The sequence below is a fragment of the Glandiceps talaboti genome, chromosome 4, assembly GCF_964340395.1.
Source record: "Glandiceps talaboti chromosome 4, keGlaTala1.1, whole genome shotgun sequence".
Classification (NCBI taxonomy): Eukaryota; Metazoa; Hemichordata; class Enteropneusta; family Spengelidae; genus Glandiceps; species Glandiceps talaboti.
In genome coordinates this window covers 2,893,422-3,037,600 of record NC_135552.1, presented here as the reverse complement: position 1 = coordinate 3,037,600, position 144,179 = coordinate 2,893,422, and the positions used below count along the sequence as shown (strand labels likewise).

At 35.4% G+C, this 144,179-nt stretch overlaps 6 protein-coding genes across 7 annotated transcripts in view; 3 read left to right on the top strand and 3 right to left on the bottom strand.

The window, feature by feature from the left end:
• LOC144434535 (GPI-specific phospholipase A2-like PGAP3) overlaps nt 1–32,493 on the bottom strand; it is a 49,234-nt gene extending 16,741 nt beyond the window's left edge. The window contains exons 1-4 of the mRNA XM_078122999.1: nt 32,393–32,493; nt 30,197–30,540; nt 27,218–27,370; nt 25,569–25,631 (exon numbers count right to left, since the gene is read on the bottom strand). Coding sequence (XP_077979125.1) covers nt 25,569–25,631; nt 27,218–27,370; nt 30,197–30,505 — 525 coding nt within the window. The 5' untranslated portion in view covers nt 30,506–30,540; nt 32,393–32,493. The remainder of the gene's footprint in view (nt 1–25,568; nt 25,632–27,217; nt 27,371–30,196; nt 30,541–32,392) is intronic.
• On the top strand, nt 22,289–23,656 carry LOC144434611 (galanin receptor 2b-like). Its single transcript, XM_078123084.1, has one exon. The coding sequence runs from the start codon at nt 22,289–22,291 to the stop codon at nt 23,654–23,656; it is 1,368 nt and encodes a 455-aa protein (XP_077979210.1).
• A 2,634-nt stretch (nt 32,494–35,127) lies between the features above and the next one.
• Nucleotides 35,128–67,571, top strand: LOC144433757 (late secretory pathway protein AVL9 homolog). Its single transcript, XM_078122118.1, has 14 exons — nt 35,128–35,291; nt 36,861–36,981; nt 40,001–40,086; nt 41,532–41,603; nt 43,665–43,754; nt 48,651–48,761; nt 52,269–52,377; nt 56,573–57,246; nt 57,494–57,628; nt 58,248–58,386; nt 59,253–59,333; nt 59,936–60,053; nt 62,193–62,246; nt 63,908–67,571. Exons 1-14 carry the CDS (start codon nt 35,214–35,216, stop codon nt 64,086–64,088), a joined length of 2,049 nt encoding a protein of 682 aa, XP_077978244.1. The 5' UTR covers nt 35,128–35,213; the 3' UTR covers nt 64,089–67,571.
• Nucleotides 67,572–70,576: 3,005 nt separating this feature from the next.
• LOC144433540 (D-3-phosphoglycerate dehydrogenase-like) lies at nt 70,577–91,858 on the top strand. Its single transcript, XM_078121849.1, has 11 exons — nt 70,577–70,788; nt 74,351–74,502; nt 78,079–78,144; nt 78,392–78,545; nt 79,021–79,153; nt 79,948–80,096; nt 83,832–83,984; nt 84,429–84,567; nt 87,770–87,897; nt 89,253–89,481; nt 90,581–91,858. The coding sequence occupies exons 1-11, from the start codon at nt 70,582–70,584 to the stop codon at nt 90,724–90,726; spliced, it is 1,656 nt and encodes a 551-aa protein (XP_077977975.1). The 5' UTR covers nt 70,577–70,581; the 3' UTR covers nt 90,727–91,858.
• A 7,799-nt stretch (nt 91,859–99,657) lies between these two features.
• Nucleotides 99,658–126,083, bottom strand: LOC144434615 (uncharacterized). Of its 2 annotated transcripts, XM_078123094.1 has the most exons (9): nt 125,944–126,083; nt 122,866–123,146; nt 114,729–114,773; nt 112,932–112,989; nt 108,753–108,874; nt 107,240–107,324; nt 104,740–104,846; nt 103,719–103,845; nt 99,658–99,924 (listed from the first exon to the last, which is right to left on the bottom strand). In XM_078123094.1, the coding sequence occupies exons 2-9, from the start codon at nt 123,072–123,074 to the stop codon at nt 99,865–99,867; spliced, it is 813 nt and encodes a 270-aa protein (XP_077979220.1). In that variant the 5' UTR covers nt 123,075–123,146; nt 125,944–126,083; the 3' UTR covers nt 99,658–99,864. The 2 variants fall into 2 exon arrangements, with proteins under 2 accessions (XP_077979220.1, XP_077979221.1); XM_078123095.1 differs by lacking the exon at nt 114,729–114,773.
• Nucleotides 126,084–138,808: 12,725 nt separating this feature from the next.
• LOC144434629 (methyltransferase-like protein 27) overlaps nt 138,809–144,179 on the bottom strand; it is an 8,725-nt gene continuing 3,354 nt past the window's right edge. Inside the window, exons 4-6 of the mRNA XM_078123118.1 lie at nt 143,186–143,324; nt 141,814–141,909; nt 138,809–139,023 (exon numbers count right to left, since the gene is read on the bottom strand). Of these exons, the coding sequence (XP_077979244.1) occupies nt 138,854–139,023; nt 141,814–141,909; nt 143,186–143,324 (405 nt within the window). The 3' untranslated portion in view covers nt 138,809–138,853. The remainder of the gene's footprint in view (nt 139,024–141,813; nt 141,910–143,185; nt 143,325–144,179) is intronic.

Sequence of the window (144,179 nt, the reverse complement as noted above, 5' to 3'; positions counted from 1 at the left end):
GACCGCTACTATGCAATTTGTAAGCCCCTAATCACACACAAGTTTCATGCAAAAAGTCGCAGCATCAAACTAATAATTGCATCGTGGCTACTTGGTTTAATGTTTGCACTCATTTTCACTACCGTGTGTTTTGATATCGGAATTGTTGCTGTGATGATAGCCATGACATTTCAGATCTTACCATTTCTCATTACCATGACAACGGTCCTAATCATGTATTGCACAATTACTCATGAGATGAGAAAACGGTCAAAAAATGCATGTGGCAGTCTGAAAAAATCGGCAGGTAAACAAAAAAGGCGGATAATGCGAGTGGCTCGAACGACCACACTTGTCTTCTTTATCTGCGTTTTTCCATTTCAACTGTATCTATTCTTAGAAATTCTCCAAACATGTGAGTATTTTGAGTTTCAGGATTCCTGCTCAAGACTACTGTTTGGTTTCTTCACAATATACATGCTTACTGTGAATTCTTCCATCAATTCTTACATTTACAAATGTATGAGTTCACATTATCGACAGGTTATGATGAGAACATATCATATTCACAAGTGTACAAATTGCAGCGATGAAAATCTGTCATATGCTGGAAGTTTGTCTGACTCAAGTGAATGGAAAAGAGACGTTACAAGTCGTGATTCAGTGATAGCAATTAGCGAAATAGATGATGTGATTCAACGGTCAGTGGCAACCAGCACAGATGATGTGATTCAACGGTCAGTGGCAACCAGCACAGATGATGTGATTCAACGGTCAGTGGCAACCAGCACAGATGATGTGATTCAACGGTCAGTGGCAACCAGTACAGATGATGTGATTCAACGGTCAGTGGCAACCAGCACAGATGATGATAATAACAATGTCAAGACTGTGTACACATATGGCAATACTAGCTACTCAGATGATGAAATAACACAATTGTAATTTGGAAGATTGGCAATACTAGCTACTCAGATGATGAAATAACACAATTGTAATTACTAGCTACTCAGATGATGAAATAACACAATTGTAATTACTAGCTACTCAGATGATGAAATAACACAATTGTAATTTGGAAGATTGGCAATACTAGCTACTCAGATGATGAAATAACACAATTGTAATTACTAGCTACTCAGATGATGAAATAACACAATTGTAATTTGGAAGATTGGCAATACTAGCTACTCAGATGATGAAATAACACAATTGTAATTACTAGCTACTCAGATGATGAAATAACACAATTGTAATTTGGAAGATTGGCAATACTAGCTACTCAGATGATGAAATAACACAATTGTAATTTGGAAGATTGGCAATACTAGCTACTCAGATGATGAAATAACACAATTGTAATTACTAGCTACTCAGATGATGAAATAACACAATTGTAATTACTAGCTACTCAGATGATGAAATAACACAATTGTAATTACTAGCTACTCAGATGATGAAATAACACAATTGTAATTACTAGCTACTCAGATGATGAAATAACACAATTGTAATTACTAGCTACTCAGATGATGAAATAACACAATTGTAATTACTAGCTACTCAGATGATGAAATAACACAATTGTAATTACTAGCTACTCAGATGATGAAATAACACAATTGTAATTTGGAAGAATTGATACAGCTCACCATATCAGATATGGTAATTTGGAAGAATTGATACAGCTCACCACATCAGATATGGTAGTTTGGAAGAATTGATACAGCTCACCACATCAGATATGGTTGTTTGGAAGAATTGATACAGCTCACTACATCAGATATGGTAATTTGGAAGAATTGATACAACTCACCACATCAGATATGGTAATTTGGAAGAATTGATACAACTCACCACATCAGATATGGTAATTTGGAAGAATTGATACAACTCACCACATCAGATATGGTAATTTGGAAGAATTGATACAACTCACCACATCAGATATGGTAATTTGGAAGAATTGATACAACTCACCACATCAGATATGGTAATTTGGAAGAATTGATACAACTCACCACATCAGATATGGTAATTTGGAAGAACTGATACAACTCACCACATCAGATATGGTAATTTGGAAGAACTGATACAACTCACCACATCAGATATGGTAATTTGGAAGAATTGATACAACTCACCACATCAGATATGGTAATTTGGAAGAATTGATACAACTCACCACATCAGATATGGTAATTTGGAAGAATTGATACAACTCACCACATCAGATATGGTAATTTGGAAGAATTGATACAACTCACCACATCAGATATGGTAATTTGGAAGAATTGATACAACTCACCACATCAGATATGGTAATTTGGAAGAATTGATACAACTCACCACATCAGATATGGTAATTTGGAAGAATTGATACAACTCACCACATCAGATATGGTAATTTGGAAGAATTGATACAGCTCACCACATCAGATATGGTAATTTGGAAGAATTGATACAACTCACCACATCAGATATGGTAATTTGGAAGAATTGATACAGCTCACCACATCAGATTTTGAAATGGAAACAACTGTACAGTAACAGTTGCAGTTTTGTCTCCAACCAAAGCAACAAGAGGTGTACTATGTTCAACAGTCCTAATGGATCAACAAATCTTTAGGGTAGGGAATGACATTGACACCTTGGACCCTGGTATCTCTAGGGTAGGGAATGACATTGACACCTTGGACCCTGGTATCTCTAGGGTAGGGAATGACATTGACACCTTGGACCCTGGTATCTCTAGGGTAGGGAATGACATTGACACCTTGGACCCTGGTATCTCTACGGTAGGGAATGACATTGACACCTTGGACCCTGGTATCTCTACGGTAGGGAATGACATTGACACCTTGGACCCTGGTATCTCTACGGTAGGGAATGACATTGACACCTTGGACCCTGGTATCTCTAGGGTAGGGAATGACATTGACACCTTGGACCCTGGTATCTCTAGGGTAGGGAATGACATTGACACCTTGGACCCTGGTATCTCTAGGGTAGGGAATGACATTGACACCTTGGACCCTGGTATCTCTAAGGTAGAGAATGACATTGACACCTTGGACCCTGGTATCTCTAGGGTAGGGAATGACATTGACACCTTGGACCCTGGTATCTCTAGGGTAGGGAATGACATTGACACCTTGGACCCTGGTATCTCTACGGTAGGGAATGACATTGACACCTTGGACCCTGGTATCTCTAGGGTAGGGAATGACATTGACACCTTGGACCCTGGTATCTCTAGGGTAGGGAATGACATTGACACCTTGGACCCTGGTATCTCTACGGTAGGGAATGACATTGACACCTTGGACCCTGGTATCTCTAGGGTAGGGAATGACATTGACACCTTGGACCCTGGTATCTCTAGGGTAGGGAATGACATTGACACCTTGGACCCTGGTATCTCTAGGGTAGGGAATGACATTGACACCTTGGACCCTGGTATCTCCAAGGTAGGGAATGACATTGACACCTTGGACCCTGGTATCTCTAGGGTAGGGAATGACATTGACACCTTGGACCCTGGTATCTCTAGGGTAGGGAATGACATTGACACCTTGGACCCTGGTATCTCTAGGGTAGGGAATGACATTGACACCTTGGACCCTGGTATCTCTAGGGTAGGGAATGACATTGACACCTTGGACCCTGGTATCTCTACGGTAGGGAATGACATTGACACCTTGGACCCTGGTATCTCTAGGGTAGGGAATGACATTGACACCTTGGACCCTGGTATCTCTAGGGTAGGGAATGACATTGACACCTTGGACCCTGGTATCTCTAGGGTAGGGAATGACATTGACACCTTGGACCCTGGTATCTCTAGGGTAGGGAATGACATTGACACCTTGGACCCTGGTATCTCTAGGGTAGGGAATGACATTGACACCTTGGACCCTGGTATCTCTAGGGTAGGGAATGGCATTGACACCTTGGACCTTGGTATCTCTAGGGTAGGGAATGACATTGACACCTTGGACCCTGGTATCTCTAGGGTAGGGAATGACATTGACACCTTGGACCCTGGTATCTCCAAGGTAGGGATTGACATTGACACCTTGGACCCTGGTATCTCTAGGGTAGGGAATGACATTGACACCTTGGACCCTGGTATCTCTAGGGTAGGGAATGACATTGACACCTTGGACCCTGGTATCTCTAGGGTAGGGAATGACATTGACACCTTGGACCCTGGTATCTCCAAGGTAGGGATTGACATTGACACCTTGGACCCTGGTATCTCTAGGGTAGGGAATGACATTGACACCTTGGACCCTGGTATCTCTAGGGTAGAGAATGACATTGACACCTTGGACCCTGGTATCTCTAGGGTAGGGAATGACATTGACACCTTGGACCCTGGTATCTCTAGGGTAGGAAATGACATTGACACCTTGGACCCTGGTATCTCTAGGGTAGGGAATGGCATTGACACCTTGGACCCTGGTATCTCTAGGGTAGGGAATGACATTGACACCTTGGACCCTGGTATCTCTAGGGTAGGAAATGACATTGACACCTTGGACCATGGCAATTCATTCCCTCCCTCCTGGGTGACTTTGTACCCTGGTAAGTCATTCCCTCCCCTCCTGGTTGACTTTGTTCCCTGGTAAGTCATTCCCTCCCCCTCCTAGGTGAGTTTGTTCCCTGGTAAGTCATTCCCTTCCCTCCTGGGTGACTTTGTACCCTGATAAGTGACATCTGGTCTATTGGAAGTTAAATGATCTATTTTAAGTGATATTTGATCTATTGGAAGTTAAATTATCTATTTTAAGTGACATCTGATCTATTGGAAGTTAAATTATCTATTTTAAGTGATATTTGATCTATTGGAAGTTAAATTATCTATTTTAAGTGATATTTGATCTATTGGAAGTTAAATTATCTATTTTAAGTGATATCTGATCTATTGGAAGTTAAATTATCTATTGTAAGTGACATCTGATCTAATGGAAGTTAAATTATCTATTTTAAGTGACATCTGATCTATTGGAAGTTAAATTATCTATTTTAAGTGATATTTGATCTATTGGAAGTTAAATTATCTATTTTAAGTGATACTTGATCTATTGGAAGTTAAATTATTTATTTTAAGTGATACTTGATCTATTGGAAGTTAAATTATCTATTTTAAGTGATACTTGATCTATTGAAAGTTAAATTATCTATTTTAAGTGATATTTGATCTATTGGAAGTTAAATTATCTATTTTAAGTGATACTTGATCTATAGGAAGTTAAATTATCTATTTTAAGTGATACTTGATCTATTGGAAGTTAAATTATCTATTTTAAGTGATACTTGATCTATTGGAAGTTAAATTATCTATTTTAAGTGACATCTGATCTATTGGAAGTTAAATTATCTATTTTAAGTGATATTTGATCTATTGGAAGTTAAATTATCTATTTTAAGTGATACTTGATCTATAGGAGGTTAAATTATCTATTTTAAGTGATATTTGATCTATTGGAAGTTAAATTATCTATTTTAAGTGATACTTGATCTATTGGAAGTTAAATTATCTATTTTAAGTGATACTTGATCTATAGGAGGTTAAATTATCTATTTTAAGTGATATTTGATCTATTGGAAGTTAAATTATCTATTTTAAGTGATACTTGATCTATAGGAAGTTAAATTATCTATTTTAAGTGATACTTGATCTATAGGAGGTTAAATTATCTATTTTAAGTGATATTTGATCTATTGAAAGTTAAATTATCTATTTTAAGTGATATTTGATCTATTGAAAGTTAAATTATCTATTTTAAGTGATACTTGATCTATTGGAAGTTAAATTATCTATTTTAAGTGATACTTGATCTATAGGAAGTTAAATTATCCTTGACCAAACAAGGAATGCAGCTAAAACAATTCTGCTGCTGTGAAAAAAGTTATTTTTTTCTTCTAAATTTGTTATTTTTTCAACATATTTACATAAATGTTTTTTCTAACTAATGAAAATTTGAAGAATTTTTGTTTTGTTTTCAAGTACTTAAGCAAAATAGAAGCGTCAAAATACATGTATCTATGGAGAAATGATGTTCTGTACAGTTTACTTTATACTGAGTCACAAGGATTTTATTTTCTTTAAACAGTACTTTGTTCATTTTACTATTGTCTACATCTTTACATATAACTTATAAGTTATCTGTAGAAGTCTAAAGCAAATCCATTGCATGGAAAATTTAATGTAAAGTGTTCAATGTCTGTAACACCGTACATAGCTCTTAAACCTTGGGTGGACAGCGCCCCCATTGTTAAAACATATGTAAACTTTTCTTTTTAACAATTGTTGCTGGTAGCTTCAAATGTTATTAGGCCTAAAATATAAATTGTACGGTTCCGATTAGAAATTTCAATTTTAGAATAGGTGGAGTTGGTCATGTTTGAGTGTCTACTTCAGGTTTTCCATTGTTTTCCATATGGTGTCTGTGTTCTTGGTTTCTTCTCATCAGATGTACAGCCATTACAGATTGGAAGAACAGTTTTATACATGTATTGTCTTTTTATATTGATGTCAGTTTCTGTATCCACTATTTCTCTTGAGACTTCACAATTTTTGAGATTTTAGTATTTCTTTCTCAAATATGTAAAAAAAAGTGTTTAGGGTCAGCAGTGAAAAACTAGGTGGGGATGGCTAACTGGAACCAAACAATTTTTAGGCACTAGTACTGTCACATTATTCAAATTAAAATTATTAGTTTTATAAATGTGTTGTAAACACTGATATATGAAAATAAAACAAGTTATTCTAATTAAGACAATTATATTGTATCTTATCTAATCTATACTACTTGTAAGTTTCATTTATCATTTTTTTGACTGAATATCATTAAAGCTGTCGACAAATCACAGAGAGTGGCCTGGAGAAATAGCGAATCATAGGACATGGTGCATAGATCTTACCCTTCCCCATACCACAATTGCTTTTAGCATGTGTGACTTAAAACAACTAATGTGAATATATAATGACCAACATGGAAGTACTAGCAGCTTTCAAAGTCCACAGTCCTAGACCCTCAGTAGGCCAACATTCTTGTTCAAAAAACATTTTCAATGCAATTTTCAAACTTTCAAAAGTCATCAGATTGCCTTTAAACAGGATTCAAAATAAAGAAATATATATTCTTGTCCACTGGACAAGTAGAAATTAAATAAAAATATTTGCAAGTACTTGTCCACAAAGTGAATATATAAGGTGTGTAAATTTTATTGAGATGTCCCTTTTGATCAGTTTTTGTTACCAAGCCAGTTGCCATCATGTTACTTAGCATTTGAGTAAGCCCAGGAAATCTATGCTGACTAATCAATTGTATGCTTCCATTCATGATACGTTAAAATATCACTTTGAAAGTTTCTGCAAGTACTTGTATTAGAATGAGTAAGCAGAGGTTATAAAATAAAAAACCATGAGAAATTCTAGGTGTCTATTGTTCTAATACATTGTGTACTGTCAAACACATTTATGTTTTGGACATTATGAACTCTATACTAAATTTATTTCTTATAAAGCGCATTCCATTAAAAATAATCACAATGCGCTGTACAACTGACAGGAAAAACAAAAAACAGACAGAAACGACAACAAATATGTACACTATCTGAAATTTTTAAAACACTGGCTAAATTTTGAATTTTCAGTGGAATACTTTTAGTGGATTAACTTTATTTTGGCAAAACAATTTGACTACATTGTACTTACAGCCACATTACTTTTATACGTTATACATAGATTGACACCAAATCAAACAATTTGACTACATTGTACTTACAGCCACATTACTTTTATACGTTATACATAGATTGACACCAAATCAAACAATTTGACTACATTGTACTTACAGCCACATTATTTTTATACGTTATACATAGATTGACACCAAATCAAACAATTTGACTACATTGTACTTACAGCCACATTATTTTTATAAGTTATACATAGATTGACACCAAATCAAACAATTTGACTACATTGTACTTACAGCCACATTATTTTTATAAGTTATACATAGATTGACATCAAATCAAACAATTTGACTACATTGTACTTACAGCCACATTATTTTTATAAGTTATACATAGATTGACACCAAATCAAACAATTTGACTACATTGTACTTACAGCCACATTATTTTTATAAGTTATACATAGATTGACACCAAATCAAACAATTTGACTACATTGTACTTACAGCCACATTATTTTTATAAGTTATACATAGATTGACATCAAATCAAACAATTTGACTACATTGTACTTACAGCCACATTATTTTTATAAGTTATACATATATTGACACCAAATCAAACAATTTGACTACATTGTACTTACAGCCACATTATTTTTATAAGTTATACATAGATTGACACCAAATCAAACAATTTGACTACATTGTACTTACAGCCACATTATTTTTATAAGTTATACATAGATTGACACCAAATCAAACAATTTGACTACATTGTACTTACAGCCACATTACTTTTATACGTTATACATAGATTGACACCAAATCAAACAATTTGACTACATTGTACTTACAGCCACATTATTTTTATAAGTTATACATAGATTGACACCAAATCAAACAATTTGACTACATTGTACTTACAGCCACATTATTTTTATAAGTTATACATAGATTGACACCAAATCAAACAATTTGACTACATTGTACTTACAGCCACATTATTTTTATACGTTATACATAGATTGACACCAAATCAAACAATTTGACTACATTGTACTTACAGCCACATTATTTTTATAAGTTATACATAGATTGACACCAAATCAAACAATTTGACTACATTGTACTTACAGCCACATTATTTTTATACGTTATACATAGATTGACACCAAATCAAACAATTTGACTACATTGTACTTACAGCCACATTATTTTTATAAGTTATACATAGATTGACACCAAATCAAACAATCCTGTCTTTATCATTGGTAGTTTAACAACTCAATATCAATTATAATTCCATTTTCATACCAATTATTTGATTGCAAACCTTGTTCCAGCTAAACACTAGTTTACATCATTTTGTGTAATGTAGAATGTGGCTAGAAAATAAACTCTTTCAATTTTTACGGTTACTTTGTTCAAGAAAATGTCAACCTATTCTCACTTCAATTCAATAAAAAATGTGGGGTCACCTTACACATTTCTGAAATACAGATCAAAATGATTTTTAAAATTTAGTCATTTTAGAAACCAATATGGCCACTGAATGCTGTGGTCACTCTATCATGGGAAAATAAAAGATTGACAATTTCCTTGAAAACAAGATGACGAACACCAAAATTTCTTTACTATTTCAAAAGGACCACCAGCAGTCACCAGAACATTTACCAACAAATCAGTTCAAATCATCAATCCATCACTTGATCAATACATCATGCATGAACAAAGGAATGAATGTATATTTAAATTATTGGTGGAAAAGTGTTGTTCAACTGACTTTGTCAAAAGAAAAAATGATTGGTTGTTTGGTAGACTGACTGACGGGACCCGTGGTAGATGGAGCATAGATAACAATTAATGCAATAAAGTAAATTCAAATACTGTTTTCTAACTTGAATTTATCCAGTTTTTGAATGCTATTTACGCTAGTTTGCAAGTGAGGGACTGAGTAAGCGAATGCATGAATTGTTTGTAATGGTGAATGCTACGTTATCTTGTTAGTGACTGATGTGAGTGGATGGGTATGTGAGCAAGTGAGTAGGTTGGTTGTGAGTGAGCTAGCAAGCGAGTAAGTCAGCAAGCGAGTGAGTGCAGGAGTGAGTGAGTGAGTGAGAAAGTGAGTGAGTCTGCCAATCAGATAGCAAGCACGTAGCAAAATAGTCTATCCATACTAGAGATCTTAGCTAAAGTATTTTGGCTACCAAACTGATTTCTCAAGAAAACATATTAACGGTGATTTCATAACTAATAGGTTACTTGAGGTGTATTTGTTCATTTGTTTGTTCATTCATTTTTGCACTTCCTCATCACATACATACATACATACATACATACATACATACATACATGCATGGCATGCATGCATACATACATACATACATACATACATACATGCATGCATGCATACATACATACATACATACATACATACATGCATGCATACATACATGCATGCATGCATACATACATACATACATGCATACATACATACATACATACATACATACATACATACATACACACATACATACATACATACACACACATACATACATACATACATACTTACATACATACATACATACATACACACATACATACATACATACACACACACATACATACATACATACATGCATACATACATACATACATACATACATACATACATACATACATACACACATACATACATACATACACACACATACATACATACATACATACTTACATACATACATACATACATACATACATACATACATACATACATACATAGACACATAGACACATACATACATACATACATACATACATACACACATACATACATACATACACACACATACATACATACATACATACATACATGCATACATACATACATACATACATACATACATGCATACATACATACATACATACATACATGCATACATACATACATACATATGTTGATTGATTGAAAAGTTAATAACTTGGTTAATTATTCAATTAATTATTATATTCATGAATTCATTTAATATTTGTTAAAGCTACATTCGTTTGAAGTGATGAATTTGCATTTTTTGGATTTTTTTTTAGATAACCCATTTTTTGTAGAGTGGAGGGAAGGGCCTTCCTTAATGTCATGTATTATTAATTACAAATTTCGGCAACTTTATTACATGTTTTTTCCCCTGAAATTTATTACAATTATCAGCAATTTTTATTACATTTGTTGATGTAAATTGTTACAAATTTTGGCAAATATTACAAATGTTGATTTTATTACACAAAAACATGATTTTTTATTACAAATATTAGCATTATTACAAATGTCAGCAATCATTACAATTGTTGGTTGGACAATGGTTTTATAGCACAACTGTAAAGTTTGTGATATTAAAAAAAAATCTTTATCCATATGCCAATCCATATTTGTTACCCTTGCAATATGCACTATTATTTAATTATTACTATGGGCATGGTCTTGTTGCTAGGTAGGTTTCACACTTTTTTTGAATGTTTATGCACTTGTTTGTCCAACCAAAAATCACATATTTTGACCTTTCCATACTACTATGGTTGCTTTCAACATTTTGCCAACAAGCAATACCCACCAAATATCAAAACAATCGGCCCAGGTGTTTTTGAGATTAAGTTATCCACACAATACATACATGTATTGTGTGGAACCTCAGTGCAGTTTTGCTAACAAATAATTCCAGTTACAGTTAGTGCAGCTTCAATGGGTAGTCTAATGGAGACATTATTTTCTCTTGCACAGGATTAATAGGATGAATAAATCATACCAAATGTATGCAAAGGTATCATTGATCATTGATTCCACCCAAATTCCAACAATTTCCACTACACCTGATATGACAAATAAAAAATTTGGTATATTTGTCTTGTGATTGGACTGTAAATGTAAATAATATAATACAAACTACACACAGAGACATCACATGATCTTCTCACCTATCTTGTCTCATTTCGTAACGAGCTCACCAAAAACCAACAGTCCAATAGCATCAAAAGATAGCTATCTTTGTAGACAAATATTTACTTTGTTTGTTTCCTGGCCTTTTATAGAGAAATATGACTCATGCTGAATATGAAGGTTACACACAATGTCAAAAAATAAAGCCAAAAGTTGAAAGACCTGTACTAAGGCTAAGCTTGGTGGACCAAATATAATATTTGTAGGCAAGCTAGGGAGTAAAGTTAAAGGTGAGAGACTGGTAATAATGTTGGAGTAAACCCCTTTAACATAAAACAAATTTGAAATGTTCCACTATAATGCATGTATACAAGTTTTTCAATGTAGTATAGCCCAGGGACTTGACTATCTGACTTGACATACTGACTTGACAGTATAGCCCAGAGACTTGGCTATCTGACTTGACATACTGGCTTGACAGTATAGCCCAGAGACTTGGCTATCTGACTTGACATACTGGCTTGACATTATAGTCCAGAGACTTGGCTATCTGACTTGACATACTGGCTTGACAGTATAGCCCAGAGACTTGGATATCTGACTTGACATACTGGCTTGACAGTATAGTCCAGAGACTTGGCTATCTGACTTGACATACTGACTTGACAGTATAGCCCAGAGACTTGCAATGGCTATCTGACTTGACACCATCACTGGCTTGACAGTATAGCCCAGAGACTTGGCTATCTGACTTGACATACATGCTTGACAGTAAAGCCCGGAGACTTGCAATGGCTATCTGACTTGACATACTGACTTGACAGTATAGCCCACAGACTTGGCTATCTGACTTGACATACTGGTTTGACAGTATAGCCCATAGACTTGGCTATCTGACTTGACATACTGGCTTGACAGTATAGCCCAGAGACTTGGCTATCTGACTTGACATACTGGTTTGACAGTATAGCTCAGAGACTTGGCTATCTGACTTGACATACTGGCTTGACAGTATAGCCCAGAGGCCTGGCTATCTGACTTGACATAATGGTTTGACAGTATAGCTCAGAGACTTGGCTATCTGACTTGACATACTGGCTTGATAGTATAGCCCAGAGACTTGGCTATCTGACTTGACATACTGGCTTGATAGTATAGCCCAGAGACTTGGCTATCTGACTTGACATACTGGCTTGATAGTATAGTCCAGAGACTTGGCTATCTGACTTGACATACTGGCTTGATAGTATAGTCCAGAGACTTGGCTATCTGACTTGACATACTGGCTTGACAGTATAGCCCAGAGACTTGGCTATCTGACTTGACATACTGGCTTGATAGTATAGTCCAGAGACTTGGCTATCTGACTTGACATACTGGCTTGATAGTATAGCCCAGAGACTTGGCTATCTGACTTGACATACTGGCTTGATAGTATAGCCCAGAGACTTGGCTATCTGACTTGACATACTGGCTTGATAGTATAGCCCAGAGACTTGGCTATCTGACTTGACATACTGACTTGATAGTATAGCCCAGAGACTTGGCTATCTGACTTGACATACTGGCTTGACACTATAGCCCAGAGACTTGGCTATCTGACTTGACATACTGGTTTGACAGTATAGCTCAGAGACTTGGCTATCTGACTTGACATACTGGTTTGACAGTATAGCCCAGAGACTTGGCTATCTGACTTGACATACTGGTTTGACAGTATAGCCCAGAGACTTGGCTATCTGACTTGACATACTGTCTTGATAGTATAGCCCAGAGACTTAGCTATCTGACTTGACATACTGGCTTGATAGTAAAGCCCAGAGACTTGGCTATCTCAACACACTACTCATTTGAGTCATATTCATTAGATGTTCAGCCCAGAGACTTGGCTATCTCAACACACTACTCATTTGAGTCATATTCATTAGATGTTCAGCCCAGAGACTTGGCTATCTCAACACACTACTCATTTGAGTCATATTCATTAGATGTTCAGCCCAGAGACTTAGCTATCTCAACACACTACTCATTTTAGTCATATTCATTAGATGTTCAGCCCATAGACTTGGCTATCTCAACACACTACTCATTTGAGTCATATTCATTAGATGTTCAGCCCATAGACTTGGCTATCTCAACACACTACTCATTTTAGTCATATTCATTAGATGTTCAGCCCAGAGACTTGGCTATCTCAACACACTACTCATTTGAGTCATATTCATTAGATTTTCTGAAAAACAACATTATCAAGACAGATAGCCAAGTTGCTAAACTCTTCAGACTTTTTTATATGAACATATAAGAACTAGGTCTATTTATATATTCTAATATAATGAAAATATGATAATGATGTTTATTAATATCACAGTTTATGATATCTCTACAAGATGTACCATACAAAATGATCACTCCAAATATATACAGTGTATAATTAGGGTGTGTTAGGTAAAGTTCAAGTACTTGATGGGAATTACTGTGTTTGTTATTCTCTATTTAGGATGACTAGAAAATCATTTACACATCATGTACTTAAGGGAATCGTGTATGTATCTATAGTAGCAGCATTAATATAATCAGGAGCAACAGATAAAAAACAGAGATATTGATGGTGGTGGTGGTGATGGTGGACATGACGGTGGTCAGGGTGGTGTTTGCGGTCATACTATAGTGGTGGTAGTGATGATGGTGGATATGACGGTGGTCAGGGTGGTGGTACGGTGGACATGACAATGGTCAGGGTGGTGTTTGCGGTCATACTATAGTGGTGGTAGTGATGATGGTGGATATGACGGTGGTCAGGGTGGTGGTACGGTGGACATGACAATGGTCAGGGTGGTGTTTGTGGTCATAGCATGGTGTTAGTAATGATGGTGGACATGATGGTGGCCTGGGTGGTGGTGATGGTGGTCATTACAGTGGTCAGAGTAGTAATGGTGGACATGATGGTGGTCGGAGTGGTGGTGATGGTGGACATGATGGTGGTGGTGCTGATGTTGGACATGACGGTGGTGGTAGTGTTGGTGGACATGATGGTGATGGTGGTGATGGTGGACATGATGGTGGTAATGGTGGTGGTGGACATGATGGTGGTCAGGGTGGTGGTGATGGTGGGCATGATGGTGGGGATAGGCATGATGGTGGTCAGAGTGGTGATGGTGGTGATGGACATGACAGTGGTCAGGGTGGTGGTGATGGTGGACATGGTGCCATGGTGGTCAGGGTGCACATGACAGTGGTCAGGGTGATGGTAATGGTGGTGGTGGACATTGTGCCATGGTGGACATGATGGTGATAATGGTGGTGGTGGTGGTGATGGTGGTGGACATGATGGTGGTCAGGGTGGTGGTGATGGTGGACATGGTGCCATGGTGGTCAGGGTGGACATGACAGTGGTCAGGGTGATGGTGGTGGACATTGTGCCATGGTGGACATGATGGTGGTGGTGGTGGTGGTGGTGGTGGTGGACATGATGGTGGTAATGGTGGTGGTGGTGGTGATGGTCATAATGGTGGGGGTAGACATGATGGTGGGGTGGATGTGATGGTGGTCGTGGTGGTGGTGGTGGTGGTGGACATGGCTGTGGTCAGGGTGGTGGTAATGGTGGTCAGGGTGGGAGTGGTGGTGGTGGTCATGGTGGTTGTCACGGTGATGGTGATGTTTAGCAGAGAAGACAGTAGCATGGTGGTGAAGTTGTAACACCATTCATAATCTGAAGTAATAGATCAAATACACAGATGTTGGTGTTTGTAGTAGTTATCTAACAGTGCTGAAAGTGACTGCAGCAGTGGTGATGGTGGCTGTTGGCAATTATATAGTGGTGGTGGTGGTGGTGGTGGTAGTGATAGTGGTTATGGCAATGGTAGTGGTTGTTATAGTGGGTATCAAGATGTACATGTACATGTAGTACAGAAAGTAGCTGGATGTCTTGTCACTACCGGTACTTCATAGATAACTATTCCTATATTACAACAATGGAATACAGGGTAACAGAAGAATGTAATTATATACAGTGTTGTCTAAATTAGCAAAAACACAATTTACTGCCAATGATTTGAAATACATTTAATTTACTGGATCTCCGAAACACAACATGTGTGGCAAATCATTCTCTTACGATGTTACCTGGTTTCACTAAAATGTAGAAATATGGAGTATAAAATGTTTATTAAAATTCCACTCATCGTCACCATAGTTTTAAAACTCTACCAACAGATTGGTTTGAAATTCTTAAATTTGTACGGTCTATATGATGAGAGACGGCTGTGATTCACCATTCACATCCTAAAATCTGTATAACATTATCATAGCCTTATTGGCAAGGCCGTCATAGTTTCCTTTATTTTCATAAAAATGACATATCACACAGGTTCTTGACTCCTCCAGAAAGTAGGACAAGTTAGTGTAAATTTACACAATATTGTTACATGACAACTTGTTAAAGTCACATGTCACACGTGTTGACGAGGGCAGATTATTCAGAAATGCTAAATGCAAACTGTCTCAACAACTAATTGTAGATTATAATACCTTAAAAACATCTTGAGAGTCCAGCCTTAGAAATGAGGTACTGTCAACTAGATAAATAACCCAAACTTTCTTTTTCTTCAACTTTCTTCGCATAAAGAGCTATAATAATAATAGATTGTATTCAATTCTGATTTCATATGTTTATGGTTAGGTGAAAACAAATTAATTGCGTGTTTCTAATAACATAGCCCCAGAAAATTGGGTAGGTAGGTCGGGATTTTATTTTATTTTATTTTTAGTATCTTTAAAATTTTAATTGTTTTTATTTTTTAAGTATATTACTTTGATACCCCAAACAATGAGAAATGTCAGTCAGAATACCCCTTCTGTGAAACTTTGATGAAATAAGTACAGACATCACTGGGGGAAAAAAACCAGATGTGCATGAAGACAAATAATTTCTTATCTTTTTGTTTTAATTGTTTAAAAAATGTTTAAAGCCAGCGGCTTAAACTAGGATCAGTTAAATTATCGGAAACACAGTCTTTTTATTTAGAGATGTCACCTACCCTAACTGCATAACTTTACTTAAAAACATAAAAAATCTACCTTTTTTCTCATTTCTCCAGAAATATGGAAGGCACATGGACAAAAGAACAGATTACAATAAGTTGAATGATTTGTTTTTGTTGTCATGGTAACAACTGAATGTAATCTATATCCCTACTATCTGATCAGTTGAAGTGTGTAGTGAAGTCAAGTAGTTGACTTATAGTATTTACATGATGGGTAACGGGATCACCTGTGGAGGTCTTTCTTGTGCTCCGCTCTGACAAGCTAAATAGACATCAGTATACACATGATATGTTAAAGTCAGTTTACAAACTGTACTAACAACCACATTGTTAGACGTACATCCCACACAGTGTTCACAATGTGGAATTTATCCAATGCTGTCCAGTTTTCCAAAGAGATGGCATATCCAGTAAGCATCGACAGAAGTACAGGTGAGACTACATGTTATGTCTACAAGTTCAAACATTCAGTAAAACTGAGAGGGGGAAATCTTGTTTCCAACTGACATATCAAATGGTTAATGGTAACACTGTGTGTATGTGGAAAGCTGGGTACATTAACTTCCTCAGTCCCTGGAACAAAAGCACTATACCTTATGACTAAATATTTCAAATTCATCACAAACTTTTCATTGAACATTTTCCTAATTTTAAACAAGTGTGCTGTGAAATGTACTGCACATTTCTAGGCTGTGATAATGGAAGTAGAATCGAATCACAGTCCTTCCTACCTGTATACATTTGTACTGTGAGTATTAACTTATCACACATTTTGTTTGATGATGTAATGATTGAACCACATTTTAGACAATGGATTTCAGTCTTCAATCCAAGCCAGACTTGTCTGAAGATTTTGATCATGTAGGATGATATGATAGATAGTTTTATAAAAGTACACATTACTGTTCATAGGTACAACTTTAATAGTGACAGTGCAGATTTTTTTGTGTCACGATCTTACTCTACTCTGTACAAATGATGATTTACATATGAATCCTTTATCCAAACCTATGTGTAAACTAAACTTGAAATAATTAACAATTGAATGTCTTGGGATGTTTAGTAACTGTATCTCAGTGTCAATATTTTATCTGGTTTCTTTACAAATCAAGTTGTGCTTATAAAGAACTGTAGCAGTTTTAGTTATACAACATTTATCCTATGTTATTCAGGGCGGTGAATCAGGTATAGCCAAATTATTTCACAAGCCAAAGTTGAATACACAGGTCTGTTATTAACTACTGCATTATCAACTAGTCTGAAATATCTGAGGTCTGACATTGAATAACAAAGATTTGGCCAAGTCTGAAATATGTGACAAATATTAATTTTGTTTCTATGGCTATACTAGTCAGATATGTTTAGGTTTGAAACTAAATAAAATAGCAAATATTTGTCCATTTTACTAAAACTGAATATGTGGTGGACTACTTCCTATCCTTGTTTCTATACTATGCTTTTTTTACATGAAATTCTGGCTTCATTTGTTAATAAACCAGGATTGCAAATATAAACAGAGAAGTATATAACTATGAGATGTACAGATATGATAACATTATAAAGACTACATTATGACAGGTTTAGACAAGACTAGTAATCATGTATTGTAAATCTGCAGTTAACATCATGTATTGTAAATCTGCAGTTAACATCATGTATTGTAAATCTGCACTGTTAACATCATGTATTGTAAATCTGCACTGTTAACACCATGTATTGTAAATCTGCACTGTTAACACCATGTATTGTAAATCTGCAGTTAACATCATGTATTGTAAATCTGCACTGTTAACATCATGTAAAATCTGCACTGCACTGCACTGCACTGCACAAACAAAAAAACAAACAAACAAGCTCTCCACAAATCATCATGTTAGCATTGAAACTAACCTCTAAAACTATCTAAGAGATGCAGTACACGGTTAGTCCAGAGAGACTAGACAGGTTAATTATGCAGGGTTACTGTTTTCCAGGGCAACCTGTGATAGCATGTGTGTTTAATGTCTATTTCACATAATACATCACTGATGAGCATTTCCTATAAAAACCAGACTCCACCACATGTGTCTTTCTTTCAAGTATACAATTTATCTCACTATGTAACTCTTTAATTTTTTTACATTTTAATGTTTTACTTTAATACTGGGTTCATACATATTAAGGTTACAAACCTAACTCACGAATGCTTTCACATCTTTAACATGTTGTTGACCTATTTTTCACCTATGTTACAATTGTGATGCATGATATTTTAGTTATTTTCTAATTATGACAAGGGAGTGTAGAGTTTAACTACTGAAATTTACAACAAATTATGACAAGGGAATGTAGAGTTTCACTACTGAAATTTACAACAAATTATGACAAGGGAATGTAGAGTTTCACTACTGAAATTTACAACAAATTATGACAAGGGAATGTAGAGTTTCACTACTGAAATTTACAACAAATTATGACAAGGGAATGTAGAATTTAACTACTGAAATTTACATCAAATTATGACAAGGGAATGTAGAGTTTCACTACTGAAATTTACAACAAATTATGACAAGGGAATGTAGAATTTAACTACTGAAATTTACAACAAATTATGACAAGGGAATGTAGAGTTTCACTACTGAAATTTACAACAAATTATGACAAGGGAATGTAGAATTTAACTACTGAAATTTACAACAAATTATGACAAGGGAATGTAGAGTTTCACTACTGAAATTTACAACAAATTATAACTTATATTGTAAAACAAAAAGAAAAGTATGATGACTCTATTTATAATGTCTATATCAAGTTTTCTAGTATAACCCAAATTAAAACTGTCATTTGAAGTATTTAGGAATGTCAGATTTACCTTAGCTGAAAGTATGGCGTATTTGGATAATTTATATGACTACTCACTCACTCACTCACTCACTCACTCACTCACCCACCCACCCACCCAGCATACAGCTCGAAATGGAGATGAAAATTATCGGATTCAAAAAGTCGCATTATAGTATTTGGAGAAACCAAAAGTGAACACAAACGATTGTATCAACACAGGAACCTGTCCTTATATAAATCTCGTTTTACAGAAGTTGACTCAATTACGATCGTTGGCTTGCAAATTTCAAATACGTCGTCAACAATGGAACATACACTTTCTGCTTGTAAAAAAGGCAGAGGTTTGATTAATTCTCTTTGAAGTGTTGGGGTTGGACCACATGGACTTAACCCAATCGTCAGTGCTGAATTGTGGAAACGCATGTGCCTCCCAGCAGCCTTACACACCTGTGAACTGTGGACATACACTAACACTGAATTAATAATGCTTGAAAAGTGTCAGCGTTACGCTGTGAAAATTATTCAAGGTCTACCTCCGAGAACTTCAACAGATTTAACTTTAGGTGCTCTAGGTTTAATGTCAGTAGGAGCCTATATTGATAAGTGCAAATTACGCTTTTTTGGAACTCTATGCAACAGTGACAATTCGTCGACCAGGAACCATATATTTCTACGTCTTTTTGAGTTCAAACTTTCTTCAGTTAAAAGATGTATGGGTTTCATTCCTGATATTGTGGAAATCTTGTCAAAATACAATCTTTCATGCTTCCTCGATGAATTCTGTACAACAAGCTATTTTCCTCCTTAAAACAATATGGAAAACCATTGTAAAGGAAGCCATTAATGAAAACGAGTACAATCTTTGGAGACAGAGATTAGATAGTAGAGACGAATTATTACTCTTCTCTCAATTACATCAGAGCCTTGTACCGTTTCGTCTGTATTCCCAATCACGTAAGTTTCCTCGTTACAGGCCAATTGTTTACAAAATAATGAAAATCCTAGCCTCTTTAGGACAAACTGAATGTTCTAAATGCCAAGAGCTCGTTGGAGATTATCTAACTCATTTATTGACTTCATGTCGTAATACGGCTGTACGAAGAGACATTTTCTGGTCAACTATGTTTGATAATATCAACGTTAACTTTGCTGTACGTTTGTACAACTTAAATGAAGTTGATTTTACTATCAGCATCTTAGAAGATAGCAAAAAACACTTTCAGCAACCATACGAATGGGAAATATTTCAAGATATAGTCTATAAGCTTATAGACACATGCTTAGACTTTTGATTGGATTATGATGTCTCGTCACACTCTTACTTCTTACTGTCAATTTTTTAGATGACAGTAAATATAAATTTCAGCAACCGAACAAATAGGAAATATTCAAGATAAAATCCTTAAGTTTATCGTTTAACTGACTAATGAAGTCATGCACTCTATAGTTATTTATTTATTATTTTGTTTTTTGTATATTTGTGAACTGAGTTGTAACTCTTCTCTTTGAGGAGGAATAAAGAAACAACAACAACAACAACAACAACAACAACAACAACTCACTCACTCACTCACTCACTCACTCACTCACTCAGTCACTCACTCACTCACTCACTCACTCACTCATTCAGTCACTTACTCACTCACTCACTCATTCAGTCACTCACTCACTCACTCACTCACTCACTCATTCAGTCACTCACTCACTCACTCAACCACTCACTCACTCACTCACTCACTCACTCATTCAGTCACTCACTCACTCACTCACTCAACCACTCACTCACTCACTCACTCACTCACTCACTCACTCACTCACTCATTCAGTCAGTCACTCACTCACTCACTCACTCACTCACTCACTCAACCACTCACTCACTCACTCACTCACTCACTCACTCACTCACTCACTCACTCACTCACTCACTCACTCACCCACCCACTCACTAACTATGTACAATATAGAGAATTTAGTGTGGGTACTATTAACCTTACTGCTCAGTAGGAGGGGGCCAAGTATGATTGAATACTATCCTGACCTGAACTGGCTGAAAATCCAACACATAACATTGACATCTTTCAGGTATCTAAGCACTCAGAACAAGACACTGATGTGAAATTCACTGGTCAAAGATTATACCCAGTAATATTATACACTACCCTCTAGTTACCGTACTTTGCTTTGTAACTCTAACTTTACAACATCTAGACTTGACTAGTATATGTTAGTTTTCTGACCCAAATTTTACATCTTGAATTTTAATTTTTTTATCTCTTATACTTACAAAATGTATATGGTATAATAAACTTGCATGAACTATGACCTTTATTAAATGAACTTTGACATGATCATAGTAGGGGAAAATGTACAAATTTGATAATTTTTATTAAATGATATGATGTACTGTTGTGAACCAGATACTAGTTGAAATTTTGACCTGATTAGAGCCAGGAAAACTAAGATAATTTGGAAGAAATTAGAATTTTCTTATATAATTTTATTATGACTATGGATAAGTGTCCTTTGACCTACACAGAGTGAAGAACATTGAAATATCTGTATGAACTTTGACCTTGAACAAACACTGATCTCATGAAAGTGGAGGAAAGTAGCAGCATTTTACAAGAATTGGCTTTTGATGAGTTGATTTTTGAAATTTCTTCATTTCTGAAATTAGCTAGTTTTCTGTTGTTGTCTTTTACAATTCAGTCAAAAGTTTGAAATTTTGATGGAAAACTGATGTAGCTTTGTTTATTTTTTAAATTCAGATTGATGGGGTTGGAAATAAGGACACCATGGAAACCACTGCCATAGCAACAACATATAATTATAATATAACATACAATGATACACTGAACACCAGTACAGAAACAACTCAAGATAGAATCTATCCGGAGGGTAATACCGTGTACACAGTTTTCCTTGTTGTAATCTCAACCTTTGGGATTGTTGGGAATGGAGCATTTATCCATGTGATGAGGAAAGTGAAATACATGCACACTGTGACTAACATATACCTATTAAATCTATGCACTGCCGATATCTTTTTTCTGACACTGGGGGCAGTAATGAGACTACTGCCAATGTACTTGGATTATTTATCGTTGCTATGCCTACTACAAAACTTTACGACTTACATGGCATCGTTTGCATCCATGTTCACGATTTCTCTGATTTGCATAGAACGCTATGTTGCAATCTGTCATCCTTTGAAACGCCGACATTTTCATTTACAGAGAATGCGCTGTGTGAGACATATCGTTTTTATTTGGATTTTAGCAATGCTGTTTACCATACCTTCAGTCATTTACTGTTACCTAACTGACTTAACAATGTTTTTTGTCAGTTCAATAGTCAAAACAGTGCCATTTTTTCTTTCTCTGATAATAATCATTCTTTCGTACACACTGATTATTTGCAAATTAACTTGTCGACAAACAGTTGCAGAAAAACTGTTGGAGAAGACGATGACATCAAAACGTAGGAAACGTCGTCTTCATGTGGTATGCATGCTTCTGGTAACTGCTATTGTATACTTCGTATGTCTTCTTCCCTTTCACTTATTACAATACATAATTATTGCCAACTCAATAAACGCCAGCATGCAAGCTCAGACAATTCAACTATTTCTGCGAGTATCAGAGATTCTACTGTATATCAATGCATCAGTCAACCCTCTCATATACAACATTATGAGTGTGCAATATAGAAAAGCCTTCAAAAAAGCATTTGGATGCATTGATGACAAGTCTAGTGATGACAGGTATTTTTCAACAAATTACAAGACATACAGATGTTCCAGTGTTTTTAACGTGCCTAATGGAAACAGACAGACTGATGACATGCCAGACATTGAAAGGAATGCTGAAATTAACGAAGAGCAACTTGCTAACCCTGAAAATCATGATGACCGAATTTCTGTCCTCGACCAAATGGATCCCGTTCATAATATGCAGGGTTTTGACAACTTCGCATTTGTTAACGAGGATTCCATTGAGGTGAACAACAATGAAAATAACAATTCAAGTAATAGTTCTAGAAGTTGCAGAAAACATTCTTCAGTTAGTTTCAGTTCCTTTAATATAGTTTATGAACTTGATAATGAGAAGGGCATGACTACAGCACTGCCATTCAATGATGATACTCTTAATACCTGGCTATGAAATCACTATGTACTGTCTATACCTGGCTATGAAATCACTACATACTGTCTTTACCTGGCTATGAAATCACTACGTACTGTCTATACCTGGCTATGAAATCACTACGTACTGTCTATACCTGGCTATGAAATCACTACATACTGTCTTTACCTGGCTATGAAATCACTACGTACTGTCTATACCTGGCTATGAAATCACTACGTACTGTCTATACCTGGCTATGAAATCACTACATACTGTCTATACCTGGCTATGAAATCACTACATACTGTCTATACCTGGCTATGAAATCACTATGTACTGTCTATACCTGGCTATGAAATCACTACATACTGTCTATACCTGGCTATGAAATCACTACATACTGTCTATAACTGGCTATGAAATCACTACGTACTGTCTATACCTGGCTATGAAATCACTACATACTGTCTATACCTGGCTATGAAATCACTACATACTGTCTATACCTGGCTATGAAATCACTACATACTGTCTATCTGTCTATACCTGGCTATGAAATCACTACGTACTGTCTTTTTGAAAGATAATTTACATACTTGTACCACATACACAAATGATTTAATAAAATTCAACTACAAACTTCTGGTACTTATGTCTGGCTTTTTTTTCTATCTTATTGATTATAAATGAATTAGTCTGTAGTTCAGTACTGTCAGTATGAATTTATTAATAAAAGTAAACTTAATGACAATAACAACATAAACTTGGCAATGAATCCTAGACTACACTAACATTAACAAACAAGTGTAGTTATATAGTCGAGTGCATCCACTAATGGCGTGCGTGTGTGTGTGTGTGTGTGTGTGTGTGTGTGTGTGTGTGTGTGTGTGTGTGCATGTGTGAGTCAGTGTGTGTCTGTGTCCATGTCTGTGCATTTATAAGTGTGTGTTTGTGTCCATGTCAGTGTGTGCAATATAAAAAAATACTTGTAGGTACCAAAAATATATTCACAAAATTCTTATTTTCACTTATAGATTTTGATTTTTTATATGCTATGTGAATTAATGAAGAATTATAGTGAGAATTCACTCAGTCAAATAAAAATGCCATCTCCAGCAATGTGTTTCATGTCCACTGGGTATCAAGCTGGTAAACAAACTCATAAATTATATGGTAGGGCTTTGGGCTTTGATGCAAGGATACAAAGAGCGCCCTCTAGAGTTTACATTGCATGACAATGTGTATCAAATTTATTGTGACATTTTGCATTGTTTTATTATCCTCAGTGATCAGAGGTATTTTATATTTGTAATCAGATATATATACATGTTACTCCAATTCTTTATGATTTACACAGGCTCCCTGTTCAGCAGGAAATTGAATTCAAAATTTTATGTATTAGTATTACTTTTAAAGTTAAATTGCACCATCTTATTTAAGTGAACTGCTGACAAGGTGGGCTTTTTGGTCTTACCCTTTGTTCTCACTCCAATGCTACCATTAATTTACACTAGCCTATTGGCAGTACTATGTATTATGGTAACCCACCCCCCACCCCCCCACCCCCCCCCCCTCCCCCCACCCCCAGGTTTTTCAATTTGTGCCCCCTGTCTATTTGAATGCCTTGCCATCACAGATCTGAGCTAATGAGCTGTTTCTTTATTATACAGCTTTTATAAACAGTTTGAAAACTTTTTAGGTTGTTTTATCATTTCATATTTTATACCTTTATGTATGCGTACCTTTTGACTAGCATTTTCGTAAAATTTTACATTTTGAACAGTTTTTCAAATAGTGTATTTTTGTTGTCTTATTTGTTTGTTTGTTTTTGCGGTCAGTTGTACAGCACATTGTGATTATTTTTAATAAATATGCTTTATAAGAAATAAAGATTAAGATTATAGATAATAGATTATATATCATATATGTACATATCTTGTTGTTTTACCTCTGTAAGTAGAATGTCTCTTGTGTGAAAAACGGTTGACCAAAACCAAGTGTTCACACCAACCTGAAACAGGGAAAAGAGAAGACAAATCAAGTTTAATTCTTTCTAAATTCTAGTGAATATCAAAATACAGCATCAGAAATTTTAAAATCTCAACCAATAATGAAATGTCTAAAAGTCTGTTACTAACAACGCTATGTTTTGGGTGGCTGACAGTTTTCTGAATCTTTGTGGTAAGTTAACAATAACTTTATTCTGAAAAGAAAACTGCAATGTCTGAGCAGACTTTTATCTTGTAAATACGGTATGATCTTTAAAGTGGATGGATGAGGATTGGATATTTATTTTGGATTTTTTTAATTTATAAAACAATTTTATCCTGGCTTCCTACCTGAAAAACCAATGTGAAAGAACATTGACAAAGTCTACGTTTGTAAGTCATTATATTGCAAAAACCTAAAAAAATGTGTAAAAAGTTTGTTATCCTACATACAATAACAAATATTTTATACATTTATTAATGCTTTGCAATTTATTGAGTTACAAATGTTAAACATGAACTTGACATATGTTGTTTCACATTGATTTTAAAATCCACAATAAATACCCTGACACTGTGTGGAATTTCTGACCCCACTACTGTGCTAAAATGTACAAATCATAGACAGTAGCCCCATCTACATGTAGGTCGTCCTACCTGAGGCAGTCCCAAGTCCTACCTGAGTCCTAGGATAGATTTGTGTCTACACACGTAGGAAGGTTACAGCGTAGATGTCGTGCGTTCCATTCTGACAGTACATAGGACGAAGTCAGGAGGGTTTCAGGAAACCTCTCAAAGGTGTCCTAAGTCAGCTAGGACAGGTTCAGGACAGGTTCAGGACGTGTTTGCGTCTACGTGGGCTTCAAACTATCCTGAATCCTACCTCAGGTAGGATTTTTAGTGCCATGTAGATGGGGTTAGTGTGTGGAGTATCCCCTCCACTGTCCGTGCTAAAATCATAGATACTGTGTGTAGATTCCGACCCCTCTACTGTCTATGCTAGGCTCATAGATACTGTGTGTAGATTCCAACCCCTCTACTGTCTATGCTAGGCTCATAGATACTGTGTGGAGTTTAACTCTATGTAATTACACCCTACATAGGGTGTCAGGCTTTAATGACTTGGTTTCTGTAACTCTATGTAATTACACCCTACATAGGGTATTAGGCTTTCAAGACTTGGTTTCTGTAACTCTATGTAATTACACCCTACATATAGGGTATTAGGCTTTCAAGACTTGGTTTCTCTAACTCTATGTAATTACACCCTACATATAGGGTGTCAGGCTTTAATGACTTGGTTTCTGTAACTCTATGTAATTACACCCTACATAGGGTATTAGGTTTGAATGACTTGGTTTCTATAACTCTATGTAATTACACCCTACATAGGGTGTCAGGCTTTAATGACTTGGTTTCTGTAACTCTATGTAATTACACCCTATATATAGGGTGTCAGGCTTTAATGACTTGGTTTCTGTAACTCTATGTAATTACACCCTATATAGATAGGGTGTAAAGTTTTAACAAATTTAAAGGGGTAGTAACTGGAAAGCAGTTTTGAGCAAATGAAGAAAACTTATAGAACATGATAATGGTATATACTTACTGCAGCAAATGCATGCCAAACCCAGTACATAGGAGCACTAGGTGGTAAGTGTCGTTTGTATTCTCGGATGCCAATGATATGCATAAGACCATTGAGGATGGAAAATAGTGTGGAGGCTGGTTCTTGAACTCCAAGGACTCGAATGAAAGGCCACTATATATAGGAGGGATATAAAATGAGAAAAGCTGCTTGAAATGGAATAAAAAATAATACATGTACTAATAATAGTTTTTGAGTTTGAAGTTTTTGACAAAACTCACAGCATTTGTTGCCTGATTTGTGTAATAATCTATTATAATAGCAATTGCATATATGAACCATCCTGCCATATATTAACTTAAATATGTACTGCAATTGGCTAAGCACAGCAATATAAATTTTGACTGTCATTCTCTTACACCAACACACACACACACACACACACACACACACACACACACACACACACACACACACACTGAACACATGCAGTGACACACATGTGCATACATACATACATACATACATACATACATACATACATACATACATACATACATACATACATACATACATACATACATACATACATGTATACATACATACATACAGACACACAATGTACATGCACAGCCATGGCAACACATGCAGACAGACAGACAGAGAGACAGACAGACAGACAGACAGACAGAAACACTTCACAATGACTATAGTACCACTAAACTTCAGTGCAGTTGTGATAATAAAGATGTGGACTTATTTTAAATCATAACTGTATGTCCTTGGTCTTCTGAAGTGTGAAAACAGTTGAAGTTTCAATCCACTGGTCTACTCATAATGATACAAACTACTATTTTGACGTAGTTTATTTCAACATAAGACAAATTTAAGTATTCGATTTGGAAAGAAAAATTTTGTGTGTAGCAGAAATAAATATATGAAAAATAATTTAAATATATCCATAACTCAGTGAATTTGGTAATTCTGTATTTGTAAACTGCATTTCAACTTAGCTAATATAATTGGGAGATGATCTCTAGTTAAGACAGCAGATAATATAATTGGAGATAATCTCTAGTTAAGGCAGTAGCTAGTATAATTGGCAGATGATCTCTAGAGTCACTTTTTAAAGCCTGCACTCCTTGGAAGTCAAACTCTAGATCATCAATATTAATAAACAATAATTAAATAAATATTATATACTAATACTAATAATACTAATACTAATAATGATAGAAGGTTTATCATAAAAAAATTGGGATGAAAAGATAAAATGGTTACATTGCTTTATTACCTTTTAAAAACTTGTTACCATTTGGCATATGTTTTAAAGCTACACTAAAAAAAAAACCTAATTGTTTGAAAAACAGGTTTTATCCAACTCGTTAAGTTCTGAGTTGTATTGTTGTCATAGTGTCACAGTTTATACCTAGTAATAGGTAAAACTCTGTTTGATTTCTTATTTTTAACCAGCATTTCAAAGATCTAGTACAGGTATTGTAGTTACATGTATTTGATTGAAATAAGTCACTGACACTAAGTCAGCCTGTATTTGTGTGGTACAATGTATACAAAGAAGAGACGTAGCAAGATTCATCTCAAACAACTACACACCAAGAGAACCAGCTTGCATCAATAACATATAGGATACATGGAAATGTGGTCGTTATACACATTACCACAAACACCAACAGGTGACATTCTAATTTTATGCTCAATAGCCCTCATGGTTAATACAAACTTGTGGATGAGGTGTGTTCAAAAATACAGAAGCTGATAATAACAAGTTCACAGGCTGAGTGGCGACAACATTTGCCACATCAACTTCTATGCCTACTCAGTCAAATAGTGGATTTAAGCAATGCTTGGTTACTTTGAATGTTTAGGGCAAAAGACGTATACAAATGTCATGTAAAATACATTGGCAGTCAATGCACTATGACATCAGTCTACATGTACATGGGCATAGGTCTGTAACATGTAAAATACATTGACAGTCAATGCACTATGACATCAGTCTACATGTACATGGGCATAGGTCTGTAACATGTAAAATACATTGACAGTCAATGCACTATGACATCGCGGTACATGGGCATAGGTCTGTAACATGTAAAATACATTGACAGTCAATGAACTATGACATCGCGGTACATGGGCATAGGTCTGTAACATGTAAAATACATTGACAGTCAATGCACTATGACATCGGTCTACATGGGCATAGGTCTGTAACATGTAAAAAAAATTGACAGTCAATGCACTATGACATCGGTCTACATGGGCATAGGTCTGTAACATGTAAAATACATTGACAGTCTATGCACTATGACATCGCGGTACATGGGCATAGGTCTGTAACATGTAAAATACATTGACAGTCTATGCACTATGACATCGGTCTACATGGGCATAGGTCTGTAACATGTAAAATACATTGACAGTCAATGCACTATGACATCGCGGTACATGGGCATAGGTCTGTAACATGTAAAATACATTGACAGTCAATGCACTATGACATCGCGGTACATGGGCAAACTGATAAACATGTACCAGCACATTTAATGTTGTCTCTCATATGACACAATACACTACTGTAATATAGTGTGTCTATAATACTTGGGACCATAGTTTCAAAATATGGCAACTCTAATATTATTGTATGGTAAAGTTAACTTGTAACATGGTTGTTCAAACGCTACTAAAAATCCAACATTATCCATCTTTAAACACTAAATTTTTACATTTGATAATGTTTTGATGAAAAATAATTCCTAATTTTAGCTTTTATATGTTTTAATTAGAATACAGAATTAAACCAAATTTCAATTGGAATGATTTTAAACAGAAAATTCCAATTGGAACATTAATTTTCAGTAATTGATATACCATACCAACTTATTTATAATTTTTTGTTAAAACTAGTGTTACTCAACGTTCATTTTAACAGGACAAAATATTTGAATGCAAACTGGTAAATAAAAGTAAGTACTGTACCTTTCCATGGAATTGTGGAACACTTCGGTTTATACTGAGGTACAGATTAACTGTTTTCCACATGCATCCATGACTGCATTCCTCAGAACAACTCCATCCCAACACTTTCAAATGGAGAGGCTGTTGATCATAAAACTCGTCAAGTGCAACATCAGTACAGTTGATATCGCTGCATTGTTGTCTGCAGTTTCTGTAGGCAATAGTTCGATCACCAAGAGATGCAGCAGTCGAAGATATCAAATAAGTCAATATTACAGCCTGTAGATACCAGTGTAGTTGTAAGCCATTTCTACCATTGAAATCCATCATATGTAAATTTAAACATTGTCATGTGATGCACATACCTGTAAAAACATGAATATAAAACAATAAATATGAAACAATAAAAGCCAAACATTTAGAAATTCAATAACTTTTGGATATTTGAATAGAGTAACATGATCATATTTGTTTTAAAGAGTTAAACTCACAGTTACCATTAATTCCACAGCTCTAGATATGTTTGTAAAATATGGTAAGTTGGTGAAAAATATCAGTTCCCCAGGTAATTTGCCATGGTTTCCCAACAAATGTGTATGGAAATTCTTGCCATTTCAACTTTTTTCCCTTCTTCTGTTACAGGACTCTAAAACCTCAGTTCTCAAATTGTTTTTTTTTGTAAGTCTTTCCCACCAAAATACAGGTGTATAAGGTTATGAGATATAAGTTTTATCATATTTCCATCTCTTGTCGCATAAAGCAGGGACTAAACCCTTCCCTTAGCAAAAACACTGTATTGGGGCAAGTATGTCTTAGTGCCATGTAGATCAATGTAGTATATGATAATTGAAGATTTAATATTCGTCAATGTAGGAAATCATTTAATTGTTGTCTGTGTGGATGATTGAAAAAGGTTTGTACAACAAATCTTCATTCTACGATATTCTTTCCTCATTCTAATTTCTCAATTTTAAACTACATTGTACATGTATGTCAAGTAGAGAAGAAACTCTGTATATAGCATATTTGTATGTCAAGTAGAGAAGAAACTCTGTATATAGCATATTTGTATGTCAAGCAGAGAAGAAACTCTGTATATAGCATATTTGTATGTCAAGCAGAGATGAAACTCTGTGTATCCTGCATATTCTCAATCGTAGGACAACCAGCTATTCAAATTTGCCCATCAAACAAGTTTAATCAATCCCACACTGCTAAGATACAAGTTTGACAATCAATTGTACCATTGAATAAGTCTTGCTAGATATAAGAACAATGGTGAGTGAATTTTGCTCCAAAGAATAAACGTAAACTGCAGATATCCTACTTTGATGACTTTCATCACAGCTGGGTGTAAATGCATTGAAATCAGTCATACTACACTCTGTACAGACATGTCATGTAGGCAGTGGCCTGAACATGATGTCACTCTGTGTTAGAGTCTAACGGCAACAACAATTCTGGTTTCATCCCCTAAATATGTGAGTAACAGCTGAGTATAAAATGAGGTAATAAGGTCAGTGGAATTTCAAATCTGGGTATTACATGTTATTATTCAATATGCAATATTATGTATTGAGCTGAAGTTATGTTACAGATCAAATTAGATTTCAAAATGGATATCTTTTAGAAAATGCAAGATTTGTTTATTATTACTTTGACCTGTACAGTGATTGTTGCAATGGTAAGTACATTTATTTGTAGTTATCCCAAAAAAAGGGTCTGCTGTAAAAAATATATTATAATTAATAACATAAATTCCATCCAGGGTCAAACAATATATGGTTTGGTTAAAACTAATTGTTAACTAGTATCACAGTATTAGGGTCAAGGGAATAAATCTCTGCCAAGGTTACTGTACATAACGCTAATTATAAGAAATAATAACATTGTTATATCTCCATGGCAACGTCCCACGCTTATCATTTAACACTTTCTGCACATTTGAAGTCAATCACTGTTACAATATATGCACTTGTATTTCGTGAGATGATGAAATCACCGCAACGTTGTTTTGTTAATCTCATATTATTTCGTTACAAATGGTACGCGGGTATGTACGTGAATGTGCCATGTTAATTGCTCGGAAGCAGGAACTAGGGCGGTGAAAAATGATGCGGTATCGCCATATTCCTCCCCTTCCCTTAGTCATTTGACCTTAAATTCACTGATTTTCATTCATGTCAGCGACCGCAAACGATGTCAGGTTTATCTTACCTTTGACTGATGTGTCTATGAATTCGTTTACACCACCTTCAATACTCTAAACGTTGCTTGTCGCCGATAGAACTTCAGTACTCAAGAGGTTTCCCTTCGCGCTTCAATCAAATCGAAAATATGAATGACCTTTGACCGCCCAACATTGAGGTCGTGAACTAAAACGTAAATGGTGATTGGTCTCTTTGTCATTAGTGAATGAGATTGACGTGAGTTGATCTCAAATGATGCCTTTGTTTTTATTCTGTAGCCTTGTGTCGCGGTGCACGTTGTAAACATGAGAGTTAAATTGCTAGCCAGTTTTCAATCGGTTTCACTAACATATACGATACGATAATATAATATAACTTTATTGCCGTTTGCATACTAAATGCACTGGAAATTGACTTTCCACGTGCATTCGAAAAAAGAGGTAAATAAATTTGAAAACAAAAGATTGGAAAGAAAACAACAATTGAATACAACGTAGAAAAGTGAAAAGTAAAAGCATAAGATAAAATTGATGTAACACATCAAACGATACAAAACACACATGATGCTAAAAAGATACAATACTGAGACAAACATAACACTAACACAATTGGTACTAAACGGTCCGGACTAGGACTGGTTTAAAATACGGATGGCAGGTGGATAAAAGCTCTTCCGAAAACGTTCTGATTTCGTTTTGAAACTCCTGTACCGCCTACCCGAGGGTAACAGTTCAAAAAATGTATATGCCGGATGACTGCGGAATCCTTAATGATGGATGTAGCTTTGCGAATGGATCTGGAATGATAGATTGATTGTAAGAATGGTAATTGTGTACCGATGATTCTCTGACAACTCTCTCAAGTGCATTCAACACATCGTTGGTGATGTTGTTAAACCAGATGGTGATGGCATACCATAAAATACTCGAGCTCTATAACAGTGTGGTAAAAAATTGACTCATCCAAATTTCTTTAGGGGAGAACCATTTGTTTTCTGGGGGGGGGGGTATGGAGGAAGTAGGTATGGGAGCAAATTTTTTTTCCAGTCAGAGTGACAGCAATTTTTTTCTACTGTCAGTCCTGCATCAATTTTTTTTTCAAATGGAGTAGCAGTGCAAATTTTTTTTAAAAATTAGTCATTAAGTTTGTAATGCGTTGTTCATACTTATACCACGTCACAATGGTTCACAACTGTACCTCTAAATAACTTGTTCTGTGCAAGTAGAAGAAGTAGCAGTTAGTATGAAAGACGTCTGTCTACCAACCATACTTCTGCTACTTAAATGTGTATGTACAAAAGATGACTGGTAAAATATCCCTGAGGAGCTGACTGATCTGGGGAGTGCTGTACTCCTGACCCCTGTGAATTGCTTTCCTTGAAGCCATCATAGTAGTACCAGGAACCAGAAGAAAATATCTTGCATGTGTAATGTGACCCATTCCAATATGTTGCAGCATGTAGAACAAACCTATGTATATAGTGCATGCTTTAATAATAAGTGCAGGAAAAAAACAGGAATTTATACTTGTATTAAAAACATTTAAGCCGCCTATGGCGCCGCGCCACCAAAGAATACATGAGAATAAGGTTTCCAAATTTGCTCATTTCTGGTGCATTGTGACAAATTTTTTTATCACTTCTGTCTGTTATGACAATTTTTTTTTCTCAAGCCATTACAGGATCAAATTTTTTTTTCTGGTTCACCTGGAAACAAATTTTCTTCTTCTCAAAATCCTCCATACCCCCCCCCCCCAGAAATCAAATGGTTATCCCCTTAAACGTCTTAAATGAGACGAGACGATACGATACGATACGATACGATACGATACAATGCAAAGTAACACAATACATACAACTTCTATTACAATTACTAGTCCGACTCACATCGATGATTGACTCTCGTGATTATTTGGTTGTTGTTTTTTGTAACAGTTAATTATTGTTTCAGTTTCACTGACTTTATATTTGTATGTATTTTATCTGGTTTCTTTTTACCTATGACGGTATTCGATTGTATAAACTTTTATGCTTCACGTGTTCAAAATAAAACTAAATCTTGTCCACTCTGACAAGACAATGAGATGTGGATAAAATCCATACATTAAAGTCATAAATTAAATACATTGTAATACAACGTAATACTGAGCAAATTGTGATGAATAGCATTTGTTAAAGCAATCAAAAAATATTAATAACATTTGTAAGCCAAGATGTCACCATGAGTAAACATGACTATAGGTTTTACGATATCATTATTGTCATAGTTACCCCGATCTGTTATAAGACTAAGAGTTTCAAACAACACTGAACATAAACAAGGGTATAAAATAAGATGCGAAAAAGGCAAGAAACTGATTTATAATGATTTAATCGATACAATGAAATTATCAAACTTTCAAAAAGTGTTCATACAAAAAAAAATCGAAAAATCTCAGTGTCAATTTTTAGTTTAGTTTTTGTTATTGGATTGTACATCTTAGAATGACTCTTTCTACATAATGGAAATTTGCTGTGTCTGACAAGTCACGCAGAAAATATGTTAGATGAACTAAAAACGAAAACGAAAACAAAAACGAAAACAAAAACAAAAACAAAAACAAATTGAATAAATTACAGAATGAAAATATTGTTCAATCCAAGGTCTTACACCGATTACAGTATTTGACCAATGAAAACGATTGTTACTAACGTACCTGCTCCGGGACTATACATTACGCATGCGCAGAAAGAATCACCTGATCATTACGAACGAGACGAACGAAAACTACTTGTAAGCGCAAGAAGAAAGTGTTTTGGGCGGCGAACGGCCACCGAGAAAAGTACAAAACGAATGTGTAATTCTTGAAAAATGGCAGAGAGTAAAGATGAGACTGACCCTGTCCTGCATGTTGTCGTCGTTGGATTTCATCATAAACGTGGCTGCCAGGTATGGTTTTTAACTTTAACACTTCCGAGTACATGTTTATTTCATTTAGCTAGGAATCAATAACAATTAACATTGTCAAAATGTTTACAAAATTATGACCCGAATTTTTCTGCATATAATGTACAAGCGCCTTCTTGTTACTTACCATAATATCAGCCGTAAAATGTAACTGAGGTAATAACGCCGTGAGTTTGTTATATTTGGTGGTATTCTACACCGACTTACAGAAAGTGTACTGTCGACGATCGTTGATTGTACCGGTGTACTGTGTACGGTCTAAAGATCAGAACTGACTACTGTACTTTTGATGTAGAGGACGTTGTCTTTTGCTATAATTTTGTCATTCATTTATTTCACCTTGATAATAGACTTTAAACGAGTCATTGTTTGACATCAAGAGTCGTGATTACACCAAAGTCATTTATAAACAAACTATACTCTAACTTGAATAGGATACTATTGATTACGTGAACGACTTTCTCCAAATGTCCGCGGAATTGCTTTGAACAAGGATGTTTAAGAGAACCTCCTTGTTTCGAATGATTCCGTAAAAACATAAATCAATTGATAGCCCGTACCATTCCACCATACTGCTTGCCAATGTCTTTAGTTATACCTACACATGCATCCACGTATTGATCTGACTATTAGTGGTATAGATTCGCCATTATGGTAAGAAAAGCAGAACTTATTTTATTTTGTTATTATTACCACCATATCTGTAAGATTGTCACAATATGTCATAATATGATAGATGGCTTGATCTGGGATTTGATTTAGTATTATACAAGTTAGTATAGAATATGTATATGTGCTATTTTAATATTGATTAAATGAAAGCAGATTATTTATACATGTAGACATCCACACACACCCACATCCCCACACACTCTGTGTGTGTGTGTGTGTGTGTGTGTGTGTGTGTGTGTGTGTGTAATGTACTCATACATGTACCTACGCAAACCTTACAGTCAGATGGATTTGCATTGCAAGTGTGTCTTTACATACGGACATACTTGTGAACATACTAAGATAGATAGATACATTACATGCATACACATGCATGCATGCATTCATTCATGCATGCATGCATACATACATACATACATACATACATACATACATACATACATACATACATACATACATACATACATACATACATACAAACATACAGACATACAGACATACATACATACATACATACATACCATACATACATACATACATACATACATACATACATACATACATACATACATACATACATACATACATACATACATACATACATACATACATGTACATACACACATCAATTTAACGATTATTCATTCATCCATCCATTCATTCATTCATTCATTCATTCATTCATTCATTCATTCATTCATTCATTCATTCATTCATTCATTCATTCATATACTTTTTAAAATCTACTTCCTACATTGGTTAGAATGTTAATGTACAATATGTCTTATACAGAATACAATATCAATAAACACTTTTTTAATGTGATATTGGCACATATAGTTACAAAAAAGTTTATGATTATTTTTTTGTTTGACCTAGGTGGATTTTTCCTACCCACCCTTGATAGAAGGACACAGTTTAGATAGCCATGATGTCCCAGAACAGTGGAAATATCTACCTTTCTTAGCACTACCTGATGGAGCGCATAATTATACTGAAGGTAACTTCACATATTATTCACATTTAGACCATTACTTTACCTAATCACAAAGTGTATACATAGATCTAGTGTTTTCTGTACTATAGAGAAAGCACAGTGCTAACACAACACCATTCTTGTTACTCAGGCTGCCATGCTTGCTAGGTTTTTTGCATGCTGTGTTCTTCACACTCTGGAGAACACACAGTGCTAACACCATCCTTGTTACCCAGTCTGCAATGCTTGACAGGCTTCTTCCATGGTGTTCTCCCCACTATGGAGAAAGCACAGTGGAAACACCATCCATACCACCCAGGCACCCAGGCTGCCGTGCTGTGTTCTCCCCCACTATGGAGAAAGCACAGTGGAAACACCATCCATACCACCCAGGCACCCAGGCTGCCGTGCTGTGTTCTCCCACACTATGGAGAAAGCACAGTGGAAACACAATCCTTACCACCCAGGCTGCCGTGCTGTGTTCTCCCCCACTATGGAGAAAGCACAGTGGAAACACCATCCATACCACCCAGGCACCCAGGCTGCCATGCTGTGTTCTCCCCCACTATGGAGAAAGCACAGTCGAAACACCATCCATACCACCCAGGCACCCAGGCTTCCGTGCTGTGTTTTCCCCCACTATAAGAAAGCACAGTGCTATTAGTATTACCGTCCTTCCACCCAGGCTGCCATGCTTTGCAGATTTCTGCCATGCTGTGTTCTTTCCTCTACATAAGAAAGCACAGTGCTAACACTGTCCTTGCCACCTAGGCCGCCATGCTTGGCAGGTTTCTGCTATGCTTAAAAAGTGTTCTACCATCCTTGAGCTATCATCTTTGAATGACAATATTGTAATAATACTTTGACTGGGTGATACCAATGTCTGCATGTACATTCGTATGTGTGTTAAATATAAACATCTCAGAGTATGTCTCAGTGTTGAAGACATGTTCCGCGGTACATTTGTATTATATGATGATGATTTTGCAAATCATTTATGCAAATCACCATGTTATTGATATGTAAAATATTATGTAAATTAACTGACATCCTAGCAATCTATCATGGGGAGTGCACTGGTTACTGCACAAGACAGTTGTCTGAAAAGGTTTGAGATATCACTGGTAACAAGTAGCTTGATTGGCATGACTTTGTACTCTGTATTTGGTGAAATTTTTAAAGCCAAGTTATTCTCACAAACGACTAAGATAGCAGGCTAAGACAAATAGTCACCAGAAGATATAAGTATTGTGTCAACTCAATGTTAGCTGAATAGCCCAATGCTAGCTTGGTGTTAACACTACACGCTAGTTTGGCATCAACTCAACATTAGCCCAATGCTAGCTTGGTGTTAACACTACACGCTAGTTTGGCATCAACTCAACATTAGCCCAATGCTAGCTTGGTGTTAACACTACATGCTAGTTTGGCATCAACTCAACATTAGCCTAATGCTAGCTTGGTGTTAACACTACACGCTAGTTTAGCATCAACTCAACATTAGCCCAATGCTAGCCTGGTGTTAACACTACATTAATTTAGATGGATTATGTATTTAATTAATGTAAACTGTGTGGATATGTAGTTTGTCTATTTTCTGTCAATGCAACAAAAATTTCATGATCGACATGACGAATAAAGTTATTATTATTATTATTACACACTAGTTTGGCATCAACTCAACATAAGTCCAATGCTAGCCTGGTGTTAACACTACATACTAGTTTAGCATCAACTCAACATAAGTCCAATGCTAGCTTGGTTTTAACACTACATACTAGTTTAGCATCAACTCAACATAAGTCCAATGCTAGCCTGGTGTTAACACTACATACTAGTTTAGCATCAACTCAACATAAGTCCAATGCTAGCCGGGTGTTAACACTACATGCTAGTTTGGCATCAACTCAACATTAGCCCAATGCTAGCCTGGTGTTAACACTACATGCTAGTTTGACATCAACTCAACATAAGTCCAATGCTAGCCTGGTGTTAACACTACACGCTAGTTTGACATCAACTCAACATAAGTCCAATGCTAGCCTGGTGTTAACACTACATACTAGTTTAGCATGTACAATGTACACCATCTGGCACTCATACAAGGAGTTACGTTGTAATGGAGTATGTGTTTTGTACTATAATACAAAGATATAAGTAGGATTAAAAACATGTAGTTCAGAAATAGAATACAGTAAGTCCTTATTATTATGTCATGTACATGCTGGTCAAACTAACACCAATACATGCACAATAACAAATCAACCATTTGTGCATGGTCCCCTGTCATCTGTTAGTTGGTTAGAGTCTATTGTCTATTGATAATGAAGATTTCAAGGATTAGAGAATTTATTTAACATTTATTAAGATGCTGGATGTAAATAGGACATTGTAACTTTACTAGTATACTATCAAAGACATTGTTGATAAAAACTCTTGTCAGATTAAAATAAAACTTGTGTTTGAAAACAGTTGTCTGGTAACACTGTAGAAGTAACAAAATTTTGCTGTTTAATCTTGACGGATGCAGTGATAAGATAGTAGGTATGTAATGCTGTAGGATTCAAACAGTGGTCTTTAAGTATCAACATTTATCATTAACAGAACAACAGCAAAACAATGGATGAAAGATGAAAAGAATAACTTTTAAAGTGTCCATATGGCTGATGATTTGATATTTATTTTGGATGTTTAATTTATAAAACAAGCTTATCGTGGCATCCTACTTAAAAATCAATGTAATTTTAAAAAACATTGACAAAGTCTGTGTTTGTAACTCAACTTGCAAAAGCTTATTAAATGTGTAAAATGTTTGTTATTTTATGTACAAAACAAACATTTTAGACTTCTTTTTTTTTTTTTATAGCTTTTTGTGATATATTAACTTTCAAACACAGACATTAATTTTTCTAAGTCGGAAGCCTTGATGAAAGTGTATTATAAATTAAAAATCCAAAATAAATACCCCAATCCTCATCCATATGGCCACTTTAAATGTTCATTCATTCTCGGAATGTTCGTCATATTTTTTTGTTTCTTCCAGACACTGTATATTTTCATTTACCGGATAAAGATAACTTAAATCAGACCATATATGGCGTGTCATGTTTTAGACAGATTGAATCAAAGGTGAGTTTTAGTTGTCACTATTCTAATTTCTAGAACCCCCATACTTTGTGAATACCAGTGTGATGTATTTAGGGTATCTGAATGAGTGCTTGCAATGTTCTCTACAGCCATATACCGTATTTGAATGAGTGCTTGCAATGTTCTCTACAGCCATATACTGTATTTGAATGAGTGCTTGCAATGTTCTCTACAGCCATATACCGTATTGAATGAGTGCTTGCAATGTTCTCTACAGCCATATACCGTATTTGAATGAGTGCTTGCAATGTTCTCTACAGCCATATACCGTATTTGAATGAGTGCTTGCAATGTTCTTTACAGCCATATACCGTATTTGAATGAGTGCTTGCAATTTTCTCTACAGCCATATACCGTATTTTGAATGAGTGCTTGCAATGTTCTCTACAGCCATATACCGTATTTGAATGAGTGCTTGCAATGTTCTCTACAGCCATATACCGTATTTGAATGAGTGCTTGCAATGTTCTCTACAGCCATATACTGTATTTGAATGAGTGCTTGCAATGTTCTCTACAGCCATATACCGTATTTGAATGAGTGCTTGCAATGTTCTCTACAGCCATATACTGTATTTGAATGAGTGCTTGTGATGTTCTCTACAGCCATATACTGTATTTGAATGAGTGAAGTGAGTCGATGTGCAGCACAAAACATCACAAGTATGAGTACCAATACCCTGAATATTTAATTTGACACTTATTATCACATCTATCAGTTTATCAGAAATGAGAATGTACATATTATTTTGTATGAAGATGCTTAGAATTTAATTTGGTTTAAAAACAACTTTAGATAGAGTCAATAGAAACTCATAATAAAATTAGCATTCAATTTGGCAGTAGTAGTAATATACCATTTCTTATGTCATAAAATTGTGTATGTTTACTTTTCATGAGACAAATGAAGATGAGAATAGTAACACATGTACAACTAAAAGAAATATATTCTGATATAGAAATGTTCCATACATTGTAATCGTTACAAAAGTTGTAGTTTCATATTGGAATGAAGCATACTGCTGATATACCTCTGTAGCTTGTACATGTAGTTATACATGAAGGTGTAGTCTAATTTTATATGATTAGTATTGGTTTAAAAGCCAAAGCTGCCTAAATGAGTAGTTTTTTTCTACAAAAATAAATAATTGATTTTACTGCAGCTTGTTGTATTTTGTAGACAGTGTTTCTATTTGCATTAGGTAGGGTAAGTGATCAAAATCTTGAGTTGTCTTAATTTGATAAAAGATAACACAAATCACATCAAATCAGATCATATTTTATGCTAGCATATTGTGGGTACAGTTACAAATGAAAGTTTATCTATCACAGGTCATTTTAATACCATATACTCTTTTACATCAAGAGTATTTTCTTAACTCCGACTGACCTTACTGTTTATTTCTTTTTTTTCTTGGCAATTTTTAGGATCTCCTGAATAAAACAGCTGATGTAACAAGAGGAACAGTTCTAAAAAGTGTATGCGTTCTTAGTAAATTGGTAAGTATTTATGTTTATATAGTTACTGTTACCAGAGATAGTCATAATCCTAAAAAGTGTACAGTTGTAAGTAAATTGGTAATTCATGCTTAGAGACATTTTTGATAGCAAGTCACTGAAAATGAGGTAATAGAGAATAAAACTAGTAGGTGATGTAGTCAGACAACTATAGAAAACAGATATGCAATGCCTATTTTTATAGGTGTGAATTCAATAATACACATTGTATTTTATAAGTAGGATTTTGATCCTCTTAACCAAAGATTTAATAGAATCGTTGAAATCTCTGGGACACATTTGCTGACAGTTTTCAGCTAATAATTGCCTGGAAAGTATACCCATTTTTATATGCAAATGAAAATATGCTGATAGATGGATGTGTGTCATTTACTTCTTTATTGCCACATTTCGTGAGGATCAGGTGTGTGTGTGTGTGTGTGTATGTGTGTGTGTGTGTGTGTGTGTGTGTATGTGTGTTTGTCTGTGTGTCTGTGTCTGTGTGTCTGTATGTATGTATGTATGTATGTATGTATGTATGTATGTATGTATGTGTGTGTGTGTGTGTGCATGTGTGCGTGCTTGCGTACATGTGTGATTGTGTTTACATAATTCTGAAAACTGCATGAGGACAACACAATACTGTAGTACTACATGTATTTCAATATACATGTAATATCTTGGTGTGTGTGTGTGGGTTGGTGTGGGTGTGGGTGTGGGTGGGTGTGTGTGTGTGTCACAATGGGCTCCATCCTTTCATCTGTCCGTATGTAATTTCTCAGAAACAATATCCAATTTCTTTCAAACCTGGCATGAAGGTGATGTGTAATATGGAACATATGCAAATTAGACCAAATGGCAGCCATAATTCTAGTTAGAAATCAATAATTATGGCATGTCTAATCCCCTTTTTATGATATCAGGGACAAACTGTCTTTTAAGACGTTGACCTTTGACCTCAACCTTGATCTTCAAGGTCAGTCATCAAACCATTTCTTGCCTATCAGTATCACAGACACATTTGTCATATTTGTCATATTAGTTGTTACCATTTCTTTCAATCATTGTCACAGGTAAGATAGGAGATGAAAAGTATATACAAGGATTATTTTAGTGCTTATACATGCATCACTTTTTAGCACAGCTGAACCAATAAGGGGTTCAGTAGTCCTATAGGCATGGTGCTATGTCTGTCTTTGTGTGTACATGTGTGTGTGTGTGTGTGTGTGTGTGTGTGTGTGTGTGTGTGTGTGTGTGTGTGTGTGTGTGTGTGTGCGTGTGTATGTGTGCAATTTAATGGGCATGCATCTGGGGATGTGTAGATGAAGGTGAGTTCACAACTTGATGATTCCATTGGTAATATGCAAGTGAGGTCTTAAAATCTCTCAATTTTGGTCAAAAACTTATATCTCAAAAAACTACACAGACAACGGGGCTGAAACTTGGTAGGAATGTTTCTGGAAGCATTATTCTGCAGTTACTGTTCAAAACTTATTAACAAACTGGCCTTAACAACCATGACCATGCCCTTAGCAACAGTGAAATTATGATGCATATTACAAAGGTAAAAACAGGGATGGGGAGGTAAGTGAAAAAAGATTTCTAAAATGTATGCAATTATCCCTGGCAACAAGACCACACCCATAGCAACAGCCAAATGATGGTTTATATTGCAAAGGTGGAAACTAGGAGGGGTAGGCAAGTGACTAAAGATTAAAAAAAATATGCAAATATGCCTAGCAATAAGACCATGCCCATAGCAACAGCCAAAGGATGAAGTATAATGTTTTATAACTATAATAACATTAACAGGCAAGCGAATAAACATTAAAAAATGTATGCAAATATGCCTAGCAATAAGACCATGCACATAGCATCAGTCAAATGGTGGTTTATATCACAAAGATAACAACAGGGATGGTTAGGCAAGTGGATAAATACTAACCAAAAAACTGTAGAGTGTACAGTTGTGCTGCTACAACGCCATTGGTGCTATATTCTAGGTATGTTATTTCTGAATCATGTAATACCTTGAATTATATCATTGAATTCATTCTATTTCAGCCTCTGTATGGATTATTTCAAGCAAAGCTTCAGTTGATAACTTATGCCTACTTTAAGGAGAGGGATTTCTCAAAGACAGAGATTCTCAAGGTATTGTGAACACTTTGATATCAATAAGCTACATGTACATGTGTCATTGTCAACCAGTGACTTCCCTTTGTTGAGTTCATTTGCTTCTGGAATACACTGAAAAGTCTTAGATTTTCATGTAGTATGTGCCTTGGAAATAAAATTCATCATTTTTTGTGTGTTACTTTTTCAAAGAAAACTCTGATTCCGGCAATCTCAGTTAAAAGCAATAAACAGATTGAGGGGTCATTGTACAAATTTTTAAAATAGAGTTCAAATGATATTTAAATGAACCCATTTGAGAACCAATATGGCCACTGATTACTATGTTGACTCTGTATAAAAGTAAGAGATTTTTGTTTTCCCTGGAAACAAAATAGTGAACTCACAATACACATTTTATCATTTCAAACAGAATATTAATAAGATTTCATCTAGCAAAATTAGAACGATTTGAAGTAGTTCATTTTTAAGGGAAATTGGTCCCTGGGTGTATTCTATTCTACCTGCAGTGAATTCAAGGAAAGTCGTATAAAAATTAGATTGGTTGTGGATTAATAATATCCATTGTCTATTTGTGTTATGAGGGCAGTCTACTTATAAAATAAACTTCTGAAAGTGACTGGATGAGGATTTGGTATTTATTTTGGATTTTGGATTTAAACAATTTTATCATGGCTTCCTACTTGAAAAATCAATATGAAACAACAAATGCCATCCTTGTTTGTAACTCAATAAATTGCAAAAGATTAATAAATGTGTATAGAACGTTTGTTATTGGAAGTATAATACAGTTTTGATATATTTGTTAGCTATTTGCAATTTATTGAGTTACAAACACAGACTTTGTCAATGTTGGTGTACATTGATTTTTCAAGTAGGGGAGCCATGATAAATTTGTTTAATGAATTAAAAATCCAAAATAAATCCCCAGTCCTCACCCATATGGCAATTTTAAAAATGACTATATTTGAACCTGACATACAGAAAATAACCCATAAACACTTAGTAATATCCTCTATCCAAAGATGTTGATAAATAGCAGATGGTATAGAAATTATGTCAAAATATCTCTGTTCTCTCATCATAGATGGTACAGAAATTATGTCAAAATATCTCTGTTCTCTCATCATAGATGGTATAGAAATTCTGTCAAAATATCTCTGTTCTCTCATCATAGATGGTACAGAAATTCTGTCAAAATATCTCTGTTCTCTCATCATAGATGGTACAGAAATTCTGTCAAAATATCTCTGTTCTCTCATCATAGATGGTACAGAAATTCTGTCAAAATATCTCTGTTCTCTCATCATAGATGGTACAGAAATTCTGTCAAAATATCTCTGTTTTCTCATCATAGATGGTACAGAAATTCTGTCAAAATATTTCTGTTCTCTCATCATAGATGGTACAGAAATTCTGTCAAAATATCTCTGTTCTCACATCATAGATGGTACAGAAATTCTCACATCATAGATGGTGCAGAAATTCTGTCAAAATATCTCTGTTCTCTCATCATAGATGGTACAGAAATTCTGTCAAAATATCTCTGTTCTCTCATCATAGATGGTACAGAAATTCTGTCAAAATATCTCTGTTCTCACATCATAGATGGTACAGAAATTCTGTCACAATATCTCTGTTCTCACATCATAGATGGTACAGAAATTCTGTCAAAATATCTCTGTTCTCTCATCATAGATGGTACAGAAATTCTGTCAAAATATCTCTGTTCTCTCATCATAGATGGTACAGAAATTCTGTCAAAATATCTCTGTTCTCACATCATAGATGGTACAGAAATTCTGTCAAAATATCTCTGTTCTCTCATCATAGATGGTACAGAAATTCTGTCAAAATATCTCTGTTCTCACATCATAGATGGTACAGAAATTGTCAAAATATCTCTGTTCTCACATCATAGATGGTATAGAAATTCTGTCAAAATATCTCTGTTCTCACATCATAGATAGTATAGAAATTATGTCAAAATATCTCTGTTCTCACATCATAGATGGTACAGAAATTCTGTCAAAATATCTATGTTCTCTCATCATAGATGGTATAGAAATTCTGTCAAAATATCTCTGTTCTCACATCATAGATGGTACAGAAATTCTGTCAAAATATCTCTGTTCTCTCATCATCATAAACCAGCATTTGCACAGTGATCAATCACAAAAAATAGTGTGATAAATACTTCAACACATATTTGCACTTTATCCATATTTTCATGACGTTTTCGATTAAATATAAGTACATGTGTATGAACCATGATGAACGTCATCTTTACATGTTTTCTTAAATTAGTTGAATCACTTTTTAGTTTTAAGTTAGTTTAATATATTATTTGGTATTCTTAACAGTAGATTTTCCTTTTTTTCACAACTTATTATGATCATTGTTTAATAGATAATAATCATATGGAGACCGATCATTCTCACACTCATCTCCCACATTATGGAATCATCTCCCCCTTGACATTCGCACCGCACCTACTGTTGATATCTGCAAAGCCAAACTCAAAACTTATCTATTCCAAAGAGCATTCATGTGAACTGGGAGCGCCATTGTGCATTTTTGATGGATATCAGGCACTTTATAAATTTGTGTTTATTAAATAAAAAAAATCTGAAAACTGTAAAGAGTTACATTTCAAGTGAAAGTATAATAAATATGGAGACAAAAAATTAGAGTAGAGTATAATATAACTTCCAAATTCTTATTATATGCCACTAGATAGTATACAAATTGACCTCTGACCTAGATCTACCCACCATCATGTCAGCCATAGACTGCCACATATTCTTCCTTTCGGCATTGCAGAAAAAACCTGTATTAAAATGTTTTTAATATTCTAGCATATCTAGATTATTTCTCTTTATATGAAAGTAGTAGAGTTTGTTATGTTATTTGATACTAATCTCCCATAATTGTATTGTTATCTGTGTGATGTATGAGTATATGCTTTTAGTTTTATTAAATTACAAATTCATGATATAGTGTACAAAAAGATAGCACATTATAATGAATTATTAACTAAGTAATATTATATGTGGATTGGGGAATTGAGTACATTTCTATTTTCATCAGATAGTGTAGTCAGTTGAGACAAAATACAGTGAAATCATTTCTTCAAATTGATCCTGAAATGTATTTTTGAAACAATAGAGAAGTCATGATTTGCTATGTAGAAATAAAGGAAAGCAGACTTGACTAGTTGTGTGTTACACAACAGACAGTTGTTGCTGTCTAATATGTTACCTATAATACAATATTGTGAAATTTTAATGATTTCTTATTAATATTAGCCAAAAAGTTGGTTAATTGTTCATAATTTTACTTACCTATGTAAGTTTTACTGGATTACCCCTCCTCGTTACCAGGGTTACCAATGTTTAGTTTACAAGTACAATAACATAGATTATGTAGATCTCAACAACAAATATCCTAAGATTATCAAGTTATATGAGAAAGAAAAGTGCTATGTGATGTATCAAACCAGCATATATTGACCTTTCACATTACTTGTTAGCCTACTTATACCGATAGTCTTTAAGGACTATATGCTATAACAGTATTTAACTATCATAACTGATTTTTATTTTTAGCACAGCTGAACTAATCAAGTTCAGTAGTGCTGTAGGCATGCTACGGTGTCTGTCTTTTATACTGTCTGTGTCTGTCTGTCTGTCTGTCTTTTCTGCTGTCTGTGTCTGTCTGTCTGTCTGTCTGTCTGTCTGTCTGTCTTTTCTGCTGTCTGTGTCTGTCTGTGTGTGTATGTATGTGTGCATGTGTGTGTGTGTGAGTGTGTACATGACATAAACTTAAAAATTGCTGGATTGACTGCCTTGGTATTTGGTGGGGACATTACTTAGGGCGTGTAGATGGAAAATTGTTCAAATGAAAATGATTGCATCACAGGTGTGTGATTTGGGTCAAAAATTATGATTTAAAAAAACAAAAAAAACACCTTAAACTCCAAAACTATGTGTACTGGGCATTAGGTCTAAAATATGCCTTTTTGGTCAAAAAATTTACTACTGAGCAGATTGGGCTGAAATTTGGTGGGAACATCCTTAGGCATGTTTAGATTAAGAATCATTCATTATATAATGATTCCATTACTGGTGATATGCAAATTAATTAGGCCTTAAAAAGTGTGTCTTTTGGTCAAAAATCTATAATTCCAAACTACTGAGCAGATTCAGCTGAACTTTAATGGGGATGGGGCGTTAAGTTAAACTTGATGGGGTTGTTTCTGAAGGTGTTATTCTACAGTTATTGTTCAAAACGTATTGACAAAACTGGTACTAGCAACCATGACCACGCCCTTAGCAACAGTGATACAATGAGATAAAACTACCAATCTACCATACAATGAGATAAAACTACCAATCTACCATACAATGAGATAAAACTACTAATCTACCATACAATGAGATAAAACTACCAATCTACCATACAATGAGATAAAACTACCAATCTACCATACAATGAGATAAAACTACCAATCTACCATACAATGAGATAAAACTACTAATCTACCATACAATGAGATAAAACTACCAATCTATCATACAATGAGATAAAACTACCAATCTACCATACAATGAGATAAAACTACTAATCTACCATACAATGAGATAAAACTACCAATCTACCATACAATGAGATAAAACTACCAATCTACCATACAATGAGATAAAACTACCAATCTATCATACAATGAGATAAAACTACTAATCCACCATACTTTTCGTACCATTTTAATTCAATCTCTTTAGAGTAACTGAAGTCTGGTTTTACTCTTTGCCTTAGTTTGTACTTGACTGTCTAGTTGTTGACACTGAGATTTACTAGTAACAATTCAAACTAGGTGTTACATCAACTCACTGTATCTTTGTTTAATTTCAGCAACTCTATGAGAGTTTATCTTCATCTATTAGTAGTAGTCTAACTGGAGAACCAAGTCAGATTTACCTGGGACTGTCAGTAAGAGAATTAATTATGCAGTTTAAACACAAGGTAAGGAGATTGTGAATGATGTTGTTTTATTTATCCACCTTGATAGAATCAATTCACTTTTCAACTTGAATTTCATTTCTGTGAATTCCCAATTGCAAACGATAACATTAACATTAAAATTGAAGAAATGATCGCCAGAGAAACAAAATGATGTTAAAAATATTTGTATAATTTCCCAATAATGTGTTTAGATAAAAGCATGTATGTCAGGCATATTTAGTCAGAAAATAATTGCATATATTTAGTGTACAGTTCTCTGGATTATTCTGGAGTTCAACTGTACAAATGTAAGTTGCATTGATGTCATCATGTGGGTGGTGGAGGGGGTGGGGGTGGGGATGGTGGTTCCTATATTAACATACTGTGCTCAATATATTATAAAAAGCGCAATATTGTCATTGAAGTTTGCCAAACTGTCATATTTCATTGTTTTGCTGTAACTCTTATAAAAATCACACAAAAAATCAGAAAACTGAAGTGAGTGTTGATTTGTTTCACATTGTCTGGTTTTATTGTTATGTAACTGTGTTTGTAGCAGGTGTACCCACAAACCTCAGGCAGACCTGTCATTAGTTTGAATACATGGATTTGAGAAGTCAGAAAGTTATATAATGATACTGTAGAATTTGTGGTCACATACAATTACCAGTATGTCAGTAATAATTAGTATTTGCTGGTATTCTCAAACTTCATTTTAATTATATGATGTATGCTTCAAACATTAGAAAGTATGTTAACATGTAATGTATTATTCACACCAATAAAATGAATTAAATAACCGTTTTACAATGTAAAACTAGTATTTACATGTATTTACAGTATTTAGTTGGTAATACAATACAGTATAATATACATGTATTATATCACATGCAAGCTGTGTTTGAACAACACTGTATGTTTTATACCATGGTCACATTCTACACACAGTCTATGTCATCGGATTTGTACAGATTGAAATAATGATCAATATGTCCAAACTCAAGGTCATCACTTCTCTTCCTGAATTTACATCAATTATGCTTGCACAGATAGAATTATATTATTTCCAAATATTTTCATTCATTCAGCCACAAAATACCTGTGACATACGGGGGTTTCTAATTACTTCAAGGCCCCTTAAGTCACTCATATTTTCCTTGTCTGAATGAAGACAAATATTGCAGGAATGATATCCAAGTACAATTTGTAAATAATTGACAGCTAACAAAGACAAGAAAGTAATCTATACTCCATTAGTATATATCAATTTTGGTGTCAGGGGATAGTGGAAGTATGAACTATTTCACACATAAAACTAAATATAGTATTAATAATATATAGTTTATGACAGCACAGTTCCTAATCTGTGATACTTGCCATTTTTAACAGCAAAGAAAATCCTGTAATAATATTGATGTATTGATATGTAATAGCTGATAGGGCTGGACCACACTAAGTATCTTATTGTCTCAGTATACTATAACCGTTGATTTATAGACCACAGCTTAATGTACAACCAGATTTTATCACCCATAAAGAATAACAGCTATCATTTCCAGATACTTTGATTATCATTTCGGCTGTTCAGACTACGAAAATCTTGGCCATGGCCTGGTCCCAGTAAACAAATTAATCTCCAATTAAATTTTGGTATGTGTTCAGATTGCTTATTTGTTGCCATCAGGTCTGGGACAAAAGCAGCACCCTCAGATATGTCAATGCTGTACCATTGTTAAACATGGCTGACTTCGATAACAGAATGATGCTCGTAATGTTCATGATGTTTTTACGTTTAATGCACTTTCGGAGACAAATGTTGTCACGTAGGAGATTTCGAGGTAGTCTACAAAGATATCATGATGAGGTGACGCATCAAGCAGCTGAACAGTCCAGATTGCACCGTCATTTTTGACATGTTTTGAGTTGTTTCCAGAGTCACAGTTCAAGATCAGACACCTTCTTACTATCCATGATTGCATGTGTTCCTTTGACGGACACTGTAAATGGAAAATCAAAATCCAATGGAAATCAAACTCAGAATTTCATCTGACGACCAGTTCACTACTCTTGTCTTGTTGTGCCCATGTTTGCAAACGACTATCTTAGGCACATGGGTCACTTAGACAATGGTAACAAGGTCAACATACATTGTAAACTGTTTATTAGCATGTGAGGGCGTCATCTAGGACAAGGTATGTGTTCACACTGCCGTTTTTACTCTAGTCTTGGACCAGGTCCGGACTTGGTCCGGCCACTCCTCATCAAAGACCAAATCTTGTCTGGGCCATGCCCGGACAAAACCATTCACACTTGTTTTTTTGTCCCAGACCAGGTCCTCATGGCCATGGCCTGGCCCTACACAAAATGCGTAGTCTGAACAGCCTAATTGCGAGGTACTTTATCTATCAGCTATCATTGCTAGGTACTTTATCAGCTATCATTGCTATAGGTACTTTATCAGCTATCATTGCTGGGTACTTTATCAGCTATCATTGCTGGGTACTTTATCTATCAGCTATCATTGCTAGGTACTTTATCAGCTATCATTGCTAGGTACTTTATCTATCAGCTATCATTGCTAGGTACTTTATCAGCTATCATTGCTGGGTACTTTATCTATCAGCTATCATTGCTAGGTACTTCATCAGCTATCATTGCTAGGTACTTTATCTATCAGCTATCATTGCTAGGTACTTTATCTATCAACTATCATTGCTAGGTACTTTATCAGCTATTAATTATTGCTAGGTACTTTATCTATCAGCTATCATTGCTGGGTACTTTATCTATCAGCTATCATTGCTGGGTACTTTATCAGCTATCATTGCTGGGTACTTTATCTATCAGCTATCATTGCTGGGTACTTTATCTATCAGCTATCATTGCTGGGTACTTTATCTATCAACTATCATTGCTCGGTACTTTATCTATCAACTATCATTGCTAGGTACTTTATCTATCAACTATCATTGCTAGGTACTTTATCTATCAACTATCATTGCTAGGTACTTTATCTATCAACTATCATTGCTAGGTACTTTGACTATCAACTATCATTGCTGGGTACTTTATCTATCAACTATCATTGCTGGGTACTTTATCTATCAACTATCATTGCTAGGTACTTTATCTATCAACTATCATTGCTAAGTACTTTATCTATCAGCTATCATTGCTAGGTACTTTATCTATCAAATATCATTGCTGGGTACTTTATCTATCAACTATCATTGCTAGGTACTTTGCTGTACTTAGAGTCAGCTTAGTGTTGGTCTGCTTTGAATTGAATAATTACATTTTTCTTGCAGTTTGGGACATTTGTTACAACAAATTGTTGAAATTATCCGTCTTATTTTAATTATCATTTCAAAGAAATACCAGACTTAAAATCCAGTATATTAAACTGTACGCACACATAGTTTTCTTTTTTGTTTCTTTTTTTCAAACTGACCAACTTGACATTTCATGAGGTATTACAATAAGAAATATCACATTTAAAAGGATCACTCTAATATGATTTTTTTTCAGGTACTAGTGTTGTTCAAACTGTTGTTACTTGAGAGAAGAATTCTAATGTTTGGTTCACCTGTTAAAACACTATGTGGAACTATACTATCCTTTGTATCTCTATTCCCAGGTACAGTAATTAGTTTTTGTATTCATAACAAGATCAGATAAAGGCTTAAACCTGCACTAGCTGCAACTGGAACATTTTTAGCTCCGCTGTCAGCGAAAGCTGAAAGCGTAGCTTTAGGTATAGGTTGTATAGAGTATAGAGAGTAGAGTGAATCATAGGTGTCCGTCAAACTTTTTTATTTTCATTATTTTCTCCGAAAGTGACAGTCAGAATTCTTAGATATTTGGTGTGCATGTTCCCTGGGGGAGGCTATTCAGATTTGTTCATGCCAAGTTGATCTGTGCCATTTTCAATTTTTTATGATTTTTTTTCATAAAATGTCATTTTCATCATCTCTGTGAAAACTTCTTGTTAGATTGCTTTGATATCTGGCGTGTTGATGCGCAGGGGGTAGCTTACTCAGGTTTGTTAATTTCAAGTCAGCACATCTTCATTTTTATTTTTTATGATTTTTTTTTTTTGTAATTTGAAAAAAAAATGAATATGTTAATGAGCATTATGACCGACGCCATATTGGAAATCAGTCGACGAGACTTTAAGTAAACTGCCACTTTTCAAAAGACACTATTGACGTCAAACAAGCAATGTAATATTTGCTATAGTCATAATTCTACGCATTGGGCGCCCAAATGCATGAAGTGACAAGTGTTTATTCGAAACAGGGTTGTAAACTTCAAATCCAAATTCTGCACCCCTTCTACATAATCAGCCAGTCCGCAACATCCTTATTTGCATACTCTATCCTGATTCGACCAGAAGCTGAAGCTGACCTCATTTGACCGGGTGATTTTCCATAGCAAGTAACACGGGACGTTCTTGGTACTTACTAAAATCACACTTCAGACCCACTATAAAAATGTGATGTTTTCAGATAACATGTAACTTGTGATTAATTCTATACTGTCGTGCAATTTTGAGTGACAGTGAAGACAACTTGCGTAAGGAAGGCATGCCTAGGCATGCGGTTGAAGTTATGCAAGAGCAGTCTAACTGCGGACTGTGAATCAACCAAACTTTGTTTATTGACCGACAGTTCACATGTAAAGTTAAACGACATGAACGTGTCTTGCCATTTCCAAAATGCAAATATTTGGCAAGTAAAAATAATTAAAATAATTACAACTTTAATTTGGCTTCAGACTTTGCATTACGTTTTGCGTATCTTTCCCCGTTTTACATGTAAATCCGAAAAGGTTCTCTCTCAGTCTCATCATGTCATCAGTGATCATACCGCGAGGGGCTGTTTTGAGTACGAGCGAAGTGAGGCATGTTGAGGTATTTTGTTGAGAATTATAAATATTGCAAAATGTCAAGTACAAGGTTTAAATACAATGGAATGATGAAAAAAATGGCCGAGTCTGCTGACAAGAAACAAGAAACACTGTAAATTAAAATATCAGACGATGTATGTATTAATCACCATCTTTCTTAGTTTCCGTACGGCAACAATCCCAGGTACCCGGATGCACAAGGGACTAACCCGGAAGCAAGTCGTTGTCAGCCATACGTTACACAATACAGTGGTAACATCGTCTGAGAAATCGCTGCGTTCAGAGTGTCATTATTCACAGAATTGTTGTTTTCGAGTGAAAACGCGTCTTGAATTGTATAACTCTAACAAATGAAGACATGTCAAGTTATATTTTGAAAGTTGTATCGCTAGTTTGAGACGATTTGCTCACGTACTAGTACTATCGAGGCTTACTTGGACTTGGACTTGGACCTTACTCCAGTTCATCGGGAAGTTTAGCCAGTCCGATAATTCTTTCTGGTTTAGTTTACAAAACTTTTGATCACGCAGATTTTGTTGTTGTGATGAAAAGAAATTTAAAAAAAAGATCACTTCAACCATTTCGTTGTGTTTTCTTTATGAAAGGTAATAGAACATGAACGAGTGTTACCACTGTAACGTATGGCTGAGAATGACTCTCTTTCAGGTACTTGGCGGGGATTGTCGCTGTCCGGAAACTAAGATGGCGATTAATACATTTCTTCCCTATATATATCTACTACAACTTGTACAAGTTGAATGTTGTTGACTTGGTAAATTTGTTAGAAAATTGAAATTCAAATTGCCTCAAAATTATTTTAGATCCCTAGTTTATTTCATTCATCATTAAAATTTTCCAGGGTTAAAGCTGTAAGACACTGGAATTATTTATAGCCAACCTCAAAATCCTCTTATTTTTCTTTTTCTTGTGTGCATTTCCCAGTCATTTTTTTTCTGAGATTTTGTGCAATTTTTCATAACAGTAGATTTTTGTTATAAAAATGGTGACTATGGTATAAAAGTACAATACATAACCAACTTCTGTGTAAAATGTGTTTTATAGTGAGACATCATATGAACCACTAACCACTTTATTGCATCGCTAAAACAAAACTGCATAGTGAAGAGCTGAAGAACTGAACCACTTCTACATGTCACCAAAATAAAAAATTAAATTAAAAAAAAACCAGCGGAGCTATTCTGACCGATAGGTCGCTTGTTTTCAGAAGTGACCAAAGATATATAGTCACTAAAAATTGGTCAATTACTTATAAAAAAAGACATTGTACCTGTTCATAAGTAGTCAATATTATCTGTATGTGGTGTAGTGACAAGTTAAACCTGTTCATAAGTAGTCAATATTATCTGTATGTGGTGTAGTGACAAGTTAAACCTGTTCATAAGTAGTGAATATTATCTGTATGTGGTGTAGTGACAAGTTAAACCTGTTCATAAGTAGTCAATATTATCTGTATGTGGTGTAGTGACAAGTTAAACCTGTTGATAAGTAGTCAATATTATCTGTATGTGGTGTAGTGACAAGTTAAACCTGTTCATAAGTAGTCAATATTATCTGTATGTGATGTAGTGACAAGTTAAATCTTGAACAAAAGCTTGGTTTTGTTGCCATCTTAAAAGTTATAAAACTGCACTAGTTTGAAACCGTAGTATTATTTTTTTGATTAGACAACCACAATGTATTCACTGAAGATTGTTAAAATACCAATAATTAAACATTCTACATTTTAATCATTGGCTGATATTAGTGCAGTAACAGGTTGAAATTGAGGGCACTAATTTTTGGGTGTGGATCCACAAATCAATTTGATTTGTGATATTGCACTATAACATATGCATGTATGCATGTACAGCCTTTACAGGTACAAAGAATGTTGTTCAACTACTGGTGATTCAATACTATTCAGTGTGTATGATATTAGGAGTAGTTTAATGTGTACATGTGCCAAAATATTGTCAAAAAAATTGTCCCATTGCAGCTTGTGCATCTTAATTATGAAAATTGTTATCTTATGGATCTAAAATCATATCAATGTGTTATTTTCACATTAGAAGTCTGAGACAGTAAAATAGTCATTGGAAACTAACAATATCTGAAACAAAATACTAAAGTGAGTTAGCAAGGATTAGGGCAAGTGTTATGGTTTAAGTCAAGTTTTTAGCACAGCTGAACTGATAGGGTTCAGTAGTGCTATAGGCATGGCAAAGTGTCTCTGTCTGTCTGTCTGTCTGTCTGTCTGTCTGTCTGTCTGTCTCTGTTAGTTTGTCTGTCTATGTGTGTGTGTATGTGTGTGTAAACAACTTAAAGTCAAAAACCACTGGACTGAATGCCATGATATTTGGTGGGTATATTACCTTTTGTGTTTAGTTTGGAAATTGTTCAAATAAAAATTATCTTACCACTGGTGTGTGATATTTGGTAAAAAATGTTAAACTCCAAAACTACTCAACAGATCGGTCTGAAATTTGGTGGGAAATTCTTAAGGATGTTTAGATTAAGAATTGTTCATGACATGATCCCATCAGTGATATGCAAATTAGGGCTAAAATGTGTCTTTTGGTAAAAAATCTTTAATTCCAAAACTACTGAGCAGATTAGGCTGAAATTTGGATGGAACGTTCTTCAGTGTGTTCATATTACGAATTGTTTATGACACAATGATGTGTCTGTCTTAGTTTACTGGCAGCTCATTTTCCATAGTAATAATAATCCCAGTCTTAAAACCATATTGATGACAATCACAATAAAAGTCTGTTATTTTTATAACCAACCAGGAGGAATTGTACTAGTTACTATATACAGTAACAGTTTTGATTGTCATTGTAGAGAAAGTTTATGAACTGTTTTTATCCAACAACAATTTATATACTATTTTGTCTTTTTTTTCAATTACTATCACTCACCAGGGATGATAGAGAGAGGTTTATTAGAATGTACAAGTTATGGTACAGGGCAGCCTCAAACAACAGATATCAGACTAACTGAATTCGGCATTGAGACTGAAGAATACTTAGATGTACAAATCACGGACCTACCAAACTACTCACAGAAAAGGACGAATCAGTCTCCTCCACAAGTGCAGGGTAACCATGGTGATAAGGAAACTCAGAAGCAGATAAACCTCAAGATGCAGTATGAACTACAACAGGAGAACAATGAAAAAAGGCATGCAGAGGAGTATGCAAATAGTGTGAAAGATGTGAAGAATATATCAAGGAACAATGTACAGACCTCAGGAAGTGATGGGCATTTACAGAAAACAGAGACATTTAGGTCATCGGAATGTAACAAAAAGGAAAGTCCTAGGACGGAGGAAGATGATTTGTTAGATTTAATTGATCAGGAACTGGGTGAAGGGTCAGAGAAATCACCTGTTGATATGGACACAGAAAGTGACAAAGACTTTACAAGGACTAGTGATGATGATGTGTTTCACAATGAAATAGACAGAGATAAACCTTTGTCGTTATCGTCACTAAGTAACCATGAATCAGATGATGATTACACTATTATACAGAGTCCACAAATGCCAGACTTTACTGTAGATCAGTATGGATTCCCATTGGCATTATTTACAAAGGTAAATATCAAACTACAAAGGGACAGACAAATAGAAATATTTTCTATATTTGAAGTGTTAGGTGTACTTTATGACTGTTTTAGCACCATTTTTCTCTACCTATCAAAATAACACATTGTTAACAAATCTCAAATCTGTAGAAATCATGTCTTCTTTTCAACTATTAGTAGATTCATAATTTGATGCGTAAAACTACATGTATAAATTTGTTTTAATCTTGGAGTGAATAATTTCATTTCTTATTCAGGGTTCTTTGTGTCATCCCTATGTATCACTACAACAACATGAACTACTCAAAGATATCAATGTACGTAGTTTTCTTATCGGTGCTACTAACTGCCTGTATAAACAGAAGAAACATTTCCTGGATGTAATTGTGGATGTAAGTATAAACAAAATTCTTGATGTAAAGCCAGCATTTACTGAGATACCATACATTGATCTTGATGGCTAAACTGTTAGTATATTTAGAAATATACAGTGTTATTTAAGCAGATATCCATGACTTTAACATACAGAATCATTTGGCATACGTTGTGCTATTTGTTGAAAGACATAAAATCTCCAACTATGGTTGGTCACGAAATTTTTGATCCCAAAAAGTTGGATAATTTGTTAAAATTGTCAAGTTGTATGGCTGGCTGATACATACATGTATATGTATGTCGGGGTGAAGTGGTATTTTTTCGTTTTTTTGACAAACATCATGCATTGTACATGGGCTGCGATCACTCTGTTGCAACAAGTTTCAACCAACCACCATGTTGAATGTAGCGTTAACTTCAACAATTATTGGTGGTGGTGGTGGGTTGGAGGGGAGTTGGGGTGGGGGTGGGGATGGGGTCTCTCGTAAAACATGTAAATTTCTACTCAGAAAGAAGCGATGTATGTGTGTCCAAAGTTTCTGGCTTGGTTTCATACCACTGGACCCCAAGACAGTGAATAAATGCTGTGCTTTTAAATAAGTATTTCAATCTGTAGATGTTTCATCTCTTTCACAGTTGGAGGAAAACAAAATTTTGATTCAAGAGAACGAGTTGAAGAAACAGCTGAACCTTAGTACTGCAGATTTGAGGTTTGCCGATACACTAGTTAGAAATGTTATTGATGAAAAGGAGAACACCTTCCTAGACCCAACAGGTAAATAATAATGGCTAGTCAGAAATGTTATTGATGAAAATGAGAACACTTTCCTAGACCCAACAGGTAAATAATAATGGCTAGTCAGAAATGTTATTGATGAAAATGAGAACACCTTCCTAGACCCAACAGGTAAATAATAATGGCTAGTCAGAAATGTTATTGATGAAAATGAGAACACCTTCCTAGACCCAACAGGTAAATAATAATGGCTAGTCAGAAATGTTATTGATGAAAATGAGAACACCTTCCTAGACCCAACAGGTAAATAATAATGGCTAGTTAGAAATGTTATTGATGAAAATGAGAACACCTTCCTAGACCCAACAGGTAAATAATAATGGCTAGTCAGAAATGTTATTGATGAAAATGAGAACACCTTCCTAGACCCAACAGGTAAATAATAATGGCTAGTCAGAAATGTTATTGATGAAAATGAGAACACCTTCCTAGACCCAACAGGTAAATAATAATGGCTAGTCAGAAATGTTATTGATGAAAATGAGAACACCTTCCTAGACCCAACAGGTAAATAATAATGGCTAGTTAGAAATGTTATTGATGAAAATGAGAACACCTTCCTAGACCCAACAGGTAAATAATAATGGCTAGTTAGAAATGTTATTGATGAAAATGAGAACACCTTCCTAGACCCAACAGGTAAATAATAATGGCTAGTTAGAAATGTTATTGATAAAAAGGAGAACACCTTCCTAGACCCAACAGGTAAATAATAATGGCTAGTCAGAAATGTTATTGATGAAAAGGAGAACACTTTCCTTGACCCAACAGGTAAATAACATTGATGTAAATCCTGGTCTTTAATAGTGAAGTGAAAAGGACTATATCTGTTTTGTAACACACAGGTTGGGAAGGAGGTGAAGAGTGGTTGAGATTACAGTTCAAAAGGTATATACAAACATTGTTAGCAACAGTAGAATTCTCAGGTAAGTGACATGAGATGTTTGTAAGTTACCAACAAAATGCTTCCTCATTCCAGCATGTGCATTCCTAAAATATACCTTGGCCTTGATAATTCATGTACCCCCACATTCCATTATTATCCTTTAACCCTAGCCCCCAATATAATCAAAATACCCCCCTTTTAAACATCTCAATAGTACCTGACATTTGTGCTAGGTTTGAACAAAATCAGCCAATCACTCAAGACATAATGTGTTCTAACTGGTATATACCTCCTATACTCTATCATATTTGTGCTAGGTTGAAACTAAATTAATCAATAATGTCATGTTTTTATATTGTAACAAAGAATAAGAATATATCTCCAATATTACATGACATTTGTACAAATTTGAAGTAAATTGGCCAATCGTATACATCATGTTTGAATCCTATAAAGTAAGAATATGCATCCCAAAGTATTTCACATTTGTGTTAAGTTTGAACAAAGTCATCAAATCTCATAAATCATGTTTTCATATTGTAACAGGGAAAGACAAAAGTATGCATCCTATAGTTCCTCACATTTGTGCCAGGTTTGAATTAAATTAGCCAATCACATTATGTTTTCATTTTGTATTAACAGATGATGAGGATCACCTGCATGACTTCAACCACCACTTTGTAAATGCCTGGAAGACAACTCACAACTACAGGGTGTGGAAAACTATGGACCACCCAGCTATTACTCAACATCTACAAAAGTAAGTTATAACGTTTATTGACCACCCAGCTATTACTCAACATCTACAAAAGTAAGTTATAACATTTATTGACCCCCCAGCTATTACTCAACATCTACAAAAGTAAGTTATAACGTTTATTGACCACCCAGCTATTACTCAACATCTACAAAAGTAAGTTATAACATTTATTGACCACCCAGCTATTACTCAACATCTACAAAAGTAAGTTATAACATTTATTTACCACCCAGCTATTACTCAACATCTACAAAAGTAAGTTATAACATTTATTGACCACCCAGCTATTACTCAACATCTACAAAAGTAAGTTATAACGTTTATTGACCACCCAGCTATTACTCAACATCTACAAAAGTAAGTTATAACATTTATTTACCACCCAGCTATTACTCAACATCTACAAAAGTAAGTTATAACGTTTATTGACCACCCAGCTATTACTCAACATCTACAAAAGTAAGTTATAACATTTATTGACCACCCAGCTATTACTCAACATCTACAAAAGTAAGTTATAACATTTATTTACCACCCAGCTATTACTCAACATCTACAAAAGTAAGTTATAACATTTATTGACCACCCAGCTATTATAACTCAACATCTACAAAAGTAAGTTATAACATTTATGGATCACCCAGCTATTACTCAACATCTACGCAATGATATTTATGTTTTTTCTGAAATTACAAGTAATTGTAGGTGATTTAAAATCACGAAATGACTCTTTAGAACCCAGAGTTTATGAAAATGTCTATATTTCCTGGTGGGGTGTATAATTTTTTCAAGGAGATCCCTATCATATACATGTCATGAACTTTGCTACCCACACCTGAAAATGACTTTTAATGCTAAAAAATATTGTAAGCATGCATTGACATTAACTTCATTGACATTAACTTCATTGTAAACATGCACTGACATTAACTTCATTGTAAACATGCATTGACATTAACTTCATTGTAAACATGCATTGTCATTAACTTTATTGTAAACATGCACTGACATTAACTTTATTGTAAACATGCACTGACATTAACTTCATTGTAAACATGCATTGACATTAACTTCATTGTAAGCATGCACTGACATTAACTTCATTGTAAACATGCACTGACATTAACTTCATTGTAAACATGCACTGACATTAACTTCATTGTAAACATGCATTGACATTAACTTCATTGTAAACATGCACTGACATTAACTTCATTGTAAGCATGCATTGACATTAACTTCATTGTAAGCATGCACTGACATTAACTTCATAATTACACCTTCATTTGAGATCAGTAAGAAAACAAAAGGGTTTTGATATTTGTCATGTCAAAAGTGAATAATGAGTAATTGTTGAATAATATGGAGATAGCAAGAAAATGATAAAACTTGCCTATCATGTTTTAATGTACGTAGAAAGATAGAACTACTACAAAAATGAAATATTGTATGCATGTTATCTTGCATGTTATTCCCTATTTACTAGTGTGTTCACTATGTGGATGTGCTAAACTCCAGACCTTGTATGGTTTATATGCAAAGTAGTCAAAGATTTGCTAAACCCCAGACCTTATATGGTTTATATGCAAAGTAGTCTAAAGATTTGCTAAACCACAGACCTTATATGGTTTATATGCAAAGTAGCCCTTGCTAAACCCTAGACCTTATATCGTTTATATGCAAAGTAGTCAAAGATTTGCTAAACCCCAGACTTTCTATGGTTTATATGCAAAGTAGCCAAAGATTTGCTAAACCCCAGACCTTATATGGTTTATATGCAAAGTAGCCAAAGATTTGCTAAACCCCAGACCTTATATGGTTTATATGCAAAGTAGTCAAAGATTTGCTAAACCCCAGACCTAATCTGTGGTTTATATGCAAAGTAATATATGATTATGAAGATACATGACTGTATAGTAAAATATTGTTACTTTGGAACGGTGAATTAGAAATGAATGCACAATTTATTCCACTTTAACTGGTTGATAGGAACTGTATTTTAATGTCATTTTGATTCTTGGAACCATGAACAATATGTTGTCTAAAGAAAATACATCTTGAAGTTGAAAGGGAAAAAACATTGAATATGTTTAGTGTGATATTGAGGTAATATGCAGATGTCTTTCTATCTCCTTCTAGGCATCTTTGTCATGGAAACCTAAGTGTTGCAGATATGAGATTGAGACTGAAAAGGTTTGTACACCATTCATTCAATTTATTACGGTATATCACTGATATTGACCTCCATAGAAGGTTGGATGGTTGCCCTGGGGTGAGTAGTTAAGCAACCCTGGGAGCCTTGAGGCATCTAAAGTTGCCCCAACTTGCATTCAATTACTAAATGACATTACACACAGGGTGCCCCAAGTTGACTTTCCTCACAGTGCCAGGGCACCTTGAGGATTAACCTGACCTGACCTGACCCCACCCGACCTGACCCAAGATGGGGACAACATACGATTGCTTACTTTTAGGGTGACCCTATTTTTTATGCTTCTCATTCCTTTTTCATGGCAACTAAGGGCCAGTCAGTCGATTTAAAAAAAACCATAAAATATATAAAAAAAACGTCTTCATGTTTTACTCCTTTTCCTCATTATAAGAAGGAAGAGAGTATACAGGATTGTGTCATGGTGTCATTTAAGTGACATTGACAGCACAATACTTGAAGGCTAGAAAGCTTGTTGGCAATGTTGCAACGAAAACAATATTGCACCACACAGACATATGATAGCCAGTCACGTAAATGCTGTGGCTCTGACAGAAAAGTTAACTTTACCTGACATGCTAGCATTGTTTTATTTTTTCTGTATTTTTTTTTCATTGTCTGCCTGGTAGGTTTTGGGGAAATTCATGGGTGACAAACAAAATATTTTAATTGATGAAACCTTATGAAGAATTGTGTAGCCCATGTCTGGAGAAAACAGTATGTCTGTTTTCATATAGGGCCTAAATATTGCACACTTGGCTTGTCAAAGTTGACTGCCCTTACACCAGTGCCAATTAAACGTCAAATTGCTGTAAACAGTATATCAAATTTGAGGAAGTTATTTCCTAGAGATTTAGCTGGCTGAAATACCTAGTAGATACTTTTGTCCAACAGACTGAAATACCTAGTAGATACTTTGCCCAACAGACTGAAATACCTAGTAGATACTTTTGTCCAACAGACTGAAATACCTAGTAGATACTTTGCCCAACAGACTGAAATACCTAGTAGATACTTTTGTCCAACAGACTGAAATACCTAGTAGATACTTTGCCCAACAGACTGAAATACCTAGTAGATACTTTTGTCCAACAGACTGAAATACCTAGTAGATACTTTTGTCCAACAGACTGAAATACCTAGTAGATACTTTGCCCAACAGACTGAAATACCTAGTAGATACTTTTGTCCAACAGACTGAAATACCTAGTAGATACTTTGCCCAACAGACTGAAATACCTAGTAGATACTTTGCCCAACAGAAATGTGTTCCACCTCTGCTCATAAAATAAAACTGTAATACATTCTCAGGCAGCAAACATTGTTGAATGTGAAGAATATTTGTTTGTTTAAAATACAGATACTTCAGTAGATAAAAGGTTGGGATTTGGACTCGTTTCGTTTCACACCTGAGTGGGCTCAAAATCATGTTTTTTGTGTGTCAAGTCTAATTTCAGTGGTTTGACTGTTAAAAATGTGGCAGGTGATGTAAAAAGTAGATTTTAATGAAAACTTAACTCTGAGCTGAAATTGCTAGTTTCATTAATTCAACTTTGTTCACTTTACACCTTATTGTACAGCACTGACCAGGGTTTTATACCATTTATGCATTCAATTTTGTTCTTATTTACAACTTTCTGTACAGCACTGACCAGGGTCGTAAACTGACCAATGCCATGTCCAAGACTGGTTCAGCAGTTATACAAACAGGTCGGATGTTTGGGGGCGCTTTCACCTCAGCAAAGTCAGCAGTTTCTTCAACTGTGACGTCATGGTTCTCTGGTCTGATGGACGATGACAAGACTGATAGTGAAGAAGACAGCTGAAGATAGATAATTCTGATAATGTGATGATTACAATAAGCAGTAACACTGCAGGATGTATAAGTCATCTTTCAGTGTTTTTTAATGTGCAGTCAAAGTAAATATTGTATCATAGTACACAGGATATTGTAACCGATGCAAAAAACCTGGTGCGTTTGCTTACATGAAGTGAGCTAAGGAAAAATGTTGCACAATGACATAATTAGGTATAAACAAGGCTACAAGTAATACAAAGACAACAAGGGTAACCCCCCCCCCCCCCATGTAGGTTTAGATGACACCCAAGTGGCTTTATCTGTTTATTTACATCTGTTGAAGTTATAATGTAACACGAACAGTTGTAATGGATTGTTAGAACATTTGGCATTCTATCAGTAAATAGAGGTATTGGATCCTGCTTCCAGTGGTGTTTATACTTTCCTGTGGTGTTTATACTAAGTTACTAAGGCTAATTACAGTGTATGTCTTTGAGTGAAACTTGTCTAACGCCTGCGTACCATGAGCAAGGAAACTCATCGGTGTTTTTTGCAGGGTGTATCTTATATGTTCTCAATTTGTACATAGAAATTAATGTGTAAGATTTATTCTATGGATGTCAAAACAATTTCTGTATAGATAATGTGTAGCTCAGTTTTCAAATGTTGTATAAGATTACGGCCAATAGTTTTTTGAGGTCATTGCCAATGTTACCTGCAACCCTGTGCTTGTGTTCAGGTTTGTGAAAGTCAAATAGAAAGCACAGGGTCATTGATGGTCATTCTACTTACTTCAAGGGAGTTAAAATTTACTTCTGACTGTACAGTGTTTTTACATTCATTCTTTTATCTAGGGTAGGTGTGATATGTCATATTCTGGTGATGAAAAATAAACAAAAGATTTTACAGTTTGGCCTCAAGGAGTGCTGTTTAGTACTGTTTTTTAGTGTGGTACAAAAGACTTTATTTGGCCGGTCTAAAGGAGTGCAGTCTAAAAGTAAGGGCCACTCTAGTTTAGCACTGATCTGTTTTAGTCTGGTAGCCTCTGTGAAAGATGAACACTTCAGCCAGACAAAGTGTATTACTATCACTATTCAGACACTATCCAATAAAATATTAAATGGAAGTATCATGCTGGTTAAGTTTATTGTCCCAATTTCTGAGTTTGAACTTCTGTAATTTTGAGACCCAAATGATGCAATGCTGTCTTTACAGTGACCATAATATAAATTTTAATATAAAAAATTATTTATTTGTTGATTTTGTAGTTTCCTGATGGTTAAGAACTAAATGAGTGTTTCCAACTAAATGTATATTGCTGTAATGAGAAGAGAAAGATATTAAACAGTAATCACATCGTAAAGTTTGCACATTATTAAAATGACTTTGCATTGTTTGGTTTACAATGTAATTGTATACAAGTGTATATCATAAGATGACCATAACCTGGGTTTTTAACAACCAGGAGTTCATTCATATTTAGGAGATATCTTCATCACAGAGAATTGCTTTTATTGTGTTATTTGTACAATAAGTTTAAAACAGCACACAAATTGATAGACACCTGTTTTGAGAAGTATTTGGTGACGTTACTCATTTTAGATAGTAGGAGAGTACTGATTTAGATAAAGAACGTTTAGAAATGGTCAGCACTCACTACAAGGGTAGACAGGAAAATGCATACTGTGTGTGTATAAAATTATACATCGTGCAAGTTTTAAGTTTGGGCTTTAAATGCTGCATTTGTAACTAAACTTTTAATTGTTTATTTGTAAATACTCTGAAAAAAGTCAGATTTGTCTTTAATTATTAATTATTGTAATAATTGTAAATTGATGTACTTTCTTGATTAAATGGTACAATATCTTTGTCAATGGTAGTAGTCCAGGGATAGCTATGGTAGTCCAGGGATAGCTATGGAAGTCCAGGGATAGCTATGGTAGTCCAGGGATAGCTATGGTAGTCCAGGGATAGCTATGGTAGTTTATCGATAGCTATGGTAGTTCAGAGATAGCCATGGTAGTCTATGGATAGCTGTGGTAGTCTATCAATAGCTATGGTAGTCCAGAGATAGCATGGTATTTTATCGATAGCTATGGTAGTTCAGAGATAGCCATGGTAGTCTATGGATAGCTGTGGTGGTCTATCGATAGCTATGGTAGTCCAGAGATAGCCATGGTAGTCCAGGGATAGCTATGGTAGTCCAGAGATAGCCATGGTAGTCTGTCGATAGCTATGGTAGTCCAGAGATAGCCATGGTAGTCTATCGATAGCTATGGTAGTCCAGGGATAGCTATGGTAGTTTATCGATAGTTATGGTAGTCCAGAGATAGCCATGGTAGTCTATGGATAGCTGTTGTAGTCTATCAATAGCTATGGTAGTCCAGAGATAGCCATGGTAGTTTATCGATAGCTGTGGTAGTTCAGAGATAGCCATGGTAGTCTATGGATAGCTGTGGTGGTCTATCGATAGCTATGGTAGTCCAGAGATAGCCATGGTAGTCCAGGGATAGCTATGGTAGTCTATCGATAGCTATGGTAGTCCAGAGATAGCCATGGTAGTCTGTCGATAGCTATGGTAGTCCAGAGATAGTCATGGTAGTCTATCGATAGCTATGGTAGTCCAGAGATAGCTATGGTAGTCTGTTGATAGCTATAGTAGTCCAGAGATAGCTATGGTAGTCTACAGATAGCTCTGGTAGTCTGCCGATAGCTATGGTAGTCCAGAGGTAACCATGGTAGTCTATCGATAGCCATGATAGTCCAGAGATAGCCATGGTAGTCCAGCGATAGCCATGGTAGTCCAGAGATAGCCATGGTAGTCTATGGATAGCTATGGTAGTTTATCAATAGCCATGGTAGTCCAGAGATAGCCATGGTAGTCTATCGATAGCTATGGTAGTCCAGAGATAGCCATGGTAGTCTATCGATATCTATGGTAGTTTATCGGATAGCCATGGTAGTCCAGAGATAGCCATGGTAGTCTGTCGATAGCTATGGTAGTCCAGAGATAGCTATGGTAGTCTATCGATAGCTATGGTGGTCTATTGATAGCTATAGTAGTCCAGAGATAGCCATGGTTGTTCAGAGATAGGCATGGTAGTCTATCAATAGCTATGGTGGTCTATTGATAGCTATGGTAGTCTATCGATAGCCATGGTAGTCCAGAGATAGCTATGGTTGTTCAGAGATAGGCATGGTAGTCTGTTGATAGCTATGGTAGTCTATTGATAGCCATGGTTGTTCAGAGATAGGCATGGTAGTCTATAGTCCAGGGATAACCATAGTAGTCCAGGCGCATCAGCCATTGTAGTGTGTAGATTACACTGACCAGAAAAATTCATGGTTGTCTGTAGCTATCACAGGTGTCGACAGTCTAGTGGTAGTCCAGAGGTGTCTTCAATGACACTCTATAAATGGTAGTCTAGTGATATCACCCCTACCAGTCTATAGGTGATGTCTAGTTGGTAGTCTAGTGATATCACCCCTACCAGTCTATAGGTGACGTGTAGTTGGTAGTCTAGTGATATCACCCCTACCAGTCTATAGGTGACGTGTAGTTGGTAGTCTAGTGATATCACCCCTACCAGTCTATAGGTGACGTGTAGTTGGTAGTCTAGTGATATCACCCCTACCAGTCTATAGGTGACGTGTAGTTGGTAGTCTAGTGATATCACCCCTACCAGTCTATAGGTGACGTCTAGTTGGTAGTCTAGTGATATCACCCCTACCAGTCTATAGGTGACGTCTAGTTGGTAGTCTAGTGATATCACCCCTACCAGTCTATAGGTGACGTGTAGTTGGTAGTCTAGTGATATCACCCCTACCAGTCTATAGGTGACGTCTAGTTGGTAGTCTAGTGATATCACCCCTACCAGTCTATAGGTGACGTCTAGTTGGTAGTCTAGTGATATCACCCCTACCAGTCTATAGGTGACGTCTAGTTGGTAGACTAGTGATATCACCCCTACCAGTCTATAGGTGACGTGTAGTTGGTAGTCTAGTGATATCACCCCTACCAGTCTATAGGTGACGTCTAGTTGGTAGTCTAGTGATATCACCCCTACCAGTCTATAGGTGACGTCTAGTTGGTAGTCTAGTGATATCACCCCTACCAGTCTATAGGTGACGTCTAGTTGGTAGTCTAGTGATATCACCCCTACCAGTCTATAGGTGACGTGTAGTTGGTAGTCTAGTGATATCACCCCTACCAGTCTATAGGTGACGTCTAGTTGGTAGTCTAGTGATATCACCCCTACCAGTCTATAGGTGACGTGTAGTTGGTAGTCTAGTGATATCACCCCTACCAGTCTATAGGTGACGTCTAGTTGGTATTCTAGTGATATCACCCCTACCAGTCTATAGGTGACGTGTAGTTGGTAGTCTAGTGATATCACCTACCAGTCTATAGGTGACGTCTAGTTGGTAGTCTAGTGATATCACCCCTACCAGTCTATAGGTGACGTCTAGTTGGTAGTCTAGTGATATCACCCCTACCAGTCTATAGGTGACGTGTAGTTGGTAGTCTAGTGATATCACCCCTACCAGTCTATAGGTGACGTCTAGTTGGTAGTCTAGTGATATCACCCCTACCAGTCTATAGGTGACGTCTAGTTGGTAGTCTAGTGATATCACCCCTACCAGTCTATAGGTGACGTCTAGTTGGTAGTCTAGTGATATCACCCCTACCAGTCTATAGGTGACGTCTAGTTGGTAGTCTAGTGATATCACCCCTACCAGTCTATAGGTGACGTCTAGTTGGTAGTCTAGTGATATCACCCCTACCAGTCTAAAGGTGACGTGTAGTTGGTAGTCTAGTGATATCACCCCTACCAGTCTAAAGGTGACGTCTAGTTGGTGAAAAATGTCGTCTGCGGAAATCTATAGATTACACAAAAGTGGCAAACCAGAGATTATGTTAACAGCTGTCATTCATGGTAATAGTTGTAGTCCAAGAAAACATTCAAGGTAGTCAAGTGATAATATCAATGATACTCACCAGATTACACTTATGGTAGTCCAGATAGTGATAGTTATTCTGATATTTCATTGCTGGTAGTATATGTAATCATTATTGTAACTTAAACTAAAACCAACTATCAAGATTACCTTGATGCAAATGAACTACCAAAAAGAAATAAACCAATCATTTTAAAACATAAACAATGTCTGTGTACTTCATGTCTTCTGATAAATACCCATTGCAAGCAATCTATGACTTGTCCATAGACTAAAATGATGAAAACCATCAGTATTGATCTGATTACAATCTGACCAAGGAGAAGGTCAACGGCACTTGATATTTTTATTCCTTTTGTGGAAACATCAGTTATTAGCTAAGCTAGTATATGTTCCTTCTTGCAAGAAATAAATGATTACACGACTGAAGTGGCAGTCCAGAGATTGTGTTGCTATAGTTGTCTAGAAAGAACAAGAACAGTAGATAAGAAATATGATAAATAGAATAAATTCCAGGTCTTCTCCTTGATTAGATTTTAATAGATACAAGAATATGTATGTCTTGCATGTAAACCTATCATTAATAGATACAAGATATGTATATGTCTTAAACCTATCATTAATAGATACAAGATATGTATATGTCTTAAACCTATCATTAATAGATACAAGATATGTATATGTCTTAAACCTATCATAAATAGGTTGCTGTTTCCAAGGTTACATTAGCTGCCTAAGACAGACTTATACAAGCATGCATGGATTTAGCACTGATTGTTCTTCGTAGGTATTGTGTCTCACCCTCAAACATAATATATGTTCAAATACCAATTTTCCACAGTTTAAAATCAATCCACTTAATATCAATTTCTAAATTGTGTGAAGGCTGCTTGTCATGTAAACGTGTATACTGGCTTTTACATAACAAAAGATGTAATTAAAGATCTAAAGTGGCCAACTGTTTGCACATATAGCGATTCTGCAATGTCTCTTGTAAAATATGTCCAATCAGTGTAATTACATTCTACAGCCATAGCCCATATACTCATAAAACTAGGTTTTCGTGAATTAAAAAAGTTTAACACAAGTTTTTTATCATGGTTTCTCATGACCTTTTGAAAAAGTAAAACAAAATTCAGCCCATCCCAACAGCAAGAAATGGATACTACAAAATGTTCCCATTGCCAGTGCTATTTGACATCAGTACAGTGTGACTTTGTTGTACTTGTAGGCACTATGCCTGAAACTTAGAAGCCTGCTAGTTTTGAATTTGATTAAAAGAATATTGCTGTGAAAAACGACTGTTCAACAGAGCTAAAAAGAGGTTTGACCAAGACATAAGAATGATCATATATCATCCTCACCGATACGAAAAACATATAGTTAGAAAAGGGATATTTTAAATCAGGCCAAAAGTTCAGTTTACAGGTACAGTGTATGTATGGCCTTGCCCATGTTTGACCCTAAGTGACCCTGGGGAATCTGTAGACGAGAATACCGTAGTATGCAAATCAGCGCCCACGTGGTCTGCTTCATGTTCGGAACTTTCCCAATACATTTCCATGATTATACGCCAGCTATCAGCACGTCGTCCATTTGTGGGTAATTTCCGTACTGTTCACATCGCATCAAGCATGGCTTTCCAACTAAAACGCGTTCTTATCAGCGACTCTCTCGATCCTTGCTGCGCCAAGATACTGGAAGAAAATGGCATCGCCACCGATACGAAGACAAAATTGACGAAAGAGCAGCTAGTTGCAGAAATCCCGGTAAGTGTACGGCGCGTCGTCTAGCTATGCGGCCGCGGCCAGTGTGATCACTGGCTTACATGTGTCAGCAGACGTACGCGTTGCGGTCTGGGCCCGGAGTATGGGAATGAAATTCGTCCTGAAATAATGAATTCAAATGGTTCTTTTCTTGTAGTCTATCTTACAGAAGAAAAAAACATATGTTTCTGTCACAGCGAGCAAAAACGAGAACGAAAATTCGCATGTTTGGCAGAGCAGTGTATTAACGTTACATTGTGTCTATTGACATGGTCACGTCGTGTTACCGATGCCATGTGTTTCATAACCTCGTGTACAGTACAGCTGAGCTGAGAGATGTATGATGCAACAATTTACAATGAAAAGACATGGGTGGCTGTTACCGGCAGAATAGTTACATATTCAGGAAATACACGATGTTATGTTTTATTTGTATGGTAACCGTAGTTTGTCTGTGGACGTACTTGGTTGCTTTTCAGGACCAGGGGTCGGATAACTAAATTGAACTGTCAGTTGCAAAACAGTGTCACATTGGGTCAGAGGTGGTGTACCCCGGGCCTTGCCTTTGGACAATCGTGGCTAATATAGTGGCTGCACCCCATAAAGACAATGTATTGTTTTAATACATGTCTAGCAATGATGTGTAAAAGCACACCTCAAAATCGGAAAAAGAGAATGTAAATTTAAACTTATGTGGACATATGAAAATAGGGGCGTGTAATATTTCATAGATTGTTGTTGACTATATATTCCTACCTGTGTAAGGAAAAAAGAGAAGGGAGGACATCTTCTTTCATTAATCTTTCAAATATGAACAAAACATGCACATTTGCTTAACAAAAACATTCCTGCATAAAGAATAGGTGCCAAATAAAGTTATACATTATCACTGGGGCAAAAAATGCTTTTGTAATGAGAAAAATGGACATTTTATAATAAGCGAGTGCTGTATAAAATCCTCTGTCAGCGGCAAGTCAAGTGACATAGTCAAATTTTCACTGCTGATTGGCTGAGAGAGAGGCGTTGGCTGATGACGTCAGATGACCGCTGTATTTCAAAATCAGAAGCACGTCCCATCGATAAACCCGGCACCATGGATCACAAAAAGTTCTCGATAGCTTTCTGGTGAGTCTACTTGTATAGAACTGAATTTTTATTGTGTCAAACTGTCAATCTATGTATACTGGAATTGATTTCACTTATGGTGGCCCGTAAAGTAGTGACTGTTTCCAGGGGCTTTCTTTACATAGGGGTAGTTTCGAACAGCCAATCAGCAACAAGCTGATTATTCAAAATAGCTGGACGTACAGAGGAGTTTATACAGGATCGTGACTCGATGTCCTCCCTTCTCTTTTTACCTTATAGGTAGGAATACATAGTCAAAATGTTGTTATATTTAGTCTGTAGACCAGGAAAACAACAATCTATGAAATATTACACGCCCCTATGGTTTAGATAGACTGTATCGTATGTTCTATTTCAAAAGTTTTAATCTACACAAATAAGATGAACTTGTACCAATAAATATACCATTGACATTGGTAGAAATTTAATTTTAGCGGAAATCTAGATGTTTGAACAAAAGTGCAAGGAGACATTTCAATTAGAAGTGAGGGAAAACTTTTGATTTTTTTTTTTTTAAATTTCACTGTATTTGGTTTTATGTGTAATGAATATGATTATAAAGGCCCCATAACTCATAATTTGTACAAGACAACAACATACTTTCATTGGGTTGAAAATAGTATTTACCTCTGATTTCACATGTGGATATTTCTGATAGTGGTAACAGAACTGATTGTGATCTTGTGGAATTGATGTTAATACTAAAAAAAATGAAGAAAAATATTTATTCAGTAGTAATTAGTATTAGTATTACTAAATGTTACTTGCATGTTTGAAAAATATTGCCTGTGTCACTGTGTGAATATTTTTGAGAATGAATGAAAAGTGTACATTTGCATAGAATTCCAAATGATGTATAAAAGAGAAATTACATTTTTGAGTGTGTTTGGATTTACTTGTCTCCAAAGTAGTGCTAAATGACAAAATGCCAGTCATGTTATAGGTGACAACCAGACATATTGTCATGCATAAACTCTGTCCTCTAATTAAGGATAACATTTTTTGTTGTTCATCAAAATGAAAAAAACAACCAACTATTTATTTCTTTTGGGAAAGGAATAAAACAAATTTTGATAGGTTGTGAGGTTGCTGTGGCATATCATGCTAAATAGCCTTCAATAGAGGGGTAACACTGGTTATGCAAGTGTTCTTCCTGTGTGTGTTATGTAGAACAGTAACAATAGACACAGGAAACACCTAATTGTTTTGTGTTTTTGTCTATTGTTTTATATCTCATAAACTTTTCCTGAATTTCAAATAATGAGACATTTGATAAAAAGTAAATGAACACTTCATTTTATAAATATTCTGACGATTTTTTTTTTGTAGAATGTGCCAAGCAATTTAAAGTTTGTGTTTCCAATCACATACCTGTGTTCATTTTTTCATTATGATTTTATTTAAAAAAATAATTTTGATGTGATTTTTGAGATTATTTTTTTCAAACAGTACAAAGGAAAATAAAGTTTAGGGCCAGTATTGGAAAAATATGGAATTAGAGAAAGATAAAATAGAAGGTAAACAATTGGACATTAAATTAAGTTTTACAATCTTTATTTTACTGTTGTACAGTTTACAAGCAATAAAAAAGACAGTGGGTTAGGAAAAGTACCCCTTGCCCACCATCAATAATGATTTAACAGCAATCTGTGGTATTAAATGACAGTTATCCTCTATGTGTTGATATAAAGACACACATGGACCAAATTGTTCATTGACCAGATCCAATGACTGCAATCCTACATTGTACCTTGAAGTGAATATTTATTGAGTTTTAATGAACTAGCAATGTTGTAAAGGATACTAAAGGATTTGTCTTGAAATCTCAGTTATGCATTCAACTGTGCAATCATATTATTGATGGTTGATTGGTTTCCAAAATTTATTTTATTACATGTATGGTTTTAATGATTGTGGAATGACTGAGTTACCAATTTTAACAAACATTAGCTTTCTGTTAGTGTTTTTGCAAAGGCAGTGAAAGGAAATTTGGTTTTGTAAAACTTTAAATATTCCATAATTTTGATAGGAAATTCTTGCAAATTGACTGACTCGTCAGACAGCAGAAGTGTTGTAAAATTTACCTTTCCTTGACTTTTGAAATTTGGTTAGATATGTGAAAATGAAGTCCAGCAATTGCATATGAGGCCAGACTTTCTCCCCCTAAAAGAATGAAGTTCAGCAATTTCAAACGTGTGTGACATCAAGCAATCATCTCTTACTGTATTCAAAAAATCATAATCTTTTGTTTTTTTTGCTTTTAGCATTTCTGAATTGCATCAGTTTTTTCTCCCATATGACTAGAAACCAAATAGATGAATTGTCACAAGAATTTGAAAAGCATAATATCAGTATTCAAATCTTCAGCAAAAAATCAAATTGCAAGAATGTTTGTGTGGTAATAACGAAATGCTATGTACATGACTCTAATTTTGCACAGAATTATGATGGTATTGTGGTGCGATCAGCAACAAAGGTTACGGCCGAAGTGATTGAGGCGGGTAAAAATCTGAAGATCATTGGACGTGCTGGTACTGGTGTTGACAACATTGACATCAATGCAGCTTCCAAAAAAGGCATAATTGTCATGAAGTAAGTGGTTACCATGGTAACAGCAGTCAGTTATAAAACCTGCATCTTTCTTGCTGGATGTTTCTCAATTTTGTAATATATAAATATGGAAAGTAGCAAGATAAATATTAAAGAAAGTCCTATGTTTTATATTCACAGAATTAAATAAAATTGTGTACATGCATCACAGTTTTGATTTATCTTGAATTCTTTCCTGCTGTTATCATCTGAATAACAGAAAGGAAAGCATAATATTATTACTGACAAACAGAATAATGTCAGCAGTGACTATATTTAATCTCTGAAGTCATTCAAAAGTTAATACATTTTTTAATGCAGTCAGTCTGTAGGCATTACTAGCAACAAAGCCAATGTAATCTCTTTCAAGATAATGGAAGGTGTTGACATTGAATTTGCAATCAGTAAGAATTCATTTAGTGCAGTTTCCTGTACGTCACAGGACTCAGCTTTTCAGGCACAGTTGTTAATTTACTTGTTTAATGTGGGTTCCAGTCAATGATTTCTTCACAGTCACTGATTTCACATTTTGTTCGTCTTGAGACGTCTTAATACTGTTGAATTCTTTACTCTCACTTTGATGTTAATGTGCTGAGGTCTCACTTTCTCATTGATATTAACCTCTAGGAAATAACGATTTGTTACCAACTGGGCTATGTGTGTATCTCTACACTATGATATTGAGATCCTAGTGTAATGGCTGGGCTATGTGTGTATCTCTACACTATGATATTGAGATCCTAGTGTAATGGCTGGGCTATGTCTGTATCTCTACACTATGATATTGAGATCCTAGTGTAATGGCTGGGCTATGTCTGTATCTCTACACTATGATATTGAGATCCTAGTGTAATGGCTGGGCTATGTCTGTATCTCTACACTATGATATTGAGATCCTAGTGTAATGGCTGGGCTATGTGTGTATCTCTACACTATGATATTGAGATCCTAGTGTAATGGCTGGGCTATGTCTGTATCTCTACACTATGATATTGAGATCCTAGTGTAATGGCTGGGCTATGTCTGTATCTCTACACTATGATATTGAGATCCTAGTGTAATGGCTGGGCTATGTGTGTATCTCTACACTATGATATTGAGATCCTAGTGTAATGGCTGGGCTATGTGTATATCTCTACACTATGATATTGAGATCCTAGTGTAATGGCTGGGCTATGTGTGTATCTCTACATTATGATATTGAGATCCTAGTGTAATGGCTGGGCTATGTGTATATCTCTACACTATGATATTGAGATCCTAGTGTAATGGCTGGGCTATGTGTGTATCTCTACACTATGATATTGAGATCCTAGTGTAATGGCTGGGCTATGTGTGTATCTCTACACTATGATATTGAGATCCTAGTGTAATGGCTGGGCTATGTCTGTATCTCTACACTATGATATTGAGATCCTAGTGTAATGGCTGGGCTATGTGTGTATCTCTACACTATGATATTGAGATCCTAGTGTAATGGCTGGGCTATGTCTGTATCTCTACACTATGATATTGAGATCCTAGTGTAATGGCTGGGCTATGTGTGTATCTCTACACTATGATATTGAGATCCTAGTGTAATGGCTGGGCTATGTGTGTATCTCTACATTATGATATTGAGATCCTAGCATAATGGCTGGGCTATGTGTGTATCTCTACACTATGATATTGAGATCCTAGTGTAATGGCTGGGCTATGTGTGTATCTCTACACTATGATATTGAGATCCTAGTGTAATGGCTGGGCTATGTGTATATCTCTACACTATGATATTGAGATCCTAGCATAATGGCTAACTGCATTTGTTGAACACAAAACCCCAATGTTTTAATACCATAATGTTTGATTTATACTATCAAGGAAGTCATAACAATTAAATACGACTATTCTGTTATTCCTGACAAAGAGCAAAACTAATGACCAACACTGTGATAAGGTTTCACATAACAGTTCAGTGTGCAGAGTACATTACAGTGTTCTAAATTTGTTAGGGTGGTAAGTTGGTAAAATCTACCAAAGTTCCTGTATCATTTTACCAGGGTTCCCCACCAAAATTATGGTATGAATGTATCGGAAACTATGCCATGCAGTTTAACCAGATTTCCCCTTTCTGTTACCAGGGTTACCAAACTATAGCATTAATTTTGTTACAACTAAAGACATTTGTCCAAAATATGATTGTTGGTACTTGTAATGTAAAATATAATTTTATACGCTTTCTATGTGGTTAGTTATTCACATGAAAACAAGATTTATTTAAGTATTGTTACAAAGTTCACTGTCTAAGCTAATATTTGATTTATTGAAGTCATTGTTAATAGGCACAGTACAAGGTGATTTAAACTGTCCCTTAGTGTGGCGGCTTCAGTTTCATATTTTTTGTAGAATATTAAAGCTTGATTTAAAATGATCATAGAAATGAAGATATGTATCATAGTGTAGTGCCAAACATGATCATTTTAGTATGATTTATGTTATTTGAAAATCAACACTGAAAGATTCCCTGAAATTCAAACCACTATTAAGTACTTAAAGGTATTGATTTTTTAAAAAGCCAAATTAGGTCATGTATACATCATAGTCTTGTTAATCACAGTATACCTTAATAATAGTCCATCATTCTGATCTACTGCTATAATAATGTTACTCTGTGTTGTCATTGAATGATCTGGTTGAAATCTCACATATAAGACAGTTTTCATAGTTGATGTCGTCATCACCTGTATTTGTTACTAATTGTAAAATCTCACATACAAGTTGATTTCAACGTCTATGTCAAGACATTAACTGAAAAGTCATGAATAATTAATACCAGCAATTAATGTCACAGTTAATGCACAGTATTAAAGTCAACTAAAACCATGGTTTATAGTGCTATTTAACTCGAAGTTAAATGTTTTTGCAAAGGGGCAGTATGAAGGTCAAATGTACATGAGTACCTCAGTCATATTATGACAAAATATCAATTTAAAGTACAAGAAATAAAAATCAATGCAGGTATTCTTTCACCCTTCCCTCCCCTCAATGTGCCATCATTGATTCAGGTATTCTTTCACCCTTCCCTCCCCTCAATATGCCATCATTGATTCAGGTATTCTTTCACCCTTCCCTCCCCTCAATGTGCCATCATTGATTCAGGTATTCTTTCACCCTTCCCTCCCCTCAATATGCCATCATTGATTCAGGTATTCTTTCACCCTTCCCTCCCCTCAATATGCCATCATTGATTCAGGTATTCTTTCACCCTTCCCTCCCCTCAATGTGCCATCATTGATTCAGGTATTCTTTCACCCTTCCCTCCCCTCAATATGCCATCATTGATTCAGGTATTCTTTCACCCTTCCCTCCCCTCAATATGCCATCATTGATTCAGGTATTCTTTCACCCTTCCTTCCCCTCAATATGCCATCATTGATTCAGGTATTCTTTCACCCTTCCCTCCCCTCAATGTGCCATCATTGATTCAGGTATTCTTTCACCTTCCCCTCCCCTCAATATGCCATCATTGATTCAGGTATTCTTTCACCCTCCCCTTCCCTCAATATACCATCATTGATTCACATTTTTTTTGTTTTATAGCACTCCAGCTGGTAACACATTGAGTGCTGCTGAACATACATGTGCCATGATCTGTGCAATGTCAAGGTGAGTCAAGTTTTTCCATAGTCCAACACTCTCCTAATTGCAGAGTCCTCTGGTAAATAAACAGTACAATTACTACATTCTGACAAACTTGTACAACTTTTATGCAATGATAGGAAGATAAAGATTGAAGTAAATTTACTATGCCCAGTATCTTCAGATTTGCTTGTTGCAAGTCCTTGGATCTTTAATGTGAATCTAATCTATGTGCTAATTTTTACCTATCATAAAATGTTTATGTATTTTCCAGGAATATTCCTCAAGCTCACATGTCCATGAAAAATGGAAAGTGGGACAGAAAAGCCTTCATGGGATCTGAGCTATACGGGAAAACTCTTGGAATTGTGGGTTTGGGAAGAATCGGCAAAGAAGTAGCCCTCCGAATGCAGTCATTTGGCATGACGGTATGTAACATTACCTTACAGCAGAGTCAGTGTTTGTACCTTTAGTAAACTAGTGTGAAAATGGAATCACTTACCCTGGTAAATTAAGACTAACTATACATGCAGAGTTCTCTACTCTAGTAATGTGGTTATGATTATAATATATACTCAAAGTTTATCTGCCAAGATATAGTGGAGACCAAGTGTCAATATTTCTCTTTCCACCAATATTTTTAGCACCAAAATAAATCCATTCACAATTTATGACGTTAATACATAACAATTGCCCTGTTGTAGTTCGATTATCAAGTTGATTTTCATACTTTTCATGTTTGTAATTAAGAAAAAGTCAATGTAGTTAGTAAATGATATCAATTTTAGATATTGTATGGTGTGTAATAATCATAAAGATATTGCACGGTGTGTAATAATCATTATAATGTAATTTTTTAGTTTAGTCCTAAACATATATTATTTGACCATCTTGTCTGAACAGACCATAGGTTTTGATCCTATCGTCCCAGCTGAAGTATCAGCTGCATTTGATACTGAGTGGATGGAATTGGAAGAGTTGTGGCCAAAGATTGACTATGTCACTGTTCATACACCTCTCATTCCTCAAACTAAAGGTAAGTGGTTCATTTGTCAAATTTAATGGTTTGCTGTCTTCACTACTGAACCAGTGTGTTTTAGTGTGTAAGTGTGTGTCTTTCTAATCTGTGTATGTATGTATGTATGTATGTATGTATGTATGTATGTATGTATGTATGTATGTGTGTGTGTGTATGTATGTGTATGTATGTATGTATGTATGTATGTATGTATGTATGTATGTATGTGTGTGTATGTATGTGTGTATGTGTGTATGTATGTACATATTGTGTGTATGTATGTATGTATGTACATACATTTTGTGTGTGTGTATGTATGTGTATGTAGGCATTGTACTGTGTGTGTATGTATGTGTATGTGTGTGTGTGTGTGTGTGTGTATGTATGTATGTACATTTTGTATGTGTGTGTGTATGTCTGTATGTACATTTTGTATATGTGTGTATGTCTTTCTAATGTATAGTGGTGTTACTCAGAAATGCTCTGATCTATTTCTTAGTATTTATGTGTATGCAATCATTTCAAAAGTGTTCAACAAGACTTATGGTACTCTATTTTAATAATCTCGTAATTATTATAGTTTTTATCAAAACAACGAATTTTCGTTTGAAGATGACTGTGTTTACATTTACTGTGCGAAAGGGTGGTATTTTTTGGTTCTGTACACTTGACATTCACACAATGGAATTGCCAAAAATCCAGAAATGCCGCATTTCCATTATGTGATCATCATATATACGAAACCAGATACGCCACCCTTTCATGCAGTGATTATTTCTGAGTGTGTACTTTACATGTATGTGTATTTTCAGGTATGTTGAATGATACAACTTTTGGCAAGTGTAAACGAGGTGTGCGTGTTCTCAACATTGCCCGTGGTGGTATTATAGATGAAGAAGCATTGCTTAGAGCACTTCAGTCAGGACAGTGTGCTGGTGCAGCATTAGATGTGTTTTGTGAGGTAAGTGAAGGGTTAAGGGCTTGGTACCAGATAATTTAATGATTAAATATATGTATGTTTGTATATTTTGGGTTATAACTAGTACAGAGATTATAGTGTAGAGCAGACGTTTTATTCACATCATTCAAACTAAAGTAGTCATGATTTTAAGAAGCACTGAAATGTCAAATCAGATAAGAAAGAAAGAAAGTGAGAATGCCGACAAATAGTAACCAGAAATTGAACGGATCCCAAATCAATGAAATGTAATTACATCTGAATTATAACATAATCTCATCAATAAATCTAGCAATTATTTCTATATTGGGACTTCATTATTGTTTTGTGACGAGTAAATATTGAAATGTGTGGCAAGAAAGATATCAACTCATTTGTATATAAATTACATTCTGTTCTGATTTGCTTGGTTGAGCAGATGCTCACTCTATTTTCCAATTCCCTCGGTGTCTCTATTTTCAGAAAGTAATTACGTTAGATAAACCGTTTTGTTGTGAAATAATGCAATGTCATGCATATGTGATGTGTATGTGTGACACTGCAGACTTTGTATGAAATTTTACACTTAAGTTTTAGGGACGACATCGAAATCAAAAGCATCGTAATTACGCGTCGCTACGAGTAAAGACTAGTAACTACTAGTAGTTACGATGTACTACGGTGAATATTCATAAGTCTCAACGCATATTCATGTACTTTAGGTTGTAGACAATAAAAAGTAAACACCTATTGTCCGTTATTCATGAGCCCAAACTACGACCATTTACGCGTAGTCTTCATCGTGAAAAAAATAACGAAACAAAAAGATTTTCTTTCCTGTGCGCAAATCAGTTTCACGCTTACTTTTTTCAATGTTATTCATTCGATGCCTTCTAAGTTCTATGGCATTCGTACAGTCGGCTAGTAAGTCAACTAAGTGTTTCAGATATATTCAGATGTTTACCTAATATGTCTTGCCTAAAAATACCTTGAAGAAGAATTTTTATTCGAAACGTCGGATTTTACATCTATTTATTCGGACTGCCTCACAAGTTCCTTTATGCACTTCTCGGCTGCAGGCTGGTCAACAAACATGTCGACCATTTTCGTCTGGCTGCTGAACGGTGCGACATTGATCGTGTTAGATTCTAGTCGCAGGATTCGTCAGTCGAAATCGAACATTGTCCACAAAAACAAATTAAAAACTAAAGCTTGTCTCGCATTAATATATCGTTTGATTTGATTGATTTAGAAGTCACCTAAAAACGTTTTGTTTCTTCAAAATTTTGAGGAAAAACGTCATTTATATAACGAAATTTCGGGCTACGAATAACTGAATACGTTCATCACTTGCGTCTCTATGTTTATATATCTACCGACATCATGCATCACGCCACGTGTTGCCGAACATTGCGATTTCTCAACTCAACCCCATCATTTAGGAATGTTACTGTACTGAGAAACATAAAAAATTAGTTGTTGTTTTAGAATATATAAAACAAATCCCGTTATTCGATGATATAAAAGTCAAAACTGCACTTCCGCAACCCGGAAATTCAACAGCATTTCTTGGCCCTACCATGGCCGCCAAGCGTGAGCTTGTAAGTTGTACTGTTAGTTTGTACTGAATATTGAAACTTTGATTTCGTGCATATCTTATTGTTTTTTTTTAATGAATATCGCCCATGAACTTGCACTCATAAAAACATGTGCAGTACTAGTTTCATCAGCACATTACTGGCTGAGTACGTGGTTTTCTTTGACGATCGAAAATTATGACAAACTACGATCAACTACGATAGAAGACGATGTCATCATTGGAAACATGGAAGGTGAGAATCACTATCTATTGTGTGTTGGCGATAAAAAATTACGTGTATCTACGCGTAAAGACGACATCGTTAAGGGAAACAAAGAAATGTAAACTTATTATCTATTGTCAGTTATTCATGAACCTGAACACCTCATTATCCACCGTTTCTCGTAGTACATCGTAGCTACTAGTAGTTACTAGTCTTTACTCGTAGCGACGCGTAATTACGATGCTTTTGATTTCGATGACGCCCCTTAGAGAACCAAGTGATTGCAGTAACCATAATTCAAGGTTTATCGCAGTGTTACAAATAGTTATTGATTTAAAACTGATAGAGTAATAAACCTCCAATGATTTTGAGATAACATTTATACAAAATTAATACAAGTTTTGGTAAATGGTGGTAACTGGGTAAAATCTGGAGTTTCCAAAATATTTCACCAGAGGTTGGGTATGAGTGGGTCACCATGGTTAGCCAGTAATAAGTTAATGATGCCTACATCATGAATGTTGTGGCAAAATTGAATAAATCAAAATATTCAAATAACTATGAATTTACAATGGATGAAGTATTTTATTGTATAATATATTTCCTAAAATTTAAAAATAGAAATAGTATTAACATGATCTCTTTTTGAATGAGTATAATATTTCTAGTTCTTGATATAGAGAAAACTGGAGATGTATATTTCTGATCCAATCCGCAATGAAATAATTTACGAGATAAAATATTCTAAACACACAATACTTTTTGAATGGATACTATTTGATACAAGTGTCAAATGGGCTTTTCCAAACCAGTAAATTATTCAAGAAAGACATTATGGTCTGAAAACACTAAATTCCCCACAACTACTCAATGTGAAATTGCATTGCATTGACTTATGTGTGTGGGTGTTTTATATTGATAGAGTAGGAAGTAAAGTATAATTTAATGTATCTAACTGACTATCTCATTCACAGCCCATTAAAACATTCATATTGTCCTAATGTAGTTGTAAGTGGATGAAAGTTAGGCACTCAAACAAAACATTTACTAGTTAAAAGCACAATGTAGTTTTAGTATTAACAGCATTATTATGAAATGTACTTAATTTACATACTTTGACAGCATTTGTATGGTCTAATGGCTAAATGCATGATAGAGGGGTGTCTCTAATGGCTAAATGCATGATAGAGGGGTGTCTCTAATGGCTAAATGCATGATAGAGGGGTGTCTCTATGGCTAAATGCATGATAGAGGGGTGTCTCTAATGGCTAAATGCATGATAGAGGGGTGTCTCTAATGGCTAAATGCATGATAGAGGGGTGTCTCTAATGGCTAAATGCATGATAGAGGGGTGTCTCTAATGGCTAAATGCATGATAGAGGGGTGTCTCTATGGCTAAATGCATGATAGAGGGGTGTCTCTAATGGCTAAATGCATGATAGAGGGGTGTCTCTAATGGCTAAATGCATGATAGAGGGGTGTCTCTAATGGCTAAATGCATGATAGAGGGGTGTCTCTAATGGCTAAATGCATGATAGAGGGGTGTCTCTAATGGCTAAATGCATGATAGAGGGGTGTCTCTAATGGCTAAATGCATGATAGAGGGGTGTCTCTAATGGCTAAATGCATTGATAGAGGGGTGTCTCTAATGGCTAAATGCATGTTAGAGGGGTGTCTCTAATGGCTAAATGCATGTTAGAGGGGTGTTTGATGATTGCATCTCCATTTGTGTATTAAAATACACTCAATTTTTCATACTTGAGTATTGTATGGCCTCATTGCTAGATGTATGATGGGGGGGGGGGGTGCTCTGATAATTTGATGTGTGTGTGTGTGTGTGTGTGTGTGTGTGTAACTGTGTATGTGTCATTTGAAAAAAGAATGAAGTATTGTTTTACATGACAAAGAAGTGACTTCCCATGACGATCTATATATGTTTTACCTTACACTTTGACAGGAACCACCAACAAATAGAGATCTGATTGACCATCCTAATTTGATAGCCACACCACATTTAGGAGCCAGCACTACAGAAGCACAGTTACGTGTTGCTGAAGAAATTGCTGAACAGTTTGTGGACTTGGTCAAGGGTAAAAGATTAGAAGGAGGAGTGAGTATTCCTGAATTCAAAATATTCTCTGTTCCCATCTTGTTGGTTTTGTATCCTGTTTGTTCTCCAGCTCTGCTATTGTCCTCAATAAAACTGTTCTGTCCAAACAGTCTCACAGACAAGCACTTGTAGACACTTGATATAGTGGTACTATCTAGATAACTGTGCAGTCATGTTTCTGCTAACAAGTTCAGTCAAAAGCCTGTCAATATTTTGATTTTGATGAAGAAGAAAAAGTGAATCAGCCATAGATTACGCGCATGCAATAATTGTCACATTTTGCATTCATATGATACATATTAAATAAAATGCTGTATGAGGCTTTTCTAGTAGCCACATTTGAATCCATAGTTGAAATGTCGAAGAGATCTCAACTTATTCAATCTGTCTGTCTGTCTGTTGGTATAATTCTTTTGACTGACATAACTGTTTGCTGTCTTCCAGGTCAATGCCATGGCTATGAGCAATGCATTGCAACCAGAAACACGCCCAGTAGTAGCACTTGGTCAGGGTCTTGGTTCAGTAGCTGCTTCACTTGCTGGCCAAGTCACTGGTAAAACTCAGATCCAGGTTACTACATATGGTAAGTGATACCAAAGATGATATATACATTGTGATGTGTCAAATAACATAAGGCACAGCTGCTGATTGCCAACTTTGAACCATTATGTTGGCCACACATATTAAAATCTCTGTTTGTAGTCAATGTCAAGGAGATTCTTTGTCTTCAACACAAGTGTTATTGTATTGACAATGATTATAGCAAGAATAAACTTACTATTTTTTCCCCAAAAGATAACATTAATTTGTATGTATTGATGTGAAATAATACAAATGTTAGACTAAGATCAACATGTTTCTAATAAACCTGAAATGAGTAAGATTTTGGCATTTATAGTTGAGGTAAACAAGAGGTGATTTACATGTGTCCCATTTCAATTACCGTAAATGTGTATGGTTTGACATCAATGTAAGAAACTCCGAATTGACTTCAGACAAAAAGGATGGTTAACTAATAATTCATAGATCTGAATTGAAATGGTGACTTTTATAGAAGCAGAGAAACTAAGTGTGTTCAAATTTGATGTTCATGTAGGACTTGAAGTATCATTTGTGGGACATCCAGACCATTTAATGTATATAAATTGAAATGGACAAACCCACTCATCATTTGAATGTGTTATAAGAAACTTAGAAATCAATAAGATAGTTTGAATGACCTAAATCCATAAATTATCAATGATAGTGATCTTTGACTACTTTGTACACCTATTAAAAGAAGCCAGATTGAAAGAAGATGACATTTTGATGTCAAACGTGATCCTAGATAACAGTGCTTGCATGATAAGTTAGGGAGTTGTAATGAAGTGTGACGTGATAACTACAGAATGAACACCCACTCAATGCCAATAAAAGATAAAAACCTAAGGTCAAAATGAAATCTAAGAAATGATGAAAGATTATGTTTAAAAACCAAAATTGGTTTGAGCTGAAAAGTGTTCAGAGTATATTAAAATACTTGCTATGTAAGATTTGCAAATGAAAGGAATTTTGAACTCAACAGTGATTTCTTGAACTGAAAAAAAGATGAGATTTGTTGGGTTGATTATTAGGCCAAAGTCAGATTAGGATTAAAGTTGAACTGTGAAAAACAGTTGTTTGACAGCTGTAGAAAAAGTTTATCCAGAACAAAAGAATAATTCTATGTAATTCTGCAGTAATTAGAGGTAGGGAAGAAAAAATGGAAAAAATTTTTTTTATATTTTTAACCTGAGATCAAATCTCGTATCTCTAATCTAAATCTGGAGGACATGTACTTTTCATAAAAGTTAAGACCATGTTAACTCTAGAGGGCGATGTATTGTAAATGGGATAAAACAGTAGTATGCAGAACGGCCGTCTACAGAATAAATATGGAATAGTTTGTCCCATTCAACCTAATCGTTACCATGGTAACAAAAGTAGCCATTTATCCTGATTGTTACCATGGTAACAACATGTAACTACAGATTACCCTGATTTACAAGAATGAGATTTTTATCCTATTAATCAAAAGGTGTCACAGTAGTTAAAGATGGGATGAGAAAAACCGTCTGGAAGAGTTATTAAAAAGTTTGTTTTGGCTCAATTTGTAGGAGATGATACTAAGACAATTACATGCAGGGCTCGAAATTCGCGGTAGTCCCGCGTCCACAGACTACCAATGTTTGTCTCTGGGCTACCAAATTATGTGAGTGGTAGCCCAGTTGGGCTACTAAGTTTTGAATGAAACTGTGACAGCCTGACTCCGACGCCTTCCCGGGGGCCTCCGAGGTCGCAGTCATGTGGGACCTGTTCTCCCAAAATTAGCGTCAAAATCAGTGCGTCTTTTCCAAATTTGCATCCACACTACATGTACACGAAATACATGTACACTGTACACGTCATTCTTCCGTACATCGTACACACAGCTTGTACTTCCAAAATGTCACAACAAAACATTTATATGTAACAATATTCTGTATAGCGATTTAATGTTATCTTTCTATACTTTCAATTTTCTATGGTAATCACTCTCTGGAAATATGATCTCTGGCCCGGGCCCTTTCGGCTCTTCTCAGAGTCTGAGTACAGTACACTCTCGGTACAGCATTGCAGTAACTAAATTCCATCACATGAATGACAGCTTTAACTTTCAACTTGACAGAGACACAGTTGTAATGGTGTTTGATAAAATCTTATGCTGCTGATGAGAATTAACTATACACCTGTCCTACAGATTCGTTTATTCTTGAACGATGCCTAAAACATTCCGTGTGTAAACCACGCTTATGCAACCACAGAGAGCTTGCAGTGGTGAATGGTAAAATTCACGTAATGCATTTGATCTAGTAGTAGTAGCAAAGCTCAAAAGAAAGTTGAAGTTTTAGTGAGAATGAAATGGTGACGTGATGGTTTGAATTTATCTGAGTGAAGTTTTCACCATGGACCGTCTGCCGATGTGGTCTTAGACTCTGATTATCTCTTCGCCCATGAATGGAAGGGCCTTTGCCATAATGGCCGTCGTGTATTGATACAAAACCTGTCTAACCCGTCTGTTAATAAGTAACCAATTACGTGGATAGATAATGATAACAGCACATAGTTTCTAAACTACCCAAGACGTAGTCTCCACATCAGGAAATGGCCATGGGGCTTATGAAACTGTTTATACGTTTTCCATACGTTGAATCATATTCAAATTTTACAGGTCTCACTGCACCAAGAGATTTAGCTAATAGTTACTAGTAAGAACTACGACTAGATGACTTATTCTTCATTGCAATAATAACCGTACGTTGTTTGCTAACAGTAAGCCTCACATGTCCCCTCTTTATAACACGTCCTCAGAGACGCATACATGCAAAAAATTGCGTCCCCAATGTCAAATATGGCGTGAAATACACACAAATAACGCGTTAACGTGACTTCTCAAGTTATTCAATCAATCACCGAATTCAATACATCATATAGTTACATATATACACAAACACCATTAATTTAGGAATGCATGCATATGGGCTACCAGTCACTGCTCTCGGGCTACCAAATTTAAATGATGGTAGCCCACCTGGGCTACCAAGAAAAAAAACGAATTTCGAGCCCTGACATGCGATTCAAACATTGGGCTTTAAAGACAATGATGGAAAATTCAACTTTGTCACAACAAAAAAGCGTATTGATAGATGTTAGAAGTTCTTGATTTTATTTGGTAACTTTGTAAATCATGCAGTTTTTAACTGTACTCTTTATTTTTGTTTTTACAGGACCTGAACTCAAGGCATGCAGCTCCTTCCTGTCTGCTGCCGTGGCGATGGGTTTATTGAAAGTCCAAGTTGCCAATTCTCTCAATTTAGTCAGTGCTCCGTTTTATGCCAAACAACTGGGTATCAAGGTAAGTCAGCTGGGATTCAGCAGAGTAGACTTAGAGTGCATTTATTGTTGGTAGAATGGTGTATGCCATATTATAGTTACCCATCTTACAGTCGTTCAAAAATAAACAAAAAAACGGTAGGGTGTGCCCCACATATGAAAAAGAGTAAGGGCTAAACTCACTTGGCAGTACTTGAAGCAGTCATCAAACATCAAACTGAATAAACCAACTCCATGAGTTCCAGAAAGTTGATCTAAAACAAAGTTTGCAGGATGTTTTCTTTAGTTGAGAATACCCAAACTTTGCCATGAAAAGAGGGGTTTTAGCCAGGAGGGGCTATTACATCAAGTTCTGTCTGTCTGTCCATGTGTGCGTATGTATGTGCACCCTTATCTCTGGCATGCACGGAGTGATTTCAACATAGTCTGGCTCAAAGGTACATAACTTTGGAAGTGTAATGTGTAGTGACTCCATTGAAGTGCCTACACCCATATTATCAAATATTAGCTTTCTTTTAAAACATTGACCTTTGACCTTGAAAGTCAAGTTCACATTATCAATGATGGGCTTTCTAATGAGGCCATGACCTTTGACCTTGATAAAACATTTTCAAGGTGAAATGACCAAAATGTTTCCTTCTATAATTACTCAAGAAGTTGAATACACAATGAGACCATTTAAATGTTATACCCCAAAGGTTAGCTTTCTTCTTATACCTTGACCTTTGATTTTGACCTCTAAATTATGAAGTTTTGTATCTAGAGATACATGTACCATTCAAAGTTGGAACTGTGTCTTTGGTTGAAGGCTTGTTGGAACTGTGTCTTTGGTTGAAGGCTTGTTTCAAACTGGCATGGCCCTCACACTTCCAAAGACTTCCTATGAACAACATTGCTAGTGGTCAAATTTTCCAATATTTTGTGTTTGATTACTGGACTATGATGTATTTAGATAGCAACTTGTTTATCAAAAGTTTAGAAATACATAGACATATAGACATATTATGATGGGTTTACTCGGCAGAGAGATGATAGAGGGCACACTCACCTCTGCAAATGCAACTAATAGCAAGACAAATGTGAACATTGTCACTAAACAAGGCTTATTAATGAGAATGTCTTTGCAAACCAGATGTTAATACTACAATCATGGTATTATAAGTATTACTAACTGAAAGGTTGGCTGTCTTTACATGATATCGTAATCTAGCACAAAAAGTGTTTGGAAGTGGACAAAGTTTGATAGCAAGATGTCAATAGAGGGACAATTTCTCTTCAACTTTGAGACTAAATTTTACACTTTCTGCATTTCTAAAATCATGCATTGGTTTGCCTTTCAAGGAAGAATTTTAATTTGAAATATATTTTGTTGAACAGATTAAGTGTAACCATTTTGACCAAGGTCCTGGACATATCAAGAGTGCTGTATCAGTTGCTGTTGACAACGGAGCTGGAAGTGTCCAGCAAGTGAGTGGAATGGTACAAGGTAATGGTGCCCTCCTAGCTGACATCAATGGAGCAACATTTGTTTCTGGTGTTCTTCTGACTGGAAACATTCTAATGTACAAAAGTAAAAGTGGTCCCCAGGCACTATCAGCTATTACTGGTAAGTTGTTATTGTCAGTGTTGTGAATAGGGAGATACAGTGTGTGAGGAAATGGAAAAGTGATCCCCTGGTGTTGTCAGCCATAACTGATAAATATACACACTGTCCAGATTGGGGGGGGGGGGGGGGGGGGGGACCAACAGTAAAATGGACCCCAGGTGTTGTCAATACTCATACATACACAGGGTGCCATGTTTAGGGGAAGATGGGACAGGATGGGGTAACAAAGGTAAAGGTGGTCCCAGGTGTTTTCAGCCAACACTTGTAAGTTGTCGCTACCAAACCAAAAAGACTGAGTTTCGATTTGATAACACAATGTTTTTTTTCACATCTCGCACAGCGTATTTTTGTAATGAATTACACAAACAAATAAAATATAGAGACTGATAACATGCATGCATATATGAAATGTTACATTGTATCTCACTGTGAATACAAATAAATGGCGAGTGTTTGAACCTTCCTGGTTTCATCCGACAGTAATGTTGATAGTGTTGTACAATGCATGCACACTATCAGTGTCTGTATTTTGTTTTATGTAATTTGTAAATAAAAGCCTAGTGAAAGATGTAAAAACATTAAGGTGTCTAATTGAAGCTGCACAGTCAATCTGGTTTGTTACTATAAATCACAGTGTGTCATGTTTAGGGGAGATGGGATAATGCCATTAGTTTTAACTTATAGTACACAAGGTACCATTACTATAGGGGGTAATGAGTACAAAAATATCCATATCATGAACATTTGAAGACATGAAAAATACAGTGCTTCTTGTAGCCTGTAGGTCAACATTCACATTAACAAAACATTCAACTGAAAATGAAGGTTAAGTTGTTGTTGTTTTTCAAACGCAGAATACAGCTCAACATTTGTAACATTGATTCATACTAGTTAATAAACTGTAAACCTTTCAGTGAATAATTCTGAAGGGTTTGTAGCTATTCCAAATTACTGGTACACATTCTAGAGGCTACAAATTGAATACTTTGACAAAGCCTGCACGTTGACTGGAACATACACAAAGATAACAGGTCTGTTATGATATTACAAGTTTGTGATACTAAGTCTTACAGTTTTTCCATCTGTTCTTTTGTTACAGGTGCATTGGCCGAAACCTCACAGGTGTTATCTTTCTCATCAACGGAGGGAAGTGAAACCTGGAATGCTATGCATTTAGCTGCACCACTTGCATCACTGGACAAGGTCAAAGGTCATGCTGATCTAGTATCGCAGATCAGCCTGTAAATACAAAATCATACAAAAATGAGCCTTGTGGGTGAAATGACAATTGTTTTATCATTTTATTTACCATATTTGATCATTTTGACCATCTAAGCAAACATACTGTTTTATTTATCAGGGTATTGTTTATCAGTTGAAATCATGTTAAGTTTAAAATCATTTTCAAGTCAAATTCAGATTGGATTTTGAATATTTTAACTTGGCATAACAATGAATTACCCCGAATTATTTTTGTAATTTCGTGTATTCCATGGCTGTATTTCCATTAGTAAGACTTCTACTACAATGACACAAACTTGCTTTTGGTGGTAAAAGTTTAGCTTTTTTAATTGCCATTCATGTGTAAGGAAGCAATAATGATTGTGAACAGTCCAATGTTTTGGCAAAATATTTCCACCAACAAGTAGATCTGTGTTAAACACATGCCCTCCTTAGAAATTGAGACATGAAAATGGAACCCTTCTGAAAAAAATAAGAATCAGTAAAAAGTTCATAACTGAAAGCATATTGGTGTAAAAGTGGACGAATTCATATCATATCCTTATTTTCAAGATATGTAAAATTCCCAGAAAACAACTACATTTTGCATTCCATTTTGATTAAAGTTTATAACTTAAGTTATGTTAGTATTTATTATCACCTTGAGATTCCAGATCTTTAAAGTTTGCCCACTGGTCAAAAACTGTATTAACTAATAACACAGATGTCTGCTAATAATGAAAAAAAATTCTAAATTTTTGAACTTTATTCAAATATTAAAAATCTTCTAGGAAAATGATGCGAGAATCAATAGGCGAATTATTAACATTACTTAGAAACCATGTTGTGTGTCCATAACATATATGGTTTCTATGGCAACAGTATTGCTTAGAAACCAGCATGTCCATAACATGTATGGTTTCTATGGCAACAGTATTGTTACTATGGGATTTCAATGAATACAGTGTATGCAAAGTTGTTATATTTTGTTGGAATTTTCAGTTGAAAAGCAAAGAGGCTGTACAACAACTTCAAAGTACATTTGAAATTTCCCCTCATTATTTTTGTTGGTCCCTCAGTTGTATTGTGATGTAATTTGTAGATTGTTGTAGTACAAACAACCTACAGGGAGATTGTTTTAGAAAAGACCAGTAATTGTTGATGAATAAAATACTAGATAATTACTGTAATTTCAACCCTTGGTGTCCATTTAATGTCTGTGTTTGTGTGTCTATTTGTCTTTGTGTGCAAGTGTGTCTATATTGATTTGTCTATGTCTGTCCGTCTCGATTTGCCTATGTATGTATACCAGTACATACATTATACTAAGTTATCGCTGGATGTGTGTATTGTGTATGGATATGTACTATATGTATGTATGTATGTATGTATGTAAGTCACCGTCTGTTCAGATAGGCATTCATTACAAAGTACATATCTCACACTTTAGGATCAGACAAGCATTCATTGCAGAGTACATCATATCTCGCACTTTTAGGATCTGACAGGCATTCATTGCAAAGTACACCATATCTCGTGTAGGATCTGACTGAGGCATTCATTGCAGAGTACATATCTCACACTTTAGGATCAGACAAGCATTCATTGCAAAGTACACCATATCTCGTGTAGGATCTGACTGAGGCATTCATTGCAGAGTACATCATATCTCACTTTAGGATCTGATACAGGCATTCATTGCAAAGGACATCATATCTTGTAGGATCTGACAGGCATTCATTGCAAAGTACATCATATCTCACACTTTAGAATCTGATACAGTCATTCATTGCTATACAAAGTACATCAGAAACAAGACGTTCCTTTGGAAAACTTCTGATTTATTCTTGGATATATATTAAAAGCCTTATCACGGAGTGAAATTACTACGCAATATGCAAATGACTGCATGAATATTAATGAGGACAGGTATATAACCAGGTGAAGGGAAGAGGTCGGTGTCATCCCTTGTTCACGACACTGAAGTACGAATGAGGAGAGTAAGCAGACTCCAAAATATATAATGGGTGATGAGGGAAGGCAGGGCAGGTAATGAAAACCAGGAAATAAGATCCGAAGCCCCATCCACCCACCCACCCATAAATGGAAAATCATTCCACTAGGGATTACCAACATTCACATCTCGTATCCACTCCTTAATACAATAGGTAATAACCTTGAGCGGAGTGATAAGACTTTAAATATTATATAATTCAGTCTACTTATATTAAAAATGAAATGAACAGAACATTCCATGTAACCTTTATAAGCATTATTGCAATTGCAGGTATGAAAACTTCTCAAGTGTAGTGACTGTGCATTAAAATGAATATTAACCTTATTACATGATTTCTATAAATGTACAGATGATATGTAGAATGTGAGTGATGAGTATAGTGTACTTCATTTCATTCAGCCCAACAATGTTATAGGTTGTAAATAAGTGTGGCACACTGAAATCACTTTACTTGGGTGTTATGGGTTGTAAATAAGTGTGGCACAGTGAAATCACCATACTTGGGTGTTATGGGTTGTAAATAAGTGTGGCACACAGTGAAATCACTTTACTTGGGTGTTAGGGGTTGTAAGTAAGTGTGACACACAGTGAGATCATGGGGTGTTATGGGTTGCAAACAAGTGTGACACAGTAGAACCACTTTACTTGGGTATTATGGGTTGTAAATAAGTGTGACACACAGTGAAATCACTTTACTTGGGTGTTATGGGTTGTAATTAAGTGTGACACAGTAGAATCACTTTACTTGGGTGTTATGGAGAGTAGAGATATGATGGCTATTAGGGATAGTAATGTGTGTGTCCAGTAATTAATCTTCAATTTTGAAACAATTTCTTCAAATATGCAAATTTGATTTCTATTTCACATTTACAATTATGAAAAGTCAGAAAACCATAACAAAACAATTTGATATTACCAAATGAGCTGTCAATGCATGTATTTTAGAATGACACAAATAAAACCAATAGCAAGAAATACACACTATGTGTAATAATACGTTGTAAATATTGCACCAACCAAAAAATCAGCATACAGTAAAACCCATACTTTCTGTAAGTCCAGAATACAAATGATATATTATAGAATAAAGTCAAAACTGAAGCAAATAAATGTGCTAAAGTCAAATAAATGAGTACACAGAACAAAGTACATACTGGGATAATTAAAAACACATTACTTATATAATATTATTTACCACTATTTCTCTTTGTTCAACTACAGAAAATACAGCTGACATGTTTGGGGAGGGGGAGGGGGCTTTTCATGAGTCAAATACAGTGAGAAAACCTTCATGTCATCAGCATTGTCATGCTGAAATAAAACAATATTGGGTATTATATTATAGCATTACCAATTCCAGTGAATTTTGTGACGTCATCGCTGTACATTATTACTGATAATGTACTCCGTTATTGGGCATCGCGGCCCTGGAACGAGCATAACAATACAAGCTTATTGTTCTGTTTCTTCATACGACTAGGTATTTTTTCGAAATGTATGTTGTTACTTATTATTGTCATTTCCACTGTTTAAAAATACAACGCATTCATGAAACAAATTTGTGTTCACAGCAGTTCACTGAAGTGTATATGTGTGTGTACGTGTACGTACGTGTGTCGCTATGATTAGTATTCAGCTTTCGGGCCGAACATGGCAGACGATGTTCACCGCTGTGTATATTATACGTTGTTTTGCGTCTCTCGGTCTACAAATTCACTAAAATTGGCAAAACTATAAAATAATAATAATAATGTACGCCCTCCCATTCCATAATGGACTCAAGCAAACTTTGCACTCCATAATGGGCTCGGCTGTCGCCTCGCCCATTATGTCGTGCAAAGTTTGCTTTCGTCCATTATGGGCTGGGAGGGCGTACATTATTGTTTAATAAATAATACATTTGCCTAAAATAAATTTCATTAGAAGTGATGAAAATACAAACTGGTGATTGCATGAGATTTGACACATTTTGAGCACTGCAAAATGAATGACAGACGTGTGTTGTCATGATGACAGAATGACTGGCATATAAATGCCATATTTTTAGTTAGAATGCATACAACTTGGCTTCTGTTTGGTGTTAAAGTGGCACAAGCTGAGTTTAAGAAACGTTTTACTCAAACGAAAATACTTTGACAAAACCCTACATTAAACAGTTGTAGTGTAATGTTAAATGTCAATGCATGTATTTTATCTCTATATCATTACAATTTGTCTTCTGCCATTGTTAGAACTGTTGATTATATACTGGCATTTCCTCAACATCTTTTGATATGTGTAATAAATTAGGTATTTGGATTGTTTATATCTTGATACAGGTTGTAAATGATGGTTAACTTTGTTTTCAGTGAGTACAATATATTGTGAGTACAATATAAGTGTTCTGCCAAAAATTGTTCCCTAAAATGTATAAATTCAGCTTGTGTTCCTCTAAATATATTAAATTGATGTACATTGTACTTGGCTCTAAAACTACAACTATCAGTTACTTTATAAAGTCCAACCTGAAAACTTCTAGGATGTGACAACATTACAACTGTACCATATGTACAGTGGCATTAATGAACACTATATAGCGTCATTAGCACAACTCAAAAACACAAACCAACATATTTGACATTTTGGACATACACAATTCCACAATTTTGTTTTTGTCAATGGTGACAACTACATATAAATTAAACTTCCTTAAGATTCTCTACCAAAATTAGCATCAAATATGAATGGATCTCACTTCATAACCAGACTGACATGTTTTATACTGGTTTTTACAAAGTCCTCACCACTATTTAGCATAATTAGAAATGATCTATGATTGCTTGCCAGTTGATGACCACGATATTTACAAATTTACATAACTGATTATGCTATATTCATTCTACACACATAATACTACAATATTGCACCAAATGCTGCAGTTAAAGATAATGACATGAATAAATAAATAGAGCTGATATGATGCAATACATCTATCATACAAGACTAAGCAATTAAAGTGGCCATCTGGATGAAAATTTGGTATTTATTTTGGATTTTTATTTGATAAAACAGCTTCAGTATGTTTTTCTACTTGGAAAAATAATGCAAAATAACATCTACCAAGTCCATGTTCATAACTGAATACATTGCAAAAAGATGCACAAAGTGCAAAAAGTTTGTTATTGTACGTACAATAACAAACATTTTACACATTGTTTAATGTTTTGTCCTTTATTGAGATGTGAACATGGACTTGGTATATGTTATTTCACATTATTTTTTCAAGTAGAAATACATGGTGAAGCTGTTTTATCAAATAAAAATTCCAAAATAAATACCAAATTTTCATCCAGATGGCCACTTTAAAACAAGTAATAACTTATGAAATTAATTTGATTTTCACTTATAAGAATTTTAGTCTCTCAACCCCTCCTAAATTCAGTTTGTTTGATGGTAATGTTTGATAGGAAAGTACCAATAAAGACTACTAGAGGGCACTGTTTGTTACAACTCAAGTGTCTACAGATAAAATTCAAATTCAGAAATAGCAATGAATATGAATGACAATCAAATGCAATTGTCTACCATTGTGTGAAAATGTTGTCTATTTCCTACATAAAGTAAACTATGTACAAAACAAATGCTACAAATACAGTTACTGTGGTAAGATATACAATAACATAATTCTTTTCATCTCTAATCAATACGTTGAACATTAAACACACAAAACTAACCAAGCAATGTGTTTTGTTTTTGTTATCACAAATTAAAGCTACAAAAAAACATGTTTTAAATACCCACAGGTGATGCCACACTGATACCATATTATTTATGGTGTATGATATAATGTGTAAAATTATTGTACCCTAACAAAACATTCTAGTTGCAGTTAGTACAGCTCTATACACACTGATTCAAATCAAATTGGTGTTTGGGTGTATACCCTAAACATCAGCACCCTTCAACAGCATTCATGATTGCAATGTGTTTCTGCCCTGTTTATGGTTAATATCGACCACATATAACATGTACAATGTCTAATTAGTGGTATTTTAAGTGTCTAGTACAGTTTTAACATAGTGACAAATTCAAAACCAACCCCACTTCAGTTGTGCTAAAAGTGAAACCAACAAATACAAACAATGACAGGTTAACTAACATCAGACTGTTTTAGATAACAACACCTTCTTAGCAATCCCCACTTCTCAAAATTCAATAATTTTCCAAACAATGGCAAAATACAAAACTTTATCTTTCAACCTTGATCAGACAATCTTCACTTTCATAAATAAGCACAAATATGAAAAAAAATTAAAAACAGAAATAAGAAACTTGTTTCAGCAGACACATAAATAAAACAAAAACAGTAGATAAAATAGTTACTTGAAAAGATCTGAAGTGTAACCTTAACATACCATATCACAACACTGAAATCTACGTGAGAACACAGAGATATTGCAAATACCTTTTTAAATCAGACAGATTATGCTAGCTGTAAACCAAAATCTCAACAACCCCACCCCACCCCCACCAAAACAATTGCAGATTTTAAACCATAACACCAAAATATGGTGAAGAAGAATTCTTTTCATATTTCGTAGATCAATAAATGTATTTCAGTTTATACAATGAAAATCAAGACCTTATTTGTATACCTTGTGAAACAACTTCAACATTGATAGTATATTAAACTCAAGATATGTTTATTATGGTGTAGGTACTTGTACATGTTAATGTGATCATCTTTCAAACACACACAACAATCAATTATGGTGTATGTACTTGTACATGTTAATGTGATCATCTTTCAAACACACACAACAATCAATTATGGTGTATGTACTTGTACATGTTAATGTGATCATCTTTCAAACACACACAACAATCAATTATGGTGTATGTACTTGTACATGTTAATGTGATCATCTTTCAAACACACACAACAATCAATTATGGTGTATGTACTTGTACATGTTAATGTGATCATCTTTCAAACACACACAACAATCAATTATGGTGTATGTACTTGTACATGTTAATGTGATCATCTTTCAAACACACACAACAATCAATTATGGTGTATGTACTTGTACATGTCAATGTGATCATCTTCAAACACACACAACAATCAATTATGGGAAATGATACAAGGTATGCTAGATTAAAATAATTGTCTACACTAATATGCAAATTATGTGCATATCTTATATTCAAAATGAACCAATCACAAAAGGGCATCAATTTTTCAATGGATAAGAACTTTTATCAATTTTGTATTATTCCAGAGTATTTGTTTACCGTAAGTATTGCTTTCTCATTAATTTTTATCAAATTACAAAATGACTTTTAAATCTCAAGAAAGATCATCCAAATTTTAATGCTATTTGTGTTAGACTTCAAAAACTTGGTAGCTGTCTGGTATAAAAGCTTTATTTTGAAGACAAATTCATTTGTTTCAAGGTCTAATCTGATACACACTTTTAAAGAACACATTTCAATATATCTTTATTTCAGATTATCTCATTACGATTGTAACTATTGTCCACTTATTACATTCATTGTAATAATCACCAACGTCCCAAATGTGAGAATCCATAATTTTGGTGTGAGTGTTATTATTCTTACACAAAAAATCCTTGAGAAATATACTGTAATTTGTTCCTATATCTTTCAACTGGTATAAACTATACAACCATATACTCTGGTTTATCTAGTTTTAAACCATTTTGTAATGTACCAGAAGTGTAGGCATCTCAACATTTGGGAAAATGATGGTTATAATTTTGTATGCCAAGTCACTGGCTGTACTGTACTGTCAACAAAATGGGTGTATTAAACAAAAACTCATTCTTGGATAATTGATATACAAGTATAAGTCTATATTTTCTGTTTCCAGTAGCAATTCAGTTTTACAAACTCACAAACTTTGTTTACACTCATTTTGTGACCTACTTCTTGCCATGAAGCATCACAACAAATGCTATTCCAAAGTACACTTCAGTACAGTACTAAATGATTCCAGTCCCTTTTGGTCAAAATCTACTTGAATAGCACCCCTAGTGGCCAAACTATACAATCTTTTGTCTTTCTGGTACCAGAATAAGGTGTATTACTAACATTCAACACAGTAGCTATGACAATCATTTGTTTTATAAACACAGTTATCAACTCCACCTTTTTTTTTCAATTTATACTTTAACTAGAAGTACTGATTTCAAAAAATGTTTACAATCTCAGTAATAATGTAAGAAAATGTTATGATTTTAATATGAACCTAACCATATAAAACTATATATAGTATCAGTATGTCCTATAGTCAATAATCCAATTATAGTACCAGTATGTCCTATAGTCAATAATCCAATTACAAAACTACTGAGTACAATCTCCTTTCTTTATTCCCTTCCCCTCATCCCACTATTTTACTTTTCAATTTTAACCCCAAACTCTCACCAAACTCGTCTTTAATCTGGTTATATCATTGTGAATATTGGATTGTTTCCATCATATTTGATTTCATTACTAAGTTCTTGTCTACTTAAACTATATACATTGGTCTCTCTAATATCTATACTTTAACAAAATACTATTGAAAATATGTTTTTAATGCATATAACTACATCATATAGATATAGTCTTACTTATAATCTATACAAGTAATGACTTACTATGCATTACAATCTACATGTACACATTTCTATTAGTTCAAATTCAAACCTTTAGAAATAATGTGTAAACTTTGGTATTTGATCATTATTCAGTTTTACACTGACTTGTTATCACCCATGCTCATCCCATAAATTCTCCAAAAGAATATTTTGAAGTAAAACTTTGCATCATTGTTGTATCCCCCCCCCCACACGCACACACATCACTACTACTCTCACCCCTCACGCCACCCTTACCACCCTGTCATTATTCTCACCCTCTCCCCCACCCCACCCACCACTTGAGGCACTTATTTCACTAGTAACAGTATCAAGTATATCTCACAATTATAACATCATTCTTGCTTTCAAGTCACGACACTGCCATGGCAACTTGTTAGATGAGAAGATGAAATACTCCATTACTCTACAAAATTTCAGCTCTGCATCCTTTTTGAAATGTCATGTTGTGATCTCCAGACAATCTACTATATACTGCTCTCTTCTCTACCTTACTCCTTATATCTGATCGTATGCTGTTTGCTTCTTGCAAGGACTGATAGCAAACAGGATCCCGTCCTACAAAACAAAGAAGAAGAGGCAATTCAAAACTCAACATATTATACAACGTAAGTCTGTGCATTTAACATGAAGTAACAACCATGGTTATATCTAATATGATAGATGACAATAGTCTATGTTTGGATTAAATAAAAATTAAACACAACACCATGGTTTGGTACGAGAGATGTTGTAAAAAACACAACTCCCATGATTCCACCTGTCCTGTCAAAATGATTGTCATCTTTTCCCTGCTTTCCTGTTAGGAAATAAGTGTGGATGTAATAGTTACCTTGATGTGATAAGTGTGGATGTAATAGTTACCTTGATGTGATAAGTGTGGATGTAATAGTTACCTGGATGTGATAAGTGTGCATGTAATAGTTACCTTGATGTGATAAGTGTGGATGTAATAGTTACCTTAATGTGATAAGTGTGCATGTAATAGTTACCTTGATGTGATAAGTGTGGATGTAATAGTTACCTTGATGTGATAAGTGTGGATGTAATAGTTACCTTGATGTGATAAGTGTGGATGTAATAGTTACCTTGATGTGATAAGTGTGCATGTAATAGTTACCTGGATGTGATAAGTGTAGATGTAATAGTTACCTTGATGTGATAAGTGTAGATGTAATAGTTACCTGGATGTGATAAGTGTAGATGTAATAGTTACCTGGATGTGATAAGTGTGCATGTAATAGTTACCTGGATGTGATAAGTGTAGATGTAATAGTTACCTTGATGTGATAAGTGTAGATGTAATAGTTACCTGGATGTGATAAGTGTAGATGTAATAGTTACCTTGATGTGATAAGTGTGCATGTAATAGTTACCTGGATGTGATAAGTGTAGATGTAATAGTTACCTTGATGTGATAAGTGTGCATGTAATAGTTACCTTGATGTGATAAGTGTAGATGTAATAGTTACCTGGATGTGATAAGTGTAGATGTAATAGTTACCTTGATGTGATAAGTGTGCATGTAATAGTTACCTGGATGTGATAAGTGTAGATGTAATAGTTACCTTGATGTGATAAGTGTGCATGTAATAGTTACCTGTATGTGATAAGTGTGGATGTAATAGTTACCTGTATGTGATAAGTGTGGATGTAATAGTTACCTGTATGTGATAAGTGTAGATGTAATAGTTACCTGGATGTGATAAGTGTGGATGTAATAGTTACCTTAATGTGATAAGTGTGGATGTAATAGTTACCTGGATGTGATAAGTGTAGATGTAATAGTTACCTGGATGTGATAAGTGTGGATGTAATAGTTACCTTGATGTGATAAGTGTGGATATAATAGTTACCTTGATGTGATAAGTGTGGATGTAATAGTTACCTGTATGTGATAAGTGTGCATGTAATAGTTACCTGGATGTGATAAGTGTAGATGTAATAGTTACCTTGATGTGATAAGTGTGCATGTAATAGTTACCTGGATGTGATAAGTGTAGATGTAATAGTTACCTTGATGTGATAAGTGTGCATGTAATAGTTACCTGTATGTGATAAGTGTGGATGTAATAGTTACCTGTATGTGATAAGTGTGGATGTAATAGTTACCTGTATGTGATAAGTGTAGATGTAATAGTTACCTGGATGTGATAAGTGTGGATGTAATAGTTACCTGTATGTGATAAGTGTAGATGTAATAGTTACCTGGATGTGATAAGTGTGGATGTAATAGTTACCTTGATGTGATAAGTGTGGATATAATAGTTACCTGGATGTGATAAGTGTGCATGTAATAGTTACCTGTATGTGATAAGTGTGGATGTAATAGTTACCTGTATGTGATAAGTGTAGATGTAATAGTTACCTGGATGTGATAAGTGTGGATGTAATAGTTACCTTGATGTGATAAGTGTGGATATAATAGTTACCTGTATGTGATAAGTGTAGATGTAATAGTTACCTTGATGTGATAAGTGTGCATGTAATAGTTACCTGTATGTGATAAGTGTGGATGTAATAGTTACCTGTATGTGATAAGTGTGGATGTAATAGTTACCTGTATGTGATAAGTGTAGATGTAATAGTTACCTGGATGTGATAAGTGTGGATGTAATAGTTACCTGTATGTGATAAGTGTAGATGTAATAGTTACCTGGATGTGATAAGTGTGGATGTAATAGTTACCTTGATGTGATAAGTGTGGATATAATAGTTACCTGGATGTGATAAGTGTGCATGTAATAGTTACCTGTATGTGATAAGTGTGGATGTAATAGTTACCTGTATGTGATAAGTGTAGATGTAATAGTTACCTGGATGTGATAAGTGTGGATGTAATAGTTACCTTGATGTGATAAGTGTGGATATAATAGTTACCTTGATGTGTTAAGTGTGGATGTAATAGTTACCTGGATGTGATAAGTGTGGATGTAATAGTTACCTTAATGTGATAAGTGTGGATGTAATAGTTACCTGGATGTGATGAGTGTAGATGTAATAGTTACCTGGATGTGATAAGTGTGGATGTAATAGTTACCTTGATGTGATAAGTGTGGATGTAATAGTTACCTTGATGTGATAAGTGTGGATGTAATAGTTACCTTGATGTGATAAGTGTGGATATAATAGTTACCTTGATGTGATAAGTGTGGATGTAATAGTTACCTGGATGTGATAAGTGTGGATGTAATAGTTACCTGGATGTGATAAGTGTGGATGTAATAGTTACCTGTATGTGATAAGTGTGGATGTAATAGTTACCTTGATGTGATAAGTGTAGATGTAATAGTTACCTTGATGTGATAAGTGTGGATGTAATAGTTACCTTGATGTGATAAGTGTGGATGTAATAGTTACCTGTATGTGATAAGTGTGGATGTAATAGTTACCTTGATGTGATAAGTGTGGATGTAATAGTTACCTTGATGTGATAAGTGTGGATATAATAGTTACCTTGATGTGATAAGTGTGGATGTAATAGTTACCTTGATGTGATAAGTGTGGATGTAATAGTTACCTTGATGTGATAAGTGTGGATGTAATAGTTACCTTGATGTGATAAGTTTGGATGTAATAGTTACCTTGATGTGATAAGTGTGCATGTAATAGTTACCTTGATGTGATAAGTGTGCATGTAATAGTTACCTTGATGTGATAAGTGTGCATGTAATAGTTACCTGGATGTGATAAGTGTGGATGTAATAGTTACCTTAATGTGATAAGTGTAGATGTAATAGTTACCTTAATGTGATAAGTGTGGATGTAATAGTTACCTTGATGTGATAAGTGTGGATGTAATAGTTACCTTGATGTGATAAGTGTGCATGTAATAGTTACCTTGATGTGATAAGTGTGCATGTAATAGTTACCTGGATGTGATAAGTGTGGATGTAATAGTTACCTTAATGTGATAAGTGTAGATGTAATAGTTACCTTGATGTGATAAGTGTAGATGTAATAGTTACCTTGATGTGATAAGTGTGGATGTAATAGTTACCTTGATGTGATAAGCGTAGATGTAATAGTTACCTTGATGTGATAAGTGTGGATGTAATAGTTACCTTGATGTGATAAGTGTGGATGTAATAGTTACCTTGATGTGATAAGTGTAGATGTAATAGTTACCTTGATGTGATAAGTGTGGATGTAATAGTTACCTTGATGTGATAAGTGTGGATGTAATAGTTACCTTGATGTGATAAGTGTGGATGTAATAGTTACCTGGATGTGATAAGTGTGCATGTAATAGTTACCTTGATGTGATAAGTGTGGATGTAATAGTTACCTTGATGTGATAAGTGTGGATGTAATAGTTACCTTGATGAGATAAGTGTGGATGTAATAGTTACCTTGATGAGATAAGGCAGATCTGACCAAAATCCTGAGTTGGGTACTATTTCAGCACCTTCTTTATTTCGTACATATTTATTGACCAGAGCACCAGTGATAAGGTATACAATAAGTACAACAAAGAACCTGAAGAGAGAATTATAAGGTATATAATAAGTACAACAAAGAACCTGAAGAGAGAATTAACAAATAAAACATTTGTATTGAAATACTGCAAATCTAGATATTGTTGTGACTAGAAAATTTTGGAATTTAACTGTCTTCAGCTAGTTCTTATGGACTACTTTTTACTAATAGACTGGTACATTGTGTTCATCTTATTGTATTACATTGCTTTATTGTCACTAATGCACAGTGCATGAATAATAAATGTATACTTACAGACACTTAAGGTACACTAGTGAATGACATTACAAATAGCTCTAACATATCTAATGAGAAGTCATCCAGCAAAATAAGTCATTAGTGATATTTATAAGTTTGTGATATTAATATCTAATAACTGAAAGCTATTTGCTGATAGCCACATGTGTAGAGTGCCCCCTAGTAGCCAAACTGTAAACCATGTATTTTGCTGATAACCAGACTCATGGCCAGCAGCTGGTGAAACAAAGAATTCAGATTTTATACAGAAACCGTGTGAATGGTATTATCATCCTGGGTTCAGTTGAGCTAAAAAATTGCTGAAAAGTGTATTACAGTTATGACGAAGGTGATGGCAATACCAGTAGAGACTGGAATACATAAATTTTAGCATAACAGCTAAAGTGTCTACAACTACCAAGAATGTCAGTGGCCAAGTAAGTGAACCCCTCTTGCCTCTTACCACTGTGGTCAGGGTTCAAGTCCTGGTCTGAGTTGGATTCAATTTTTCAGTTTGACCCTACTGAAGAACACAGACTTTCCTGAGGGCACTCCTGTTTCTTTCTATATTAGGGACAGATATCACTGAACTTCTTGGGAGACAAGTTTATAAAAACTTGAAAGAACTATTCAGTATAAATAAAAATAACTACTTACACAATACATAGTATGCTACCAGTACTTAGACCTTCTTTAATATTGATCACTGGTAGACCATCTTTACATGCACCAGGACAGGCACAGACTGTAGTGATATCTATGTTCTGTACATAGACAAGTAAATAGTTAGCATAGTAAAGCACAAAAAGTGCACTAACTGAAACTGGAACATTTTTTGGAACTGCATGCTTTCAATTATGTTAAATATAATGATTTACTTGAAATGTCAAACACAAAGAACAGTATTGTATCATTTGTAGATAAATCCAATCAAAAACCCACAAATGATTTCAACTTATTTATTGCTGTACCACTTCTGGATAAAATAAACCTCCAATTAACAGTCATGTACAATGTCTAAGTACTGGTATTGTAACAGTTTTCAGTGAATGAATTGTTGGCTGTTTGATCAAAAAATAGTGCCAATGGCAAGGTAGCACAACTACAATGTTTTTAAAAATGTGTTGAGCCATGCTAGGTATAGGTTTTCATTTGCCTATCCAACCTGTTGTTATCTTTGCAATATATGTGATCATTTGGCTGTTGCTATGGGCGTGGTCTTGTTGCTAGACATATTTGCATACATTTTGTAAATGTTTATTCATTTGTCTATTAATTGCTGTTGTTATCTTTGCAATATCTGTGATCATTTGGCTGTTGCTATGTGTGTGGTCTTGTTGCTAGGCACATTTAGATACATTTTGTGAATGTTTAATTCATTTGTCTATTAATTACTGTTATCTTTGCAATATCTGTGATCATTTGGATGTTGCTATGGGCATGGTCTTGTCGCTAGGTATATTTTCATACACTTTTTGAATGTTTGTTCACTTGTCTAAGAATCCCTGTCGTTATCTTTGTGAAATACACCACTGTTTGGCTGTTGCTATGGGTGTGGTCAAGGTTGCTAGGGATATTTGCATACATTTTTTGAATGTTTACTCACTTGCCTACCAGAAAATGTTGTTATTTAATCAAAATATACTGCCATTTGATTGTTGCTAAGGGCATGGTCATGGTTGCTATTCAATCACGCTACAATCTCATCGTAATCCAAGAAAGACGTTCAACTTCGGCAGTTGTGTCATACATTGAATACCCTTAAAATGCATGTCTACCATTAAACTTGATTTTTACGTCAATGAATACTTTAAAAACTTTACAATCGTCACAAAATTAATTTTTTACGTCATAGTTCACCAACTGCACGGAATATGATAGTACGATCTAATTCTGCACTGATAAGGGTCGCTGACACGTAAACCTGGCCTTTGTGTCCTTGAAAATTGTCGATGTATCAATATGTATCTCAAGGAAAAATATTTTTCGCATTTATATTGTACTATAGGACGGATGGAAACCAACCGTCCCACGGACCCAAACATATCTATCACAATCTGATGATTATTCAGGCTCATTCACTCTGAATATATTACGCAATGCTATGCGGTAATAAGTGTCTTATGAATATTCATGGTAACAAAGTAACAAAACCACCCATGGTTGGGGAGGGTTTGGAATATCACGGAAACCAGGGACGGAACCGCGAACTTCTTCCCTTACATACAACGTTGCTATTATTGTGTGGTACCTACAAACAATGTTGCTATTATTGTGTCATACTTACATACAATGTTGCTATTATTGTGTCATACTTACATACAATGTTGCTATTATTGTCATACTTGCATACAATGTTGCTATTATTGTGTCATATTTACATACAATGTTGCTATTACTGTGTCGTACTTACATACAATGTTGCTATTATTGTGTCATACTTGCATACAATGTTGCTATTATTGTATCATACTTGCATACAATGTTGCTATTATTGTCATACTTACATACAATGTTGCTATTATTGTGTCATACTTACATACAATGTTGCTATTGTTGTCATACTTGCATACAATGTTGCTATTATTGTCATACTTACATACAATGTTGTTATTATTGTGTCATACTTACATACAATGTTGCTATTGTTGTCATACTTGCATACAATGTTGCTATTATTGTCATACTTACATACAATGTTGCTATTATTGTCATACTTACATACAATGTTGCTATTGTTGTGTCATACTTACATACAATGTTGCTATTATTGTATCATACTTACATACAATGTTGCTATTATTGTGTCATACTTACATACAATGTTGCTATTATTGTGTCATATTTACATACAATGTTGCTATTGTTGTCATACTTACATACAATGTTGCTATTAGTGTCATACTTGCATACAATGTTGCTATTATTGTGTCATACTTACATACAATGTTGCTATTATTGTGTCATACTTACATACAATGTTGCTATTATTGTGTCATACTTACATACAATGTTGCTATTATTGTGTCATACTTACAATGTTGCTATTATTGTCATACTTGCATAGAATGTTGCTATTATTGTGTCATACTTACATACAATGTTGCTAATATTGTCATACTTACATACAATGTTGCTATTATTGTGTCATACTTACATAAAATGTTGGTGTACCTTCACCAATTACACTTATCCTAGCTGGTACTGCTGACTTGTCACATTTTAGTGTTACTATTGTAGTCCTGAAAACAAATATTTATCATAATAGTTGTGATAATTTTGATTTCATGTGATTATTGTCACATAATTAAGACAATTCATATATTTTTTCTACAATTTTGAATCAAATTGTATGAATACTGCAACACTTCATTGCACTATATTCTTCATCACATATCAAAAATGGTGTCTGATCACAATGCAAATTACGTAATCACATGATCTGTCATGAGGTCAAGCTTACGTACATGTATAATCCACAGGTCAGATTGTGCTGTGGTTTCTAAGCCATAATTATCGACAGTTGTGATAACATACATATATCACAACAGTTGATAACTTAAAGGCAATGTACAGCACATCTCCAACTGTCCTGGAGTGATAAGAAACTGCTAAAACAATTTTCTTAGCTATACAAGGTCTTTACTGCATAATCATGCCAATGTCATCAATTGCAAGGGGTTTATATGGTATAAATAACTAGTATACTGGATAATATGTTGATGAGTGCCACCAATCAGATAAGTCACTCTGTGTGCACATGCTGCCGATTGCCAGATGGTCAAATGTCAAATTGATTTATTGACTGGTGACTCAGACTTATGCTACTTTAGCCAAACTGGCAACTCCAAATTTTGAATTGCACCGTTCCTCAACTAAGTACAAACTAGCAATTGTGTCAAAATTTATTCACTGCTTAGGAGGCATCTCAGAGGTTGCCACTACATTTTTTATCATGCACCCTTAATGACACATAGCTGCCAAAATTGGCATCACCTTCCCTTCAAAACACATCCATCCTTAATATTCTACCAGACATGAGATACATTCCATAGTTACTATGGACTCATGTGCATTGAAATTTAATTTTCAAGCACATTATTCACTAAATATACATGTAATGACATTCTTCTGCACACCGTAATATAACAGCTTGCACTTCCAAAATGTCGCAAGAAAACATTTACATGCAGACAATACCGGTACTCTACACTGCTGTCTAATGTTATCTTTCCAGGCTTTCAATTTTCTATGATAGTGGCTCTGCAAAATGCTCTCCGGGAACTCTGAATCAGCTCTGTGTGGGTGGTTGTCGGGCCAAAGGTGTACACAAAATCCTAGTGATGGTATATGCCTGGACGATAGTGTTAACTTTCAACTTGACAGAGACACATTCGCAAAAGTGTTTGATACAAATTTTATGTCATTGAGGAGAACTGTAATCTCTGTCATATGAGGGTGCACTACTGAAAATCATGCAAGTACCTCAAAGGATCTGTTTGGAACGAGGACTTGCAAAACACTTGTCAATGACAGATTAAATCAAACTGATACACGATCCTCTAGAAATGACTTCTGTGGCAATTCACCTCAATGCCCCATAATTTTGCCGGGGTTAAAATGGCCTTTTAGTAAACATGCACTGATATGGATAACATATAGTTTTGTACCTTGTCATATCCTGTGCATCTTGATAAGTGAAAACTGTATCACTACCAGAAACAGAATATGTAATTGACTCTTGGGTACCAGTACTGTATGCACTATTCGCAGCAGGTATAAATTGACATGCCTTCAAATGGAATAGTAGAGATACACAATTAGTAAGTTACAATAACTGTGTCAGTATTGGCTTCAGTAATACGGAATGAGTTACAATAACTGTGGCAGTAATGGCTTCAGTAATATGGAATAGTAGAGATACACAATTAGTAAGTTGCAATAACTGTGTGAGTATTGGCTTCAGTAATACGGAATAGTAGAGATACACAATTAGTAAGTTGCAATAACTGTGTCAGTATTGGCTTCAGTAATACGGAATATTAGAGATACACAATTAGTAAGTTGCAATAACTGTGTCAGTATTGGCTTCAGTAATACGGAATATTAGAGATACACAATTAGTAAGTTGCAATAACTATGTCAGTATTGGCTTCAGTAATATGGAATAGTAGAGATACACAATTAGTAAGTTGCAATAACTGTGTCAGTATTGGCTTCAGTAATATGGAATAGTAGAGATACACAATTAGTAAGTTGCAATAACTGTGTCAGTATTGGCTTCAGTAATACGGAATATTAGAGATACACAATTAGTAAGTTGCAATAACTGTGTCAGTATTGGCTTCAGTAATACGGAATAGTAGAGATACACAATTAGTAAGTTGCAATAACTGTGTCAGTATTGGCTTCAGTAATACGGAATAGTAGAGATACACAATTAGTAAGTTACAATAACTGTGTCAGTATTGGCTTCAGTAATACGGAATAGTAGAGATACACAATTAGTAAGTTGCAATAACTGTGTCAGTATTGGCTTCAGTAATACGGAATAGTAGAGATACACAATTAGTAAGTTGCAATAACTGTGTCAGTATTGGCTTCAGTAATACGGAATAGTAGAGATACACAATTAGTAAGTTGCAATAACTGTGTCAGTATTGGCTTCAGTAATATGGAATAGTAGAGATACACAATTAGTAAGTTGCAATAACTGTGTCAGTATTGGCTTCAGTAATACGGAATAGTAGAGATACACAATTAGTAAGTTGCAATAACTGTGTCAGTATTGGCTTCAGTAATACGGAATAGTAGAGATACACAATTAGTAAGTTGCAATAACTGTGTCAGTATTGGCTTCAGTAATATGGAATAGTAGAGATACACAATTAGTAAGTTGCAATAACTGTGTCAGTATTGGCTTCAGTAATACGGAATAGTAGAGATACACAATTAGTAAGTTGCAATAACTGTGTCAGTATTGGCTTCAGTAATACGGAATATTAGAGATACACAATTAGTAAGTTGCAATAACTGTGTCAGTATTGGCTTCAGTAATACGGAATAGTAGAGATACACAATTAGTAAGTTACAATAACTGTGTCAGTATTGGCTTCAGTAATACGGAATAGTAGAGATACACAATTAGTAAGTTGCAATAACTGTCAGTATTGGCTTCAGTAATATGGAATAGTAGAGATACACAATTAGTAAGTTGCAATAACTGTGTCAGTATTGGCTTCAGTAATACGGAATAGTAGAGATACACAATTAGTAAGTTGCAATAACTGTGTCAGTATTGGCTTCAGTAATACGGAATAGTAGAGATACACAATTAGTAAGTTGCAATAACTGTGTCAGTATTGGCTTCAGTAATACGGAATAGTAGAGATACACAATTAGTAAGTTACAATAACTGTGTCAGTAATGGCTTCAGTAATACGGAATAGTAGAGATACACAATTAGTAAGTTGCAATAACTGTCAGTATTGGCTTCAGTAATATGGAATAGTAGAGATACACAATTAGTAAGTTGCAATAACTGTGTCAGTATTGGCTTCAGTAATATGGAATAGTAGAGATACACAATTAGTAAGTTGCAATAACTGTGTCAGTATTGGCTTCAGTAATACGGAATAGTAGAGATACACAATTAGTAAGTTACAATAACTGTGTCAGTAATGGCTTCAGTAATACGGAATAGTAGAGATACACAATTAGTAAGTTACAATAACTGTGTCAGTATTGGCTTCAGTAATATGGAATAGTAGAGATACACAATTAGTAAGTTACAATAACTGTGTCAGTATTGGCTTCAGTAATACGGAATAGTAGAGATACACAATTAGTAAGTTACAATAACTGTGTCAGTATTGGCTTCAGTAATACGGAATAGTAGAGATACACAATTAGTAAGTTACAATAACTGTGTCAGTATTGGCTTCAGTAATATGGAATAGTAGAGATACACAATTAGTAAGTTGCAATAACTGTGTCAGTATTGGCTTCAGTAATACGGAATAGTAGAGATACACAATTAGTAAGTTACAATAACTGTGTCAGTATTGGCTTCAAAACTCTAATTAAGCTATTTTGTAGAGTTGTACATCATTTTCATTTAGGAATGTTAAAAGTAATTTTTCTTGAATAATTAATTGTGAAATCTTCAGTTTCTGTCCATATCCATGAATGACATAAATGTCAAAACCATTGTTCCACAACCTGGCACTTAAATCATGCATTACATGGTTAAGCTTTGTACATATAAAATTGCAGTTAAAGCGTTTAAACGCATACATAACTTTCGATACAGGGTATACTATTTTATACTTATGGTGATACCTGATATTTGCCACAGTTACAATGTATGGCTTGTTACAGATCTGACATTGCTGCAATGATGACATATACGATGGTGTAACCTTAGACACAGACAACTAACAAGGCAGATTGGCAACAAGCCTTCTCCCATTGTTCGATCATAGCCTCGGGTAAACATTACTCTATTGTCATGGAAATAACTTTCCAACATGTGAATCTACCCGAATTCAATATAGTCTCGCGTAAATCAACAAACCTCACGATACTATGCCATATTTAGATGGGAAAGTTTGCTATCTTACTGACAGAATCATCAAATGTAACAGACGACTTGCAATATCGGCACTTGAACTCTCATGCAAACTTGAAGCCGACTCAGATCAAATATCGTTGACATGTAAACACATACCGTCTCATCTTGTCGACCGACACTATATACATAAACATGTGTTGGCATGATGAAGGTAATTTTCTAGGTCACAGTAGACACAACACTGTTGCAACAAAACTTAATGTTGCATCTTTTTACGTTGATTGCGACACATGTCATGAATCAAAATAACAACAATCGACTCTCAGTACCATGCTGGAAGCAAAACATACAATAAGACGACGCATTGTTTTCCAAGAAAATTTACAATCATACTGAAGAGATTTTATGATGTGAAGGTAGCTTGCCTTCTTTATTAGTTAAAACATCATTTTCAAAGCATTTTGTATCTTTTCCGTTGTACAGTTTCACTTTGATCATGGCCATACTTGTACCGCTGTGGGGTCGGTGGGAACTCAGCTCCGGTAAATTGATCGGGAACCCGTAAACAGCTTGTGTGTTCATTTTGCCATGGGTGATGAATGCATACACCCTCATGTAAACATCAGAAATGTTATGACTATTGAACAAAGTATGTACTTTTCTGACAAAAATCCCAGTGAGTAGGACGAAAATCCCAGAGTGTAACTTACTATAAAGCCATAGAACACAACTTGCCCTATCGTCAGAATTTGTCGTACAGTGTGTAACAAATTCCATATTGCTGCATTTTTAAATCAAATATGTTCATTATATATTCATAATTTTGACTGTCCCAAACAAGCAAGTTTTACAAGGCAATAACTCACTGACAGCTAAATCTCGCTCGATTTTAAAGCTGTTTCTGCAGAAATTGTCAGCTTCTGGTTGAAAATAACGCTATTGAACCTTTGACCCTTACCAATGACGAGGTGCTGTTTAAACAACAAAACACCGATAGTACCAAAAGAGGGACTTCAGTAGCTTTCGGTGTAACGTTTAAAGGGCTTGAGACCCTTGTAGCATACCTGAGGCAAGGATCGAGCTGTTAATCCCCAGATTAACACCTTGAACAATAGCCATTACCTGTCTGTCTTCTTAGTTGTCTGTGCCTTAGATTACACAACAAAGGTGGATATACATATGATAGAGGTGAAAATGTTTGATCACATCAAATGTACAATTTTCGCTTGTGTAAAACATATAATAGTCCTGTAAATGTGCACGGACATATACTTACAGCTTTATCTGCACAACTGGTACCTGGTGGTTGAGAGAAGGCAGTGCACGGATTGTAACTATACAAGAAAAATAACAAGCACTGAGTTAAACTGTTTTTAGTACCTAGAGTATCATACTTCAGCTGGTGGCTACATCTACATCATTAATTCTGTGGTGATTGAAATGACCATTCTACACAACACCAACGTGTGTCTATGTCACTGATTCTGTGGTGATTGAAATGACCATTCTACACAACACCAACGTGTGTCTATGTCACTGATTCTGTGGTGATTGAAATGACCATTCCACATGACAACAACTTGTGTCTATGTCACTGATTCTGTGGTGATTCAAAGGACTATTCTACATCACAACAACTTGTGTCTATGTCACTGATTTTGTGGTGATTGAAATGACCATTCTACACAACAACAACTTGTGTCTATGTCACTGATTCTGTGGTGATCAAAATGGGAATTAAAACATTCCAAACCATCATTCCCTTATTTTTCAAAAATTAATTTCCTAAGAAGATAAGTTTATATAATTCCCAATATATTTCTTCATTTAGTCTGAAAATACTCCTGACCTAAGCCAGGGTTTTGTCCCAACTCATCTTTTAACTTGATAATGTTCCCTTACTTCATTTGTAGTTTCCTTGGCTGAACAAAGAAAAATATTGGGAATACGGTCTAATAAAAAAAAAAAAATTGTATGGCTCCGATTTTGCTCAATTTTAGAATAGGTGTGGTAGGTAGATTTTTTATTTCATTTTATTATATATTTTTTTCATGTGTGAGTGTCTAGTTCAGGTTTTCCATTGTTTTCCAAATGGTCTCTGTGTTGTTTATTTCTTCTTATCAGATGTACTTGCCAGTTTTTATTTTGTCTTTTTAAGTTGATGTTAGTTTCTGCATCCACTATTTCTCGTGAGATTTCACAATTTTTTCAATTGTATTTATTTTTTTCTCGAATACACTAAAAAACTTAAGGGTCAGCAGTGAAAAGCTACATTTGTAGGTGGGGTTGGGGAATCGGAACCAAGCAATTATTTTTTTTGCCTAATAAATTGTCAAAAATTTAAGTTTATCTAAAACATGTTCACTATTAAAGACAGTAACATCTTCCATGTAATATTTGGACTCATTTGTCGCTAGATAATATTTATCATTTAATGGCAAGTAAAAGCCCTCATCACCTAAGACAACTTGCAATGTATATTTATAAGGTATTTAGATTGAGAGAAAACGTTTCCATTTCATAAGTTATGTTTATTCTTGACACGTTTTTCGGTTGTATATTTTCGTTCCATGTACATATGCAATCATTATACTTTTTGTCTTGCTTTATTTGTTCATATATGTATTTTGGGCTGATGGCCTATAAATGTAAAATAAATTTTCATTCATTACATTTTTTTTTTATATTTAGTTACTTTCTCTATAGTTTGTCCTACTATTACAGATAGTAGTGTTGTTTACTTTATGTACCGCCTTTGAATGGAACAGTGCTACATGCATATGCACTCAAGTGTTATTCTGTACAAGGTTGATGTATGGAACAGTGCTATATGCATATGCACTCAAGTGTTATTCTGTACAAGGTTGATGTATGGAGCAGTGCTACATGTATGCACTCAAGTGTTATTCTGTACAAGGTTGATGTATGGAACAGTGCTACATGTATGCACTCAAGTGTTATTCTGTACACATAAAATAGACATAATTTATAGCTACGTAAAGTAAGTTGATAGTTTTAGATTGCATCTGTGTTAGGTATCCTATACAAATATAAATAATGTTATCATACACACCTGTATAAATGTTGTGGATCATTCTCACCTTTTAATTTATTAACCCTGTATAAAAAACAACACAATATTTCAATTTTGACAACATTTCTACAGTCAGGCTCAGTTAGTAAACATTATAGATGTAGGAATGTAATGGGTTCACCTCCTACAGACTCCAGCACCTACTTCCATCCCTGAATCATCACAGGTATCATACACGTTCTAATGAAAAAGTCACTTTTAAATGTAGCACAAAACAAAACAAAAAATACCACCAATGGCATTGTAGCACAACTGTACAGTTTTTAAAAATGCTAACATGCGAACAATAAGTGTTCATTTGGTGAATGACTATCCAGTTGCCTATCCAACCATGTTGCTATCTTTACGATATATGCTATCATTTGGCTGTTACTATGGATGTGGTCTTGTTGCTAGGCATATTTACATACATTTTTTGAATGTTTATTCAATTGTCTATTAATCTCCATTGTTATCTTCACAATATATGTGATCATTTGGCTGTTGCTATGGGCGTGGTCTTGTTGCTAGGCAAAATCACATACATTTTTTGAACGTTTATTCAATTGTCTATTAATACCCCAAGTGACTTAGACGGGAGTTAAGAATACCCCAAGTGATTTAGACTGGAGTTAAGAATACCCCAAGTGACTTAAACTGGAGTTAAGAATACCCCAAGTGACTTAAACTGGAGTTAAGAATACCCCAAGTGACTTAAACTGGAGTTAAGAATACCCCAAGTGACTTAGACAGGAATTAAGAATACCCCAAGTGACTTAAACTGGAGTTAAGAATACCCCAAGTGACTTAAACTGGAGTTAAGAATACCCCAAGTGACTTAGACTGGAGTTAAGAATACCCCAAGTGATTTAGACTGGAGTTAAGAATGCTCCAAGTGATTTAGACTGGAGTTAAGAATACCCCAAGTGACTTGAACTGGAGTTAAGAATACCCCAAGTGACTTAGACTGGAGTTAAGAATACCCAAAGTGACTTAAACTGGAGTTAAGAATACCCCAAGTGACTTAAACTGGAGTTAAGAATACCCCAAGTGATTTACACTAGAGTTAAGAATACCCCAAGTGACTTAAACTAGAGTTAAGAATACCCCAAGTGACTTAGACTGGAGTTAAGAATACCCCAAGTGACTTAGACTGGAGTTAAGAATACCCCAAGTGACTTAAACTGGAGTTAAGAATACCCCAAGTGACTTAAACTGGAGTTAAGAATACCCCAAGTGACTTAAACTAGAGTTAAGAATACCCCAAGTGACTTAAACTAGAGTTAAGAATACCCCAAGTGACTTAGACTGGAGTTAAGAATACCCCAAGTGACTTAGACTGGAGTTAAGAATACCCCAAGTGACTTAAACTGGAGTTAAGAATACCCCAAGTGACTTAAACTGGAGTTAAGAATACCCCAAGTGACTTAAACTGGAGTTGAGAATACCCCAAGTGACTTACACTGGAGTTGAGAATACCCCAAGTGATTTAGACTGGAATTAAGAATACCCCAAGTGATTTAGACTGGAGTTAAGAATACCCCAAGTGATTTAGACTGGAGTTAAGAATACCCCAAGTGATTTAGACTGGAGTTAAGAATACCCCAAGTGATTTAGACTGGAGTTAAGAATACCCCAAGTGATTTAGACTGGAGTTAAGAATACCCCAAGTGATTTAGACTGGAGTTAAGAATACCCCAAGTGACTTAGACTGGAGTTAAGAATACCCAAAGTGACTTAAACTGGAGTTAAGAATACCCCAAGTGACTTAAACTGGAGTTAAGAATACCCCAAGTGACTTAGACTGGAGTTAAGAATACCCCAAGTGACTTAGACTGGAGTTAAGAATACCCCAAGTGATTTAGACTGGAGTTAAGAATACCCCAAGTGACTTAAACTGGAGTTAAGAATACCCCGTGACTTAAACTGGAGTTAAGAATACCCCAAGTGATTTAGACTGGAGTTAAGAATACCCCAAGTGATTTAGACTGGAGTTAAGAATACCCCAAGTGATTTAAACTGGAGTTAAGAATACCCCAAGTGACTTAAACTGGAGTTAAGAATACTCCAAGTGATTTAGACTGGAGTTAAGAATACCCCAAGTGACTTAGACGGGAGTTAAGAATACCCCAAGTGACTTAGACTGGAGTTAAGAATACCCCAAGTGATTTAGACTGGAGTTAAGAATACCCCAAGTGACTTAAACTGGAGTTAAGAATACCCCAAGTGACTTAGACTGGAGTTAAGAATACTCCAAGTGATTTAGACTGGAGTTAAGAATACCCCAAGTGACTTAAACTGGAGTTAAGAATACCCCAAGTGACTTAGATGGGAGTTGAGAATACCCCAAGTGACTTAAACTGGAGTTAAGAATACCCCAAGTGACTTACACTGGAGTTGAGAATACCCCAAGTGACTTACACTGGAGTTAAGAATACCCCAAGTGACTTAAATTGGAGTTAAGAATACCCCAAGTGACTTAAACTGGAGTTGAGAATACCCCAAGTGAGTTACACTGGAGTTAAGAATACCCCAAGTGACTTACACTGGAGTTAAGAATACCCCAAGTGACTTAGACTGGAGTTAAGAATACCCCAAGTGATTTAGACTGGAGTTAAGAATACCCCAAGTGACTTAGACTGGAGTTAAGAATACCCCAAGTGACTTAAACTGGAGTTAAGAATACCCCAAGTGACTTAAACTGGAGTTGAGAATACCCCAAGTGACTTACACTGGAGTTGAGAATACCCCGAGTGATTTAGACTGGAGTTAAGAATACCCCAAGTGACTTAGACTGGAGTTAAGAATACCCCAAGTGATTTAAACTGGAGTTAAGAATACCCCAAGTGATTTAGACTGGAGTTAAGAATACCCCAAGTGATTTAAACTGGAGTTAAGAATACCCCAAGTGACTTAGACTGGAGTTAAGAATACCCCAAGTGACTTAAACTGGAGTTAAGAATACCCCAAGTGACTTAGACTGGAGTTAAGAATACCCCAAGTGATTTAGACTGGAGTTAAGAATACCCCAAGTGATTTAAACTGGAGTTAAGAATACCCCAAGTGACTTAAACTGGAGTTAAGAATACCCCAAGTGACTTAGACGGGAGTTAAGAATACCCCAAGTGACTTAGACTGGAGTTAAGAATACCCCAAGTGATTTAGACTGGAGTTAAGAATACCCCAAGTGACTTAAACTGGAGTTAAGAATACCCCAAGTGACTTAGACTGGAGTTAAGAATACTCCAAGTGATTTAGACTGGAGTTAAGAATACCCCAAGTGACTTAAACTGGAGTTAAGAATACCCCAAGTGACTTAGATGGGAGTTGAGAATACCCCAAGTGACTTAAACTGGAGTTAAGAATACCCCAAGTGACTTAAACTGGAGTTAAGAATACCCCAAGTGACTTAAACTAGAGTTAAGAATACCCCAAGTGACTTAGACTGGAGTTAAGAATACCCCAAGTGACTTAGACTGGAGTTAAGAATACCCCAAGTGACTTAAACTGGAGTTAAGAATACCCCAAGTGACTTAAACTGGAGTTGAGAATACCCCAAGTGACTTACACTGGAGTTGAGAATACCCCAAGTGATTTAGACTGGAATTAAGAATACCCCAAGTGATTTAGACTGGAGTTAAGAATACCCCAAGTGATTTAGACTGGAGTTAAGAATACCCCAAGTGATTTAGACTGGAGTTAAGAATACCCCAAGTGATTTAGACTGGAGTTAAGAATACCCCAAGTGATTTAGACTGGAGTTAAGAATACCCCAAGTGATTTAGACTGGAGTTAAGAATACCCCAAGTGACTTAGACTGGAGTTAAGAATACCCAAAGTGACTTAAACTGGAGTTAAGAATACCCCAAGTGACTTAGACTGGAGTTAAGAATACCCCAAGTGATTTAGACTGGAGTTAAGAATACCCCAAGTGACTTAGACTGGAGTTAAGAATACCCCAAGTGACTTAAACTGGAGTTAAGAATACCCCAAGTGACTTAAACTGGAGTTGAGAATACCCCAAGTGACTTACACTGGAGTTGAGAATACCCCGAGTGATTTAGACTGGAGTTAAGAATACCCCAAGTGACTTAGACTGGAGTTAAGAATACCCCAAGTGATTTAAACTGGAGTTAAGAATACCCCAAGTGATTTAGACTGGAGTTAAGAATACCCCAAGTGATTTAAACTGGAGTTAAGAATACCCCAAGTGACTTAGACTGGAGTTAAGAATACCCCAAGTGACTTAAACTGGAGTTAAGAATACCCCAAGTGACTTAGACTGGAGTTAAGAATACCCCAAGTGATTTAGACTGGAGTTAAGAATACCCCAAGTGATTTAAACTGGAGTTAAGAATACCCCAAGTGACTTAAACTGGAGTTAAGAATACCCCAAGTGACTTAGACGGGAGTTAAGAATACCCCAAGTGACTTAGACTGGAGTTAAGAATACCCCAAGTGATTTAGACTGGAGTTAAGAATACCCCAAGTGACTTAAACTGGAGTTAAGAATACCCCAAGTGACTTAGACTGGAGTTAAGAATACTCCAAGTGATTTAGACTGGAGTTAAGAATACCCCAAGTGACTTAAACTGGAGTTAAGAATACCCCAAGTGACTTAGATGGGAGTTGAGAATACCCCAAGTGACTTAAACTGGAGTTAAGAATACCCCAAGTGACTTAAACTGGAGTTAAGAATACCCCAAGTGACTTAAACTAGAGTTAAGAATACCCCAAGTGACTTAGACTGGAGTTAAGAATACCCCAAGTGACTTAGACTGGAGTTAAGAATACCCCAAGTGACTTAAACTGGAGTTAAGAATACCCCAAGTGACTTAAACTGGAGTTGAGAATACCCCAAGTGACTTACACTGGAGTTGAGAATACCCCAAGTGATTTAGACTGGAATTAAGAATACCCCAAGTGATTTAGACTGGAGTTAAGAATACCCCAAGTGATTTAGACTGGAGTTAAGAATACCCCAAGTGATTTAGACTGGAGTTAAGAATACCCCAAGTGATTTAGACTGGAGTTAAGAATACCCCAAGTGATTTAGACTGGAGTTAAGAATACCCCAAGTGATTTAGACTGGAGTTAAGAATACCCCAAGTGACTTAGACTGGAGTTAAGAATACCCAAAGTGACTTAAACTGGAGTTAAGAATACCCCAAGTGATTTAGACTGGAGTTAAGAATACCCCAAGTGACTTAGACTGGAGTTAAGAATACCCCAAGTGACTTAAACTGGAGTTAAGAATACCCCAAGTGACTTAAACTGGAGTTAAGAATACCCCAAGTGACTTAGACTGGAGTTAAGAATACCCCAAGTGATTTAGACTGGAGTTAAGAATACCCCAAGTGATTTAAACTGGAGTTAAGAATACCCCAAGTGACTTACACTGGAGTTAAGAATACTCCAAGTGATTTAGACTGGAGTTAAGAATACCCCAAGTGACTTAGACGGGAGTTAAGAATACCCCAAGTGACTTAGACTGGAGTTAAGAATACCCCAAGTGATTTAGACTGGAGTTAAGAATACCCCAAGTGACTTAAACTGGAGTTAAGAATACCCCAAGTGACTTAGACTGGAGTTAAGAATACTCCAAGTGATTTAGACTGGAGTTAAGAATACCCCAAGTGACTTAAACTGGAGTTAAGAATACCCCAAGTGACTTAGATGGGAGTTGAGAATACCCCAAGTGACTTAAACTGGAGTTAAGAATACCCCAAGTGACTTACACTGGAGTTGAGAATACCCCAAGTGACTTACACTGGAGTTAAGAATACCCCAAGTGACTTAAACTGGAGTTTAGAATACCCCAAGTGACTTAAACTGGAGTTGAGAATACCCCAAGTGAGTTACACTGGAGTTAAGAATACCCCAAGTGACTTACACTGGAGTTAAGAATACCCCAAGTGACTTAGACTGGAGTTAAGAATACCCCAAGTGATTTAGACTGGAGTTAAGAATACCCCAAGTGACTTAAACTGGAGTTAAGAATACCCCAAGTGACTTAAACTGGAGTTAAGAATACCCCAAGTGACTTAAACTGGAGTTGAGAATACCCCAAGTGACTTACACTGGAGTTGAGAATACCCCGAGTGATTTAGACTGGAGTTAAGAATACCCCAAGTGACTTAGACTGGAGTTAAGAATACCCCAAGTGATTTAAACTGGAGTTAAGAATACCCCAAGTGATTTAGACTGGAGTTAAGAATACCCCAAGTGATTTAAACTGGAGTTAAGAATACCCCAAGTGACTTAGACGGGAGTTAAGAATACCCCAAGTGACTTTGTTGGAGTTAAAGGTACGTGATTCAAAATGCTCACATTCACTATTGCTATTTTGCTAGACGACATTCTGGTTTTAAAACTTTAAAATAGTGTCTGCAAATTCTCTTCGGATTTACTTCGAGAGTTTTCGGGTATTTCCGGTCCCACCTAGACCACGCGATTTTGTGATGTCATAAGGAGAAGTCGTTAGCACTAAGGCTATGACGAGCGTAGTCGACAGGTGAATAAAACTCAACAGCATTGTGAAAAAATACATTGCTGGTGGTTGTAATAGACATCAGTAAACAAAAACTACAGTCTACATGTCTTATTAACCAACATTTACCGATAATTACTCACACTTCCTGACTAATTGTCAGTGTCTGTGGGTATAAATGCTAAATATTATGTCCCCATATTATGGCAAAATAAATCAAAACAGCTAGACTAGACACTTGTAATGTCGCGTGTTTCATATTCAATGACTTATTTATCTGATTTTTTATTATTTGCCGACACGAAGCATTACAATACAGTCGACATGCATGATGCATCGACGGCATATTTTAGCCTACCATACTCGTACTCGCTGATTTCGCCTTTTGAACGGTGCGCATTCAGCAACAAAGTAAACATATTTCATCTCGAATAAATATACTAGCTATTAGAATACCCATGGGAAAATTCTGCTGTGATGAATTTGTGGGTCTAAGTTCGCTAAGAGTGGGAAAGCTACATCAACTGTTGACACAGATGATGAATCTGACTTTGGATTATGTGATTCAGAATTTAGTGAATCGTACAGTGAGGAAGGAGAAGACTGTGATCTCTTTGAGATTGCAGATAATGTGGATTTAATGATTAATTCACCCATATTATCTACAATCTATGGATCTGTATTTCTATGGTGGAATGAATACATTCAGTCTCAGACCAATATTATAGTCTATAGGAACAGATAATGCGAGAATGAATATTTATAGTCTCTGGGTTCATAGTTACAAATGAAAATCTCTACTCACAGAGTCAAAAATTACTTGGCTGTGAATCCAAAATTTGCTTCCAAGATATTTTTTGACTCTGTGAGTGGAAATTTTCAATTGTAAGAACAGATTGATGAAATAATAGTGGATAGTAAACAATTCGTTGTACTCTCTTTTACTTTAGTATATCAAAAGATATGTTGTATCATATTAAAGTTCAAAATCATTTGATCTGTAAGTGGGGTGGGGGGGCTGGGGTGATGTAGATACAGGTCGTGAACGTGAACTGCATTGAGTATGGACCAGCAGTTTTCCTTAAGGACCAGCAGCATTTACTACATGTTGGTCCTTATGACCAGTAGTCATTTTCCCTTAAGTTCACACACTGCTAAGAGTGTTCCATATACATGCCAATTTCTTTGCATTGATACTTGTAAGTTACTTGAAACATTCTACTGAAAGGAAGTGAACATTTATGTCAACTTTTCATTTTTATCTAGAGTTTGTCCTATATTTAGATGCTACTGGGTGCAAATCTATTGCTCCATATTAACATCATTACCCCTTTAACTACAATGTTGCTGACTTGTACTGCTGTCAACACAATCCAGAATCAAATCAAATTATTGCACTTAGTTTTAAGATCATAGCTAATATTTAGTTGAGGTTTTGTGATATTTATCTCATTTCTAACTCTCTTCCAATTGTTTTCTGTATCTTTATATTTATACTGTATAATGAGACTGGTGACCTAAAGTGGTGAACTTCACAAGCTGAAACTAATAAAGGGATATTGTTTGCAGTACCACTGCATGATAAGATCTTGACATGTATGGTTATTGAGTGTTTCGGTGGTCAATATGCATTGATTATATACTTACAGTGGAGTAGTGTGGCTGTCAAGAGGTTTCATAGTTACAAGCCCCTGTGACACACCATTGGCATCTTTAAAATCACAGCTACAGTGATCAGGAGGTTCTAGTGCTACACATGTCTGAGACAGCACATATCTAGGCACCATTGATACTGCAACCAATGCAATCAACTCAACAACTTGTTTGCAATTCATTATTCCAAACTTCGGGTACATATATGATATAAATCCCAATATATCAGGATACTGCCATCAATATGTGTAAGTAGTTCTTGTAGTCTTTGATGTCTGAAATAAACAATGCTCAATATTAATAAAAGTCTTACAGTTTGTATTCAATCAAATTTGGTATCATGTAAATAATTTGAAACGCTGAAAATAATGTGTTAGTATATGATATATTAGCAGTGTGTGTTAATGTGTGTGGGGGGAGGGTGGGTACTGTACATGTACATGTGGGTGCTATGGGTGTGTGTAAGCAGATGTGTACATGAATGTATTCTAATTTATGCTGTACTTGGTTCACTACTATGGCCTGTGTGCATACCGTGTTTATACTTGGGGGTATTAACCCCTCGAGAGCCCTCTTCTATTCTTAGTACAACATAAAATTGCATATGAATTTATCTGTATTGTATTGCAAGGTGCCATGTAATTGTAAAATGGTCTCCTGTGCCCTGACCTAGCTAGTCATGTAATATTCTCCTGTGCCCTGGCCTAGCTAGTCATGTAACTGTAATATTCTCCTGTGCCCTGGCCTAGCTAGTCATGTAACATTCTCCTGTGCCCTGACCTAGCTACTAGTCATGTAATATTCTCCTGTGCCCTGACCTAGCTACTAGTCATGTAATATTCTCCTGTGCCCTGACCTAGCTACTAGTCATGTAATATTCTCCTGTGCCCTGACCTAGCTAGTCATGTAACATTCTCCTGTGCCCTGACCTAGCTACTAGTCATGTAATATTCTCCTGTGCCCTGGCCTAGCTAGTCATGTAATATTCTCCTGTGCCCTGACCTAGCTACTAGTCATGTAATATTCTCCTGTGCCCTGACCTAGCTACTAGTCATGTAATATTCTCCTGTGCCCTGACCTAGCTAGTCATGTAATATTCTCCTGTGCCCTGACCTAGCTACTAGTCATGTAATATTCTCCTGTGCCCTGACCTAGCTAGTAGTCATGTAACATTCTCCTGTGCCCTGACCTAGCTACTAGTCATGTAATATTCTCCTGTGCCCTGACCTAGCTAGTCATGTAATATTCTCCTGTGCCCTGACCTAGCTAGTCATGTAATATTCTCCTGTGCCCTGACCTAGCTACTAGTCATGTAATATTCTCCTGTGCCCTGACCTAGCTAGTCATGTAATATTCTCCTGTGCCCTGACCTAGCTACTAGTCATGTAATATTCTCCTGTGCCCTGACCTAGCTAGTCATGTAATATTCTCCTGTGCCCTGACCTAGCTACTAGTCATGTAATATTCTCCTGTGCCCTGGCCTAGCTAGTCATGTAATATTCTCCTGTGCCCTGGCCTAGCTAGTCATGTAATATTCTCCTGTGCCCTGACCTAGCTACTAGTCATGTAATATTCTCCTGTGCCCTGACCTAGCTAGTCATGTAATATTCTCATGTGCCCTGACCTAGCTACTAGTCATGTAATATTCTCCTGTGCCCTGACCTAGCTACTAGTCATGTAATATTCTCCTGTGCCCTGGCCTAGCTAGTCATGTAATATTCTCCTGTGCCCTGACCTAGCTACTAGTCATGTAATATTCTCCTGTGCCCTGACCTAGCTACTAGTCATGTAATATTCTCCTGTGCCCTGACCTAGCTAGTCATGTAATATTCTCCTGTGCCCTGACCTAGCTAGTCATGTAATATTCTCCTGTGCCCTGACCTAGCTACTAGTCATGTAATATTCTCCTGTGCCCTGACCTAGCTAGTCATGTAATATTCTCCTGTGCCCTGACCTAGCTACTAGTCATGTAATATTCTCCTGTGCCCTGACCTAGCTAGTCATGTAATATTCTCCTGTGCCCTGACCTAGCTACTAGTCATGTAATATTCTCCTGTGCCCTGGCCTAGCTAGTCATGTAATATTCTCCTGTGCCCTGGCCTAGCTAGTCATGTAATATTCTCCTGTGCCCTGACCTAGCTACTAGTCATGTAATATTCTCCTGTGCCCTGACCTAGCTAGTCATGTAATATTCTCATGTGCCCTGACCTAGCTACTAGTCATGTAATATTCTCCTGTGCCCTGACCTAGCTACTAGTCATGTAATATTCTCCTGTGCCCTGGCCTAGCTAGTCATGTAATATTCTCCTGTGCCCTGACCTAGCTACTAGTCATGTAATATTCTCCTGTGCCCTGACCTAGCTACTAGTCATGTAATATTCTCCTGTGCCCTGACCTAGCTAGTCATGTAATATTCTCCTGTGCCCTGACCTAGCTACTAGTCATGTAATATTCTCCTGTGCCATGTCAGGAATTGTAGTATTTGATTCAGGATAATATCGGAATGAAAAAAGGCACAACAACAGACAAAAAATCCCTCAAAATCACAGCAAAGCCTACAAAGTACAAATATTGCATCTACAGACAGGCATACCCACTATCACTTGTGAGCTAATATTCTATTCCAGAATAATTCGAAACAGTAACTGACAACAGTATTTTTTGAAATATTGTATATACCTAAGTGCGTCATTATTTTGTATTATGATCACCCTAGACTAAAAATATTACCATTCTGGAATAGAATATTAGCTCACAAGTGACTGTGGGCATACCATTACATGCAGTTCGTTTCACACTACGAACTTACTAGTAATTGCACCACATAATAATTGGACCATTTATACGTGTAGATTCAACAAACGAACACCACTTACAAAAAATTCTCTGTGGCATAAAAATAAAGTTGTATGTTTTCGAAATAGCGGAACTCAAGTGGTATATCCGTTATATGCCTTTGCACGTACATGTGTACGTAACTTAGAGAAACGGGGGGACAAACGTGTAACTCTAAGTTGTACGATTTGCTGTATTCAAAGGCTTGCATCACAAACTACGATATATTTTACTAACCGTGTCGGACTTCTCGTACCTACACTTCCAGTGGTGACAAAATAAGATTAATATGCACGATATCTTATGTGAACACACACGTACACTGCGAATAACCAGAATCTCCAGAAATCGAAAGTTCTGAGGTCACGCAGTCCATTCGATCATGTGATGATGCCACTTAACTCGTTGGTATTTTCACAGCTGCACAGGTCACGCGACTTTCTTTGGTGATATCTTTCATTCGTGTAAGACATATTCAATAACTAACGTCCATTATATAATAAGGCTGAAAGAATGAAACATACAAAGTGATAAGTAAGAGGAAAGAGAGAAAGAATCCAAGGAAAATGAAATTTGTCGGAGAACGATTTGTGCAAGGATATTGAAAATCAATGGTTAACATAGGGAGTTTTAAATTTACGATACAATGCCAGTACAATCAGGTACTCCAGACGGAAATGGAAATGTAAAACCATGGTGTAAATTGATCACGTTGGATAAAATATACGGCGAATTGGAGGGGATTGAAAAACAGATTACTCAAACAGAAGTAGAAGTGTTGTGATTGTGATTTATACAACTCAATGGGCTTATTTTTTATTTTTTATTTTTTATTTTTTATTTTTTAAAAAGGGTTTTTTATTAGGGCTAGCGTAGTTCCGATTAGGCCTAGTATTGATAAATAGGTAAAACAAAATTGTTTGGTTCCGGTTACCCGATCCTAAACTTTTTTACTTATTCGGAAAAAAATGAAATCGCGAAAATTATGAAGTCTCGCAAGAAACAGTGGATACCGAAACTGACATCAACTTGAAAAGACAATATAAAACTGTTCTTCCACGTGGCTGTACATCTGAAACCAATAACACAGAGATAATATAATAAAAAAAAAACCCGGAAAACATAACCTGAACTAGAACAAAAAATATACCTACCCTATCTATTCTAAAATCGCAATCGGAACTACACAGCTTTTTTTTTGTTAGGCATTACGCTCAATTTTAGGATAGGTGGGGTAAGTAGACTTTTTTTCATATGTGAGAGTCTACTTCAGGTAGTTAATGTTTTCCATTGTTTTCCATATAGTCTCTGTGTTATTGGTTTCTTCCCATCAGATGTACAGCCATTACAGCTTGGAGGAACAGTTTTATATTGTCTTTTAAAGTGAATGTTTAGGGTCGACAGTGAAAAACTAGGTAGGGTCGGATAACCGGACCCATTAATTTTTTAGGTCTCGACTGGTATTTTACAAAGATTGAGCCTTTACAGTTGCAGCCAACGAGCAGATTTGTGGTTTTCTCTAATTATGTTATTCGAGAGATAGAATAGAGAGATAGAATAGAACCCCCCCCCCAAAAAAAAAAATGTGGGAGGGTGTTTAGCAGTCCTTGTGCTCTGTGCCCTAGCCTCCCCCCCACTGGTAGTGAAGGATATCTGTCCCTTCCTCTCCCTCCCAGATCACTGGGTTTCAACTTGCCCAACTGTCCACTGCCGGAATCATTTACCTAGCTATCCCGTACCTAAAAAAACAGATGTACTGTGTTCACTGTACTGACAATGCATAGTATAACAGTATCCCCCGTGCCCCTCCCCCTCCAATTCCATATTTCCCCTCCCACTGTATCAAAATCAGGACTTCCCCGCCATGCGCCACAATACGTCCTTGTTTGTTCTCCTCCCGCTACCGATCGAAAAAGAAATTGACTGTACCGCCTTTATACCTTGATAGCTTCTGTACGATAAGTATATATATATATATATATATATATATATATATATATATATATATATATATATATATATATATATATATATATATATATAAATGCATAAGGAACTAATAAACCAGTCCGTATATATAGCTGTTAAATCCGACGTTTCGAATAAATATTCTTTTTCAAAGGAAAAATTGGCAAGACAGAGAAATGCCAGGTGACTATATATATATATATATATATATATATATAACTCGGTGAGTATCAATCTGCTAAGACAGTGCTCTATACCGCAGTGGCAGAGCGTAATAGTTTTGGTAGTACTGGAACTCTTTCTTGGGTGTAACTCGGAGTTTCACGCATATTGCGATCATCAGACACTGATGATCATCAGACTGTCTGATGATCGCAATATGCGTGAAACTCCGAGTTACACCCAAGAAAGAGTTCCAGTACTACCAAAACTATATATATATATATATATATATATATTATATATATATATATATATATATATATATATATATATATATATATATATATATACTTTGTATATATATACATATATATATACATATATAATATATATATATTATATATATTATATATACATACATATATATATAATATATAATATATATATACACACATATATACATACATACATACATACATACATACATACATACATACATACATACATACATACATACATACATACATACATACATACATACATACATACATACATACATACATACATACATACATACATACATACATACATACATACATACATACATACATACATACATACATACATACATACATACATACATACATACATACATACATACATACATACATACATACATACATACATACATACATACATACATACATACATACATACCCAATCTAATTATCATGATTATTGGGTATTTTTTTAAATTTCAGGCGTATTCTATTGGGTTCTATTAGGTGCGTGCGAATTTAAGAACTTATCCCACGTATAACCGTTTATTTATATCACGCGCGGTTTTGTTCCATTATATTTAAAAATGTTCGGGTTTTCACCTGGCATTTCTCTGTCTCGCCAATTTTTCCTTTGAAAAAGAATATTTATTCGAAACGTCGGATTTAACAGCTATATATACGGACTGGTTTATTAGTTCCTTATGCATTTCTTTCTACATACATACATACATACATACATACATACATACATACATACATACATACATACATACATACATACATACATACATACATACATACATACATACATACATACATACATACATACATACATACATACATACATACATACATACATACATACATACATACATACATACATACATACATACATACATACATACATACATACTGTATATGATGACATTTCATGTGGCGGCTGCTATTACGTTTTCAAAATGAAAATGTTAAAAACTACTAGCTATAAATGCATACTGGACCATGTTTTTTACATAGCAAAATCGTTATCAACTCAACTTACCTGTCAATGCATTTTACGATAGGAAGTGGAGTCTACTGATCTCAAACGCAACGATTACGTAAATTTACACCGGTCTCAGCTTTCATGATGTACTCTCTACTCTACACATGTCTACTGTACAAACTTTGCATTATCGTCAAATCTGTATGTCTTCGAGGTGGAACTAACCCATCATCTCTTTCAACTTTTACTTCTCACACTACCATTGAGCTATTCGTACTAGTCTTCATAACAATTTGGTGCTCCTTTTGGCTTCATACTCCAGGGCGTGTTTTACACAGCCAACACAAGAGTTATGGTTTAGGGTTTCTTCAATACACCTGAAATAGCGCCCTCTAGCGAAGTAAAAGGTACGGAAAAATATTTGTTTCATACAAGTGCCTGTTACACGGCTGAAATGTTTGTTTGAATTACTTGAGATAGATATATTCGCATAATCGTGATAATTTTCTGGTCGCAAAAACGAGTCTTCGCGTATATAGATAGAATAAGAAGTGATTTTAGGTCCGTACCTTGAAACAATAATAAACGTGCGTGTTTTAACAATGGACGAAAATAACGAGTATGTAGGCTAAACGTCCAATTTCAATGTTAACTTTTAGATAAATTGCAACTGTAATTGAATTAAAGTTCGTGACCTGAAATAGCCTACCACTAGACTTCAAGAACTATCGCTACTTACACCTATCCCTCTATCTTAACTTACGTTTTTATTTTTTTTAATTTATTCTCTGTTCTTTCGGCAGCGGAAATCCAAAAATTCAAAATGTCAGTCAGGATGGCGGAATAGAGTAGCGATAGTTATTTTCAAGTCTACAGATAGGATAAATCTGAAACCCGGGATCAGAACTAGCCTAGAGGGTTGGCTATTGATTTGATAGTGAGCTATTGATTTGCACATTTCAAAATACAAAGTGCACTTGAAGCAAAGGTCGAACGTCTGAAGAAAAAACACAAACAACACTGAACGATAGCTTGATAAACGTAACTGTGATACAGACCTCGGATATTCTGTGCCAACAGAGTAAAGAAGGTTCATCTTCAGGCCGGTTAACAGAAGACTTGATATTTGAGAGAACCAATATTATGATATCTATACTCGACAATACCTTCAGCAGTTTAGTTGGCCTGGACCTTGTCTACACGTCCTGTCCTTTTGTACGTTATGTGACTCTTGGCACACCCCACCCCCACTAACAATGTGCCACGTGACAAATTAATCATTGACAACTTTGACAATTATGCCAGTGTATGCCACATTGTAAGATTGCAAAGATAATTTAGTGTACCAGAGTACCTAGCTATGGGAGCCGTCATTATTTGTGACCTGGGGGTCGGAGGAATCGGAAGGGGGGGGGGAAGGGGGTTCACTCAAAATCCTAAGCTAGAATTCGACGGGGGGTGGTTACTCAAAAACTGGGGAGTGAAGGGGTGAGCTACTCAAAATGTTTGCTAACACTGAAGCATAGAACACATCTATATATACACACTAACACAGTGTTTTTTTCTGTTAGAATTTTACAGTGCATATTGCATATATATACCCCCTATGAAAATGCATACATATTCGACATATACATGTAGTTTAATGTTTTTTAAGCCAGTACAGTGGTCCATAACAATCTGTAACACAAATTCATCAAACCGATACTAGTACATTATTGAGTTCTGCTACATGAAACAAATCATTAATTGATAAAGCAGAAAGGTTACGCCAGAATTATTTTAGCCACCCCTGCTGTCACCTACAGAGGAGATATAAATTTATAAGGTACAATGATATGTTATAATCTTAAAATAACAGTGATAACCAACTACACTAACGGTCCAAACGAGATTACTTTACAAAGGATGTGGATTTCACACGTGTTATTAAACCTATACAGGGAGGTACTTTAGCCAGCCACCTTCCATCTTCGTTAGGGAGAAAGACATTATCACCACCGCGATTGCTAGTGATTGGAAGGAGACACGTACCTCCAAAGCTGAAAACTTTTTTGAAAAGAAGACGATGGAGGAGGCCATTTAGTATGGTGGCCCACAGGTGACAGACGAAAACTAAATTTGTGCTATAACGAAAACTAATTTTGAGGGCAAAATATTTAATAAAAGGATAACACTTTTATTTCATATGACAAAACATTAATTTCTTGGGTCAATATAGAAATACCAAAGCAAAAAACTACAATTTCTGTGACAAATAAATTCTTTTTACAGAGCAGAAAATTAATTTGCGAAACGATAATTTTTATTCGTGTGGCCCAAACTTTATTTTCGAGTGATAACATTTAAGTTGCGGGATAAAATGTTTAATTGTTGGTGCAATGTTTGAAACATTGGAACCGTTTTTTCTAAAGTTTTCTAACAAGACTTAAAATACCTCATTGCAAATTATTAATCCTTAGAGCAGTACACCAAGTTTTCGTGAAAAAACTCTGAATTTGTGGAAAAAGTATGTAAATGTCAAGCCGGAATAAGAATTTAAGTCAATTACAATCTTATACTCTGACTGCAGAAACAACATTTGTCACCGTACAACCTCCTTTTATAATCGACAAGATTTACTTAACACAGGATGCAACATTAATGTTTGGGGACGAAACATTAATATGCGAGGACAAAACTTTCTTTTTGCTTGACGGAAGTTGGACTGCATGACGGAAATTGATTATATATCCCACAATCCTCGGCACACTCTTGGCAGCTATTTCAACTTCGCGACCAGCACTATATCTGATCATGTCAAGTGGTAAACACATCAATTGTTTCCAGTGTATACATGTTTTTTCTCTGTCTGTCTGTCTGTCTGTCTGTCTGTCTGTCTGTCTGTCTGTCTGTCTGTCTGTCTGTCTGTCTGTCTGTCTGTCTGTCTGTCTGTCTGTCTGTCTGTCTGTCTGTCTGTCTGTCTGTTTGTCTGTTCAATTCAATTCAATTCAATTCAATTCATTTCAATTCAATAACTTTATTATCCGTATATGAATGCGGAAATTTGTCTTTCGGCTCAAAACACAATTTACACAAGTACAATATATACATATACATTACAGTGAGTTTAAAAGGACTTTACAGTGAGTTTAAAATAGACACAGCTGTTGGAACGAACGATTTTTAAAAAAGGTTTTTCCTTGCAAGAGGCATTCTGTAACGGCGACCAGATGGGAGCTTAGTGAAAGAATTATGTAAGGGGTGCATATAATCATTGATTATTTTCTGGGCTTTCCTGTTAACTGCCGTATGATAATGACATGCCAGTGTTGTTTGACGACAGCCAATGATCTTCTCTTGTTTACTCTTGTTTTTAACCGTGAGATTACCATACCAGAGGATTATATTGAAAGTCAAAACACTTTCAATAATAGACCTATACACTAATTGCAGCACGTTCTGACTGACATCGAATGACTTTAATTTCCTAAGGAGATATAGTCTCTGTTGAGCCTTTTTCGCAATATAGTCTGTGTTTTCGGCGAAGGAGAGCTTGCCATCGAGAATTGACCCAAGGTATTTGAAACTAGTAACAACTTCAACAGAATCTCCATTCATTGATACAGGTGTAAATTGGTCAGTTACTTTATGTGCTACAACTAATTATTTTGTTTTTGAAACATTCATTTCTAAAAAGCTGTTTTTACACCAATTCTTTAAATATTCAGCTAAAGAGTCTTCATCAAGTAACAGACCAACAAGTGCCATGTCATCGGAAAATTTAAACAGACAACTTATTGCAGAATTACATCTCATGTGATCAGTACAAATTGAAAATAATGTTGGTGACAACACGCAACCTTGGGAAGCACCAGCATTCAGTACAATTTGATATAATCACCAACTTTAATCACACGCAAAACATGTACTATTAAAAGGCCATGATGTATTGTACATAGATTAATAGTTTGCAATGAGGCATTTTAAGTCTTGTTAGAAAACTTTAGAAAAAACGGTTCTAATATTTCAACATTGCACCAACAATTAAACATTTTATCCCGCAACTTAAATGTTATCACTCGAAAATAAAGTTTGGGCCACACGAATAAAAATTATCGTTTCGCAAATTAATTTTCTGCTCTGTAAAAAGAATTTATTTGTCACAGAAATTGTAGTTTTTTGCTTTGATATTTCTATACCCAAGAAATTAATGTTTTGTCATATGAAATAAAAGTGTTATCCTTTTATTGAATATTTTGCCCTCAAAATTAGTTTTCGTTATAGCAAAAATTTAGTTTTCGTCTGTCACCTGTGGGCCACCGTAGTGGGCCGCCGTAGTAAATGACTTATCCTGAAGTTTAATTTGGTTCCAAAAATCACGAATAAAGGGCAAAACATTTCCAAGACTTTTGGACCATCAGACTTTTGATGGCCCAATGACTGCTCAGCCCCTTCCCATTTTGTAAAGTTTTGCTCTCATTCCTTTTAGTGCACGTTGGATATGCAACAGCTTAGTTTAATCTCAATTCACTCTTGTATGCATCATCAGAGCTAAGCCAAGTAAACCACTGTATAAGATATTATATAATTTGGAATTCAAATGTATATTGTTACATGTATTATTCAGAAAATATAAAGAAATCTCCTTAATTTTGAAACAAAGTGTGCATTTTACTAACATGCAAAGCCTGCATGAGGACATAGTGCCCCTCACACACACACACACACACACACACACACACACACACACACACACACGCACGCACACACACACACACACACATACACACACACATGAAATGTACATGTAAATAAACGGCATAAACAAAAGTAATCATTTCTGAGTAAATAAAAGTAACCACACTAGAGTATAATGTATTAAGTGTGCAAACGTCACAAACGATGAACGTGTTCACCCATTTTGCTCACAAATATGTACAAGCATTTTTAATAGTACACAACACTAATTTAATAGACTAAGTACACTTTTTAAAAAATAGTACACACTTTTTTTACGCATCGTATTTTATCATTTTTTCTGTTTGATTACAAAATGTACACGATATTATTCTATGTTGATTTAAAAATATTTTATTTAAAGGTGATTCAAAATGCTCACATTCACTATCGCTAATTTGCTAGACTACATGTTTGTGAAATGCATTCTGGTTTTAAAACTTTTCAAAAGCGTCTGCAAACACCTTAAAATGACCTTTTTTCAGTCACTTCCCTTCGGATTTACTTCGAGAGTTTTCGGGTATTTCCGGTCCCACCTAGACCACGGGATTTTATGACGTCATAGAGAGACATGGTTAGCACGTAGCCTATGACGAGCGTAGTCAACAGGTGAATAAAACTCAACAGCATTGTGAAAAAATACATTGCTGGTGGTTGTAATAGACATCAGTAAACAAAAACTACACTCTACATGTCTTATTAACCAACATTTACCGATATTTACTCACACTTTCCCGTGGTCTAGGTGAGCATTTTGAATCACCTTTAATAAAACCTGATTTGGGGTAATACTTTTTATGACCTTTATTGTTACAAAAGTTCATGAAAAAAACGAACTGAATTAAATACGCGTGGGAATGTTTTATTAATAAACAAAACCTAATTACAATTATTTTGTAATCTGACTGCTTATTTCAGTATAATCTGATAAAAATATTAAGTGAGATTGATTTAATTCCTGCATTGCATATACTGTTTTCTTCCTTTGTACTTTATAATGCTTGGAGACATAGAAGTAGGATGTGATATCCAAAGTACGACACAACCAATGAAAACAAATGACTTGCAATCATAGCATTTGTACAAGTATTGGGTAACCATATCGTTTCGTCTGTTAGATTGTAATCATGTTGTATTGTGTTTTCAAAATGTAATTTATTGCGAGTGAAGAGAAAGAAACACCTTGCCCAAAATTAGTAGATCAACTAGTACGTGGAAAATTCGAGTTGATTTTGTACTCATTGACAGTAGAAGTGCATCCATTGAATGTGTAATCATCACTCCGGCTAGATACTATTATGTTTTCAGTTTTATAACGAGTCGTCTATCCTTACCATCCCAATAATGACTTTATTTACCGCCAGGTTTTTCCTCTCCAGCCCACTAGCCAGCCAACCAACCAACCAACTACTTCATATCAATGCGCCACCTCTGAGTGAATATTACTCACCACTCTCTTTGGGAGTAAACTATATATGATGTCCTTCCCTTACATCTCTGCACACCCTGAATTTGTCATTACTGGTCCAATTGCTGTGAACAACCAGCCATGTACGTTTTCACCCGCTTTTACTTCACTCATCGGAAATTAACTTAGACCTCACACGTGAACAACCAGCCATGTACGTTTTCACCCGCTTTTACTTCACACATCGGAAATTAACTTTTAGACCTCACACGTTTCCCTATATATATCTTCAATTCAATTCGATATACATATAGCTATGAATGTAACCAATGCAAACACTATGTGTTTTCAGTCATACTTCATTAGCTAGCTATGGTGTAACTCAAGATATTCTACAACACTCAGAGTGGTACAGTTAATTGCTGGCAACTATGTTTACAGTGAATCTGTCGCTGGCAAGAGTTCATGTATAAAGAACTATTACAGGTGGTTGTTCCTTCAAGGTATTGAGATGTTCCTGTCTATTTTACTTTCTAGTGATCTTATTGCTACACTGCAAAATACACCGTGTCGTTCAACTGATGTAATGTAAGAGGGTGCAGGCCGATAGACTTAGTACGACACGTCTTAGCTTACAGACTACTTTATCGTCAAACCCCTTGCTATTAATCACAAAATCATTAAATATATATATATATATATATATATATATATATATATATATATATATATATATATATATATATATATATATATATAGTGTGTTACTTACACAGCATAAATCCATGGGAAACTATAATTACTTACAGTTAATACAACTTTATATTAAACGTTTTTCAAAAGCATCAAAAACACCCTCAGTCAATTAAAAAAATGCCCGGCCCATTAGTCATTGTTGCAAATATATGAATCAGATGTTGTCAGCATTAGTAGTATATTGTAAGTAGCATCACCTTTAGCTGCGTTTAAGTTATATTGTTAACAATGTAAATAATAATAATAAGTAAGTATGGAATATGAAAAGTGTCAATGTATATCTGACATCACAGTGTGGATGACGCAATGTGTATATCCACATGTGTAAATATATCGTTTTTAAAACTTCATTTTCATTCTTGATCATATTGATCCCTAGAAAAACACATGGAAAGTATAATTTGTAGATCTTGCTAAAAATGAACATACCGCCATGAACTCATACCATATATTCCAGTACATAACCCATTGGTATTGTGTAAGAAATGCATAGATCACAAGTTGTAACAAGTATAATGTTATCTAGTCTATCAGCTAGCCCTCGGATGTTCTTCCGATAAAATACGACACACAGCCGAACAACGCTATCGAGGATGGAATATCCGAGGTCTAGCGAATGTCATCAGGATATAAATAACTGCCAATCAGATAACCGTATTAGCGACAAGCACAAACAGAGGACAATAGCTAAATTTTCATGCATATTCATCTTAAGGAGGGGCTTGTATAAATAACCACCAATGCGTTAACTGAAATGTGTGAATGACAACGTCTACACACTCATCAAACTCACAATTACCATAAACCGATAAGCCATAGTAATGACGTAAATATGTTTGTCAACACTTGCATGCAGAGATTCCCCGAGGTCATAGGTTATTGAATATATTAAAGTATATATATGCATAGATGGCCCAACCCACCGCTCAATGTAATCTCAATGGAATGTCCGGTCTGAAAATGACATTCGCTAGACTGTTCGGGCAAGCCCTCACATGCGAACTTCGTTCGCTTATAGTTATAGCATCGAAAGAAAGCCCGAACGTCTAGCAGCAAGACTAAATGTTATCCTGAGCTATGCACATGTCTTTATTCAAGTTGACGCCGAATTTTCGTTTACATGTATATCACAACAGAACAAATCGTGACCAGGTCATCAGCGCATAATGAATTAAGATCAGACTATTCTGAAACAAATGCAGTCAAAGTAAAATGAAAGTAATATTTTGAATCGACACATTTTCGTTTCATATGGAGTGTGTGTGTGTGTGGGGGGGGGGGGGAGGGGGGTATAGGTAGTGTGTCCGAAATTGCAATGACGGGGTAGTATAAAAGGAATAAGTACGAGATGTCAAATACAATAAGGACAAAACGTAAATCCTTTAAATGGTTGTTTATTACTTATTTAGCTACTGCAACTTTAATGATATAAATAACTAAACAACAATGTACAGCTTGGCTATACTGGAATCAACACCATGGATAGACATCAGAGAGTTAAGTCAACATCAATCATGTCTTCTCATTTTGAATTTAATTATTTCAACAAACAGGAGAGAAAGAAGTATAGAAATAAATATATTGAAAATCTTAACCGTGTTTGTCAATTTTTGCCCCCCCCCCAATCTTCCGAGTATACCCTGAAAAGGGGTAGGGTGGCACAATGGGTTATGTGCGTCCATCCACGAGTCCGTCAGCCTGCAGTCGCATCTGGTCCGTTGACGATATTATCAATATACATACATACATACATACATGCATACATACATACATACATACATACATACATACATACATGCACGCATGCAATTTGGAAGTGAAGGGTGAAGCTCATGTTAAATACCAATAACCAACGATTGTTTGGAGCCCTCCCTGTTAAATTTCATTGACCCCTCAAGCTGGTCGTAATGGTACTCTTGACCATTACATCAATGTTTGCAGGTGTGAAGTTTATACTATTAAATTTAATTTAATAACAAGTTCCCTTTCAGTAACATCACTAAAGAAGAACGCGATGTTATTTCATCTCTAAGAAAGCGCGATGATATTGTTATTAAACCTGCTGATAAAGGCGGAGCGGTAGTTGTTTGGTATAAAGATCTGTATGTAGCAGAGGCAGAGAGACAACTTTTAAACACGGAATTTTACCAGGAATTGGAAGGTGATACTACAGAAGACGTGTACCATCTCACCTTATCACTCACACTGACCGTGAATGTTCGACTGTACGTCGTCTTGGTGATCGTTTCATGGAACATCTCCGTTTGACCAGACAAAAGAATCGTTACTATCCCGTATCTATGCATTTATTACTAACAATCATAGTGTATCAGATATGTCTATTTCAGGAATTTGTAAGGTTTCTGGCGATGAGAATCAATTGGGGTTGAAGGAAGAGGAAACCATTTTCTGTCTCGGAACACTGGAACCCCTAGGAATTGATAGATTATTAACATAATTCCCTGTCTAACTACGATTATTGTATATTTCAGGCGTGTTCTATTGGGTTCTTTTTGGTGAGTGTGAATTTTAGAACTTTTCACGCCGTATAACCGTCAATCTCGCGCGGTAGTTGTCAGATATAATCAGGTGTTTACCTATTATGTCTCGCCTTGAATTCCTTGAAAAAGAATATTTATTCGAAAAGTCGGATTACATCTATTTATTCGGACTGTCTCATTCATTCCTTATGCATTCTTTCTACCTACCTACCTACCTACCTACCTACATACGTACATACATACGTACGTACGTACGTACATACATACATACATACATACATACATACATACATACATACATACACATATGGGCGAGCACGCACACACACACATCTACGTATATGTATCACTCGTTGACAAGTTTGCTTCAAAAAAGTACTTTTATAGTATATATATAAGCTCCTGCATCTCGAAAATAGTCAGGAATGTAGTGTTTATCTTCGAGCTCCATAGTTTTGTTGGCAATCAAGGTCCTATATGTATCACCTTCGAGAATGTGTGTGTATTCTTCATTCACGGTTAGGACTATATATCCTCCTGTTTGGGTTTGAAAATGATACATTTGTAATGATATCTATACAAGTTTAATTCCATTCAATCATATACAAAAATAGTCAAATGCAAAAGAACAACAACAAGGGGCTGAACAGACCCTTTTTACTGTCAACAAAATGCCACCCACCCCCTTTCTCATTTTTACAGCCCCTCCGCGCCTTCCAGTCCCTCTTTCAAACACATAGAACCCCAGGGAAAGCCCACCACCCCAACGGCCTGGGCACTGCACTGTATCATCTGTAGAAAGGGGGCTAAAAAGTGGGTCAGCCGTTCCTGGCGGTGGCATGACATTCTGAAATCATTGCATAATATTACATACAACAGATAACCTTGATATTAACTTCCCTCAGCTTGTTTACATGCTGGCCAAACTTTTGTTAGCTGACAAAATAGCTGACAGCATGACCCATTTCTTGACAGTTCCGGTTGAAGCAATACAACCAGGTTGTGTATCCACAACAGACCAGATTTAAACTGAATACCTCCCGTAAGGGCAAAACTATAGATTGGTCCTACACATTGTCGGAATGCAAAATTCTGGGCAATAGCTATTATACATGATGTACCCCTTAATTGGAAAATTAATTATATGAAACTGTATGTGAATTTTGGAGCCTGCATAGTTAAAATATTGCCAATTATCGATAAAAACATTAATTATGCTCTACAAGCTTTAAAGGACACATAATGCATCAATGTATATACTAAATTATCTGAAATCTAAAGCTTGCATTCTAAACAGCTCGACATTGCCTAATTATCAAAAAGTATTGTTTATGCAAATTAAACATTACAAAGAAAATCTACACAAAAATAAATCAAACACGTGTGAGTTGTAATGGTAGATGTATGTAACAAGTTAAATAAGAAAACGCATATGTCCTATCAAGTTTGTACCTTACAGTGTTAATGAAGAATTTGCATAATTAATGATTTTCGGTAATTAGGCTATATCTTAAGACGACATACTTCAATTTCAATACAATTTAGTGTATACGTTAAACATAACAAAGTGCATATCTCCTATAAAAGTTGTTGATATCGCTTAAAGATTTAGTGAATAATTTGCATAATTAATGATTTTCGGTAATTAGGCTATATCTTAAGACTACATACTTCAATTTCAATACAATTTAGTGTATACGTTAAACATAACAAAGTGCATATCTCCTATAAAAGTTGTTGATATCGCTTAAAGATTTAGTGAATAATTTGCATAATTAATGATTTTCGGTAATTAGACTATATCTTAAGACTACATACTTCAATTTCAATACAATTTAGTGTATACGTTAAACATAACAAAATGCATATCTCCTATAAAAGTTGTTGATATCGCTTAAAGATTTAGTGAATAATTTGCATAATTAATTATTTTCGGTAATTAGGCTATATCTTAAGACTACATACTTCAATTTCAATATAATTTACTTCATACATTAAACATAACAGAATTTATACGCCCTAGGCATACAGTTTGTTGATGTATCATTACAGTGTTAATGACTAATTTGCATGATTAATGATTTTCGGTAATTAGGATATATCATAAGAATGCATACTTGAATTTCAATATAATTTAGTACATACGTTAACAACAAAGTGGATATGTCCTGTAAAATCTGTTGATATAGCTTACAGTTTTAATGAAAAATTTACATAATTAATGATTTTAGGTAATTAGGCTGTATCTTCAAAATGCAAGCTTCAAATTTCGTATAATATGGTACATATATCAACCATAATAATACGCACCTGTCCTATGAAGTTTGTTGCTACAACTTTTACCTTTAATGAGTATTTTGAATAATGAACGATATTCAGTAATTAAGCAGTATCATGCACTTTTCAAATTCCGTATAATTTGGCACACACATACTAAGAAAGCACGCTTTTCCAAAAACAAATCCTGTTACCATAGTTTTTTTAGTTTAATGAGTTATTTGCTTAATTAGTGATTCCCTTACGGGAGGCATTCAGTTTAAATTAAATCTGGTTTTGTTAAGTTTTGACACAGAGTGTAAAGGTCAGGGCCAAATATAGAGATACTAATAGAAAGGTCATATGGATAGATACTTGAATGAAGAACCTCTTTCATTTTTGTTCTTAAACTACTGTAAAGATTGTGGCCACTATTCTATTGATATAAGAAGCAACATGATGCATGTGCATATGTCTTTTGTTCAGTACACATTTGGACACGATTTGAAAGAAACTGATCACACTTAAGTACCACAAATCGTACAAAAAGCACAATATGCAAAAAATGTCACATCAGTGAAGTCTCCAGATATCTTATATGGTTCCTGAGCTGCTGCACACATTGTGGATTTCCACACCATTTATAACGACCTTTCAGTAAATTAATGCATGTGTGTTTTTCCCTTCTTCTTTATTATCTGTATAGATGCCCATGATCGAATAACATGCAGGTCACACTTACATATCACAAATTGTCTGCAATGTGCAAGAATTAGCTCGCTATCGACAAATGACCCTCTTAAAGGGAACAGATGCTTTGTGCATTCTGTATGTTTAATAAATACTTGGATATTCTAAATGAGGTCAAATGCATTGGTTTCATTCATTGTCACTTGTCAGTATCGAGTTGGCATCAATCTGAACTACGGCGGGGGTGACGTAGGGCTTTGCTAGGGAACTTCTGAAATGAAATTGGACAATGCATGCAAAAATGACATATTAAGGACGAACAGGTGGGTGGAACCCATGGTAATAGTGACTCTTTTGGGGACTAGAAAACTTTGAGCATACCTGGTTTCACTATTCGTGTCCACTCAAGCAGACAACTGTCTTTTAGATGTCCAGTTCCTACAAATATACCACAACCAACGATTGCATCATAATCATCTGTTTTGAAAGAACGAATGAAAATTATAGCTTCCTAAGATGATTAGTGTATGTGACAATAAAACTTGTTTTCAATACTGAAAAATGTGATGGTGTATTAAAAAGTATAAGAACATATGGTTTCACTCTAGACGGTAAATTGGCACCACAAACGTACAGATACAATAACATAGATACATAGATATGCAGTTATACCTCGAACCTGATACAAAGATACATACATACATACATACATACATACATACACACACACACACATGCACGCACACGCACACGCACACACACACATACATACATACATACATACATACATACATACATACATACATACATACATGTACATACATACATACATACATACATACATACATACATACATACATACATTAAGAGATGCATGCATGCATAATCTAGCTATTCGAGACCTTCGTTCAAACCTTTTCACAATTTTCCAGAAAGGGACATTAACAAAAACTGTTGTGTCCTTTTTCCTTTAAATGGTGACATACTGAACGATTTTAACAACATATCGTTTCTATCATTTTAGTGTTCACTGAGATTATCAAATCATATGTTTTGAAGGAAAATACCCAGTCGTGTTGGTTTTGCTTGATCACACTTTCTCTGACGTTATCAGAAAGTCTAATGCACGCACCTGCAAACTATGTATGGCAGGGTATTTTTATTTTTATAGTATATGTAAATGTGACCATAAAATGGAATATTAATGCTAATGCCTTTGATATCTTACAATGGCCCCTAATTTAAATCAAAAACGTTTATTATACCTTTTTTCACTTTCTTATTTCGAAAAAACCAGAAAGGATTTTAGAGATGGCCGTAAATAACGACGGATTATGCATGCATGTAAACGAACATGCATACATGCATGCTTGTATACATTACATACATACATACATACATACATACATACATACATACATACATAGAAATGCATATGGAACTTATAAATCAGTCCGTTTAAATAGATGTAAAATCCGACGTTTCGAATAAATATTTTTTTTCAAAGGAAATATCGGCGAGATACAGAAATGCTAGGTAAACACCTGAACATATCTGAATGTACATCTATACGGACTGATTTATAAGTTCCATATGCATTTCTTTGTACTACAGTCCTAGCAGCATTATTTTTTACTACTCTATTACATACATACATACATACATACATACATACATACATACACACACACATACATACATACATACATATATACATTTCCTGTTTCTTGTTTACATATTTATCATACTCTACCGTTTTGAACACCTTCAAGTGGTTCTGGTCCTAATTCTGCACACATGATAGTCAAGTAGATCCCTTTATCACGCGCAATGGCTAGACTTTCTGTAGACATGTCGACACCATCTAAGTTATCATATCCCAATGCCTGCAGCTGTATAAATACAATGAAATGATATAATTGCATATGCAGTTGTATAGAATTATTTACTGTGTTATTAGATAACTGTTACTATATTGACAGGCCTAAGACAATGAAACGTCAAAAATATAAAAGGAAAATTGTTATTATATGATTAGTATGATACATACGATTTCATTGGTCAACAAACTATGATGTATTTTGCCCCCTTGATAAGCTCTGTAATGTGAGTGTAGTTGATAGGTTAACCTTATACCTTAACCTTATAAATAGACTCTTTCTCAACGTTATACTCGGCATGCAGGGATCTAGAGATAACTGTATGTCATCAACGTTATACTCGGCATGTAGGGATATAGAGATAACTGTATGTCATCAACGTTATACTCGGCATGCAGGGATATAGAGATAATTGCATGTCATCAACGTTATACTCGGCATGTAGGGATATAGAGATAACTGCATGTCATCAACGTTATACTCGGCATGCAGGGATATAGAGATAATTGCATGTCATCAACGTTATACTCGGCATGTAGGGATATAGAGATAACTGCATGTCATCAACGTTATACTCGGCATGCAGGGATATAGAGATAACTGCATGTCATCAACGTTATACTCGACATGCAGGGATCTAGAGATAACTGCATGTCATCAACGTTATACTCGGCATGCAGGGATATAGAGATAACTGTATGTCATCAACGTTATACTCGGCATGCAGGGATATAGAGATAACTGCATGTCATCAACGTTTCTAAAAAATGTTATATTGCGGAGTGGAAGAAGTTTCACCAATGGAGGTCACGTGGGGGATGGGATGGAGTGAGGCTTAACTATAAGAATTTGGAGTTTTTCATCCCA

Coding starts and splice junctions, on each gene's coding strand:
- LOC144434611 (XM_078123084.1), top strand. CDS start 22,289: ATGGAAACCACTGCCATAGCAACAACATATAATTATAATATAACATAC.
- LOC144433757 (XM_078122118.1), top strand. CDS start 35,214: ATGGCAGAGAGTAAAGATGAGACTGACCCTGTCCTGCATGTTGTCGTC. Junction 41,604..43,664: donor TATGCGTTCTTAGTAAATTG/GTAAGTATTTAT, acceptor ATTCTATTTCAG/CCTCTGTATGGATTATTTCA. Junction 60,054..62,192: donor ATTACTCAACATCTACAAAA/GTAAGTTATAAC, acceptor ATCTCCTTCTAG/GCATCTTTGTCATGGAAACC.
- LOC144433540 (XM_078121849.1), top strand. CDS start 70,582: ATGATTATACGCCAGCTATCAGCACGTCGTCCATTTGTGGGTAATTTC. Junction 70,789..74,350: donor AGCTAGTTGCAGAAATCCCG/GTAAGTGTACGG, acceptor AATTTTGCACAG/AATTATGATGGTATTGTGGT. Junction 83,985..84,428: donor GTAAAAGATTAGAAGGAGGA/GTGAGTATTCCT, acceptor GCTGTCTTCCAG/GTCAATGCCATGGCTATGAG.
- LOC144434615 (XM_078123094.1), bottom strand. CDS start 123,074: ATGTACCCGAAGTTTGGAATAATGAATTGCAAACAAGTTGTTGAGTTG. Junction 114,774..122,865: donor GACAGCCACACTACTCCACT/GTAAGTATATAA, acceptor TTTTTTATACAG/GGTTAATAAATTAAAAGGTG. Junction 108,875..112,931: donor CCAGTTGTGCAGATAAAGCT/GTAAGTATATGT, acceptor TTCCATTTGAAG/GCATGTCAATTTATACCTGC.